The following is a 144,179-nucleotide window of genomic DNA, read 5'->3' as shown; positions in this document are numbered from 1 at the left end:
GAGCAGATAGAACAAGCAATTAAATTAAATAACAACCAACTCCGAATTGGTGAAGTAGACATAGCTGGTGAGACAATTCACAGCCAGGAAGAGCAGAGGACACCTGGAGAATGCCCAGAGCACTGCAACCACATGAGCAGAAGCCACGTGAGCAGCCTGCCCCAGGCCGAGGAGTGGCAGCCTCACGTGGCTTGCCCCCGTCTGAGGAGCAGCAGACCCATGAGCGGCCTGCCCACATTCGAGGAGTGGCAGCCCTGCACAGCCCACTCCTGTCTGAGGAGCAGCAGTGTCATGAGTGACCACCCCATCTGAGGAGCAGCAGCTGCATGAGCAGCAGCCCTGTGAGCAACCTTCCCCCATATGAGGAGCTGCGGCAGCGTGAGCAGCCCACCCCCATCTGAGGAGCTTAGCCGCACGAGAAGCCCACCCCCCTCCGAGGAGGAGCAGTCCGTGAGCAGCCCGCCCCATCCGAGGAGCAGCAGCCTTGTGAGTGACCGTCCCAGTCTGAGGAACAGCAGCTTCATGAGCAGCCTGCCCCCACCAGCCAGAGGAGCAACCACTGCTGCAAGCAGCGCCCACCAGAGGAGCCACTGCCAACTGAGGAGCAGCACCTGCATGACTCGACACCCAGATCCTTCGGTGAGAGCAAAATTAGGGAGAGAAAGAAACCCCCAAAGGAAAAAAAGGGAAGAATCACCAGAAAAGCAGCTAAGTGAAATGGAGGCATGCAATACTAGTATGTCAGAAAAAGAATTCAGAATGAGGGTCATACAGTTCATTAACTGGATGGATGAAAAAATCAACAATTTATGTAAGAATCAAGAAGAAATAGTGATATAGCTGCAATAAAAAACACCATGGAAAGTTTCAACAGTAGATTAGGAGAAGCAGAGGATAAAATTAGTGAATTAGAAGACAGGGAAGCACAACACACACAAACTGAACTGCAATTGGAGAAAAAAAAGGCTGGAGGAGAGCCGAAGGGAGCTTTGGGGCAACATGAAATGAAGCAACATACGGATAATAGGGGTGCCAGAACAACAAGAAGAGGAACAAGGGTTAGAAAACTTATTTGAAGAAATGATATCAGAAAACTTTCCTGATGTGGGAAAGAAAAAAGCCACACAAGCACAGAGAGTCCCAAACAAGATGAACTCGAAAAGACCCACACCAAGACATGTCATAATTACTATGGAAAATGTTCAGGACAAAGAGAGAATCTTAAAGGTTGTAAGAGAGAGACAGAAAGTTACGTACAAGGGATCTCCCATTAGATTATCAAATGATTTCTCAACAGAAACACATCAGGCCAGGAAGGAATGGAAGGAAATTTACAAAGTGGTGCAAAGCAAGGGACTGAATCCAAGAATACTCTATCCAGCAATGCTCTCATTCAAAATTGAAGGGGAAATAAGGAGTTTCACAGACAAAAAAAGGCTAAGGGAGTTTATCACTACCAAGCCAGCAATGCAAGAAATGCTAAAGGGACTGGTGTAAAAAGAAGAAATAAGAAGGGAAGAAGGAACACAGGCACAAAAAATAAAAATGGCTACAAACAAGCACCTATCAAAAATAACTTTAAATGAAAATGGACTAAATGCTCCAATCAAAAGACATCGAGTGGCTGAATGGATAAAAAAAACATGACCCATATATATGCTGTCTCCAAGAGACCCGCCTCAGAACAAGGGAATCACACATACTGAAAGTGAAGGGATGGAAACATATCTTTCAGGCAAATGGAAATGAAAAAAAAAAAAGCTGGGATAACAATAATACTTATATCTGACAAACAACCTCAAAGTGAAGGCCTTAACAAGAGATAAGGAACACCACTTCATAATACTAAAGGGATTGATACAAAAAAAGGATATAACCCTGGTAAACATATATGCATCCAATGCAGGAGCACCCAAATACATAAAAAAAACTCCTGGAAGATATCAAGGGAGAGATAACAATACAATCATAGTAGGGGACTTTAATGCCCCACTGATATCACTGGATAAATCCTGTAGACAAAATATCAGCAAAGAAACAGCAATCTTAAATGACTCACTAGATCAGATGGACTTAATTGACATCTTCAGAACATTTCACCCCAAGCCACAAAATATATGTTCTTCTCAAGTGCACATGGGACATTTTCAAAGATAGACCACATATTGGGTCACAGGCAAAGCCTCTCCAAATTCAAGAAGATTGCAATCATATTAAGCATCTTCTCAGACCATAATGGCATAATATTAGAAGTCAAATGCAATAAAAACAATAAAAAATTAAAACACTTGGAAGCTGAATAGCATACTATTAAACAATGATTGGGTTACCAAAGAGATCAAATAAGAAATTTAAAACATCCTGAAAATGAATGACAATGAAAATACAACAATCCAAAATCTATGGGACCAATGAAAGTAGTTCTGAGAGGGAAGTTTATAGCTCTACAGGCCTACCTCAAAAAACAAGAAAAGATAGTACTAAATCATATGACTCTACAACTTACTTAAAGAATTAGAAAGAGAGCAATAAGAGAAGCCTAGAGTGAGCAGAAGGAAGGAGATAATAAAGAACATAGCAGAAATAAATGACATTAAGACCAAAAAAACATTACAAAAGATCAACGAAACCAAGAGCTGGTTCTTTGAAAGGATAAACAAGATTGATGAACCTCTAGCCAGGCTCACCAAGAAGCAAAGAGAGAGGACCCAAATAAACAAAATCAGAAATGAAAGAGGAGAAATAACAACAGACTCCACAGAAATACAAAGGATTGTTTAAAAATACTATGAACAACTCTATTCCAAAAAACTAGACAACTTAGAGGAAATGGACATATTACTAGAAAAATACAACCTTCCAAAACTCAATCAGGAAAAATCTAAAAATCTCAATAGGCCGATAACTATGGAAGAACTTGAAGCAGTCATCAAAAAGCTTCCAACAAACAAAAGCCTGGGGCCAGATGGCTTCACTGGGGAGTTTTACCAAACATTCAAGGAAGAACTAAAACCTATCATCCTCAGACTATTCCAAAAAGTTCAAGAGGAAGGGACACTTACTTCCAAGCTCATTCTATGAAGCCAGCATCACCCTAATACCAAAACCAGATAAAGAAAACACAATGAAAGAGAATTACAGGCCAATATCCCTCATGAACATACATGCTAAAATCCTCAACAAAATTCTAGCAAATCCTCAGCAATCCTCAGCAAAATTCCAGCATTACATCAGAAGGATCATATGCCTTGACCAAGTAGGATTTATCCTGGGGATGCAAGGATGGTACAATATCCACAAATCAATAAACGTGATACATCACATAAACAACTTGAGAGATAAAAATCACACAGTCATATCAATTGATGCAGAAAAAACATTTGACAAAATTCAACACCCTTTCTTGATAAAAACTCTCAGCAAGGTGGGAATAGAAGGATCATACCTCAACATAATAAAAGCCATATATGACAAACCCTCAGCCAACATCATGCTCAATGGGCAAAAACTAAAACCATTTTCCCTAAGAACAGTAACAGGACAGGGATGCCCACTCTCACCACTCCTGTTTGACATAGTACTGGAAGTACTAGCCATTGCAATTAGATAGGAAGAAGAAATAAAAGGCATCCAAGTTGGATAAGAAGATGTAAAACTGTCATTATTCTCAGGTGTCATGATACTGTACATGGAAAACCCTAAAGACTCCATCAAAAAATTTTTAGACTTAATAAATGAATTCAGCAATGTAGCAGGATGCAAAATTAATGCCAAGAAATCTATGGCATTTTTAAATACCAATAGTGAACTTATAGAAAGAGAGATTAAAAAACAATCCCATTTAGCATTGTACCAAAAAAATTAAGATACCTAGGAATAAACTTAACTAAGGAGGTAAAAGACCTGTGCTCAGAAAACAACGGGGCACTGGAAAAAGAGCTAGAAGAAGAACATACTATGTTCATGGATTGGTAGAATCGACATCATTAAAATGTCCATACTACCCAAAGCAATCTATACATTCAATGCACTCCCCATTAAAGTACCAACAGCATATTTCATAGTCCTAGAAAAAACTTTCCAAAAATTCATCTGGAATAAAAAAGGATCCTGAATAGCCACAGCAATCCTGAGAAAGAAGAACAAAGTAGGAGGGATCTCAATACCAGATATCAAGCTGTATTACAAAGCCACTGTTCTCAAAACAGCCTGGTCCTGGCACAAGAACAGACATGTAGGTCAATGGAATATAATAGAGAACCCAGAAATCAACCCAAACCACTATGCTCAATTAATATTTGACAAAGGAGGCAAGAACATACAATGGAGTCAAGACAGTCTCTTCAATAAATGGTGTTGGAAAAATTGGACAGATACATGCAAAAAAATGAAACTAGGCCACTAACTTACACCATACACAAAAATAAACTCAAAATGGATAAAGGACTTAAACATAAGATGGGAAACCATAATAATATTAGGGGAATCCACAGGCAGCAAAATCTCAGACATATGCCAAAGCAGTATCTTCACTGATACAGCTCCTAGGGCACTGGAAACGAAAGAGAAAATGAACAAATGGGACTACATCAAAATAAAAAGCTTCTGCACAGCAAAAGAAACCATCAACAAAACAACGAGAAAACCCACTGTGTGGGAAACATATTTGCCAATGTTATCACCAATAAGGGTTTAATCTCCAACATTTACAGGGAACTCATACAACTTAACAAAAGGAAGATAAACAACCCAATCAAAAAATGGGCAACAGACCTAAGTAGATATTTTTTGAAAGAGGACATAAGAAAGGCCAAGAGACATGAAAAGATGTTCAAAGTCACTAATCATCTGAGAGGTGCAAATCAAAATGACAGTGCGGTACCGTCTCACACCTGTCAGAATTGCTATCATCAATAAATCAACAAATGACAAGTACTGGCAAGGATGCAGAGAAAAGGAATCCTTGTGCACTGCTGGTGGAAATGCAGACTGGTTCAACCACTGTGGAGAACAGTATGGAGTTTCCTTAAAAAACTAAAAATGGAACTCTCATTTGACCCAGTGATCCACTTCTAGGAATATATCCAAAGAAACTAGAAACACCAATCAGAAAAAAATATATGCAACCCTATGTTCATAGCAGCACAATTACCATTGCTAAGATTTGGAAACAGCCTAAGTGCCCATCAGCAGATGAGTGGATTAAAAAACTGTGGCACATCTACACAATGGAATACTACACTGTATTAAAAAAGAAGGAATTCTTGCCATTTGCTACAGCATGGATGGAACTGGAGAGCATTATGCTAAGCGAAATAAGCCAGTCAGAGAAAGATAAATCACATGATCTCATTCATTTGTGGAATATAATGAACAACATAAACTGATGAACAAAAACAGACAGAGAGACAGAGAAGCATCGATCAGGCCATCAAACCTCAGAGGGAAGGTAGGGGAGGGTGGGAGTAAGGGGGAGAGATCAACCAAAGGACTTGTTTGCATGCATATAATCCTAACCAATGGACACCGACACCAGGGTTGTGAGGGCATGAGTGGTGGGGTGGGGGTGGGGGGCAATGGGGACATAAGGACACATATGTAATACCTTAATCAATAAAGAAGAATATAATAAAATAATTGGTATTTGACAGTATGTAGCAATGGTATATGACAATTAGGAAGATCTTTTCCCTATGTAATGGATTAAAATATTAACATCTTTCATCTGCCTCTCTTTCCCCTTCTCCTTTTCCTCACTGTTATTATTTTTATTGCATGGTGGTGACTTTTTCCTTTTTTCCCCTTTTTTGTTTTTCTAAGGCTCTTTCTTGTCAATAGAGTTTGCTTTTTAACTGAATGTAGTTTATCAGTGATTCCTTAGTAGCAGTAAGTGCTTCAAATAAAAAAGGAAGCCTGAGTTATTGGTGGCAAACCCTATTAGAAAATTCTGAGCTAAAGGAATTTGGAGATAGTGGTCTGAGCTATCCACGTCATTGTCATGGTGACTTTTTTTGAGGTGACAATAATCTAATGTAACCCCTTCACTCTAATGGGTAACATTTGGAGTGGCCTGTGGAGTAGAGTCCAAAGGCAAAAACAAATTCTGTCTCTACATAGGCTCTGTGCTAGGTGGCTGGGAGAATTTGAAAACATGTTGGTGAGAGGAGAGTACAATAAATGATAACCTAATGAAAAAATAAATGATCTCATGTGATAAAGTATATAGTTAGGAGGTAATAGTAGATAGAAGAAATAAATAAGGATTAGAGTGAATGAGTGGAGGGTAGTTTGCAATTTCAAATAGCATGGGTGTGGTAGGCTTTATTAAATGGTGACATTTTAGCAAAGATTTGAAGGAGGTGGGAGTTTTCCATATGCCTTTTATGGAGATGAGGATTCCAGGAAGAGAAAACAACTCACCTGTGTATTCAGATGCTACCTCCCATGAGTATTAGGGAGTCACCTCTCTGGTCTCTGTCTCTTATATTCCCTATAACCAGTTTTGTCTTTTTACCATACTCCAGGCCTTTATTCAGGGCTCAACTAACCATCAATAAATCCATTCTAGTTTCCCCCTTGGTGGAGAGGGGATTAGGGGGTTGACTATTTATAATCATGTTCCTCTAAGTGAAACATCTACAAGATGAATAGTTCTTTCTCTTGCTAGTATTGACCAGCTCCTGTATTAAAACTCTGGTACATTATTATGCTAACTGACCCATAGCAAGACTTATTAGGTGGCTTTTTTTACCTTATTGGTATGTCCCCTGCCTTAAGTAAGAAGATGGATAAACACCTACAAAAGGAGGAAGAGGATGGAGAACACCCCATAAAGACACACATTTCTGGAAATTCAATCATGCATCATTTAACCATGGGGCTGCGTTCTGAGAACTACATTGTTAGGTGATTTCATCATTGTGTGAACATCATAGAGTAGGCTTACACTCACCCAGATGATGCAGCCTACCATCGTAATTGTATGTGCTACACTTTTATATGTCTGGCAGCACAGTAGGTTTGTTCATACTGGCATCACCATAAACACGTAATGTATTGCGCTACAATGTTAAGATGGTTATAATGTCACTAGATGATAGAAATGTTCAGTTCCATTATAATCTTATGGGACCACCATCCTATATGCAGGTCCATCATTGACCAAAATTTCATTATGAGGTGCATGGCTGTAAATATTTATAGGAAATTTTGTTGTTAACTTACTATAGGCTATTTGTTCCTTCCACAAGAATAGCTTACATTATAAAGCATGCTTTTAATTATCCTGACTCTTGGATTTTTATAAACTTGGATCACTTCCAGTTTGGAAAATCTCGCTCTCCCTCATCCTTTCCCTAATGGTCTGATTCTCAGTGAACTGAAAAGTGGGTGGCTAAGACTGGAAAGATCAGAGGCAAAGGCAGGCTTGGTGTAGGGGGTGCTACATGCATCAGTCTGAGGCTTCCCATGAAGAAGGAGCTCACACCCTCCCCTCGGCTACATAGCCCAGGACTGAAGCTAATACCCAGAAAGAGTAAACTCCAAATTCTGTGAAAAGACAGAAGCAGCTCCTTTATGATAGCCCAGAAGTTATGACAAATGAAGACACAGCCAAGAACAGATAATGAAAAATTTTGAGTTATTGCCATTGTTTCTCATATTCCTGAGACTTTTGAATTAATTTAGCCAACCAGTCTGAAGATAAAAAGCCAGAAGCTTAATCAAATACATTATGTCTGGCGGAGTGTCTATACTGAACTAACTCAAAGTCCTAGTGGCAGTGTGGGATTTGTATAAGAAGTGGCATGGATTTTTCTAGGAGGTAGTAAAGTACTTATCTTTACATTTGAGGCCAAAGTGCTTGGATGTGATGGTTTGTATACTTTTCCTATTGAATTACCATATTTATTTCTTCTTTATTTCTGATTTATCTTAATTTACTTCCTGGGGGAGACAGGATGTTCTTCTCCATAAGTCTGAAGAATATTTATTTATCCACGGGGGGAAATGAATGTAAGGCCAACCAAATGCCCAGAAAGTAGCATGTAAGTATTAACCTTTGCAAATAGCTCAATTTGTGCAAGAGTTGGACATTATGGAGCTTATAAATACTTGTGGTAGATGAAGAACATCAGACCTTTAATTTTAATATTTACTATATTTCTCATTGTCTTACAGGGATATATACTAGTTTTTAAAGCCCAAATTATAAAGTGATTAAGTTGGAAGCTCACTTGTATCTTCCAGGTTGAAGTATGGCCTTAAAAGGACTTAAATGTGCATTTGGGGGCATTTTGCTGGCATGCCATGCACTTTCCATGAACAGCTGAACAACTAAACAAAACCTGAATGCATTTATGTCCTTTCAGCGCTCAGGTGTTTATAAACAAATTATATCTACTGTGTACTTACTTTGCCCCTCTTGTCCAGGAGCTCACCCAGCTCACCGTGTGTGTGTGTGTGTGTGTGTGTGTGTGTGTGTGTGTAGCAGACATTTGCACTGAACAGTGTGACATTCAGAGAAAGTTCCAGGAAAAGCAGTTGCCTTTCTCACCTCTGGCATAAAAAAATAGGCTTTTTGCCAGGGTTTTGGACACCTCATTCTTTACTAAGCTAACTTCCCTGATGTTTAGCTCTGTCCTCCATTCCCTCTTTGCCTCCCAGGGCCACTCAGAAAAGACTGCCTAGTCCTCAGCAGAGGGGTGAGCTGGCCACTTGCTTGGAGGCATCAGAATGGCAGGGCTGTCACCTGTGCTCTGTTTAGGCTGTAAACACTATAAAGCTACTTTTCACAAAGTTATGTAAAGAGTTGCTAATGCCCCCTGAAGAGTTCCCTGCCGAGCTGGCTGCACTGACATTTTGGAAGAGGCAGGTTGGGACGTGTGCGGACGCTTCCCCTCCTTCCTCTTGCTGTTTATGAGCCAGCAGCTTGCTGTGAAAAGCTGTCATTTCCCCCCGGGTGTGTAGAACCAGTTTCTCCGGCATGCCAGGCCATGGAGTGGAGGCTCAGCCAAAGGAGGGGCTGATGAGGGGCTGCAGAAAGCGCCAGAGATGCATCACTTGTTTAAACTTCAGGTGTGAAGAGAAGTGAGAACGAAAAAAGAAAGAAAACCCCTCAAACCATCAAGTTCTCTCAGTTATCTGGGGTTTCAAATGGTGGAAGCATGTCTTCTGTCCATTCAGTGAGGGTGGAGGGACACGTGGCGCTCAGTGATGCAGACAGGCTGCACGCTTGGCTCACAGCTCGCTGGCTGGACAGAGGCTGGCCTGCTCTTGGACACGGGTACTTGGCAGAGATCATGGAGACCGGTTTTCCCTGACTGACTTTCATCCATCCCTTTAGAGGTTAAATGCCTTTAGAAAAATTCAAAGTTATCCAAACGGAGTAAAAAATGCCTTTTCTCATTTTTGGAAAAGATCTGAATCAACATCTGAAATCACCCCATTTGGATTTTAATGGTGTAGAGCAGTACTCTGGTATCTCCGGGACCAACACCTGTGCTGTCATCATGGGTAAAACCAAACCAACCAACCAAACAACAATCAGGAAAACAATGACAAACTGCTTTCCCAGTTGCCTGCGAAGCACGGCAGCAGGGCAGTCGGAGTTCTTTCCCAGACCTCCTTACACACATGCAAATGTTGAGACAACCTTTCACGAGGCTGTATAAAGGCGACAAAGGCGATGAGGCCTGGCATTGATCATGAAAGGGGCTTGCAAATGACTGCGCTTGATGGCATCAATCAGTGCCACCTAGCAAAGCGGAAGAACCAGATCAGAGCTTGGCTGTTGCTTTTCTTGAATTCTTTCTTAATGTATCTTTTTTTAAAAAAATGATTCTGATTGTCAACTGGGATTATTAGACTGCATAATGATATTTTTTATGTCCGAACATATGAATAAAATTACTTTCTCACCGTGTGTATTATGGTTATACATGCTTTCTGAAAGTAAATTAACATAGAAATAAATCTGTGGTGTCAAGAATATACATTAACCTGTGTGAGCCTTATAAATATGTAAAAGGAGCACCTAGCTCTTTGCCTTTCCATACTAGCATAATATCATACTGAATCTAGAACTGGACACTTGGTATATTATGCAATTATATTTACTCAAGCCAATTTAGCAATGATTCAGAAATATCATGTGTTCATTGTTGTACCTGGTGTCCTAGAGAATACGATAAAAAGCTCATGGAGTCTTGCCTTGATGAATCTCATAATCTTACCGCAGATTTCACTTACCAACTGTTACCTGGGCTATTGCATCAGATTCTATTTCTGTCTTTATTCTCTTTGCAAACTGTTCTTCCCACTTCTTTCTAAAGACATCCATCTTAGTCTTCTTTCCCTCTTTGTATTGGTACTTGATCACATTGCCACCTAGATCCAGTGCTTTGCCCACACTCACCAGGGTGGTGGCTGTGTCTGCCCTGCTCACACATCTCTCTTGCCTGTGCTGCCTCTCTGTGCCCAACTCCATCTGCCTGAGAAACAGTCTCCTCTTTCCTCAGAGGTCTGTTCAAGCATCATCTCTTTTGTGAACTGGACTTTCACTGTTACCTGCCCTCATAGCTGAGCTCAATCTCCACATCCTCCTCCTACTCCATGATGACTCCTCTCAGAGCTCTTAACAGGTTCCATTTTGTGTACTTGTCAGTGTCCTTGACTAGCCCGAAGAGAGCTCTGTGTGGACAGGGTTTTTATCTTACTCATCTTCAAACCTCCACCATGTGGCCCTTCCCGGTTGACATCCAGCAAATGTCCGTTGAATGCACACAGTTCCTTCATCCCCTGAAGAAAGTTAAGAAAAAATATTTCAGAGAGGAAGGGAGAGGGAGATAGAGAGAAACATCAATGATGAGAGAGAATCATTGATTGGCTGCCTCCTGCATGCCCTACACTGGGGATGAGCCTGCAACCTGGGCATGTGCCCTTGACAGGTCGTTGCTCAATCACTAAGTCACACCAGCCGGGCTAAGTCACATTGCTAGGTCTAAAAATAGTTTTCTAAGATTACAGATGCTGGAAGAATCCTTATGCACTCAAAATATCTAAGTTGCTTCTGTCTCTATCATCCAACACTTGTCTCTGTCTCTTCCTGCGTTCTTTATCTCCATCTACACACTGCTTCACTGGAATTAGAGAGTGCAAAGCCACACAAAGCAGATCACCTCTTTTCCAGCTTAAAGCTGGATGACGGCTTCCATCGTCCTTAGAATAAATAACGCCTCCCCTTGGCCTGCAAGGCTTGGCACAGTCTTGCCCTGCCAACCTCCCCAGACTCACACTGTGCCATTCTCTCATCACTCCTGTCCCAGATACTCGGACCTCATTTGGTTCCTAGAATATGCCAATCTCTCCTCTGCCCGGAGGACCTCACATCTGCATTCCCTCTGCTGGAACACTCTTATATTTCAAATGTCAACTTAAATATCACCTTCTCAAAGAGGCCTTCCTTAAGCTCCCCATCTGAAGTAGATCCCCGTTTCCCCCACCCCTTTCTCTAGGACTGTACCCTGTTTCTGTCCTTCCCTGCAGATCACAGGTGGCAATTTATTTTTATTTTCCTCTGCTTATTTACTTATTTTTTACTTGTTCATGGTCTTTCTCCAGTTCTCACTGAACTGTGAGCCCCTTGAGGACAGGGCACAGCATCTAGTTTCATTCCTCTGCATCTCCCAAGGCTCATGACTGCACCTGGCCTAGAGTACATGAAAATAAATAGTTCATGAATGTCAAATGAGTGATCATCCCAAAGCAATAATGTAAAACGGCTTTTGTAAACACACAGATTCTCAGAACAACCAAGTGAAATACAGTTACAAAGTGCTAAAATTATTTTACTGCGCTGTGAACTGAATGTTCATGTCTCCCCACACTTCACATGTTGGAGCCCTCCTCACAATGTGGTGGCGTTTGGAAGTGGGGACTTTGGGAAGTGAAGACATTCAGATGAGCTCATGAGAATGGGATTAGTGTCCTTAAAAGAAGACAAAGATCTCTCTCTCTCTCCCGCCCCCTCTCTTCCCTGTGCCCCTCTGCAAGCGCATGTGCACACACAGAGCAATGGCCATGTGAGAGCACAGTGGGAAGGTGGCTGGCCACAAACCAGAAGAGGGCTCTCACCATGCTCGCACTCTGACCTCAGACTTCCAGCCTCCTGAACTGTGAGGAAATAAGTGTCTGTGCTCTAAATTGCCAGTCTGTATTTTGTTGTAGACAAAGGTGTGCTGCCTTGGCAGGCCTCAGGTATTTTGGCCAGTTCTTGTTCCTATAATTATTTTGGTGGCTAACTTAAAAGAACATTTACTTGTTATCTTCCCCTCTTATTTCAAACTTGCATATATTCTCTAGCCTCTTTTGCTCTGTGTGCTTGGACTCACTCTCCTATCTTCACACAAACGTACACAACTCAGCGCACACACCATTCATGGAAAGATCTGAGCTTCCACCCAATCTAAACCCTAATGTTAGTTCAAGTGAGCCTTTTTTGTGACATTTTAAAGAGAGAGTTCAATGAGATCCTGAACTATGAGAAAGAGGTCTGCTTGTTGAAGTGACCTTTTCATCTTTCAAATAATGTAATCTGCAAAGGAAGCACAATGTATTGACTTCGATGCATTAGTGGTAAGAATATTTTCACATTCCACAGCTGTGTACACAAATAGGGCATTGCCTAAAATATGAGTCACACCCGGAAATACATAAATAAATTCCAATTTACAGTAGCTTATTTTACTCCAATTTTTGTTTTCATTCAGTAACAGTTATTTAAAAAAAGGACATATTTAAATACCCCTAACCTCTCTCAAACCATTCAAGATTAAACAAAGTTTAGGGCTTACGTTATCTAGTGGCCACATCACTCACGTAGCTTTTCTGCTGTGAATGCTGTCCAGCAAAATAGCAGTAGAATCACTGTGACAGTTTATGATACATTCTTCAAAATGAACACAACATATTGGATCCTACAGGATCCAAGTCTTTCAGGAAAGATGCAGTGACATAAAAGATCTCCGATGATTTCATGCACAGCTCCATGAGATCTGCTGAGACCTAAAGGTGATTATGGGGGCAAACATTAAAAAGCAGTAGTGTTTGAAGAAGCTTGAGCAGGTTACAAAAGCAGAAAACCAAAACAGCCCTCCCCAAACCCAAACCCACCCAGGCCATGTGACATGTGCAGCAAACATAGCTGTGGCTTCTTCAATATCAGAGGCCCTGGCCACACCAGGGACTCCCTCAGCACACCCTCACTTCCTGGCTCAGTACACCAGGTGATCAGCTATTATTAATGAGAAGTTCATCTGACAGGCTTTGCCGTGTAATTCTCATCACATGCTTAATCCTCCAATAAACATTTGTTAAGGGCCCTCAATGTGCCAGGCACCATGCAGCTCTGCAACTCTCTCTTAGAAGCCATGGAATAAGAGAGACGAACGTGCAGATAGGATGGGAAGCTGGTGTGCCCAGTGATTAGGTATTCAATTCATCAAACATTTGCTGAGGGTCTGACAGGTGCCAGGCACTGTGCCAATTTCTGGAATGCAAAGAAATTCCATGGGGACCTTGTTCTGAAGAGATCCCAGTCTGAACATAGACTGACCTTTAGGATGTGTTGTTTAGGGAAAGAAGCAAAGTACAGAACAGCACGACATTCCGAGTAAGAGAGTATGTACAATAAAACAGTGCATGAAGCACATGCACACACACACATATACACGTGTGCTGGTGAATGCCTAGAATATCTGGTAACACTGGCTGCTTTGAGGGAGAAGGTGTTTTTTATTTTTAGGCACCTATCACTCCCTTCAATGGTTTCATGTATTTATTTATTAACTTATTTATTGCCTTTTTCTCCCACTAGCAAGCAACTGCTTCCTAATAGCTGTGTCTCTAGTATTTGAAATAGTGCTTGGTGTGTTTTAGATGCTTAGTAGTTTTTGTTTTTCCTTTTCATTGAATGAGCATAAAGTTCAGAGATGGGAGGGAGTCTTACTTTTAGCTGTTTGCCATTTTGTATGGCTTGAGTATTTAACATTTTACTATAAAATTCAAATATATGCAAATGAAAGACAACCCTATCTAATAATAGACAAACATGGTAATTAACTATACTTCTGACATGCTTCCCATTGGCTAATCACGATGATATGCAAATTAACTGCCAACAAAGATGGCGGCCAGCAGCCAGATAACTGAAGCGAACAGGAGGCTTGCTTGCTCCAGTGAAGGAGGAAGCCAAGGTTCCCTGCCTGCCACTGCTGGGCTCTGAGCTTGCACTCTAAGCAACTATGTTGCAATTATAGAAGCTAAACAAACCCCATGCTTTCAGCCAGCCAGCCAAGCTGGAGTTGCAACAGTGCTTCAATTATAGAAGCCAAACCAGATACCTGCTTTCAGCAGCCGAGGTCTCAGAGCTGGAGCAGAGCCTCAGAGCTAAAGCTGGCTCTCAGTTCCAGTGACAGCCATAGAAGGTAAATAAATCCCAGAATAAAAAAAGAAAAAGAAAAAAAGGAGAGACTGAGAGCTTCAGTCTCCTGCCAGCCTGAAAATGACCCTCAGCCCCTCATCCAGACTGGGAAGGCACCCCAGTGGGGACCCCCACCCTGAAGGGGGTGTGACCAGCTGCAAACAACTATCATCCCCTCATCCAGGCTGGCCAGTCACCCAAGCGGGACCCCCACCCTGATCTGGGACACCCTTCAGGGCAAACCAGCCAGCCCCCACCTGTGCACCAGGCCTCTATCCTATATAGTAAAATGGTAATATGCTTCCCAGCACCAGGATCAGCAGAGCTGCGAGGCCTCCCGGCACTGGGATCAGCGGAGCAGCGAGGCCTCACTGCCCCTGTGTCAAGTGGAGCTGCGAGGCCTCCCAGCACTGGGATCAGCGGAGCTGCAAGTCCTCCTGGCCCCTGGAGCAGCGTGACAGGGGGCAGCGCCCAAACCCCCTGATCACCCTGTGGCTCTGTGTGTGACAGGGGGCGGGGCCACAACCTCCCTATCTGCCCTGCTATGTTCATGACAGGGGAAGGTGCCCCAACCCCCTTATGGGCCCTGCTCTGTGTGTGACAGGGTGGAGCCGCAACCTCCCCATCAGTTATGCCCTGAGTGTGACGGGGGGGGGAGTGCCCCAATCCCCTAGTCGGCCCTGCTCTGTGGGTGACAGGGGGCAGCACCCCAACCCCCTGATCGGCCCTGCTTTGTGCGTGACGGGGGGAGCTCCCCAACCCCCTGATCAGCCCTGCTCTGTGCGTGACAGGGGGTGGTGCCACAACCTCCCCATCGACCCTGCCTTGAGTGTGACAAGGGGTGGCGCCCAAACCCCCCAGTCGGCCCTACCCTGAGCGTGATTGGGGGTGGCATAGCAACCTCCCGATCAGCCCTGCTCTGTGCATGACAGGGGGTGGTGCCCCAACTCCCCAATTGGCCCTGCTCTGAGGCCAACCAGGAGCTGAGGGGCAGGCACCTAGGGGACTGGGCCTGCCCTCTGCCATCCGGGAGTGGGCCTAAGCCAGCAGGTTGTTATCTCCCGAGGGGTCTCAGACTGCGAGAGGGCACAAGTGGGGCTGAGGGACACCCCCCCCCCACCAGTGCACAAATTTTTGTGCACCGGGCCTCTAGTAGTATAATAAACTTCCATATATCCAAAGTAATGATTGACTCATGGCCAATATTGTTTCATCTATATCTCCCTTCACTGTCATCCCTTTGAGCCAAGATGATCTTGAGACAAATCCCAGACATCATCCTATTTAATAAAGAGGTAATATGCAAATTGACCATCACTCCAACACACAAGATGGCCACTCCCATGTGGACACAAGATGGCTGCCACAAGATGGTCTGCAAGGGAGGGCAGTTGGGGGCGATCAGGCCAGCAGGGAGGGAGGTTAGGGGAAACCAGGCCTGCAGGGGAGGGAGGGCAGTTGGGGGTGACCAGACCAGCAGGGGAGGGCAGTGAGGTGTAATCGGGCCAGCAGGGGAGCAGTTAGGCATCGATCAGGCTGGCAGGAGAGTGGTTAGGGGATGATCAGGCTGGCAGACAGAAGCAGTTAGCGGCAATCAGGCAGGCAGGCAGGCGAGCAGTTGGGAGCCAGCAGTCCTGGATTGTGAGAGGGCATTCGGACATCCCTCGAGGGGTGCCAGATAGAAGAGGGTGCAGGCTGGGCTGAGGGACATGCCACCCCACGCATGAATTTCATGCACCAGGCCTCTAGTTATGTTTTAAAATGTCTTAATATGTAAATTATAAGTATAATACATTCTATAGCTAAGTGAATAAATAATGATTTATTAATATAAAATATTCAGTATTCAAATCTTCCTAATTAGTGTCATATTTTTTTAACAGGTTGTTTGAATTTTATTTAACAGTGTGCATGTGCTATTATCTTTTCATGGTTATACCATTAGATGTTCATAATAGGGATATGGCTTTACCCATACATCCATTCATCCATCCTTCTTTCCTTCCACCATTAAATATACATATTAAATGCCTACTATGTGCTAGACACTGTTCCTGGTGCTGAAGAAGCTTTAGCTGGCTTTAGCTGAGGGACATCAGTCATAAATAACACAAGTATGTAAAAAATTGGTACCATAACATGTATTATATTTAAAAAGTTGACACAGTGTAATAGGTATTATGATAGAAGGGGCAGAGTCTTCATAAAATTGATATAAGAGATTCTAAATATTCAGGTCCCTATGTGATATTTAAATTTTGCAACACTTCATATTCTGATAAAGCCTTGTTAATGGATCATATTGATTTTTTTCTGTAATGAATAAGTAAATTAAGATCATCAAACATTTTTTCCTTTATTGATTAAGGTATTACATATGTGTCCTTATCCTCCCATTGCCCCTCCCCCCCCACACTCATGCCCTCACCCCCCTGGTGTCTGTGTCCATTGGTTAGGCTTATATGCATGCATACAAATCTTTTGGTTGATCACTCTCCCTTACTCCGCCCTCCCCTCCCTTCCCTCTGAAGTTTGATGGCCTGATCAATGCTTCTCTGTCTCTCTGTCTGTTTTTGTTCATCAGTTTATGTTGTTCATTATATTCCACAAATGAGTGAGATCATGTGATTTATCTTTCTCTGACTGGCTTATTTCGCTTGGCATAATGCTCTCCAGTTCCATCCATGCTGTAGTAAATGGCAAGAATTCCTTCTTTTTTAATGCAGTGTAGTATTCCATTGTGTAGATGTGCCACAGTTTTTTAATCCACTCATCTGCTGATGGGCACTTAGGCTGCTTCCAAGTCTTAGCTATGGTGAATTGTGCTGCTATGAACATAGGAGTGCATATATCCTTTCTGATTGGTGTTTCTAGTTTCTTTGGATATATTCCTAGAAGTGGATCACTGGGTCAAATGAGAGTTCCATTTTTAGTTTTTTGAGGAAACTCCATACTGTTTTCAACAGTGGCTTCACCAGTCTGCATTACCACCAGCAGTGCATGAGGGTTCCTTTTTCTCCACATCCTTGACAGCCCTTGTCATTTGTTGTTTTGTTGGTGATAGCTATTCTGACAGGTGTGAGATGGTACCTCATTGTCGTTTTGATTTGCATCTCTCGGATGATTAGTGACTTGGAGCATGTTTTCATTTGTCTCTTGGCCTTCTTTATGTCCTCTTTCGGAACATATTTATTTAGGTCAGTTGCCCATTTTTTGATTGGGTTGTTTAACCTTCCTTTTGTTAAGTTGTATGAGTTCCCTGTAAATATTGAAGATTAAACCCTTATTGGTTTTATGTTCTTTTTTTTTTTTTCACGTAAACAAGAATTTATTTTCAGGACTGTGCCTTCACTATAGACTAAAATTTAATAATTTAGTCCATGCAGACAGACGACACTGGAGGCTATGTGGGAGGGACAGCAGGCAGCGGGCCAAGCTCAGGACACTCAGGCCTGTGCGGTGACCAGCTTGCTCAGGCCGGAGAAGTAGGATCGCTCGCGCTTGCTCATCACCTCGAAGTGCAGCGACCTTCTGCAGAAGTTGCACTTGGCCAGAGGAATGTGGCTTCAGGTCCAGCCCACGCACTTCCACGTGGCCTGCAGACACTCCAGGAAGTAGCCCATCATCTGGGGGGTGTGGTGCGGTTGGGTGCGATCCGCCGCAGCTCCTCCCCCTGGGGCACCGTGGGGTAGTTGATGGCTTGCACGTAGATGTGTCTGCTCATGAGCTCGTCACAGACCTCGGTGTTTTTAGCAGCATCTGCCACCCGGACAGGGATGATGTGGCTGGGACAGTGCACCACGGGCAGACTGGCGTCCATGAGCATCTGCCGCAGCAGCTTGAAGTTGCGCTGGTGCTGGCGGCGCAGCGCCTGCTCCTCGGCGCTCTTGAGGATGCGCACGGAATCCAGGGCCCAGGCCAGCAGCATGGGCGGCAGGGAGGTGGTGAAGATGAAGCTGGCCGTGTAGGAGCGCACCGTGTCAATCAAGGCGCTGGTGCTGGCGATGTACCCGCCCACGCAGCCAAAGGCCTTGACGAGTGTTCCAGAAATGATGTCCATCTTTGGCATAATTCCATCCCGGTCGCCAATCCCTCTGCCTTGGGCCCCGTACAGCCCCACCGAATGGACCTCGTCCAGGAAGGTGATCGCCCCAAACTCGTGGGCCACGTCACATTGGTAAATATGTTCTCCCATGCAGTGGGCTTTTTTGTTGTTTTGATGATGGTTTCTTATGCTGTACAAAAGCTTTTTATTTTGATGTAGTCCCATTTGTTTATTTTCTCTTTAGTTTCCAGGGCCCTAGGAGCTGTATCAGTGAAGATATTGCTTTGGCATATGTCTGAGATTTTGCTGCCTGTGGATTCCCCTAATAGTTTTATGGTTTCCCATCTTATGTTTAAGTCCTTTATCCATTTTGAGTTTGTTTTTTTGTATGGTGCAATTTGGTGGTCCAGTTTCATTTTTTTGCATGTATCTGTCCAATTTTCCCAACACCATTTATTGAAGAGACTGTTTTGACTCCATTGTATGCTCTTGCCTCCTTGTCAAACATTAATTGAGCATAGTGGTTTGGGTTGATTTCTGGGTTCTCTGTTCTATTCCATTGGTCTATATGTCTGTTCTTGTACCAGTACCAGGCAGTTTTGAGAACAGTGGCTTTGTAATACAGCTTGATATCTGGTATTGAGATCCCTCCTACTTTGTTCTTCTTTCTCAGGATTGCTGCAGCTATCCGTTTTTTGTTTGTTTGTTTGTTTGTTTGTTTGTTTTTTTTTATTCCAGATGAATTTTTGGAGAGTTCTTCCTAGGACTGTGAAATATGCCTTTGGTATTTTAATGGGGAGTGCATTGAATCTATAGATTGCTTTGGGTAATGTGGACATTTTAATGATACCAATCCATGAACATAGTATGTTCTTCCATCTGTTGATGTCTTCCTCTATCTCTTTTTTTCAACATCCTGTAGTTTTCTGAGTACAGGTCATTTATCTCCTTAGTTAAGTTTATTCCTAGGTATCTTAATTTTTTTTGGTGCAGTGGTAAATGGGATTGTTTTTTAATCTCTCTGTAAGTTCACATTGGTGTATAATAATGCCACAGATTTCTTGGTGTCAATTTTGTATCCTGGTACATTGCCAAGTTCATTTATTAAGTCTAAAAATTTTTTGATGGAGTCATTAGGGTTTTCTATGTACAGTATCATGTCATCTGCAAATAATGACAGTTTTACGTCTTCTTTTCCAATTTGGATACCTTTTATTTCTTCTTCTTGTCTAATTGCTATGGCTAGCACTTCCAGAACTATGTTGAACAGGAGTGGTGAAAGTGGGCATCCATGTCTCATTCCTGTTAGGTGAAATGGTTTTAGTTTTTGCCCATTGAGTATGATGTTGGCTGTAGGTTTGTCATATAAAGCTTTTATTATGTTGAGGTATGATTCCTTTATTCCCATTTTGCTGAGGGTTTTTATCAAGAAAGGGTGTTGGATTTTGTGACATGTTTTTTCTGTATCAATTGATATGACTATGTGATTTTTATCTCTCAAATTGTTTATGTGATGTATCACGTTTATTGATTTGTGGATATTGTACCATCCTTGCATCCCCAGGATAAATCCTACTTGGTCAAGGCATATGATCTTTCTAATGTAATGCTGGATCTGATTTGCTAGAATTTTGTTGAGGATTTTAGCATGTATGTTCATGAGGGATATTGGCCTGTAATTCTCTTTCATTGTGTTTTCTTTATCTGGTTTTGGTATTAGGGTAATGCTGGCTTCATAGAATGAGCTTGGAAGTAAGTGTCCCTTCCTCTTGAACTTTTTGGAATAGTCTGAGGATGATAGGTTTTAGTTCTTCCTTGAATGTTTGGTAAAACTCCCCAGTGAAGCCATCTGGCCCCAGGCTTTTGTTTGTTGGAAGCTTTTTGATGACTGCTTCAAGTTCTTCCATAGTTATCGGCCTATTGAGATTTTTAGATTTTTCCTGATTGAGTTTTGGAAGGTTGTATTTTTCTAGTAATATGTCCATTTCCTCTAAGTTGTCTAGTTTTTTGGAATAGAGTTGTTCATAGTATTTTTAAACAATCCTTTGTATTTCTGTGGAGTCTGTTGTTATTTCTCCTCTTTCATTTCTGATTTTGTTTATTTGGGTCCTCTCTCTTTGCTTCTTGGTGAGCCTGGCTAGAGGTTCATCAATCTTGTTTATCCTTTCAAAGAACCAGCTCTTGGTTTCGTTGATCTTTTGTAATGTTTTTTTGGTCTTAATGTCATTTATTTCTGCTATGTTCTTTATTATCTCCTTCCTTCTGCTCACTCTAGGCTTCTCTTATTGCTCTCTTTCTAATTCTTTAAGTAAGTTGTAGAGTCATATGATTTAGTACTATCTTTTCTTGTTTTTTGAGGTAGGCCTGTAGAGCTATAAACTTCCCTCTCAGAACTACTTTCATTGGTCCCATAGATTTTGGATTGTTGTATTTTCATTGTCATTCATTTTCAGGATGTTTTAGATTTCTTCTTTCATCTCTTTGGCAACCAATCATTGTTTAAAAGCATGCCATTCACCTTCCAAGTGTTTGAATTTTTTAAATTGTTTTTATTGTAGTTTACTTCTAATATTATGCCCTTGTGATCTGAGAAGATGCTTGATATGATTTCAATGTTCTTGAATTTGGAGAGTCTTTTCTTGTGACCCAATATGTGGTCTATTTTTGAAAATGTCCCATGTGCACTTGAGAAGAACATATATTCCATGGCTTTGGGGTGAAATGTTCTGAAGATCTCAATTAAGTCCATCTGATCTAGTGAGTCATTTAGGATTGCTGGGTTTTTTCCCTGATTTTTTTTGTCTAGGGTAGTGGTCGGCAAACTGCGGCTCGCGAGCCACATGAGACTCTTTGGCCCCTTGAGTGTGGCCATGAAGTTTCAATCGCACTGTATGTGTGTGCCCACATGTGGTATTTTCTGGAAGAGGCACACTCAAGGGGCAGCAGTTTGCCGACCACTGGTCTAGAGCAGTGGTTGGCAAACTCATTAGTCAACAGAGCCAAATATCAACAGTATAACGATTGAAATTTCTTTTGAGAGCCAAATATTTTAAACTTCAACTATATAGGTAGGTACATTGTTATTAACTTAATTAGGGTACTCCTAAGGCTTAGGAAGAGCCACACTCAAGGGTCCAAAGAGCCGAATGTGGCTTGTGAGCCACAGTTTGCTGACCATGGGTCTAGGGGATTTATCCAGTGATGTCAGTGGGGTATTAAAGTCCCCTACTATGATTGTATTGTTGTCAATCTCTCCCTTGATATTTTCCAGGAGTTTTTTTTTTTTAATGTATTTGGGTGCTCCTGCACATCAAACATTTTTTAAAACTCTTTCATAACTGTGTTGACTAGGCTGGGCTATTATAAATCAAGTCATGATAGCTGGGAGCCAGAAAACTATTTGCCAGGGTTTGGGTGGTCAGACTTGGGTGTTTATGAAACAGAGCTAGGACAAGTCTGACACCAGGCTCTGGCATATGCTCTGTAAACAATGGGTTGGCATTTACACAAGCCAGGCCAGTGGATGTAAACTAATGTGTCTTGAGCAGGTCTCCTTAGAGAGAGCCTTTGCTTGTTGGAACATGGATAACTTTAATGAAAGCATCTATCCCTAAATCATGAAGTATCTTTTGTCCATTATTTGCATGTTCTAGGAAAAGCAGAGTTATTGGTAGGCTCTATTAAATCCAACAGCATTTTTGAATAGTACTTGAATATACATTGAAAGGTGTCTACGGCCGTACCACCCTGAACGCGCCTGATCTCGTCTACATTGAAAGGTGGCATTTGAATTCATGAAAGAAAAGCCAACAGTATTAAGACAAACTTAAAACAGAAAAGGGACAAGACAATGTTTTATGACTCTCATGGTCATGAAGACACTAGATCACCTTAAAATTGCTGGTTAAAATTGAAATCTAGTTAAAAAGGGAAGTAAAGAACTCTTTTCAAAAATATATTTTTATTGATTTGAGAAAGAGAGGAAGGGAGATGGGGAGAGAGAGAGAGAGAGAGAGAAAAAAAAAGAGAGAAATATTGATGAAGGAGAGAAACATCGCAACTAGGGCATGTGCCCCCGATGGGAATCAAACCAGCCACCTCTTGGTGCATGGGATGATACTCAACCAACTGAGCCACAGAGGTCAGGGTAGGAAAGAACTCTTGACAAGCAAGTCCAAAGACTATAAAGTAGTATGACTGATTTTTACACAAGTCCCTCAAAAGTATACTTCCAAATTATGTTTTCTACAGTGTGAGGAGGAAAATTACTCTTCCAAAGGTACAGTTGTGTAAAATATTCTTAAAAAAACCTCTCTTGTAACTATTTCCAAAGACAGTTTCTCAGTCATGTTAGAAAAAGGACTCACTTTCTAAAGTTTAGAATTATATCTTAGATGTATCAAAATGATGCCAGTAAGTTAGGGCCAGCCGACTGTCTTCAGAAACTACTAGCAGTTTCCAAAGTAGACCCTTTTTTATCTGTTTGGTCTACTTTGGAATATGGGTGAAATCTATTTCTGTGTTTAAATTTGACTGGAGGAACAGGATTGAGTATGTTAACTAAACAGATTTATTTATTTATTTCCACTATGACGATGGTGCCTAATATCACTTCCTGAAATATGTCAGTTGCTAGTTTGCATTTATAGATTCGGGCATATTGCAGACAAACTGCTTTGTTAATCCCATCCTGCCTTCCACCAACATCCTTTTTTCACTCTTAATCCTGATTTAGCTCTGATTTCCCTTTCTTTAAGATTTTGATAGCCCAAAGAGGCAAGAGGATGACTCTACAACCTACAATCCTATGATTTTGATTCTAATTCTTGGTAAGATGCTAGATCTGTCTATTGAAAAGATGGTTCCAAAGAAGGAGAAGTGACAATCTTTAGAGGAATCATGGGTGCCTAATGAGTCATGCTGGATCAACCTCGTTCCCCTCCTATAGGGTTACAAAACCTCTAGATACAGAGGACATGGTGTGGTGTAAAGCAGCCTGGACTTGGAGTTAGGAAGTCCATCTTCAAATCCTTTGTTTTATCATTTTCTTTTCAATAATCTCAATCTTTATTATTGAGATTATTACAGATATACCCCCTCCCTCTTCCCAGTTGCCCCCCTCCACCTGGTTCCCCTGCATCCCTGCCCCAGGCCTTCACCACCCTGTTGTCTGTATCCATAGGTAATGTATATAAGATCTTTGGTTAATCTCTTCCTACTCTGTTCCCTGTGTCTCACTTCCTTCTGATATTTGTCAGTCTGTTCCATGTTTCCATGTCTCTGATTCTATTTTATTCATCAGTTTATTTTGCTCATTAGATTCCATGTTCATTTATTTTGATTTTTAGATTCAATTGTTGATAGGTATGTATTTATTGCCATTTTATTGTTCATATTTTTATCTCTTCGTCGTCCTCCTCCTCCTCCTCCTCCTCCTCCTTCTTCCTTTTCTTTCTCTTCTTCCTCTTCCTCTTCCTCTTCTTAAAGAATACCCTTCAACATTTCATGTAATATTGTTTTTGTGGTGATGAACTCCTTTAACTTTTTCTTGTTGTGAAGGTCTTTATCTGACCTTCAATTCTAAATGATAGCTTTGCTGGGTAGAGTAATCTGGGTTGTAGGTCCTTGCTATTCATCACTTTGAATATATCTTGCTACTCCCTTCATGACCTAGAAAGCTTCTGTTGAGAAATCAGCCGATAGTAGATTACTAACTGCTTATCTCTTGCTACTTTTAAGATTCTCTCATTGTCATTAATCCTTGGCATTTTCATTATGATGTATCTTGGTGTGGGCATCTTTGGGTTCTTCTTGTTTGAGACTCTGTGCTTCCTGGACTTGTAAGTCTATTTCTTTCACTAGGTAGGGGAGGTTTCCTGTCATTATTTCTTCAAATAGGTTTTTAATATCTTGTTCTTTCTCTTCTCTTTCCCTTGAAGTTACCCCAGAGGTTCCTTACACTATCTTCATAGTTTTATATTCTTTTCCTTTTTTGTTCTTCTGATTGGGTGTTTTTTGCTTCCTCATATTCCAAATCATTGATTTGATACTCAGAATCCTCTACTCTACTGTTGAATTCCTACAAATTATTCTTTATTTCAATTAATGTATGCTTAATTTCTGACTGGTCCTTTTTCATGTCTTGGGAATTCTCACTAATCTCGAAGCTCTCATCAAGTCCCTTGAGAAACCTTATAACCATTGTTTTGGACTCTGTATCTAGTAGTTTGCTTGCTTCCATTACATTGAGATCTTTTTCTGGATATTTCTTCTGTTCTTTCATTTGTGACATGTTCATTTGTCTTCACATTTTGATTGCTTCTCTGTGTTTGTTTATACATATTAGGTAGAGCTGCAATGTCTCCTAGAATTGGTAGAGTGGCCGTGTATAGTAGGTGTCCGGTAGGGCCAAGCAGCTCAGCCTCACCACTTACCTGAGCTAGGCACTCTAGGTGTGCCCCTGTGTGGGCTATGAGCACAGTCTTGTAGTTGAATCATGATTTCTGTTGCCACCACTGGGAGGAGTTGACCTCCAGGCCAATAGGCTTTGAGGACCAGCTGAGATTACAGTCAAAGAGCTGCTGTGCAGGAGACACCACCCCTCTGGAGCAGGACTTGCTTCAGTGAGCTTTGGTATTCACTGAGTCTGCTGCTTGAGTGTGTCACTTGTGGATGTGTAGACTTGTAGTCTGGTATGATCTGAAGCTACCCACTGGGTGCACTGGCTCTGGGGCCTCCCGGGAGGTGCAAAGTCAGCCACTGTCTGGAGCCACCTGGCAGGAGCTACAGAGTGATCTGCACATGGCTGCTACTTTTATTGGGTGTGGACTTGCTCACAAAAGGCCAAGCTGTGAAGCTAGTGCTGGGTCTTGGGCTTTTTATTGATAGGTATAGGGTATACTGATGCTAGGTGCTGCTTTAAGAAATTTAGGAAAGTCAGAAGCCTGAGCTAAGACAGGCCATTCATTTGGAAAAACCACTGCAAACAGCTCGAGTGGGGCTGCAAATTGAATAGGTTGGGGCCTCAGGGAATCACCAAGGCAGAGCAAATAGTGTGAGCCAAGCTATGGAAATCCAGATATGGCTGCCACAGTGGAGGTCCCAGCACAGGAACAATGATACCTGCAAGCACCCCTGTCTGGGAGAAAGCTGCCCCTGAGTTCTTGCTCTGATGCCAAACAATACAGTTCCTCCCCGAATGTCCTAGATTCCTTTCAAGCTGCTGCCCCAGTGCTAGAATCCAGAGAGATTAAATCTGAGTACCTATGTGTTGTGGCCCTTTAAGAGGAACTGCTTGGGACTCCCACACCCTCCTGCCACATAGCCACAATCCCTGTTGGTTTTTTCAGCCTGAAGTTATGGGGTTTCTCTTTCCAGCTCTGGAACCCTGGCCTGGTGGTCTGGTGTGGGTCTGTGACCCCTTGCTCCTCATGGGAGGCCTCTGCAGCCATCATATCCCTCATGATTAATAAATACCTCACGTGGGTGTTGGACCAGCTCATTCTGTGCCTCCACTATCCCTACCAGTCTCAATGTGCTGACTTATTTACTTCTCTAGTTGTAGGACTTCCTTTAAGCCAGATTTCAGGCAGTTCTGAATGATGGTCATTCTGTATTTTAGTTGTAATTTTGATGTCGTTGTGGGAGGTGGTGATATTGGCAATTATCTACACTGCCATCTTAGTTCTCTCTTCTTGTCATTTTCTAACCACATGCCTTCTGTGAGCCTTATTTTCCTCATCTATAAAACAGGGATAATATTAGCTTCTGGAACAAAGTAAGAGATATATTAACAATACTTTTAAGGATTGGTTTGAGGGTTAAAAGTGAATCTTAAGTAGATTAGGATATGGTCAAGCAAATAATTCAATATGTGTGGATAATGACCACACAGAGAAAAAGATAAAAACAAATAAAAAATGCAATTTTAGACTGGAATAGCAAAAAGGTATTATAATGTCTTATAAGAAGCAGATGAAGATACCAGGAATATTTAGTTTGGAGACAGGCAAATCTTAGGTAGGGGTGGGAGAGCATCAGACTTGCTACCAAATAGCACAAAGGTTGGCAGAGGAAATCCCTAGGCTGAATTTGGTTGAGTACTTGTTTTTGTACTGTCTGAATTAAAAATTGTCTTCCCATTTTTAAATGGTAAAAAAATATCAAAGGAAGATTACATGAAATTCAAATTTTATTGTCATAAGCAAAATCTTGTCAAAATACAGTGGCTGTATTCATTCACATGTTATCTATGCCTGCTCTGTGTTACAATGGTAGAGTTGAGTAGTCTTGACAGAGATAGTATGGCCTGAAAACCCTAAAATATCTACTCCTTGCCACTTCAAAGAAAAGGTAGTAGCAACTATTACCCCACCTTTGGGAATAGCACCTGCCTACTCCTTTAGGAAACCCTTCCTGGCCCCATGAGCATATGGTCCCAAGATGAGAGCTATTACACTTATTAGGTTACTTTTCAAATATTACATTGAAATTGCCTGATTGTTCCAGCACATCAGGTACTTACTGGAAAAAGACATTTTCCACGAACATAACAACATAAGCTCTTTGACGTCAAGGACTGTTTTCACTGTGGTATCCTCAGCACAGAACACAGAGCCTTGAAGATAACAATACTCTGGGCCAGTTACTGTCATCAGCTCTTTCCATGTATCAGCTCACTTCATGGTCACAGCAACCCTATGAGATGGGTTCTGTCACTCACCCAAACTTACAGGTAAAGCAACTGAAACACAGAAATGTTAAGTAACTTGCCCAAGATTTACTGGTGTGTGAGGGACAGTGTTGGTGATGAAACCAGGAAGTCTGGACTCAGTCTGTGCTTGAAACTGCTACACTTCTTGTTTAATAATAAACAAACTTGTGTATTTTATCCATGGCTTGATTGTAAACTTTCTGAGGGCAGTGATCAGAATGTACACTGTTTTGCTTTTCCACACAGAGGCTAGCACATGATTTTATGATACAGTTAAGGAATGAGCACTTGAGTTGGAGTTAGGGTACCTGATTTCTAGGCCATTGTTCTGGCTCTGAGCTGCTGAGTTATTTTAGGATACTTCTTTCGTTTCCTTTTTTTCTTTTATTTACTGTTTTTCTTTATTGATTAAGGTATTACATATGTGTCCTTATCCTCCCATTGCTCCCTCACCCCTCCACTCATGCCCTCACCCCCCCGTTCTCTGTGTCCATTGGTTAGGCTTATATGCATGCATACTAGTCCTTTGGTTGATCTCTCCCATCCTCCCATACCTTCTCTCTGAGGTTTGATGGTCTGATCAATGCTTCTTTGTCTCTGGATCTGTTTTTGTTCATCAGTTTATGTTGTTCATTATATTCCATAAATGAGTGAGATCATGTGATATTTACCTTTCTCTGACTGGCTTATTTCGCTTAGCATAATGCTCTCCAGTTCCATCCATGCTGTTGCAAATGGTAAGAATTCCTTTTCTTTCTTTTTTTCTTTTTTTAGGGTACTTCTGTGACACTTGCTGAGCCTCAGGAGTGACTTCGGGTCTTAACTTTTTGAGGGGTGTATTAGTTTTGTAGGTTGCCATAATAAAGTACCACAAATTAGGTGACTTAAAACAGCATCAATTTATTCTTTCACAGTTCTGGAAGCTAGAAGTCTGAAATCACAGGGTAGGCCATGATCCCCTTCCGGGTGCCATGAGAAGAGCCTTCTTTGCCTCTTCCAGCTCCTGATGATTCCGGGTGTGCCTTGGCTTGTGGCAACGTAATTTCCATCTTTGCCTCTGTCTTTACATGGTCTTCTCTGTGTTCAGATCTCTCCTGTCTCTTATAAGGACACTTATTATTGGATTTAGGGTCCACTGTAAATCCAGGATGATATCATATTGAGATCCTTAATTACATCTGCATAAACCCTATTTTCAGAGAAGATTACATGCACAGGGATAGGACTCAAACGTACTTTTTTAGGGGTCACTATTCAACCCACTATAAGGGGTAACAGCCTCTTTGAGAATTGATAGATGTAATAGACTTTCACAAAAGATAAAAGTTAAATAGATATTTTAATACTCAGATAATAAACTTTTATCTATTATTGTAGAAATTTTTGGAACTCAACTGAAGTTTAATCATAGGCCCAAAGTTAAGAACTCTAGTCTACATAATCTCTGAGGGCTCTTCCAACTTAAAAATTCTGAGTTAGTTCATATTCTATGGATGCATTTTACTTTTGGATAAACCATGCCCTTTGTTCCTCAGATTCTTTTACACTTTGTGAGGGGGTCTAACTTACTTCATGTGGAAGACTGAAATAGACCTTCCATGAAGCATGTGACATCCTAGAAGAAAGTGCCAGGTCTTCTTAAGTTCTTCTGATACATTTTGCAGACAGATCACTCAAGACATTATTTTCACCATGTAAAAACCCAGTTGTGGACCTGGCCAGGTAGTGCAGTTGGTTAGAGCATCATCCCAATACACCGAGGTTGTGGGTTCGATCCCTGGTCAGGCCACATACAAGAATAAACCAATGAATGCATAAATAAGTGGAACAACAAAACAATCAATGTTTCTCTCTCTCTCGCAAATCGATCAATAAATTTAAAAATTCACAGTTGTGGCTTCTTTATAGAATTGCAACAACTCAAGGTAGCATGAGTGGTTGATTTAAACAATTATATCACATCAGATTTTTCTTCCTCAGATGCTCTTTCTAATGTTTTAATGTGAAGGTCGGGTTTTAGGGAGGTCAAGAGCCCAATTGATCATCAGCTAGTGGGTTGATTTCTGTGAGTGTTTATAAACAAAGTCATATGTCTAGTGAATCATTTATGTGCTGGAACAATCAGAACTGATGGTGAATCAAACTCTAAGTGACTTCATTACAAATGATTAAGCAATATAATTATGTTCCTAATGCTAACTTTACTGACTGGTTTCAAATAATTATAATAGCTCTTTGTATAAATCAAATGCTTCTAAGACAGGTTTTCTTTCAGAGAGGTCAACAAACTATATTCCATGGACCAAAACTGGCCTGTTGCCTGTTTTTATGAATAAAGTTTAGCTGGAATACTCCTATGCTCATTCACTGATGTATTATCTACAGCTACTTTTGCACTTTGACAGACTAAGTAGTTGCAACAGTGACCATATCGTCCCCATAGTCCAAAATATGTAGTCTCTGGCCCTTTATAAGAAAAATCCCCACTCTACACTATAGATAGCAACACATACATCTAAAAAGTGTGAAAGAGGAATACATTTCCTTTTATAGAAATAATCTGCAGATCATGAACAAATATATTTTTATTAGATAGAGATCAGCAAAAATATTCAGCTTAGTAGGACAGTCTATAGAACTTCAGCAGACAATGCAGATTTATTTGTGATAGTTAATATGATATATTCTGAGTAGTTGAGGATGACATGTAAGGTCGAACTTGTGATTCACTGAAATAATTTTGTATTTATGCATTAAAAACAAAAATAAACCCAACACTTAAAATAATATATTCTCATATGTACAGCATTCAATTTTGCTTACTTTTTGGCGGTAAGGGTGGTAAAATTAATTTTACCTCTATGTTTTCATTGCTGATAATAATGAATTTTTTAAAAAAGAACTTATAAGTGGTAACCATGTAAATATTTATAATTGACTTTGTCCTTTACAAATATAAATTGAATAAAACCCTGACTGAAATGAAATTGATTGGAAATGAAATCTACCTAGTATACTCCCTTACTTTAGCTTTCTACCCCATTTTTTGTCAACCTCACTAAACATTATTCCCTCTTGAAAGTTAATTTGCTATTTTTAGGTGTCAAGAAGTCAATTTTCCAGATGTTTCATGTTTAATTTGTCCTAAAGTTGCCCATTTTCAATAAAACTTTTTTTTAAAAGACTGCATGGGTGAGAATGAGGTTGGAAATAGTGAGAAAAATTGGCTTCAGGGGGGTCTTGTATGAAAGAGGCTACTTAGCAGGCTTCTAGACCAAATAGCATGATCAATTAACTATGTTAATTTCATCTAAGTCTGCTTCCTTTTTCTCTGTATTAGGACAGAAGCTCTTTTTATATTTTGGGAAGAGGTTCAAGCAGTTCCCTGCCTATATGGTGACTACATTTTCTGAATCAACAATTGGAATGTATGAGTCCCCTTAAGATGTTTAGACACATAGTCTGATATGGGGTCAGAATATTTAAAACCAAGAATGCAGTGGGAAATGACCTACATATTTTTCTCAGACCACATTTTTCTTAAATTGACCCAATGACTGAAATATTCTGGGAATGCATTTGCTCTTCTACAATAAATTAGCTCAGATGCTCCTTACCATTAATATATTGGATTAACAGAGTGACTTTTATTTCTAAGCATTATTCTATTGTCTAGTATGATTAATGTAAAATGCAAAACATATTGAGTGGTATAATTAATATAATGATAGTAACGCATGTAGATCCTTTTCTTTTGGATAGTTACTGTTCTAAAGTGCAACTAGGATGCAGAAAGTTCACCCTGTCGGTACGATAGTGCCTGTGGGCAGGCGCCCAGGCAGTCTTCCACAGGAGAGGTAATTAAGAGACAGTGGCACAGAAATGCATGTTATAGCACACACCAATGCTCTCATGCATTGACCTTGGAGCTCCGAGCAACTTACAGAATGACATGGTTTTCAAAATTACAATTCCTCCCAGGTTCTAGAGGGAAGCTCAGATAAGAGTCTTCAGATTTGACACCATTTCAGGGAGTAAAATACCTAGTTTTGGCAAAGCTGCCCTCTCCTTGGAGACCTGCTAGGGGGAGTTTCAGATGCTTCAAAAATGCGGGACATATAGAAGACTTGTGAAAACTGCCAGAAGGAAGCACTTTTCTATTTTGTGCCAAGATTTGCAATAACAGGAAGGTGGAGAGTGAGAGAAATGAGATGGGAAGTCCACTGACGGGGAGTAGCGTGGTTCATGCAGATGAGAATAGGGTGGCTGCTGACTTTTCAGCGGCCCTCTTGGCAGCATGCTTCTCAATCACAATCTAACCTTAATAAAAAAGTTAAGAAGGGGAAGAGTGTGAGTTTGACGACCTTAGAACCGACAGCAATGTGGCAACTGTGGGAATCCTCTTGGTCAGAAAAACTAGGATGAGATTAAGCAAGACCCAAAACTCAGTGAACAAAGTCGTGCTCCATAAAAAAAATAACCCAGAGAACCGATACTTCCTGCTCAAGAATATCATCAACCACCTTAAGCATCGAGGTGAATGCAACCTGTGTGTACGCACGCGTGTGTCCAAGCAATAACTAAACCGGCCTTTGCGTGTGTGTCTGTGCAGGTTATTTTGGGACCAGTTAAGTGAAAATAAATAACGTCTCATGTGTAGAATCCCCTATGTGCATTTCCTTTTCAAAATATTGATTTCCTTTTATTCCATTCAAAAGGGAAACCCATGAGGAGTGGGAAGAGGAGGGCACTGTCTCTTTATGAATACTAATAAGGAATCAAGGAAGACAGTGGCACTTCAGGTTTCATCTTTCCATTTCCTAGAGGCGCAAACTCTGCAAGTTGTCACCGTGGTGTATTCCGTGCCTTTTGAAGCACTAGACTCCTCCAGAGAGAATGTCAGCCCCAGCCCTGGGCAGTTTTGACAAACAGAGTATATATTGATACATGATAAAGTATGCTAGAAATCACCCCAGTGCTAAAGGCTACTATAGTTTTAATATCATCATTTGAATTAACAAGCATTCTGTGGAGAAATAATGAGCTTTCATTATTCAGAACATCATCCTTACCCGGGGAACTCAGAAACCATTAGCTCTTGAGAACTTAATGAAAAGATGATAAAGAATGTTTTAGATAAAAGTTTGAACGGGCACACTTGATAACGGAGGTAAAATATTAATGTTTGCTTGGATGATGTATTACGGTGGCTGAGCGAGGCCGGTGGCAGCCGTGGACGCCAAGTGTGTGGTGGGCTGGGGCCTGTGCAGCAGCTGGGCCGGCCGGCGAATGGTGCTGGCTGCCACCTGGGCAGCTGTGCTCCAGAGAAATCACCACCTCACAGCAGCGCGAGGCTTCCTCAGCCTCACGGAAGAGAAGAACTGGAGGTGGACAGTTAAGAGGGAACAGAGAAAGATAAAGTGTGCTCAACAGGTATTGCCATACATGTCCAGAATTGGCATCTCAAATCATTTTTATAGTCTCCAATCATAACCTAAGGACCTAAGTTTGTATGATAAATATTTTGTTTCCCTTGTTCTAGTTCGATCAAAAGATGAGGGGACTTTACATGACTATTCCAGTTTAGAATCTTATAATATAAAACTGCACTGGGTAGGGCAAGAAAAAAAGAAGTAAAAAACAAGTGAAAAGAGATCACATTTTTAGCGCTTGGATGCCTTTGTGAACTATCCGTGAGCTGATTCTTGATCAATGTAAACATAGAATAAAAATAATGCTAGTCACAGAACACCTGGGAAATACAAAAAGTAGAAGGTAGCAAAACATCATTCATTTTCCCACCATACAAAAGTAAACCCTGGAACACTTGGGGGTGTTTACTTTCAGCCCTTGAGCAGTATGTACTATGTTTATATGCAATGATCGTATAGCACATGCAGGATATATATGTTGTAATACTTAGAGCATTTACCTAATTACAAGAGGAACACATGATAATTATCTAAAACTGGAAGATACTGAATATTATTAAAGCTTTGGTGTTCATGAGAATCACCCTGGAGAGCTTATTAAAAGCATCATCTTCTGGACCCCATCTCAGCACTGCTGAATAAAATATCTAGCAGAGGCAGTCTCTGGGGTAGGGCTGTCCAGATTACCGTCTTGGTTCCATCTCTCAACAGTATGTAGCCTTGAGCATATTATTTTACCTCTTTCTGCTATAGTTTTCTCATTAGTAAATTAAGGATTAAAAAGGGTACATACCTTAGGGCTGTTATAAGGATCAAATGGCATAATGCTTATAAAGTATGTAGAATATTGGTTGACACATAGCATAAAATCAAATGTCAGCAATTAATATCATTATTAATATCATTAATATTATAACCCTTATCTACAGTTACAACAAGCTCCCCAGATGATTTGAATGGACCCTAAGAATCATGTTGTGCATTAATCTTCTTTCCTATATATTTAAAAATACGATTAGTATTGTATTATTGTGAATATGATAGATCAGTGTTCAATATCCTTTCCAACATTTGTCTACTGTGCATTTTGGTACATATCTTGGAATCTCTTGCATCTAAGGTTCTGAGTACAATTTAGGGTCTAGAAAGTAAATCAATTAGATGCACTTACCTAAGATTTAGAAGGTGAAAGTGAGACAGAAGTTATTCCCTCTGTTCAGTTTTCCTAGCAAGCACGGGTGGGCGGGAAATTGGTGTTTCTGCTGCAGCATCCATGTTGAGCTGCAGAGTTGGGGAGTGAGTGGAGAGGAGGGGCATTTTGCTGGTAGAAGTCATAGCTGACTTCTTGGTTGGGGTGATGGGGGTGAAGTTCAAAAGGTGACAGTTTCCTTGTTTGGCAGGAGGCTTCCTCATTACAAAAGAGGGGCTCCTTTGGTGACTGAGTTTTGGAATTTTGGGAGTCAGTCCTGAATCCTAACTTTGAGACTGTTTCTTGGCCTTCCCAGCAATCCAGTTTTACGTTACATTTAAAACTTGTAATAAACCTGCTTCTGCTAAACTAGCTAGAGTGGATTTTGTTCTTTGCAACAATATCATATAATATAGTTTTAAAATCATAATTAAGTAGAAATATCCTCAAGTCTTAGAAGGAAGATGATAATAGAGAGAGATTTGTGTCAGATAAAATATATCATAGGTCAGTTTATTGGTCTTTATGAATTATATATAAAACCATACTTATGTTTCTCAATACAATCATGTATTGCTTAATGACGGGGATATGTTCTGAGAAATGGGTGGTTAGGGGATTCCATCACGGTGTGAACATCAGAGACTGCACTTACACAAACCTAGCTGATGTAGCCACTGCACACTTGGCTATATGGTATAGCCTAGGCTACAAACCTGTACAGGATGTTACTATACTGAATACTATAGGCAATTGTAACACAATGGTAAGTATTTCTGTATCTAATCATAGAAAAGGTGCAGTAAAAATACAGAATCCTATATAATAAAAGCCTAATATGCAAATTGTTCCCTCGGGCAGTTATTTTACTAGGGAGTTCGACTGCTCACTATGACGTGCGCTGACTACCATGGGGTGGCACAGAACATGGTGGGCATCGGCAATATGATGTCAGCAGCAGGCAGCAGTAGAGGTGTTTCTGGCCCCTGTGGGCTCTGATGACAGCAGGGCCGTGGCAGGATGGTGAAGCAGGTGATTGGGCAGCCCCAGGCCAAGATGGATGCTAGCAGGGGCCTGATTGTCCCACCGATCACCCTGCAGATGGCTCCCAGGCACTGAAGGAACTGGGCAGGTGTCCCGGCCCTGATTGATTGCCCCACAGGCAAGATGGTGGAGCAGGTGAGGGTGCACCAGGCTAAGGCGGGGTGCCAGGCTGGGCTGTGGTGCTGTGAGACTAGGGGTGTAAATTGGGGACTGATTTCCTCAGGCCACCCCGAGGGACCCCACTGGTGCACGTGGGAAAAACCAGTCAGGGCTAAACTTAATGTGTTTTAACTTTTTGATTCTTTCATAATAACATTTAGCTCAAAACACAAATATGTACAGCTATACAAAATATTTTCTTTCTTTATATTTTTACTAGAGGCCTGTTGCACAAAATTCATGCATATTATAACCAGTGGAATGAGAGTCCTTATTAGTATTCATAAAGAGACAGTGCCCTCCTCTTCCCACTCCTCATGGGTTCTAATATGCCCCAGCCCCAGCCCAGGGCTAGGGTAGGGTCCCTAGTGGTTGCTGACTGCCGGCTACCGGCTGGGGCCTTCCTTCATTCCATGCTCCCCTCTGGTGGTCAACGCACGTCATAGTGAGCAATCGAACTCCCGGTTGGTCGAACTCCAGAGGGGACACTTTGCATATTAATATATATATATATATATATATATATATATATATATATATATATATATATATACTAGAGGCCCGGTGCACAAAAATTTGTGCACTCGGAGGGAGAGGGGGTCCGTCAGCCCGGCCTGTGCCCTCTTGCAGTCTGGGAACCCTCGGGAGATAACAACCTGCTGGCTTAGGCCTGCTCCCGGGTGGCAGAGGGCAGGCCCAATCCCTAGGTGCAAACCCTGGTCGGGCACAGAGCAGGGCTGATTGGGGAGTTGGGGTGCTGCCCCCTGTCATGCACAGAGCATGGTGGATCGGGAGGTTGCGATGCCACCCTCAGTCACTCTCAGGGTAGGGCCAATTGGGGGATTGGGGCACCGCCCCCTGTCACACTCAAGGCAGGGTCAATGGGGAGGTTGTGGCGCCACCCCCTGTCACACACAGAGCAGGGTCGATCAGGGGGTTGGGGAGCTCCCCCTGTCATGCACAGAGCAGAGCCCATCAGTGGGTTGGGGAGCTCCCCCCTGTCATGCACAAAGCAGGGCCGATCAGGGGTTTGAGGAGCTCCTCCCTGTCACTCATAGAGTAGGGCCGATAGGGGAGTTGGGGCACTGCCCCCTGTCACACACAGAGCAGGGCAGATCAGGGGGTTGGGGTGCCGCACCCTGTCACACTCAGGGCAGGGCTGATGGGGAGGTTATGGCTCTACCCTGTCACACACAGAGCAGGGCCGATCAGGGGATTGGGGCACTGCACCCTGTCACACACATAGTCGCAGGGCGATCAGGGGGTTGGGGCGCTGCACCCTGTCACACACAGAGCAGGGCTGATCGGGGGTTGGGGTGCCTTCCCCTGTCACAAACAGAGCAGGGAGGATAGGGAGGTTGTGGCCCCGCCCCCTGTCACACACAGAGCTGCAGGGAAATCAGGGGGTTTGGGCGCTGCCCCCTGTCATGCTGATCCCAGTGTCAGGAGGCATATTACCTTTTTACTATATAGGATAGAGGCCTGGTGCATGGGTGGGGGCCAGCTGGTTTGCCCTGAAGGGTGTCCCCGATCAGGGTGGGGGTTCCCACTGGGGTGCCTAGCCAGCCTGGGTGAGGGGATGATGGCTGTTTGCAGCTGGTCACACACCCTTCAGGGTGGGGGTCCCCACTGGGGTGCCTGGCCAGTCTGGGTGAGGGGCTGAGTGCTGTTTACAGGCTGGCGGGTGACTGAAGCTCCCAACCGCTCCTTTTTTTCTTTTTTATTCTGGGCCAGCTTTAGCTCTGAGGCTTGGCTCTAGCTCTTAGGCCTCCACTGCTGAAAGCAGGTATCTGGTTTGTTTGGGTTCTATAATTGAAACACTGTTTCAACTCCAGCTCTGAGATCCTGGCTGGCTGAATGCAGGTTTCTGGGGTTTTGTTTAGCTTCTATATTTGTAACAATGCTCTATCCACTGAGCAAAACTGGCTAGGGCGACAACAATCAAAATCTTGAAAGTTATGTGAATCCAAATAGTACTTCTCCATTTCACTGGCAAGACAATTCAGAAGGGCATGATGGAAGAGGAGCTGGGTCATCCATGACTTCTTATTTCTTCTGTAATACATTGGCACTGTATTCTTGTTGATAAATTTAAAGGCCCTGGGATTCTCAATGTGCAGGATCATAAAGGGTTTCAACTTACAACCTGCAACACTGCCCCCAAGCAAGACTGTTATCTTACCCTAAAAAGTCTTGAAAGCTGGCATTGATTTGGTCTCCTTTTGGATGAAAATCATTTCAGGCACCTGTTTCCAAAATAGGGGAATTCCATACATATTGAATATTTGCTCTGGCAAATAATTTATCTCCACAATAAACTTATCTAGAGTTTCCAAAAATTCTTCAGCTGCCTTTACATTAGCACTCAAAGACTCACCATTCACTTTCATATTATGTCATAAATAATGATTCTTGAATCCTTTAAACCACCCAGGCTAGCAATAAATTCACCATCATAGTTGGGTCTAGCCTTTCTTTTTTTAACATTACAAACAAACTTTTTTCTTTGGCCATGATCATCATGACGCTGAGAGGAATACACTTCTATGTCTGTCTTCATTGTAGGCCATTAGAAGTTTCTCTATGTCTGATATAAGCCCTTCTCGATTTTTTGTTAGTCTTGCTGCCTTCAATGAAGCAGATTCTTTAACAAACTCATCACTTCGTTTTTGTTCTTGAAGATCGTAATTATGGTAGAATGGCACATGCCTGACTGGCAAGCAATGACCATGACTAATTTTTCATCTTCCTAGTCCTTAATAATTTTTAATTTTGTTTCCAGGTGATTCACTTGACATGGCCTTTTACTGGCCACATTATCAGTGGATTTTGTATACTAAGTGGCCATGATGAGCAAAACAACATGAGATTAAATCAAAAGCAAAAGATAAAATGATGCAATCAAGAGACACAGTGAACATGAGATGTATGAGGCTGGGGTAACATGGCACACTGTTTTACAGCAAACCTTTTTTTTTTAAAGAAAGAGTATACTCTAAAGTAATGATAAAAGTATAGTACAGTAAGTACATAAACCAGTAACATAACATTTATTATTACTATCAAGCATTATGTACTGTACATAATTACATGTCTATACTTTTATACAACTGGCAACACAGTAAGTGTGTTTACAACAGTATCACCACAAACACGTGAGTTATGTGTGTGCTACAATGTTAAGATGGCTATAATGTCATTAGGTGATAGGAAGTTTTCAACACCATTATGATCTTATGGAACTACTGTTAATATGTCGTTATGTAGCACATGACTGTATACATTTTAAAGATGAAAAAAATTAATATCCAAGAAACTTGGCAATGAAAATGTCCTTTATGCTAGTCTTGGTGATACTGCTTTCACGCAGGACAAAAAGAGCACTTTTTGTATCAGCTGTGTGAAAATTTTGGTCATTGTTAGTAAATGCTGGCATATAACAGCATTATTTCTTGTTTTAAGTGGTCAACAAAGAAGTCAAGAATTTAGAACAGTGGGTGAAGATGTGGCTAAAGAAGCATTTCTGATGCTGGGAAATTACAGCATCAGAAGCAGAAAAAGAACAGTTGGGTGAGGCACTGCAGGGACAAACTGTTCCTCGGCTGCAGAATTTGAAAACAACATTTTTGGGTAATGACTTTTTTCTCTGCATCTTTAAAATGTACATAGAAAAAGCTAAGTTATGTTTTTGTGTAATCAGTAAAGACCAATAAACTGCCCTATAATAGAGGTTCTTTTTGTTGCCTTTCACCCATTAAATGAAGCTTTACATGGGTATAAATTTAAGGGTCATAGGGTTTTTTTCCCCCCTCTCTTTCAAAATTCTATAAACAATGTTCTACTGTATTCTGGCATTTAGGGCTGAAGGAAAGAAATCTGAATACAGCCTATTTGTATTTCATTTCAGATGTATTTTTGCCTTTACACATTGTACATCAATTTAGAGAATGTAACTAAAAGACAAATAAAACAAAAATGGTGCAGGTAGTTGGGAAGACCAGCGGAGGTACATTGCATACTGGGAGGTGTAGTCCCTACTAGGTACAGTGCATTTTGGGAAATGAGTTTTCATGTACTTAATCGACTCAGAATGGATGATACTTTGGGGTGGTGAGGGAGTAGGGGTAGAGTAAGGTTTTATGTCTGACAAGATTTGTCTTTTTATGAAAATGGGAAAACAGAAAAATACCAACAAGAGGAATATAGAAAAATACTACAAAGTTAGGGGAAGTGATCATCTTGAAGTCCCAGAGAAATATAAAATATGCCAATTTCAGGTAATGAAAGAAATATTTTAGAAAATAGCTTGGCATTCTCAGTAGATTCAAAGCACTATAGCTGAACCTTGGTTTTTAGGTAAGAGTATGCAGTGGGAGGCGAATCTTCTTCCCACTATCTTTGGGATTTGGGAGCCAGGCAGTGCTGCTCTGATTCCTGAGTGAAACATGGGCAACCTATTGATTGTTTATTCTCAAATCACCCCAATGTCCTTATAATAATTGATATTTTCTTCAAGAGTCTAGGGGTCAGTTGTATATTAATTGTATATGATCTTAGAATTCAACTGTGTTATGGGCTAAATTATGTTCCCTCCAAATTTATAGCTTGAAGCCCTAACTTCTGGTAGCTCAGAATGTGACTGTATTAGAAGATAGATCTTTAAAGAGGCAAAGAATGTTAAATGAGATCATATAGGTGGACCCTAATTCAATATGATTAATGTCCTTATAAAAAGAGAAAATTTGGATACACAGAGACACCAGGGATATACATACATAGAAAAAAGGCTTCGTGAGAACAAAACAATGATATGAAAACCAAGGATAGAAGCCTCAAATGAACCAACCCTGCCAACACTTTGATCTTGGACCCCCATTCTCCAGAATTGTGAAAAAATAAATTTCTGTTGTTTAAGCCATGCTGTCTGTGGTATTTTGTTATAGCAGTCAAAGCAAACTAATAAAAACATTATTTTGAATATTGTCTTATTTGGTTTTATTTATGTACTAGAGGCCTTGTGCACAAATTTGTGCACAGGTGGGGTCTCTTGGCCTGGCTGGCGAATGAGGCCTATCGGTTGGCCAGGGTGAGGGACCCTGGGAGGTTGGCTGTGGGAGCATCTGCCTGCTGGTGGTCAGTGCACATCATAGTGACTGGTTGACTGGTCGTTCTGGTTGTTCCGGTCGTTCAGTCGTAATGGTCGGTTAGGCTTTTATATATATAGACTAGAGGCCCGGTGCACAAAATTTGTACACTGGGGGGGGAGGGATTCCCTCAGCCCGGCCTGCTCACTCTCGCACTCCAGGAGCCCTTGTGGGATGTCCAACTGCTGGCTTAGGCCTGCTACCCATGGCAGTTGGACATCCCCCTCACAGCCCAGGAGCCCTCACTCCTTACTGCCTGCCTGCTCACTGCTCCTTATCACTCAACTCACTGCTCCTTAGCACTGCCATGGAGGCAGGAGAGGCTCCTGCCACCGCTTCCGTGCTCTCTGGCTGTGAGCCTGGCTTCCGGCTGAGCAGCGCTCCCCCTATGGGAGCGCATTGACCACCAGGGAGCAGCTCCTGTTTTGAGCATCTGCCCCCTGGTGGTCAGTGTGCATCATAGTGACTGGTGGTTCTGGTTGTTCTGCTGTAATGGTCTCTTAGGCTTTTATTATATAGATTTTAGTGGGAAGCTAGAAAAGCTGGGTTAAGGGCTAATAGAGGTCATTTAAAATTTTAAATTATAAAGTGTTTTAAGCAAACAAAAATCATAGTGAACATAAGGTACTCATCATCCAGCTTAAAAAATAAACCATTATAAGTTCAATGACAGTTCCTGTCCCCTGTTCTCCTCCCTCCCCAACTGAGATCACTAATTTCCTGAATTTGGTGTCTACTATCTTTATACATATTACTAGAGGCCTGGTGCACAGATTCGTGCACGGGGGTGAAGGGGTCCCTCAGCCTGGCCTGTGCCCTCTTGCAATCCAGGACCCCCGGGCCTGCGGGGATCGGGTCTAAACCGGCAGTGGGACATCCCCCTAGGGATGTAGCAGTGCGACAAGCAGCAGGCAGCCAGGGAGGAGCCTGAGATGGGGTCAGGTGCTGCGCTGCTCATGCTCATCCCAGCCCACTGAGCCTGCCGCCAACACTTGCCTGCCGCCATCGCTTGGTAGTGCTGCCATGGAGGCAGGAGAGGCTCCCGTTGCTGCAGCTGCATGCCAGCCTACAGCCCGGCTTCTGGCTGAGCAGCACTCCCCCTGTGGGAGCGCACTGACCACTAGGGGGCAGCTCCTGCATTGAACGTTTGCCTCCTGGTGGTCAGTGTGTGTCATAGCAACTGGTTGACCGGTTGTTCTGGTCGTTTGGTCATAATGGTCGCTTAGGCATATATATATATATATATATATATATATATATATATATATATATATATACTAGGGGCCCGGTGCACGAAATTCGTGCACTGGGTGTGTGTGGGGGGGAGTGTCCCTCAGCCCAGCCTGCCCCCTCTCACATACTGGGAGCCCTCAGGCGTTGACCCCCATCACCCTCCAATCGCAGGATCGGCCCCTTGCCCAGGCCTGACGCTTCTGGCCTAGGTGTCCGGCCCGGGCAGCAGGGACCCACAGCTGCAGCGGCCCCACGATCGTGGGCTTCGCTTTAGGCCCAGGCAAGGGACCCCTAGCTCCTGGGACTGCCAGCTTCGACCGTGCCCAGCTCCCATCGCTGGCTCCACCCCTACTTCCTGCTATCACTGGCCAGGGCGGCAAAGGCGCCTGATTCTCCGATCATGGCTGGGGGGCAGGGCAAAGGCGGCCCCAGGGCCGCCTTTGCCCTGCCCCCCAGCTCTTAGCTCCCCCCTGGGTTTCCGATCACTGTCAGTGGCAGGGGGCTTCTTCCTGCTTTCCCTTTCGCCTCCCTGCATTGTGCCTACATATGCAAATTAACCGCCATCTTGTTGGCAGTTAACTGCCAATCTTAGTTGGCAGTTAATTTGCATATAGCCCTGATTAGCCAATGAAAAGGGTATCATCGTACGCCAATTACCATTTTCCTCTTTTATTAGTGTAGATATATATATATATATAGACAGATATATAGATATATAGATATATAGATATAGATTATATTTCTATAATATATGGTTTTTTAACTTTAATTTTACTGTTGACACTATTACAAGTGTCCCCATTTCCACCCCTTTGCCCACCTCCACCAAGCCCACACCCAGTGCTCTTTTATTTGGACAGTAGGATCTCATTAAACCATTGATAGGTTCTGTGACTTTACACAAAAGGATGTATAGCAAAACCAATTTTTATCATAGGCTAACTCATATAAACAAGAATTAAGTTCCTGTGGCATCTCATTATAACAAAACAACATTGAACAAAATGATGTTATTTGAGGACTTGCTGTATTTTTCAATTTTATATAAAGACTAGAGGCCCGATGCATAAAATTCATGCCTGCCTCAACTGGCCTTGGCTTTATCCAGAAGGTCGTTCAGAAGGTCATCTGGATGGTTGTTCTGCTGTTCTGCCTAATTAGCATATTAGCTTTTATTATATAGGATTATTGAACTGTTTTTTGTCCTTCCAACTTCCTTTTTCTTCTCAACTTTATGTTCTGGGGTTTATTCATGCTGATATAGATAAGTAGATAGAAGGTTTTATCTGCTTTTTAAATTTTTTTATGAATACATCACTTTCTATACATTATATCCTTGCTGGAGTTTAGCATGTTTTAGTTTTTTATTATTTAGCAAATGCTGCTAGGACAATTCTTTGACTAGGGTTTCTCCAGGTTTGGAGTTGCTGAGTCACAGTTGTGAGTAGTTTCAAATTTGCCACATGTAGCCCAAAATTTTCTCCGAATTGTGTGTATCAATTTATGCTTTCATGTCAGCTGTGTCTGAGAGCTCCTGTCATCTCCTACACTTGCCAACACAGTGTTGTCAGAATTGGAAAATTCTCCTCAATCTTATGGATATGAAATCTCACAGTTTTAGTTTTTCTAAAGTATTCTTGAGATTGAACATTTTAAAAAATGTTTTTGACGATTTGAATTTCATCTTCCATGAAGTCTGTTTACATACTTTGTCCATTTTTCTATTGGTTTGTCTTTTTAAAATTGCTTTGTAGAGTGTTTTAGTCCTTTCAGAGAGCTATAGCAAAATATCATAGTTCAGGTGGTTTATAAACAACAGAAGTTTATTTCTCATAGCTGTGAAGGCCGGGAAGTTTAAGATCAAGTTGCTGGCACATTTGGTGTCTGGTGAGTCCTCTTCTTGGTTAATGGGCAGCCATCTTCTTACTGAGTCCTCACAGTGGCAGAGGGCTGAGGGAGCTCTCCGGCATCTCTGTATAAGGGTACTAATCCCATTCACGAGGGCTCCATCCTCTTCATCTATTCTAGTTAACCCCGTCATCTAATTAAACACATATATGTTTAGCTTATATGTGAGTATTACTGAAGAGTCACGTGAATCAAAAATACATTACTCTTCACAATGATATTTTAAGCAGGTTTGTAATTACTAATGAATATATGTTAATTGATAACATTTCTACTTTACATTAAATCAATGCATATTTAGTTCACTCTTAAGAATACATTTTCAATTAAGTTACCCAATTTATGAATGTCAGATGGACTTTCTCTGATTCAGAAGAAAGTTTATTCATTTTTTTTTATTGCTTAAAGGAAAGTTTATTCATATTTTAAATAGTAAGCAATAAGACTGTTAGCAAACAATTTTTATTATTAAAAAAGTTAAAAATATAAAACAACTCAAACTATAATATTTCAATTCACTGATTTTATAGTTAATTTCATTTTAAAAAATTTTACTATTACTTTAATAACAAAAATTCTTCCTTATTAACTCATTTTTGTTGTTTATTATTGTTAATCCTCACCCGAGGATATTTTTTCCCATTAATTTTTAGAGTGAGTGGAAGGGAGGGAGAGGGAGAGAGAGGAAAAAATATTGATATGAAAGAGACACATTGATTGGTTGTCTCGTGCAGGTGCCCCAACCGGGGCAGGAATTAAACCTGTTACCATTAGGTGCACAGGCTGATGCTCTAACCATTGTGCACATTGGCCAAGGCTTAACTCACTTTTTTATAGTTCAATGCAAAGTGTTTCAAAAGTCAGTTTGTATTTGAAAAATCTTCCATTCAGATTTTTCTTGGCACCAGGGCATGCAGAAAGTCTGCTCTACAACAGATTTTATCTCTCTATATAAATATAGCTTTGTGGGAAAGTTTTCAGTTTGAAATTGATTTCTTGAATATCCTTAAAGTGTATATCATGTTTCAAATAAAATATAAATTGTTTAAATAATTATGAATTCTCTTGGATTGGGTAAATTTTATTCACTGAAAAAAATATAGTAGATTTTTTTTAGGCATAGAGCCTACCTGCTACAGACATGCACTTTGGTGGGTATGATGGTGGTGAGGGTGATGGAAGGAAACAGAGACCGAGATCTTGAGAGAGCAAAAGATGGAGCAAGTCAGGAGAGAGAGAGGGAGAGGGAGAGAGAGAATAGGCAGACTGGCTTGAAGTAGAACACAGACAGGTTTGAGGTGTTGAGAGAAATGGTAGTCGCCACTCTCGGAAATTCCATCTGGGTGGTTTCTTATGTGTCTGCAATAAAACTCTTGCACAATAAATGAAGAGAAATATATAAAAGTTTAAATTTTATTGGGTGTAAAGCTCTTAAAGAACTGTTGCTCACCACGAATCTAAGGATGACTGAGTTAGAGTGAATGAACCCCTGCTAACAGAGTGTTAGCCTGCTATTTCCTCCCTGCACTGCAGCACCGCGCTGTCTCCTTGACGACATTCCCTTGCCATGATGGACCACAAGCAGCTGAAGCAGAAATTGACCTGCCTAGACACGGAAGAAAAGATTGTGTTAGGACCTAAACATAAACTTCATGCAGTACGAAAGGCTATCCACCGGAGATGGGAATGATAGAACATTGGCAAACAAATGGGAATACACTTGCACATAAACACTCTTGTCAGGGTTGCTTGCTAACAGATGCATTTAGGTAAATGCTGTTACCTCAAGAAGTGTTATCTTCTGGGGATCCTTATCATAATTTTATGTTAAATCTGAACAGCTGTTGTTTAACTACCACAGACCACAATTTATCTACAGCTTGGGGCCATAAAGTTAGCTTTAATGCACTCTGCTTCTCCCCCCACCCCTGTATTTGATTTAATTTCCATGCATCTGACACTCACATGCTATCTACTATTTGCATATTTCAATATGTACTTTTGCAAACCCCATAAGTACTCAGGTGCTAAAAGTGGAAGAATAAATAAAAATGGAAGTTCCCAATGAGAAATTATAAAGGAACGGAAGACCAGCTCTCAGATCTTACTTGTAAAATCTTCTGAACAGTAATAGCTCCTTCAGGACAACAAAGCAGGTTTTCCTAGGGTGGTTGGTTTATGGTGATTGTAGAAAAACGGATGTTTGCTTTGGCAGTGAAACACAGCACACGTATGTGAATTGAGCCCTAGGGTATCCACACAGTAACAGAGAGGGAACTACGTCTCTACTTTAAAAAAGTCAACAAATGCGGCCACTTCCATAACCTGAATGCTTTCTAAAATAAACATGGATGGCTTTTCATTCATAGGATTTTTAAAAATGGGATTGCAGTTCCAAACAAAATAAAACTCTGGGAAGATAGGAAGGGAGTAATGAGTCACTCTCGGGGAAAGGTTGACAAAGGTCTGTCAGGGTTAGTGCGGTATTTAGCAAAGGAGCTTTGGGAGCAGGGGCCTGAGCTAACCTAGGGCTTCAGCCGCAACTAGATGGGAAATCCGCTTTGGGCAGGCTGAGATGGGCCTGACTGTTCCCCAGTCTTACATTAACTACAGCATCTGAGAACATCCACACACAGGTCAGAAAACTCAAAAATCTTTTTCTCTTCTCAGCTCTGTTAGCCTGGTTTTCAGATTCCTGCAAATCAGGACCTCACGCTTCCATCTCTTCTCCCATTCTCCGAGGTAACAGCGACCTGTTGGCACGGAGCGTGGCTTTCGGTTATTCAGGGAGACCTGGAGGCCACAGCCCTCTGTGAATCCTTGCTTGCTGTAGTCAAGTTACAGAAGGAAGTGAGATGTGATCCTTATTACAACAGAATGAGGCAGGCTCTGGGCTCAGTGATTCAACTTACTGATTTAATTAGTAGTTTTCTGCCAGCCAATGGCTAGTGCTGTAAGGATGACTTCATAGGTGCCCTAACACCTATTAGTAAAATCAGTAAGTGCAGGAAAAGCATCCTCACTGACAAGATTCACCGTGAGAGCAAGATAGTCACACACCTGCCCTAAAGGTGAAACCCAAAAGGGGAATCATGGTTTATAGGTTTTTTCTTTTTCTTTTTTCTTTCCTGCCCTGTTATTGCTCAGGAAATGGAAATAGTTCAGATAGAAACAAAGTAACAGAGAGAAAGGCGGGAAGGATTTGCAGGGCCTGTTTGGGGAATTAATTTTGCATTATGCTGATGATGTCATTATTATAACATTTGAACACTGAGTACACTTTCACTTTAGCCTTTCATTACTTGTGCTTCCAATCAGTCCTGGAATTGGAAGTAACTGAAAATGGGACTAGACATTTTAAGGAGAGTTGCTTGGTACCCCTAGTTTCATGAGATGCTTTGACTCTGAAAATTCTGAGCTGATTTTCAAACCAAAGAGAGTGCGATAAGCTACAGTAATCACCACCTGGCACTTGCCCAGCACCTTTCATTTAAGCGTTTCAAAGAGTCTGACAAGCGTTAATTAAGGAACCTCACAGTGCCCAGTGGAACAGATGAGAGGTAATTTCAGCACTTTGGGAGGGAATGCAAGAGCTTCTCTCTTTGCTGCCTTCTCTTCTGAACAGCTCCCAGGTACTTGACACAGAAAGGCACGGGACCAAAGGAAAGGGCTGGGTGGGGAGAAGGCCATTTCTCCTGAATCTTTAGAGGAATGTGGGCTACTTTCTTGGGAGAGATGTGACTGGACTATGGTGACATCTCTCCTCTTACCCAAAGGCCCAAGAAGGTTATCAGTGAGCAAGGGGAGTATGTTGTTATGTTATTTTATTTGGACCAGATGGAGTCTAGCACAGCTAAAGGATCATGGTCCCCAGCATGAAGCTGACCCTCAGTATGGAAGTAAAGGGGAGGGAAGGCACCTACTGCTGAGTCACCCACACATGATGGTTCCTGCTGTGCTGTCCATGCTCTCCTTCAATCTCCCAGTTGACTATGGCCCCAACCTAATCCTCTTTTTCTCAAGCCACGTCACACTGGATCATAGCTTCAAGGACTGTGACTGGAGTTGCTTATCTGACCAATGTGGAATTGAGATCATTTTTCTAAACTTATTTTGGTCCACTGATAATTGTTTTTTTAAATAAAAGCTTTTAAAAGACTACTTAAAAGTAGACAACATTTTGCCTTTCTAATTTGTCTGTAAGGTGCAGAAGTCAGCAAGCATTTCATCCTAGGAAGAAAATATTCATATGGGATAAATACATTTGTTTTTCTTCTTAATGTGACTTGCATTGCATATATGTTCAATGAAATTATTATTGGAGAGACTCTAAGCTTTTAACTCAGGATTCAAACATTATCATTGTTATTTTTCTTAGCACACAGAGAATCTTAAGCATATAGAGACATTAGGGGAGAGAGAAAGTAGGATAGAGAAAAAGAGAATGAGAATGGGAATTTTTTATTGCAGAAGATGAATTACCAGTATGTTGGATATTAATGCATCAATTTTAGTATTATTAGAGACTGCTAAGGATCAAACCACAATTAATTTGGCTGTGAGGATTAGGGGAACTTTCATGACAGCTGAAATGAATAGGCCTGCTATATTGAGAACTTTTTTGGTGTGTAAATATATTTTGGAAGTAACTTTTGTTTTCCCATAGGCCTTATTCAATCATATATTTAATACCCTATGTTTTACCTTAATGTATATCTCCTAAGAAACATGGATCTAACCTGTGGACAGGGTGTATATTTTTGGTTGTTTGTACATGATTTTAAATACAGATTCCTTCACTTACTCATCCACTATAGATGGAATAGAGTATACAAAAATTTGTGGGCCACAGGCACAGTTAAGAACTGTAAAGGGCCTGGAAACAACCTCTTAACTCTAAAGGTTTAGCCTGCCACAATTTCACAGATGTTGTCAGAAGACATGAGCCTATTGGGTAAAAAAACAAAGGATCTGAGGCCCTTGCTGGCATGGTCAGTGGTTGAGCATCAACCTATGAACCAGGAGGTCATATTTCGATTCCCAGTCGGGGCACATGCCCAGTTTGTGGACCCAATCCCCAGGACGGAATGTGCAGGAGGCAGCCCATCAATGACCCTCTCACCATCGATATTTCTCTCTCTCTCCCCTTCTCCCTTCCTCTCTTAAACCAATAAAAAATATTTATAAAACAAAATAAAAAGACACACAAAGAATTTCATTAGTTATAGCCATAGCAGCAGCCAGAATTTACACTGTTTCCCTGAACCCCTATTCTCACAGGGTAATATGAAGAGGACCAGGTGACACCTGTTCATGCCATAGGTTGCATTATAGAAGATGAACCCTGAGTTTTTTTCTCAGAAGCAGTAAGCCTGCCTGCCCTTTGTTCTGGAGGGAGACCTTCTCTTTATACTGGACTGTAAGCAAACCTGTCCCTTGCTCCAAAGGGAGACACTATCCCTATTTTCCAAAGCTGTTCAGTATACAAGCATCCTGGAACAAAAAAACACTCAAGTGCAGAAATAAGAGACACCCATAAATATTGTTTTCTAATAATATCCACCCCTTGTTTCTACACCATCCCAGCTTTTGGTGTAGAGCATGCCACTCTGATTAATCTGAGCAACAGAGCTGGGACTAAGTCCATTCAATTTATCTCATATAGCATATAAATTCAAACTATTATCAGCAGCACTCCACTCTGTCAACAGGATTTCCTGGCATCAGGAGGAGGCCAGCTTGCAGTATTGATCCCATGCCTTCAAAGGTCCTAGACTCAGCTAGCTGAACAAACCCTATGAATCATTAAGATTTACCTTAGAAAGCCAGGTAGCTTTCTCCTTTAGTTTTCATTTCGTTTTTTTCTCCTCTGCCCAGGAGAATGATCTAGGTATAGTAGGATGTATTTAGTAATAGCACACTTTACCTTGGTCTGCAAGGAGAAAGCCTACAGAAATTATATCATCCATATCACCACTAGCCAGTGAGTTGTGCTGACCTGAATGCCTTCCAAGGCCAAGATGGTGGTGGTGAGCATCTTAGCTAAAGTCAGGGTCAAGGCTTGTATCACCGTTTCTAATTGGAAGACTCTTATTGTAGGGATAACTGCCTGAAGAGTGAGCATAAATAACAGGTCAGTACCCTCTCTGGAATGCTTCCCTGAGTAATCCTCTATGGGCCCATTAGAAGAGACTTATACAATCATGGAAGCTACCTGATGTATTGGTGGCATTTGCTTAACCACCTGACAGTTTCTTATGATCCCCCAACCCACCCCAACCCCTATAGCTAGGGTGCAGGTTACCACATTTTCAGGAGGGAGGCAAGTTAATACTGGCTTCCACATTTGGTATCACTGGAAATAAACATTGCTTATAATTTTGGGGACCCCAAAGGGTGCCAGTAAGGGGAAAAAAAGCATTATGCCTAGGAATTGTTGGGGTGGAATCCTGAATTTTCAAAATAGATCTATATAATATCCTACACCTTTTATCTGATCATTGCTCAGGAAGCATCTGAGAAAATATAATCTTTTTCTGGGACCAATGACATTTAGTGACTAAACTGCCTCACTAAGGTGTGTGGAAGATGAGTCAAATGTATTATTTATTCATAAATTTATAAAAATAGTTTTATAGTTTTATTGAGGTATAATTTGCACACCATAGAATTTACCCACTCAAGATGTCCAATTCAATGGTTTTTAATATATATACAGATATGTGCAACCATGATCACAGTTAGTTTTAGAACATTTTTATCACCTCAAAAATAAATCCTGTATCATTTAGTATTCTCTCCCCAACAGGCTCCATCCTCCCTAACTTCCAGTCCTAAACAGCCACAAATTACTTTCTGTCTTTACAGGTTTGCATATTCTTGACATTTGATATAAATAAAATCATATAGAGGCCTGATGCACGAAATTTGTGCACAGGTAGGGTCCCTAGGTCTGGCCAGCGATCAGGGCCGATCTGTGGGGTGACCAGAAGAGTGACCAGAGGCCCCCGCTGGCACCTGCCTTGGCCAGCCTGGGGCCTGCGGGCTGGGGGCAGCTCCTGCATTGAGCATCTTCCCCCTGGTGGTCAGTGCGTGACATAGTGACCGGTTGTTCTGCCGTTCAGTGGATTTGCATATTAGGCTTTTGTTATATAGGGTTCTCTTTTGTGAGTGGCTTCTTTCACTTAGCATTATGTTTTAAAGGTTCATCCATGTGGACACAACTGGGATTCACTGTTGCTCAACTATCTGGGAATCAGGCCAAGGTCCAAGGGCTCCATTAAGCATCAGCTTTGCTCCAGGCAACTGAGAGAGGAATAAAATTTACTCCACAGGCATAGCTGCCATTTTCAGGTATGACCATGATGCTGTGGATTTATGGCCACAGTAGTTGCAAATTTTCCTCCTTTTATGCCTGGTATAAGTGGATGTCTCTGTAATGGTTGTCTGACAGAAGCCAGTGCCTTCTGTACCCTCCAGGATGAATCTGAATATTAGTCAAACAGTGGGGCCCTAGCCTGTTTCTCTCAGTGGTTAGAGTGTCAACTTTTAGACTGAAGGGTCCCAGGTTTGTTCAGGTCAAGAGCACATACCTCAGTTGCAGACTCAATCCTCGGCCCTGATCTATGTGTCTCTCTTACATCGATGTTTCTCTTACATTGATGTCTCTCTCTCTCTCTCTCTCTCTCTCTCTCTCTCTCTCTCTCTCTCCCTCCCTCCCTTCCACTCTGTCTCAAAAAAAAAAAATCAATGGAAAAAATATCATTGAGTGAGGATTAATAAAACAACAACAACCCAACCCCAACCCCCAAAACAAATAAACAAAAAACCAACAGTGGGGTAGACCAGAGCCTCACTACTTTCCCAGAGGAGAGTTAGCAATAACCAAGTCATTGTTCAGCTGCTGATCTTAGAATATGATTCTTGGGACTGGGCCTATAACCATTGGGTTGAGTGGTTGGGGGCAATTCCTCCTCACTAACAGGCAATAACATAGAGTACAATTTCTTGCCTGGTTAACCATACAATTGGGTCAACATGTTTACTGCCAATTTCCATGGGCTTCCCTCTATTTCCATCAATTATCCCTCAAGGCCCTCCTTCTTCCTCTTCCAAAAAGCCATGTATTTGTCAATATTCAATCCTTGTTTCCAAAACAGTCAAAAACTGCTAAGGGTCTGATATTTAACCCTTTTTGCAAGCTACCAAGTTAGGCTGTGTATTAATTATTAATTGCTCAGTAACAATAATACCACAAAATTAGTGACTTAAAACAGAGCACAGCCATTATTTCACAGATTCCATGGGTCACAAGTTTAGGCATGGCTTAGCTGGGTCCTCTGCAAGGCTGCATTCAAGATATTAGCCAGAACTGGGTTCTTATTTAAGCTCAACCATAAAAGAATCTGCTTCCACGCTCAGTTGTTGCCAGAGTTCAGTTTCTTATAGGCTGTGGACTGAGAATTCCATTTCCTGCCACTTCTCAGCTGGAGAACTTTAGTTCCCTGCTATGTGGACTTTTCCAAATGAGCATTTCCTTCCTCAAGGTAGCAAGGGAGTATCCTTGTATGATATACATTACAAACATATGTAATATAATCATGTCCATGTAATCATATACATCCTTTACCATACAATCTTGGTTATAAGCAAGTCACAGCTCTTAACCTCACTCAAGAGGAGGACATCATAGGCCACTAATAGGAAAATTTGGTGACTTTGGAGGTCACTTTAGTCTTTCTATCTGTCATAATTTAATGAATGTTGGCAAAAGACATGAGACTCCTGGGTCAGAGACAAAGAACTTTATTATTCACAATAATAATAATAGCTAGAATATCAGCATTTGTACCAGTTCTCTGAGCCCCAGTTCCCAAAGAACAATGTGAAGAGGGCCAGATGGTACCTGTACATCTATTACAGGAGTGTGTTACAGGAGAAAAACTCTGAGCTTAGGAAACCTGAATCTTTTTTGTTTTGTTTTGTTTTGTTTTGTTTTGTTAATCCTCATCCAAGGATATTTCCCCCCCCCCAATGATTAAAAATAACAACACATTTTTATTGATTTAAGAAAGGAAAGGAGTTCTAGAAACATCAATTATGAGAGAGAATTCACTGATCGCCTGCATACCCCACACTGGGGATTGAGCCCATAATCCAGGCATATGCCCTGATAGGGAACTGAATCATGACCTCCTGGCTCATAAGTTGATGCTCAACCACTGAGCCATGCCAGCCAGGCTCCATTGATTTTTAGAGAGACTGGAAGGGAGGGAAGAGGGAAGAGTGAGAGTGTGAGGGATAGAGGTGAGGGGATATATATTGCCATTTTATTGTTTCTATTTTTTATCTCTCCTCCTCTTTTCTTCTTCTTCTTCCTAACTGCTTTTCTCTTGCTGCTTTTAATATTCTCTGTCTTTAACCTTTGGTATTTTAATTATGATGTGTCTTGGTATGATCCTTTCTGGGTTCCTCTTGTTTGGTACTCTCTGTGCTCCCTGGACTTGTAAGTCTATTCTTTTTACCAGGTAGGGGAGGTTTTCTGTCATTATTACTTCAAATAGGTTTGTAATATCGTTCTCTCTCTCTTCTCCTTCTGGCACACCCATAATATGAATGTTGGTACACTTTCAGTTGTCCCAGAGGCTCCTTATACTATCTTCATATATTTGGATTTTTTTTTTTCATTTTGCCCTTCTGATTTGGTGTTTTTTGCATCCTCATATTCCAAATCATTGATTTGATTCTTGGAATCCTCTACTCTACTGTTGAATCCCTGTAAATGATTCTATATTTCAGTTAGTGTATGCTTAATTTCTGACTGGTTCTTTTTCATGTCTTTGAAATTCTCACTAAGGTCTGAGAAAGTCTCACCAAGTCCTTTGAAGCTCTCATTAAGACCCTTGAGCAACCATATAACTATTGTTTTGAACTTTGTATCTAGTAGTTTGTTTGTTTCCATTTCATTTAGTTCTTTTGCTTTAGAGTTCTTATTCTTTGATTTGTGATCTATTTCTTTGTCTCCACATTTTGGCTGCTTCCCTGTGTTTGTTTTTATGTATTAGGTAAAGCTGCTATGTCTCCTGGAATTGGTAGAGTGGCCTTGGGTAGTAGGTGTCCTATAAGGCCCAGTGGCTTAGCCTACCCAGTCACTTGATCTGGACACTCTAGGTGCGCCCCTGCGTGGGCTTTGTCTACAGTCTTGTTGTAGTTGAGCCTTAGTTGCTGTTGATGTCACTGGGAGGAGTTGACCTCCAGGCAAATTGGCTGTGAGGACCAGCTGCAACTATAGTGGAGAAGCTGCTGTGCAGGAGATACTCCTATGGAGCAGGACTTGCTTCAGTTGGATTTTGGTGCTTACTGAGTCTTCCCCTTGAGTGTGTCATTCATTGATGTGTAAAGTTGTGATCTGGCATGGTCTGAAGCTATCCACTGGGTACACTGGCTCTGGGGCCTCCTGGGAGATGCAAAGTCAGCCACTGTCTGGGGCCACTTGGCAGGAGCTAGAGAGCAACCTGCAGATGGCTGCTACTTGTGTTTGGCCCAGCAGTGCCCAGGTGAGGCCAAGTTGTCTTTGGCCTCTTATTGATAGGTATGGGGTACACTGGTGCCATGCTGCTTGCTTCAGACATTTTAGGAAAACCTGAATATGAGCCAAGACAGGCCATTCATATGGAAAAACCACTGCAAACAACTTTGGTGGGCTGCAAATGGGATGGGGTAGGGTCTTAAGGAATCACCAGAGTGGAGTGAACAGTGTGAGACAGGCTGATGGAAACACAGATATGGCTGCCAGTCAGCTCTGCTATGGGGGAGGTCTCAGCACAAGAACAATGATCCCTGTTAGCACCCCTTTCTAAGAGAGAGCCACCCCAAGTTCTTGCTCTGATGCCGGACAGTTCTTCTCTGTATGACCCTTGTTCTCCCTGAGCTGTTGCCCCAGAGCTGGAGCTCAGAAGGAGCAGGACCATGTAAGTCCATGTGCTGACCCTTAAGAGGGACTACCTGGGTCTCCAGTAGCTTCTATGTCACTCAGCCACAATCCATGCTGGTTTTTACAGCCTGAAGTTATGGGGCCTTCTCTTCCCAGCTCTGGAACACTGGGCTGGGGATGTGGTGTGGGGCTGGGGCCCCTTGCTCTTCATGGGAGGCCTCCACTGTCAAGATATTCCTCCTAATTAAAAAAATGACACACGGTGTTGGACCAGTCCATTTTGTGCCTCTGCCCCTCTTACCAGTCTCCGTGTGCTTTCTTTTTTACTTCTCTAGTTGTAGGTTCTGAATGATGGTTATTCTATATTTTAATTGTAATTCAGATGTGGCTGTGGGAGGCAGCAAGTACCGGCATTTACCTACTCCACCACCTTGGTTCTTCCTGCTTCTTTATCTTTCAAATTCATTATTTGATTCCCTGGTTCATCTACTCCACTGTTGATTCCCTGCAATGTATTCTTCATTTTAGTTAGTGTATTCTTCATTTCTGATTGGTTCCGTTTTTATGGTTTCCATGTCCTCTTTTTATGTTGTTAAAATTTTCACTATGTTCCTTGAGCATCCTTATCACCATTGTTTTGAACTTTGTATCTGGTAGTTTGCTTGCCTCCATTTCATTTTTTTCCCCTGGAGATTTTTCCTGTTATTTCACTTGGGACCTGTTTCTTTGTCTCCTAATTTTGGCTGCTTTCCTGGGTTTGTTTCTATGTATTATGTAGAGATGTTATGTATCCCAGTGTTGGAAGAATTACCTCATGTAGTAGGTGTCTTGTAGGGCCAGTAGCATAGCCTCCTCAGTCACCCAAATTGGGTGCTCCAGGTGCACCCCTGGTATGGGCTGTGTGCACGCTCCTGTTGTAATTGAGCTTTGATTAGTGTTGGCACATCACTGGGAAGGATTGACCCTACACTGAACAGTTGTGAAGACAAAGCCGGGGCTTCAGTGAGGTTTTGGTGCCCACTGAGTTTGTTCGTTGAGTGTGTTGTTCTTAGAAGTGGTTGGGTTGTAATCAGCGTGGTCTCACACTGTTTAGTGGGTGCACTGACTCTGGGACCTCTTGGGTAGTACAGGTGAAGGCAAACCAACACGCTTGCCCTGCTTGGGGCCACCTGGCATGGGCTGTAGCTGGTTGCAAATGTCTGCTACTTGTGCTGGGGTTGGAGGATCCTGAGAGATGCCAAGCTGAGAACTGAGGCCAGCTGCCACTAGTGTTGGGCCTGGGGCCACTAAGCAAGAGGTATAAGGTGTGAAGAGGCCACATGTTGCTCATTTGAGAGATTTTAGGAAAGTCCAGAGCATGAACCAAGAGAGACCATTTGCATGGAAAATACACTAAAAATGGCTTGGGTGAGCTTGGGTGGAGCAAGGTCTCAGGGAAACATTAGGGTGGGTATACAGTATTAGCTAGGTTGATGGAGACTCAGATGTGGTGCCCACCTGCCAGCTCTGTCTGGGAGAAAGCTTCCTGTCCAGCCCTTATCCTGAAGGCAGATAATTTAGTTCCTTCCCATATGTCCCTGGTGCCTTTTGAGCTGCTCTCCCAGTGCTGGAACTCAGAAGGTGTGAATCCAAGTCAGTCAATGCATGGGCCCTTTAAGAGTTCCACCTGGGACTCCAGCTGCCATCCATTTCACAGCCAGAAATTATGGGGACTTCTTTTCTCAGCACTGGAACCATGAGTTGAGGGTCCTGGTGTGGACCTGGGACTCCTGGCTCTTCAGGGAGGTCTCATGAAGCTGAGATATCCTTCCTGATTTTTAACCACCACATTTGTGGGTGTGGGATCAGCTTGTTCCACATGTGGGTGTGGGATCTCTGCTTCTCCTACCAGTCGAGATCCTTAGTTATATGATTTCTGTTCAGCTAGATTTTAGGTGATTTTTAATAATAGTTTAGTTGTAATTTTGATGTGGTTGTGGGAGGTTCCAAGTGCTGCTTTTACCTATGCCACCATCTTGACAGGAAGCCTCTAGTAATTCCTTAATAAGAGCTACTGAGAATTAAAATATGTATCTTCTTGTATGTGAAAAAGTGTCTTTATACTCAAATGACAGTTTATCTGGGTATAAAATTCACCAGTTACATTTTCTTTCATTAAAGATCTCTATCTTCTAGCATCAGAACTTTTTGTACTGTGAGGCTAGCATATATATATATATTTTTTCCTTAATAAATGACTTGATCTTTTGTCTGGATCCCCAAATTAATTTTTCTTTGTCTTTGATGGTAACTTTTCTGGGAAGTTTCAAAGATAAAATATTGATATTTTCCCATTTTTTCCTCTGATGTACTAAAGATTTTCATTCTATAGCTTGTCTTTTATATTTTTTGAAATTTTGTTGAGGTATATCTTTTTTTTCTTTTATTTCTTTTCTTCAGTGACAAACATTTTTCAAATATTATATTTTCTAGGTATGTTTTTCTTGCCAACTATTTTATCTGTAACTAGTGGCCCATTGCATGAAGATTCACACAATAGGCCTTCCTTCCCATGGCTGCTGGCACCCGTTTTCCTCCGGCACCTGGGACCCAGGCCTTTGGTCTGGTGGTAGCAGCAAGGCATGGCTTCTCAGCTCCAGCTGCGCCCAGCCCCTCCTTTTTTTTTTTTTCCAGCTCCTTGAGCGGAGTCCAGGGAGGGATGGAAGCTTGGGTTGCCCCTGACGACCCAGGCCCCCAGCCACTCCTTGAACGGAGACCAGGGCCGGCAGGAAGCTTGGCTTCCTCCGTTGCTGGGAGCAACCCAAGCCTTCTGCTTGCTCCAGCTCCGTGGCCGCAGCCATCTTCAGTCATCTTCAGTATTCACTCTGCACCTGTGTATGCAAATTAACCACCATCTTTGTTGGGTTAATTTGCATAGTCGATCTGATTGGCTGGTGGGTGTAACAGAGTGATGGTTAATTTGCATGTTTCTCTTTGATTAGTGTAGATACTTTCATCCTTTTTAATTTCATCTGTTTGCCTTTTATCATTTCTATCATCCATGTCCCTATTATGTTTTCAATAATGTTAATTCTGTTTTATATTACTTCTAATTTTAACTTCATTTTCCCACTGTTTTTCGATTCTACTTATTTTCTTAGCTCTTCAAGCTATGTTTCCACGTTATGTTAGTTCCATGTATCTTTCCCTGATCTCTTACATCTTACTTGAGTTTTTGTTTGTAAGGGTAATTGATTCATTATATTTTCAAAATTTATGATAATATGTTTTCTTATAATTTTTATCTGCTTTATGGCTATCTATCTATATCTATATCATCTATATCTCTATCTCTATCTATCTATCTATCTATATATATATGTGTATATATATATATATATATATATATATATATATATATATATATATATGTTTTAATACTCACCTGAGGATATTTTTTCCATTCCTTTTTAGAGACAGTGGAAGGGAGGGAGGGATGAGAGAGAGAGAAAGAAACACCAATGTGAGAGAGACACATCAACTGCCCCAAGCCCTGACTGGGGCTGAAAATTGAACCTGCAACCCAGGTATGTGTCCTTGACCAGGAAGCAAAACCATGACACTTTGGTGTGTAGACCAATGCTAACCACTTAGCAACATGGGCTAGGGCTATGGCAATATTTTTTTTAATGTGTGTTATTTCACTTGCCATTTTTACCCTCTTTTGTTCTTACGTTATTTTTTTTGGTATTTTGTGCTAGTTCATTGTTAGAAAGACTTTCCTTTTTCTTTAAATAAGGCCCATTTTCTTTGGATCAGCTGGAGAGAAGACAAAACCATTTTTCAGTTTTGCAAGTATTCTAGCTGCTTTTGTAGGTTATTCCTTTGGATCTTTTCATTTACTTCTCCTAAGTCACTTGAGATTATTAGCAGAAGACTGTTTTCAGTGCAGATATACTCCCTTTTCCCCATGCGGTATTAATTGCTTATTTCAGCATAACAGATAACTTAAAAATTCAGTGGCTTAACACAATAGGCATCTATTAGCTATCATGTTGTTGGTCACATCCAGAATCATTCATAAGTCTGTGGCTGGCTGGAGGTTGACTATTTTAGACTGGGCTGGGGGTGGCTTTGCTCTGTATATTTGTCATTCACCTCCTGGGACCAGCATGCCAGTCTGGGTTTGTCTTTCTGTACATCAATGGAAGAAGTGGAAGAGGACAAGGAGACATGCACAGGACTCTTGAGAACTTGTCTTGGAACTGGTCCATCATCATATCTGTCTTATTCAATTGGTCAAAGCAAATAAACATGGTTGAGCCAAGATTCAAAGGATGAGGAAATATGCTCTACCTTTGTAGTGAGAGAAACTGAAAAGTCACACAAAAAAGAGTGTGAAGACAGGGCTGCAGAACTGGGACTATTAACACAATTTATCACATTTGATAAACACAGAATGCTTTGTGCAAAAAATAGCTTGTTTGTGTGGTTCTCTGTTCATCTCTACATTCTCTGCTTCCCAGGACTTTGTGCTATCTGTCCAAGGCGTTTCTCACTGCCAGTTCATGTGCCTGTTCATTTAATTTCAAACAAGGTGAATTAGGTGGATTTCTAAGACAGCCCCATTCATCCCCACTTCCTGATATTCACACCCTTTTATAATCCCCTCCACGTGAAGGTGCTCTGGACCTAGTAACCTACTTTTATAGAAAAAAGTAATGAGATGCAATTCCATGATCAGATTATAAAACTGACTTTAGTCTTGCTCTCACAATACTCTTTCTCTGGTTCTTGTTTGCTTGCTCTGATGAAGCCAGCTGCTATTTTGTGAGCTGCCCATGGTGAGGTCCACATGGCAAGAAACTGAGTGTGGCCTCCAGCTAACATCTAGCAAAGAATGGAGGCCTTTGATCTAAAGCCCTCAACCACATAACTGCAGCCCTAGCCAATACCGTGATTGTGGCTTGGGAGAGATCCTGAAGTCAAGGACTTAGCTAAACCATGCCTAGATCCCTGACCTACAGTAATGTGGATATAATAAATGAAGATGTTTAAAGTAATGAAGATTTGAGGTGCTATGTTACACAGCAATAGATAACTCATACACATGGATTGTTGGTTTTCCCTTTCAGGCTGTGCCTCTTGCTTTGGAGAAATGTGTGCTATTGGTTTTGCATGAAGTCTGTAGTCAAGGGCTTGACCTTCATTTCATTTGTTATCTCTTCCTTACATTCCTTTAAATGTATTAAAGAAAGAGTTTACAGCTGCTTTTCTGTTCCTCACTCTACCTATTGCTTTTGGGTAATTCTTTCCTGCCATTATAAAAATAAAACTGTAAGTTCTGACTTGTGCATTTCATTTCCTATATACCTCCAGAGAGCTCCTGCTTTAGACACTTGAGACAATAATTTGTGAGAAACTTAACAAGCTCTTGCCCAATGACTTAGTAAAAGAATCAAGCCAACTTCATGTTGATTCTCCTTTGACCCAGCATCCACCTTTCTCAGTACTAGTCTTACATGTTCAATCCAAGAGGTGGTATGTGTAGGTTCTGGCATCAGATTGTCTGTGTTTTTACCTATTCTATTACTGTGTGACCCTAGAAATACTAGCCTCCCTAAAACTTATTTCCCTAATCTCTAAATACTTTATAGTATTGAGAACTAATCCTGACAGTATTGCGAGCTTAATGAAATAACATAGTTAATGCTAACTGTTTAATATAGTACCTGCCAGGTGGTAAGCCTTCAATAAATGCTAACTATGAAAAACATACTTATTAAATACCTAGTAATTGCCCAACATCATGATAGGTTAAGGGGATACTAATATGAGTGTAATTTGGTTCCTTTTCTCAAGGAAGCTACAATCTTGCTAATAAAATAGTAATTAATAGTGGTATACTAACATATTGTTTATAACATTTTCATTTGCTTTACTTATCTGATCCTGATAAACTCACTTTTGAAGTATTATTATTTCTGAGTTCCTACTTTGGTTTCTTGCCTGGTATTGATAGGGGGGGACTTATAATATAATAGATTGAGCACCTGAATTAATTTAAAAAATAATCATATTATTTTAAATCTTAGAACAGATATACTTATGTGAATAGGGAGTTAAGGTTTTCTTAAAGTTTCCTTTCCAAGGCCTGTGTGACATGATTGAGGAAGTGACTCAGCTGTGAATCCAGCAAGCAGAACTGATAAGCAGGGTCAGACCAACCCACCAGGAGTCAAAACATCATCTCATCAGCATCATCTCATCGCTTGATGACTAATTACAATAGCTGACATCTGTGGACCCCCAGGCCTACATGTAGCTGCATTCCTCACCCTGGCCCCTTCCCTAACTAATATGTGAATGTTAGAGAAGGGGAGTAGAATGAAAAGGCAAATGAGAAAGTGGGTGAGATGCAGACTGAAATAAGACCTGGTAATAGTGGAGAGGGAGGTAGGGAAGGAATTATCCTTTACAGTTTTATCAAGAATTGTGGGGAGAGATTGGCATGAGAGCTCAAGTGAGTTGCTCTGGCATAAATAACAAAGCCACCAGGCAAATCCCTTCCCTACAGACCTGTTCCATTTGCCTGGCAGATAGATTTTAGAAAATAAAACAGACCATCATCCTTCCCAAAACAAAAAAATATGAGCAATGCTTTCCCCTGTGTGGCCACAAGATACAACTATTCAGACAAGACAAGTAAACAACAACAACAACAACAAAACTGAACAAAAGCACCCCCTCCCTTATATGCACTCCTGTTATGCAGACACAGCCAAGAGGGTGTCAGGCAGGACACAGGAGAGGGCTGGCCAGTTTCTAGGACAGTGATGGCGAACCTTTTGAGCTCGGCGTGTCAGCATTTTGAAAAACCCTAATTTAACTCTGGTGCCGTGTCACATATAGAAATTTTTTGATATTTTCAACCATAGTAAAACAAAGACTTATATTTTTGATATTTATTTTATATATTTAAATGCCATTTAACAAAGAAAAATCAACCAAAAAAATGAGTTTACGTGTCACCTCTGACATGCGTGTCATAGGTTCGCCATCACTGTTCTAGGAGCTCCTTGTCAGAGCTGGCAGCTCAGGTGCTGTGGCTCATTTCGCTGGTGTTAATCTGTGATGCCTTCGGTGTTGTCAGATGTATTTCATTAGTGTTTTTCCCTTATTAAATATGAAAATCATGTCAAAGGTAAATGTCAAGGGGCTATAAAATTACCCTTCTTATCTTCTGTACATTTATCAGTTGATAAATGGAAAGACACTGCTGCCAAACTAACTGAATGAATAATTTACAAATGACTGATGCATCTTGTATGTTGTTTCAGGCACAAAACAGTAGGACATCAATAATCAAAAGAAGTGGGATTCATTTAAAAGTATTTTGCCATTGATATTTTTATCTAAATGCTGAAGTCTAGACCTCTGTGGCTGGAGAAACCTCACTTCTGTCATTTCAGTCCTTACCTGTTTTGGGGTAGAAAAGTAGGGGAGGGGGAATCCCTCTTTGACCTCAGAGTCCCTCTTCTTTGGTAATAAGCACTGTTAACATTGATATAGGGAGACTGGATCCAAACAACCCCTTTCCTCCCGTGGATCTTCCTGGAATATTTATTTATTTATTTATTTATTTATTTATTTATTTATTTATTTATTTATTGTTGTTAATCTTCACTGGAGGATATTTTTCCATTGATTTTTAGAGAGAGTGGAAGGGAGGGAGAGAGATAGACAGAGTAACATCAATGTGAGAGGGACACATTGATTGGTTGCCTCCACACATACCCTGACCAGGGCTGGGGCTTGAGCCTGCAACCAAGGTACGTGGTCTTTACTGGAATCCAACCCAGGACCCTTCAGTCTGCAGGCAGATCCACTGAGCAAAACCAGCAGGGCTTCCTGGGATATTTAGATCAAGAAAGTAAAAACATCTTATCTTGATTTAAAAAGGGGTTGCACATCAACCCTGAATTTTAACTTTGCCTAGAGGTCATTTCCCCCCTTAATTTACATGAAAGTAGTGTTATCTTTTAAATGTTAGTCTCTTGAGCCAACTTTTCTGCAATGCATTTAAAATTCTATGACATCACAGTCTGGGTCTTCTACAAGCTTCTTTAATGTGCTGGTAGAGAAGGGACAGAGCAGAGCTCAATTCTGTTGGTTCTGCTCCCCAGGGTTTAAGGACTAGGCCAACCGCCACTCAGAAAGAGGCCTGGTAGCTGGCCTCGCTGCTGCAACAGGCAAAGGGAAAAAACGCAGGCAGAGGACAATTCTTGGGGAAAATTTGCCTGTATTGTAGGTCTCAACCTGGATCTAATACCCCCCTCACTACACCCCCTGAAGGTTAAGCAGCCATTTATTTCCAGATACATACTAACAAAGGGGAAAAGGCCACACAATTAACATCATGATTTATTCTGTCATGACTCTTGAACGGTGGCCACTTTATTATTTTTAAAAATGTCCACCCTGTGGCTTTACCCCAAGCTTAGAGATCTGCTTTTTGCCAGCTTACTGTCACTACAGCCTTGCCTCAGGTCCCCGAGCCCACTGCCTGTTAGCAAGAGCAGCCTCCACCGAGCAGGACATCGTGGCAACCTGGTAATTGGCTGGCTCTCCGGGGCCCTGAGCAGCCAGGCCCACTCTGCGCAGGAGGGATCGCAGGCCTCCCTAGGGCCCTGGCTGGCCCACGGGTTAGCAGCCGCTGCAGGGGAAGGAACCCTGTGACTAAATGGGGATTGGGAGGTGCAGCCAGCGAGGGATGAAAAGTGGTGCCCTCCCTCGCAGGGCACCTAGCTGATGTGCGGCATCGGCCCAGGCCTTGGAACTTCACAGACAGTGCAGCAGAAGGCACAGGCTCTCTCGTTTGGGCATTTATTACCTGGAGCGAAATGCGCAGAGAGGATGGTAATGAAGTACTTGACTAATTTAGTGTGATCCAGCTGGCTGAGCCAGAGGGGCTGGCTGCCCAGGAGCCGGGAAGCGAAAGAATTCACTGCTGGCCATACCCTGGGCACCTGGGAAGCCAAAACAAAGGAGTGCGGAGATCAAAAAGCAGAGACCTGTCAATAATAAAGAAGGAAGGGGACTGGAGATTGGAAAGGGTGGGATAGAGCCCTCATTCCTTTTAAAGAAAGTTATCTTTTTCTCATTTCATTACTGAATTAATTAATTTACATTCTAAACCATGTCAGTCTTTTGGCAACCAACACCAGGTGTTTATTTTCCTTTGATTTATTTTTTATTATTTTTAAAATTTTATTTTTCAATTACAGTTGACATTCAATATTATTTTGTATTAGTTTCAGGTGCACAGCACAGTGGTTAGACAATCATACTCTATACAAAGTGTCCGCCTGATAATTCCAGTACTCTCCTGACACCAGACATAGTTATTACAATGTTATTGATCATGTTCCCTATGCTTTACTATTCTCTATCCTGTGACTATTTTGTAACTGCCAATATATACTTCTTTTTTTAAAAAAAAATATATTTTATTGATTTTTTACAGAGAGGAAAAGAGAGGGATAGTTAGAAACATCAATGAGAGAGAAACATTGATGAGCTTCCTCCTGCACACCTCCCTACTGGGGATGTGCCTGCAACCAGGGTACATGCCCTTGCCCAGAATCGAACCCGGGACCTTTCAGTCAGCAGGCCGACCCTCTATCCACTGAGCCAAACCAGTTAAGACCCAATATGTACTTCTTAATCCCCCCCCTTTTTTTCCTTTTTAAACTTGCAAATTCACCAATGAATTCTGGCAAAACAGAAAGAGACATATAAAGTGCTTCTGCAGGAGATGGAGGGGTGATACAGCATCTCTTTCTCATTGGCTGCCTGGAGGTGGCTGCCTATGGCTTCCCAACCTCTGTACCTGCTAATGGCCCACACTGTGTTCTGCCTCTATCCGCCATCCATTGCACTAAGCACATGGATCTTCATGTTCAAGCGTGCTTAAACACTTGCAGGGCCATCTGCTTCCACACACAATGAATAAAACAAGGGGATGACTGACTTTAGCACTATATGTATTGTAATTATCTTTTAAAAATAGACACAGTGTTCATCCCGGGTTCTGAGCCTGAATCATGACAGTCCTGTGGGGCTTGCTATCCTTCATACTCAAAAGAAGGGGCTCCTTAGACAGCCAGACACAAATGTGACAGATGAGCTTTGGAAAAGCAAGTAGGTGAGGAAAAGGGGAAGTAGTTCCACCAAATGTCAGCTTGACTGGTAAGGCCTATCAAGCTGTAGCCTTCCTCATGACAAGCAGGAACCAGGTGGGCGTTCCTGCTGCTGGTCTCCACCTGAAGCTGCAAGGCCTGGCTGTACGAAGTGCTGGGAGGTAGCTCCCTAACCTTCCCTCCACTCTCTTTGTGCTGCCTTCATTTCACCTTTCACTAGGAGCTCTCCTGCTGCCTTTCCTTTGCCCTCAGCAAAAACTCTTCTTAAATCTTACTTAGGTGTAAGTGACTACTAGTTCTTAAAGAGTTAAGCCTCTCTTGCTTATAAGCTATTTTTATTAAGTGAATCAAATTATCAAACACAACTGATGAAGCATTAAACTTTAGGGCAGAGGTAGTGTGTGTGTGTGTGTGTGTGTGTGTGTGTGTGTGTGTGTGTGTGTGTTTGAAGACCCTTCGTTTTCTCCCAAACATCACACAGGGCAAGCAGTTACCTGTATAATCCACACACACAAGGACTAATTCATATGCCATCATCCTTGAAATTCAGTGTCATGAAGTTATGTGTTGGTACTAAGCACATTTTAATTATATTCACCACTTTAACTTTCCTATTTTGCAATGAGAAAAAAATAGCAGGAAAAAAATTCACCTTTGTTTTTAAAATTTCAGAGTATCACATAAGCCTATATATTTTTTTATCAGGACTTTAGGGCATTGTTGTTGTTGTTAAATAGAACAGAGACCCACTCAAACAAGACCTACTTTTAGAAGAAGGGGTCAGAGTGAGGAAAAGGCTGTTGTGGATGCTGAGGTCTGGGACCAGAACATGGCTGAACCTCATGCATGCTCTAGTGAGAGAGTGATTCAGGATGTGAGCCCTAGGAACCCAGCAGCAGGGAGTATGGCTCATCAATGGAGTGCTCTGTCAGTAAAGTGACTCAGCCATGTTTCATATATCTGCTCACCGAGTTTCTGCTGCCTCATTACTTGGCACGCACTAGGTCCAGCTGGCCTCTCTAGCCTGATGCCCTTATTTCCAATCACCAAGAAGAAACTGCATTGGACCAGTGCATCATGAGGCCCCAGGACAATGGGTTTCGGCCAGCCTATGGTTTGGGCCCCCCCAGGTCAGGTGCCTATTCCTCATCCACTTAACACTGGCAAGAGGTGGGCAGGTTTACATGGGATAATATATAGACCAACAGTGGCCATAGGCAGGAGGTACCCTTTAGGATATGAGCTGACAGAAATTTTGATTATTCCGCTAAGTAAAAATGAACATTGCATTCAGCATTTATCATGTATGAAATATACTCTTGATTATTGGTGTTGGGCTATGTCATTTCTTCTGCATATTGCTTTAGTCAATTGAATTATTATGCAGTTAGCAATTGGGTATACACTCTTACTCTGGAGTAAGAGTCTTCATTTTGGGATGTTTCTATGCCACTCAAGTACATTCAGGAAAATGATTCATCTGGTGGTAACCTTAGAAGTTTAAGGGACCTGCCTGAAAGATGTATCACCCATTCTTTACATATGTTTTTGTGTAATCCATTTCATTATTACATACTTCTGGTCACCAAATGATAGTTTGCTCATATTTGTAATGAACTAGTTTAGAGGCTGGGTTCTAGCCCTAATTAACTTTGCATTAACTTTTCTGACTGTCACATCAAAGCAACAATTGGCTGCTTCGAAGGATGCTTTGAACAAGCACATATTATATCCTCTTGTGGCATTTTCAGAATTTCACTCTTTGTTCTACAACATCTTTAAGAACACAAGTCCAAGGAGTTTTAGTTTAGGAAAGTGGTATCAAGCCCATCTACTCAGATCGTTCAGACACTATTTCGTGGGAACAGGAGGAAACATGTGGGATGTGGAATGTCTGGATGATACAGAAATTAAGTACACAGCATGCAAGGCTTAGTCTCCAGGTGTCACGTCTAGTCATGGACCAGGAAAGCAGCACCAGGAAGGCAAAATGTAGTAGCCCAAGGACAAGGAGACTGTGGCAATGGGGCACCTACAGGTGAGAGTAAGAGGTCAGGGGCCAGCTGTGTTTGGGAAGTCTGTTGTGATCATAGGTAGGGCACAAGGTACCTTATAGGTCAGTGGAGAATGAACTTAGATAAGGAACTAAAAGAAATTGTTAAGGAAGGAATTACATAGGCCCAGGAACCTTCTTCATAGAGGAGCTCTATTAATGTGGTGTTCCCATGATTAGTTGGGAGATCATTGCCTAAGGGGAAGGGTGGTACTAGAATTAAGGCATGGTTTAGGAACACATTCAAAGTTAGTCTGATAAGAGCCCTCTAATTGTATGTGTGTGTATGTGTGTGTGTGTGTTTGTGTGTGTGTGTACACATGAGAAAGTGTAGGTATAGAGAAGAGCTATTCAAGAAATCTTTGCTTCAAAAACATAAAAGAATCTTTGTATTGGCCTAGAGAGATATGGAACTGGCAGATGAATCCTTATTTGCTTTAGAAACTTCCTCTTGAGTAAGAGATAATAGCGGTCTGTCAGGTTGATGCTATCCAGTGTAGGAAACACCTATTAATATTAATCTAGGGCCTAGATTCTAGGCCATTGTCTAAGAGTTTAGCAAATAGATGGTGTTAGAGTGGCAATATACACATGACTAGTTACCCTTCCAAGGATATTCACATTAACATATGGCACATTTTTGTCATGCATATACATCTTCACTCATTATTGCAGCAATTACATTCTACCATGCCAGATTAAGGACCATAGTAGAGAAAACGGGTCATCGTATGAAAAACTCAAGGATATTGGTGTCTGTTGGGATCCTGCCAGAAAACATGTATGAGCATTCAAAGGGGTAACTGAAGTGAGTGTCATAAAGGCACTGCTCAGAGAAGTGTGGGATGGAGTTAGGAGAACCAATAAGAGATGGGGGAGCATCCAGGGACTAGCAATGGAGGAAGCTATCATCACACTGCTCTAAAAGGGCAAGAGGGGAGTAGGTATTGTTAGAACCTGATGAGACAAGGAGGCTACCTGTGGTCAGAGGAAGACACTACTGTAAAAATTGTGGCCTTAAGGGAAGGAATGGGGGAATACATATCCTGATCTCTCTCTCCTTCTTCCAAGATCTCACTGGTGCCTCCCATGGACCAAACCTACCCAGAATTCAGAGGCCAAGGGAAATCAGATGATGTGGTCTATGGAGGTGAACTGTCTAAAGCATAGAGCAGGGCCAAGAAGGGTGTGAAGTGTGAATATGAAGGGATAAATGGAGAATTATGGCCACAATATTCTAATTTGGTTTTATTTGGGAAAGGTGAGCTAAGATGCAGGCAAATCTATCAAGTACATTCCTGGACTAATCAACTAAACAAATTAAAGTTTCTGTTAATGGGGAAATTTGGTTCAGAGTGTCAGAAAGTAGATACGTATCCCTAGTTATTTTATACTCATTAGATCTAAACAACTTAAATGGAATATTTCTTAAATTATTAAGTAAAACAGCGGGATGAAATCTCCTTTTCATCTCCTTTAGAGATGAAAGTTAGGTGAGCAATAGTAACTTTTCTTGTTACTTAATAAGTTTGACATTATTTAAAATTACCTGGATGCTTCCACCCAGTCATCCTTGGTAGTGTGTACTCAAAAAATTTGTGTTGAATGCATCAATCAAGAGCATTTAATATTTGTCATGGAGAAATATTGCTGGTCTTTTCTAAAGTGAGATAGGAAAAGAGGCCTTCCCATGTGCTGAGGTGGCATGGCAAGCCAATCTTTTCAGGGTATCACTTACCCAACCAATTGTTTCACAACATTTGCCCATTTTGTGATATCATAGTTGCTGGTGGGATATCACCTCTTTGCTGAGATGATGCTTGAGTATTAGGATTAAGACAATTCATGACACTTATGACCGTTGGTAATCAGTGAACTACTATTTGAAAGAGCCTAATTTAATCTGAATCATATAGCATGAACTTAACTATTGAAGTATATTTAAAAAATAAGCGTAAACTTAAGGAAAATATACTGCTTGGAATACATGTTAATATAGTTCAGTTTAAGAGGGAAACACACTTTTATCGAACACTTATTACATGCCAAGAAGTTCTGGGAATAGAGCAGTGTCTCAAAGGATTTTCTTCTATTGACAGAGAACGCAAACCTTTGGTCAGCAAATGCATTCAGTGAGCAATTTTGTGTACTCCTCGATAAAGCAATTTGCGGTGAAAAAATTGATTCTGGTCACCTAAATTGTGGCTCTTAGATGGGGTATGGCAAGAGGGCTATGTCATTTCCTGCCTATCTAAATTATAAACCTGTTTGGGGCATGTTTTGAGGATGTGCTTTGTATGTCTTCATGAATGTCAAATAGTAATTATTAATTTATTGTGTTTTATGATAACAGCAATTGTAATAGTAATGATAAAAACAATATAATCATCAGTATTTGTGACTCTGCAATACCAGTGTCTTTTGTGCCAGGTAAATGTGGTCCAGCACCAGATGGGATAGGTAGAACTATCCATCCGCTACTAGCCAGAACGGCACCCAGGTATGCACTGCAAAGAGGACAGAGGTGCTACTCAGAGGACACTGTGTGTTATCAGGGACCTGGACTGCCTTGTTCTTATTGCAGTCCTATTGCCGGGATCCAGCCCCAGGGGTCCAGGGTTTCCCAAAGGTGTGGACGGAGTCGGCGAAGAATGTTTTACACGGAGACAGCATTCAGAACTCTCTAGTTCTCTTTAGTATCCGTGGATCTTCCTGTGCCTGGCTGAGGCCACAGAGAAAAGATCCCGAGGCAAACTGAGCCTTTATTTTATAGTCAGAGGTAAACAAGGTAGTGGTTTCCATAGTTACACTGTTCTTGTGAGTTTCACTTGTTTACACTGTTCTTGTGAGTTCCACTTATTTTTGTTCTTGTTGCACTTCCCTCAGCCCATTAGCTTCCCAGGTAAGATCTAGGGGTCATCATAAGGTCAAGCCTAATTATGCTTAAGGGGACTGTGCCCTCTAAGCTGGGACTTGTTTGTGACTTTGCCAGCAGGTCAGTCTAAGGCTTAATCCTATATCGGCTCCCCACATCCTATGACCCAACCTGACATCAACTAGGGTCTCACATATTCATATAAATTCCTAAGCAAAAGGTACAATAAATAATTCCAAAGCTTCCCTCATAAAAAAATGACAAGTGTATTCATCATTCCTCAAAATCCTTTTTCACATGCTTTTTGTTCCCTGGGAGTCCATAGGATGCACAACTATTTTTAGCAAATCTTTTGCTCAGCCTGGCTGGCATGGCTCAGTGGTTGAGCCTTGACATATGAACCAGGAGGTCATGGTTTGATTCCCGTTCAGGGCACATGCCCAGGTTGTGGGCTTGATCCCCTGTGGGGGTTGTGTAGGAGGCAGCCAATCAATGATTCTCTCTTATCATTGATGTTTCTATCTCTCTCTCCCTCACTCTTTCTCTCTGAAATAAATAAGAATATACTTTAGAAAAGGAAATTAACCTGTGTGTATAAAATTCCAGTCTCACAGTATTTACTCCCAAGTACTCTTCATCCTGGAGCAGAGTCATAAACCGCAGTGGGAAAGACCACAGTGAACAGACCTCAGTAACAATCAAACCCAGTCTATGGTTCTGAATTAAGGTCAATGCTCAGCTTAGGTTCCATAGCTTTACGACCTGGGAAAATGCCTTACTACAGAACATGAGAAAATGTCTGTCTGTTTATGAAGTTGCCAGGTCATTGAAAAATAATAGATGAGGGGGCTTATTTTTCTCTACTTCTCACCTTATAACTAACTCTTTGAGAATACCCCTCTGAGTATAAACTGCATAATAATTTCAAAAAATTGGGGCCACCTCAATATTGCTTCTCATTGAATTGTTCCTAAATTGTAGGCTTGTAGAATTTCTGGCACTCAAGTCGCAAAGCCTTGTGATTTGGGGACTCTCAACAGCCAAACTGACTACAGAGCAGCTACCACTAAACCCTTTGGATAAATGTCTCTCTTGGGCCCAGTGTTGTGACTCCTACACTTATCTCCTTTCTGGGGCTGTTATGAGGATTAATTAATGCTTATGAAGAGCTATAATCACCTTGGATGAAAGGAGCAGAAGAATAATGACACTTCAGAATAACATGGCACCTTTCATCTGAGGATCTCAAAGCACTTCACAAATTTGAATTAATTAAGCCCAGGTAATTGCAAGGTATAATGACAATAACAATAATGATTATAATTATCCTCAACATTACCCTTAAGGACCTGATTTGAAATCAATTCCTGACACTATTTCTGCCATGGTGCTGCTTAGCCTTTTGCTCTCTGGGTTTTGCAGCAGGAATGCCAGGTGGCTTGTCCTCCCTCTGTTTACTAGCCCCTCACTCACCAGCAATGCCCCATGGCTTCTGCCATCAACATAGAAGGATGTGGGTTTTCTGGAAAGAGGAATTTAGCATTTTGGACTATCACATCTGTTAGGGATGACTATTTATTTTTGGAAATGTAGGACTATGCCATTGAAAAGGATGTCTATCATGTATTTAGTTATTATTTTTAAAAGCATTTTAGATGAATGCTTTCTTACCTTTAATTCTCAGTGATAATAGTTTATGCTTATATAGCATTTATTATGTTCTTGGCACTATTCTAAGTGCTTCTCATATATTAATTTACTAGAGGCCCAGTGCACGAAATTCATGCACTGGTAGGGTCCCAAGGCCTGGCTGGCAATCAGGGCTGATCAGGGCCTTCCTCCCCCCCTGTACCCCCCTCCCCCACTGCTGGCTGCTAGCCGGGGTCTTCCTTCATTCCACACCAACCCCTGGTGGTCAGCCCATGTCATAGCAAGCGGTCAAACTCCTGTTGGTTGAACTCCCAAGGGGGCAATTTGCATATTAGCCTTTTAGTATATAGGATTTGAACATCACAGTGACTTTATGAGGTATAATCATCATTATACCTATTTCACAGATGAGGAAACTGAGGCACAGAAAAATTAGATAACTTAGGTCACAGAGTTTATCAGGTCATGGAACTGGTATGTGGCAGCTAGGAATTTATAGGATGGGAAGTATGCTGCCAGAATATGCACTTTTCACTGTGAAATAGAATTATAATTTTTACGCAAGAAAAGGGACCAGTTCCATAGCACCTTATGTGAATATTTCTGTGTTTTCCAGACCTCTCTCTCTGGGTAGGTAAAAGCATGACTTTGGAACTGGACTTTTGGATATAAGCCCCCATTTTTCTACTTACTAGCTGTGTAACCTTATTAAAATGCTCAGCTTTTTAATGCCTCAGTTGCCTCATCTGTAACATGGAGATAATATAGTCTTTTTCTCATTGAGTTGTGGGATGATTATATGACCTAATCATATTAAGGGCTTAGAGCCATGACTAGCACATAACAAATGCTCAATAAATAATAGCCATTATTGACCAGCCGGTGTTGCTCAGTGGTGGAGCGTCAACCCATGAACCAGGAGCTTGAGGTTTGATTCCCAGTCAGGGCTCAATCCCCAGAAGGAGGCATGCACGAGGTAGCCAATCATCATTGATGTTTCTGTCTCTCTGTCCTTCTCCTTTCCTCTCTCTGAAATCAACAAAAACATTAAAAACAACAACAAAATAATAGCTGTTATTAATACTTAGTCCTTAATAGATAACAGATAACTTTGAAAAAAGTGGATGTCTAAGAGACCTGGTAAAATTATTATTTGAATTAAGATATAAATAAGGAATCTTGTAAGGTATTCAGACTAATTTTTGTGAAGTCCTGTTGTGAACTTAAATTTTTCTTCCAACATATGAAGGGTCCGTCCAGTGAAAAAGATGATTCAGAAATTCCATTGTGTTAGTAGGTTTAGCTATCCTTCTATTGTTTATCTCACCAATGGGCAATGTGGGTTTGGGAAGAGGCGAACACCTATTACCATCTTCTGATTACTCATGCTCCACAGAAAATATTTAAGGTAGTACTAAAGCAATCCAGGTCTCTTTCCATGATAATCATGGTGTTGTTGCTATGGTTGTTTCCCTGGTGCCACTCTCGATGAGAGATTTCCAAATCTCCCATCGACACCGCCAGCACCACATCTTAGAGTAGTGGTTGACCCTGGTGGAACAGTGGGCAGGGCCTCAAACACTGCAAGCAGAGACCTAAGAACTCAAGTGGAACTTGGCATGTCCATGGTAGATCACATTCATATTGCGTGAGGAACATTCCATTAATGTGGCATTGGCTAGAGTTTATTTTTAATCTACTTCACTTTGAAAGGAGACAATCTTTAGAAACTCTCACCAGCAAATCAAGTTGCACAATGCTGGTTTATTCTAGAGCAGGGTTCTCAACCTTCTGGCCCTTTAAATACAGTTCCTCATGTTGTGACCCAACCATAAAATTATTTTCGTTGCTACTTCATAACTGTAATGTTGCTACTGTTATGAATCGTAATGTAAATATCTGATATGCAGGATGGTCTTAGGCGACCCCTGTGAAAGGGTCATTCAACCATCAAAGGGGTCGCGACCCACAGGTTGAGAACCGCTGTTTTAGAGTCTCCTGAATGGGGCATCTCTCGTGGATCCTGTGGACGCTGTCCTTTAGAAGTTGGGGCGTCTTAGACATGGGGTTTTAGTGTGTAGGAGAAAACAGGACCACTCAAACACCTGTATTATATTCCCTAGTGAGAGAAGTTAGCTTTAAATGCAGGCAGACAGGGCAGGGGTCCAGTGGAAAACAAAGGCAGGTGGAACATAGGCAGGGGCAGACACGGCAGTTTGAGCAGCCTAATCACAGAAACCAACCAAGCAGAAATAATAAAATGTTTTTGGCTACAGAGCGGGAGGCATGGGAAACCAAGAGAGGGCCTGCAGTAAACAAGGTGTACAAACACATAAAAACAGAAAAAGGTCAGCATAGGAACAGAGAAAGAAAACATAGAGACAGGGAAAGTTTAGGTCCACTGCTGGGCAAAAACAATTGAGGGAATCAATCAGGTGATGATACAGATAGACATAGAGCAGGCTTGTAGCAAATATATACCCCTGGACTACAAGGCTTTAACGGGCAGCCCACGATTGGGTCCCCCTCCCCTTGCAGGGAGCCTGAATCTGCTTTCAATAAATTTTCCACACTTTTGTTTAAATCTTCTGGTCCACGAAGCTCATTCTTCGGCAACACAAGACATGACCCTTGGGAAAACACCTTGGCTCACCATTCCGGTCATCACTGGAGCAATATTTTGTTGTTTCCTACAAAAGACAGGGATTTATTTTATTTTTTTATTATCTGTAGTGCAGGCACTGTAGCAGGACTGGGTATTAAAATGAACTGATTCTCTCTTCCTCTCAGTTTTGTCTTGTTTTTGGGCTTATGATTTTTAAAAAATTGCTAGTTTTATTTTAAAATTAGAAAAGCATTTTCTTTAGAGGTATCAGGGCCAAGCAAAATACTGTTATAATTATCTCTCACTCATCCCAACTGTATATGTCTTTTGAGACCATAGAGCTATCTTGGCTAGTCTTTGGATTGTGAAAAAAGTCTTGGAAAAGAATAAATGGAAAGGCTTAGGGGGAGGTTTCAAGACAATCGGCAGATTGCACACAAGCTCAGACAGAACAACACAAATAAAGCTACAGAAGTTAATTTTAGGTGGAACGTATGCTTACATGTTTAATTTCATCTGTTTTCTTAGCTAATCAGTTTTCTATTATAGAGTCTATAATCTGGTGTCTGAAAATGATGGCAAACCTGCACTAGGATTCGTTGCCCTTTTTTCTTACCCACTTCCAGAATATCCCTGAGTTGTGCCAGTGTGAGCTCATGCTATAGCTTTGTGTTCCGAATGTCAGATCCTCCTGGGTGGTACTGGTTCTGGGTGGCTCCCAGCTCTCTTTTTTTCTGTCAGCTTTTCAGACCAGCTCATTCCCAGCTTACTTTTCATCCCACATTTAATGGGGTAATGGCATTGAGTTCTTGGACTTTTCAACTTAGCCTGAGGGGCTTCATGCCTGAGAATTTAAATCTCTAGTGAGCTTCCCACTACAGCTCTAATGAGATGATCAAGAACCACCTAAGGCCACATCCTAAATTATGGACTACTAATGGGAAAGACCTATCAGCTGGCCAGGCCAGGGGACACGTACATGGCACCTTTTTATTTTATACAAACTTGATTGGTGGGATATAATTCTACTTAGCATTTAACTACTTGTAGTTGAACTATATGGTGAGCTGACAGTACATAAATATGCACAGGGAGAATTTAGGGAAGGACTTAAGTTATTTGATTTGAAAACTGTTTTAAAATTCACCTTGTACCCTGGAATGACTTGGACATTTGAACGCTGTTTTACATTCCCATTAACTCTGGCCTATTCTCTCCCCATGCATCTAACAATGACTTTTTTTTTTTTTTTTTAGTAAAATAATTGAAGATGACTCATTTTGATCCTTTCAAGCCAATGAGGATTCTTATCAGTTTGTACTCTCAAGGCCAAGGCCACCAGGACAAGCAGTATTGACTCAACCCAGACAGTGGAGTGAATGCAAGACAACCCCCTGTTCTTCAACCATATCAGCTATCCACCTTTTGACCACTTGTGTGTTTGACTAATAGCACTGACAACCTTATATTTTGTTTAGATTTAAACTTCTTATCCAGTGAAAAATAGCAAAACCATGATCTAACTCAATTTTAGCATTCTAAGGTACTTTGAATATTTAGATGCATTTACTCTGCTTTAGCTTTGGGTCTTTGTATAACGTACTCTCAGCTAACCCTCAGAAGGTGGACTTATAGCAGTGTCAAAGGCTGGTGGGAATGAACCTCCCACCGACTCCTAAATACTAGAAAGAATGCTGGGTTGTTCTGGTATTGCTTCTGTTTTGATGGCTTGTCTTTCAGCTTCCTGTCCTTTGGCTGGACATTTGGAAGAAATCCCTTAGTTTTCATGCTGAAGGAAAAGACAAGAAAAGAGGAGAGAAAAGATGGCGGCTACCACAGGGTAGGGTTGGTCAGGAGTCCTGAGGCTGAAGTGCTCCAGGAAAGAGGGTTCTCCTTTGAGAGTCATTTGGGAGCTGCCTGGTCGTTGATGCTGGATTTAGCATTGAGCTTGAACTCACTAGAGATAATGAGCACTGTAATGTCTCGCCCCCTTTCCATCTCTCTCCTCTTCCCTCCCCACCCCTGACAACAGAGTGCTGGAGCTAAAAGGGACTCAAATATGGTAGAAAGAAAGGAAATTGGCAAGGTTCCTGTAGGACTATCAGACACTGAAGTGGAGCCCCTTTGGGGAGATGGAGTGGGAGGAGAGCAGGGGTGAAGGGTTAATTTGTCCTGCCCGCCCCTATGGGCTTTCAGGGCTCTTGAGGTCCCCCCCTGCGGGTTTATGACTTGGGACCTCCCCCAGGCATGAGAGGAGGGCATTGTTTATTTCTCTAGCAGAGCCGGTCCTCAGTTCCCTCACCATATGCTCTTAGGTCATGCCTACACAGCACAAGGTAGATGTTAAGAAAGTATCTGGACAAAAAAAAAAAAATTAGGCAGCAAGAAAATTGAAAGGGAAGATGAGCAAGTCTTTTCTTCCTTTATTATACAGAAATATTTGCCTAAAGAACAGGTTTTAGTTTATTTCTGAAGAATTTAAAAAAAGAATAACATTTTTTCATAAGTTTCAATGAAGTATTTTTATATAATGCTTTGTGAAACTTATGAAAAAATGTTTCTGTAGGGTAATTGGCAAGGAAGTTATTGTTCATACAAAACATATTGATTTCAACTCCTAAATTTCTGAAAGAGTGATTGCAAAATGAGATTTACTCAATAAATAAAGTAAACTTGAATTTCTAGTTTAAAATGGGAAAGGAATAGAAATGTCAAAAACAATGAAATGAGAAAAATAGCTCCTTATTTTGAGAAGAAAGAACATGTTGCTTTCCCCTCACCCCTTTCTTTGGAAGCTGCTGAAATTATAGACTTTATGACTTTTGAATGAATTTCCTTACTACAAAAGACAAGACAAAGGAGGACATTTTTAAAAAGAAAGGCTTAAAAAGTAGAGAAAAATTGAAATGGAAAAATGTATTTTTAAAATTTTACTTTTCAATTACAGTTTACATTCAGTATTATTTTGTATTAGTTTCAGGTGTACCACATAGTGGTTAGACAATCATATACTTTAAAAAGTGTTGCCCCTGCTATTTCCAGTACCCACCTGGCATCATACATAGTTATTATAATATTATCCATTATATTCCCTATGCTGGACTCTATGTATCTGCAAGTCTGTTTATTTTATAGTGTATTTAAAAAGCCTGAGATGGGATCGTCTATTATCATAGACTTTCACTGGAATTAGTTTCCAAATACAGTCAGACAAGGTAGAGTCACCTCTGCCACACGCATTGGTGTAACGAAAAAGAGGCAGTGTTCTACAATACATACACCCTGCACTGATGCTCCCCTTACCCCCCCCCCCCGCCCCAAATAGGGAGGCAGGCCTTTCATTTTAATGGGACCATCTGTTGCAATGAATAGTTGTATTAGAGAGGTTTTAGCTGCAGGAAATTTATTATTATTATTTTATCCTTAAATAGAACAAACAAAATAAATTAAAAAAATAAATCCCACATAGTATCTAAGAAAAGGTAAAAGCAATTCACAATTATTTTGTAGCCATGACTTTCATATAAAGACTGGTCTCAAAGACAGCCGTAAAGGCTACATTCCCCCTCTTCTGTTCTGAAATGTACCAAAGATTTGCTTACATCCTTGGCAAAACCTGAGTTACTTGTGTCTAGAAGTCTCAGTAAGTCAGAGGACGTCTTCCCAGGGAGGCCCAGCAGAGGAAAGGAGCGTGTGTTGGCAGGACTGTGCCTGTTTTCTCTGTCTTTTCCTTTACGGCCCAGTCGCAGTTGTCCTAGATTCTGCTGCCCAAGCAAAGAGTCTCTTACATTGCTGTCAATTTGATTGTATTAGCCATCACTTTTGAATCTATGTAGGAATTGTTCACAGAGATTATCAGTGTTACAGAAAGCAGTGTTTTTTTTTAAACTGTTTTGTACTGTCCCTTGACTAATTACATTTCTGTGGAGTTTCTGCCATGTGTATGGTTTGCTCTGAGAGTGTTCGGTGCGGATTTTCTGTCCTGCTCTCTGGGAGCTGCCGACTTCCCCAAAAGTTCTGTCACCTTCAGCTTCCGTCCATGAGTAATGGTGTTTGTTGACAACCCGTTTCAAAGAGAAGTTGTGAAAAATGTGCAAGGTACTTGCCGTGCGCTTTGGGCGTCTTGGAAGAGAGACGTAATGTAAATACAAGAGCGTTAGTGTGGAACCAGCCTCAGCGCTGCTCAGGCTTCACCTAGAATGTTATCGCTCCATCTCGGGATGGAGAGCTTGGCAGGCTGGTGAAAGACAGAGTTTCTGGATTGCATAGTCCAGATTGTGCCTGAGTTTGTTACTGTGCAAAAGGGCGTGCCTTCAGTTATGGCCTCCTCCTGCCTTAGTCATGGAAAACCTCATAGAGAAAGTGGAGTTTTAGGATGGCTTTTAAAGATGAGAGGGAGAAAGGTGCCCAGTAAATGAGAGAGAGAAGAGAAACTGTGGGGATGTAAGAAGTGACTAAGAACAGGGAGAGCGGCAACGGGAAAGATCATGTATCAAAGGAATACAAGTGAATTGTATTAACTGAGAAAGATGAATTTTAAAATCTTTCTAGGAATCTGATCTGAGAGAGAGGCTTTTTCTAATTTCATCGCTGTAAAAATTAATGTTATTCCTTTGAGCAACTCTGAGACGGAAAACCTCAATTTAAAAATACAGACAGGTGTTGCAGCAAGTTTATAATACATTCCAGACAGTTTCTTCCTTTTTTTTTTTTTTTTAACTGGGAGGACGATAATCAGTTGCTACTTATGGGATATGAGTCATCATAAAATAAAAATGCAACTCTGACCTGTACAGTCCTGAACACGCTTCACTCTTAATAAGTTTTTGATTAAGCAAACAAACACATAAAACACCTAACGCCGAGACTGCTCGTGGCCTTGTTTTTTGAAAATGGCAATAAAAAAATTAAAGAGAACAAAAATATCCAAAGTAGAAGTGGCACTTCACTTTGCCTTAAGGCTGGCCCTGATACACAGGTGATGAAAGAGAAAGGAGACAAAGACGGATTAGCAGAGTATGACAAAGAGCCATCTTTGTCATGGACACGAGCTCCCTGGCAGAGAGCACGCTGCCCTCTCTGCTCTCACACCAATTTGGCTCACTCCCAGGCCCACAGGTGAGGGTCTGTCCTGAGCAGGGGCTAGCCTAGTCCTGCACCATCTCCAGACCAGAGAAGCTAGGAAAAGCTGGGGAATTTTCAATGCAAAGATAATAATTGTTTTCTGGAATCAGAAAAGCTGTGTTTGAACCCTAATGCCACCATTTACTCACCAGGGTTAACTGTCACTTTTTAGTCCCAGTCTCACTTTACACATTTGCCGAAAGTAGATAGTTTCTTAGCAGGTTTGTTGTAAGCATAAAAAAAAAAAATCTTAAAGGGCATTAAACTTTTTTAAAAAAAAATTCAGAGAAACACAAATTTTTGTTTGACTTGGTGATGGGAGGAGCAGGCCAATTGTACTTGAGCTCTTTAGGATGGAAAACCAAGTAGTATGGATCTAAGGTGTGAAAACGAGATACAATTAGAAGTCCTCCGAGAGAGGGATGTTTAATAAAAGGTATCAGTACAAGGATTTCATTGAGTTTCGATAATTTTGGCAGAATGTTGGGTTTCCCTTTGGAAAGTCTCCTCCAGGTTTTCCCAAGTCTTCCTGATTCCCAGCCATGGTGAAACTGAGCATAATCATTCCATTATGACATATGCTTCCCTCTTACATTAAAGCAAAAATGAGTTTGCCAAGAAAAAGCAGCTTTTCTCAGAGGGTGTAGCACATGTTGTGGGAGAACTAGTCTGGCTGGTTCCACCTCAGCTCAATCTTTTGAGTGCAATTTTTGCTGTCAGCCGTACCAACGAATATTACAGCAACCATCACCCTAATGCCACTTCCTCATTTGGGAAAACACACACACACACACACACACACACACACACACACACACGCGCGCGCGCGCGCGCTCAGAGTCACTGCAAAATTATAAGTGAACATACTTCCTAGATGGCCTGAGGACTTCAAAGAGTTAGAGAAACATCAATCAGATAAAAACCAGTGTGTATCACCAATGTTTTAAAATGTTATAGTCCTGTTTAAATAGCTGGCAGATCAGTCTTTTCCCCCCATTATTATTATTATTATTATTATTATTATTATTATTTTAAATATATTTTATTGATTTTTTACAGAGAGGAAGGGAGAGGGATAGAGAGTTAGAAACATTGATGAGAGAGGAACATCAATTCAGCTGCCTCCTACACACTCAATATTGGGGATGTGTCCTCAACCAAGGTACATGCCCTTGACTGGAATCGAACCTGGGACCCTTCAGTCCACAGGCCAATGCTCTATCCATTGAGCCAAACAAGTTAGGGCCCTTATTTTTTTTGAGTGTTCAGCAAAACAAGCTTCGACAGACTGGAAAAATAGAGTTCATTTTTTTCTTTCATTTTTAGGTTTTATTTTTTTTCTGTTTCTCTTCACCCTGGAGGTGGTCAGAGTCTGGTCTCCCACTGCATCCAGGCTGCTGGGCAGGGGAGAAGCTGCCAGAGGGAAGAGGCATTGCTTGTGACCACCAGGGGAGGGCTGGGCCGGAGGTAACTGCAGCAGCTTTCTCTCCCCAACCCCCTGCTCCGTGCCTGAGCGCTGTGAACGCCATCTTCAGCGCACCTTGTCATCAGAGAAACTTCCTGGAAGCCAGCCAGCTGGGGCCCAAGGTCAAGCAACCACCATGACTATCAGCAACAAGGAGAACCGAGGGGGACCCGCGGAGGTGATGGCAGGTGGAGAGGCAGTTAGTGAATCCGCAGAGCTGCCTGCTCACTGCTGTGGCGTCGTTGATGGCAGCGGCTGCTGTGACTGCTGGGAAGGTCTTATCTACTGATCAACACAGTGTGCCAGAGGGCTGATGGGAGAGCCCGCGTTGGCAGAAGGTTCCAGTTGCAGCCTGCAACAGACAGCAGAAGGGAAAGGGAAAACAATTCTCCCAGCAGACCAGCAGGAGCAGTTCCGCAGAGCACAACACCAGTGTTGCAGGCCTTGCCGGCTCCATCCCTGGCTCTGGCAGCCATGGCTGCCTGCTTGCATTAATTACCTCTCATTCCCAGACGCATTGATTCCAAACTACCTTTAGGGTTCAAAGTGCAGGAACAAAATGACTTGGGTTGAAGGCAATTAACAAACAGGTTATTTTAAATTAACAGACACTTTCACCATCTGTCCCAAATAGCTCCTTCATGTCGCGGCGGAGTCAGCAATGCCATATATCTGGTGGAAGGACGAGTGGGTCACATCTTCCCAGTGATGGTACACTAATTTTATTCTGAGATTTGAATATTTTATTGGTACATATTTATCAGAGTTCAATCCAAGGAAAAATAAAAGCTTATATAAATTTCTGATATTGTATATTAGAAGTTTTTGTATATAAATTATGTTAGAATTGTATATACAAAATTGTATATAAGATGCATTATCAATTTGTTGTTAGGTGTTTGTTTGTTTTTCCACTTTGAATTTTCTAATATCCCTACAATATTTGAGTTGTTATTGTTCTTGGCATTTGTCCTTTTCCCCTTGAGTTATACCTGGCTTTTTCCTCCTATTTTGAAACTAGGTACTCTGCTCAGGGCATATTGCCTTGTATATAGTGGGGATTTAACAAGTTGAATAGGAAAATGAAATGCCTCACATAATTCAAAATAGGTGACTACAGGAGAAGCCTGAGAATTTTAAACCAAATTTCAATAAGTTAACAGTGTGCTATATATTGCTTCTAGAAGCATTCTCCATAGATAGTGGGTTCCTCCATAACATTTAACATTATTTGGTTTACATACAAATTTAAAAAAAAAACACCTTTTTTTTTTCTTTTAAATCTTTATTGTTGAAAGTATTACACAGGTCCTCTTCCCGCCCCCCTCCCCCATTAACCTCTCCCAGCCCACTCCCATCTTCCTCCCGCACCCGTACATACAACTTTTCAGGAATATTTAACAACATAAAGTGGGAGAATGCCCATTGGCTTATTGTGGGTGGTAATGACACCTGGGAAGTAGCTTCATTTTACTGTCATTTATAGCAGCAGTAAATGCGCATTGATTAAAATATATACACACCTGCAACCTGTTCGTCAATCTATTATTTAGATAGACTAAGTAGAGGCAGTGCTCTTCCGCTGTTTTGTGTAGTGACTGGAACACTGTTGACTCTCATTAAAAGTTAAGAACAGAAATGTCTGGCTAGCATGTGATGCAAATTTTCCATTTTATAAACCATTAAACAGAAATGGGAAAGGATTAAATGCCAGGTAAAATGCACAGAGATATTCAACCTGATGAAAACAAGTTAAGTATATTTGGTAGGCTTTTCTCACTGAAGGCTTACCACTCAATACTGACCACCCACCATATAGAACCAAGAGAAAAAGCTCACAAAGTCATATGTGAAACTAGATTAACCAAGCACCTCTCAAAACACCCAACAATTAAATGCAGGGGCCCAAACTACTAGAATGTGATGAAAACTTGAAATGTAGAAAATATGATAAGACACTAAGACTGTTTATAACCAAATTGTTAAACTGGGATATCATGCATGAATTTACCATGAGCCAATTTAACTATTAACCACTTCCAAATTTTATTTTTCCTGTTGGATTCTCCATGGAGGAAAATTAGGCTCTTTGGGAAATGCATCTACTCTTCCAGTACAAAACATGGCATGCCGAAGGACAATGTTCTAAGATGAAGGCTTGGAATAAGAAGATGTAGGCTCTGACTTGGCGCTATTGCTCATAGACTCTCTGACATTGAGAAAGTCTTTTACTAGTTTTCTTTGCTTTTTGTTTCTTCCTCTGTGGTGAACAGTATTCTCCTACAATGAGACTTTCTTAAATATAATAGTCTATGATTCTAAATAAGCAACTTTCTATAGAGAAGCCATTTTTGTTCAACCAATAGATTGCCAAGACCCCCAGAGAATTAGATGGACAGTCCAAAAATTAGCACAAAGCATCCTGGGGGAGGAATTCGGAGACCTGAGATGTGCTCCTGCCTTTATTTCTACCTGCACTTTATTTTCCACTTTAAAATGTGAAGCAGAGCATAACACTTGCCTGATTCTCCTCAGCGCTGTGAAGAAAAGTTTCCTAAAAAACAAACAAACAAACAACAAACACTTTTATATTCTTTTGAAAAATATAATAATTTATTATATATATTATGCTAAAAAGATACCTAGGTCTTGGTCCTATGGGGCACCTGAGGTTGTAGCTATTTGCTTCCAAGACACTCCTTTAGTTGTCCTGTGTTTTCCAGAGTGTAATTCTTTAAAATTTTTCAACGTTAACAAAAGGATGTAGCATATTCAGACCTTGATTTTTATGTCAGATGACAAAACTCCCAATCAGCAATACATGATTGTTTTTCCTTGTTTCAGATAAATAGAAAACAAATACACTGATGAAATACAAATAAAATCTGCCATTAGTACACAAACCTTTAATCAGATGTATTTCAATGTTCCCATTTGTGTGACAATGTTATTAAAAAGCATTTCAATAACTTAACCATACAAGCTGGAATAGTTGCAGTCCTATGGTTTTTGAAAAGGAATTGCATCCTTATGGGCAATTTTCCTTATCTCCCATACACAAGATACCAGCTGACTTCAGAACAATCCTGTTCTACCTCTCCCAGCAAAGTGAAAGGAGAACAGAATGTACAGCAATGAAAGAAACAAACACTGAAGTGAACCAACTACCCAGTATTATTTATTAGTTGGGAAACTGAGGCTGAATATGTCACTTTCTGAAAATCAAACAGCAAGTCAGGGCCGGTCTTGGAGCTGAATCTTAGCTTACAAGCCTGGGCTCTTTCTTCTGCACCTGCGGGTCCTAATGCAATAATACTGACATTGGAGAAGAAGGAAATGAATAGGAGAAAAGGTCAGCACCGGCTCTACCCTCCAGATAGTCCATCTCCAGGCAGACTCTCTCACTGGGCCTCTGAGTTTTACCGGTTTGTTTTTTTCATTCCTTCCCATTGTTCATCAGCTTCACTATGATACCTGTTCCCATCCTCCTCCAGGTATGATGAGGCTGGGAAATTAAGCCAATGACTTCATCCTGGGATACATTTGGAAATTTCTGTTCTATATATTTTCAGCATCTCTCTCCATTCTGATCAAGTAGGAAACACAGCCAAATATCAGGAATATCAGGAAAAGCTGTTCTAATTTTCACAAAGTACTTTTTCTTCCTGCCAGACCCACCACTACTACCCACCTCCATGAAACCCAGGATGATCACAGCGGGGCTCCTTTTCTCGTCCAGTGCTTGTTCTTTAAACAACAGCAACAACAATGCTTGCTCTCTCCTGCTCTAAAGAGGCCACAGTGTGGCAAGTTTCCTGTGCGAACCACCGGGCCAGGTCGCTGGAGGGCTTCACCATTCCAATCTTTAGGGGACGCCTTTCCTGCCCCAGGACCTCTGCATTTTCTTAGAGACAACTTTTAGAAATCTGCTCTGCTCAAGGAAATTAAGATTTGGAAAAGTGGAAATGTTGAGTGTCTCCTTCTACCACCTTGCAATTGTCCATTTTGTGCAATCAGCTGTCCAATTTTTTTGGGGGGGGGGTGTTTAACACTTTTTATTTATTTACTTATCAACTATTTGTTCATTATACTTCAGAGGACGCTAAGAAGCAAATAATTGTTCGAGCTTGAAGAGAATGTAAAAAAAAAACAATCATGGGACAGTTTTATAAAAAAGAGTTCCGAAGTTCTAGTTCAATGTTATTAGTGCTTCTAAACATTCTATGGCATCAGTAGGTGGTGCTGGGATTAGAAACCACAAGACTGCAAGTTACTAATACTTCGTTCCTGAAATGTCAGCTATGAAATTAATTTGGCTAGTATTAAAAATGTTAGTGCTAATTGTAGGCTCAGGAAGCACAAGAAGTTTTATTAGCCCACACTACACTGTTGTGTAATTATTATTTACTTGTTATCATCCTATCAATTTACCAGAATTTGTTTCCTCTGCAATTTTTTTCTATTCCCCATCAATATCATTATAGCAGTCACAGTAAGAAAACTAATATGTTTGAGAAGCATACAAAACTGATGAGGGGAAAATACATCTTAATTTTTAAATGGGGGATTTTGTGTTCTAGACTTTAAAAATGCTAGAAATAGCAATGTCCAGAGGGCACCAAAAGAATTTCAAAAGTATAAAGGTTTGAAACTGATTTTGGAGAAATCGGGCCTTGACTCAAGGAGCCTGAGACCACAGCATATAAAGTGGCCTGAGCCGCATTGTGCAGTGAGCAACTTCCGGGGCTCATTTCCACCAGCCGGCAGGACTCCATAGGGTGAGCTTCAGAACTCTGTCCTCTGACAATTCTCTCAGTTTTGTCAGTGTGAGTGCCAAGAAGACTGAAAGGAATCTGGCTTTCAAAAGAAAATGCAGAAGAGATGAAGAAAGCTGGTACGAGAAAGCTGGGCTTGTTTTCAACAAAACACAGTGTTTGAGGATAGAAAAATTTGGTAATCATACTTGTCTGGTTTTCCTGAGGGTCTTGACTGCATTTTATGAACCTCACCTGAAAGCTAACACCAGGATGCTTAGATGTAGAAATACAGAGTTCCAGGATTTAGTCTGAGGACCCCTAATATCAGAAAGTGCTCAAGTTTTTAATTTCAGGACAAATACTTTGGCATAATAAAATCCAATAAGGTTGCTGGTTTTGAACATTTTGTACCTCCTACAATGTGATAGGTCCTCTTGTTCAGGTGTGTATTGACTTGAAGGCAAACATAGAATGTTTTTCTAGACGGGGCTACAGTTTTAGTTTTGAACCAGTGGGAGCAATGGCTACTCTTTACTGAGCTTGATAACTATGGGAGTAAAACTGGGAGGAACCTTAAAGGTTGCTAGCCTCTAATTCCTCCCTGGAATTAGATAATGATAATCTATAATAATCAAAGTAGAATATGCTAATTAGACCAGACGACCTTCTGGACGAAGCCGGGGCTGCGAGGGCCAAGCCCCTTGCAAGAATTTCGTGCATCAGGCCTCTAGTTATTTAATAAAAGACAACTAATATTTCAGAAGTAGAGTTCTCAGAGTAAGTAATTGTTATTTTTGTGGCAATAAACAGATAAAAAGATAAAATATATAGAATTATTTATATCATTTTCCATTTGTAAAGTTCTATGTTTATATCCCTTCCTCCCTCCCTTCCTCCCTCCTTTTTTTTTCTTCTATCTATGATTGTATATAAAGTCAGTTCTCACTTCTACAAGCAGAATGAATTATTCATCTACTTTTGAATAATCATCTCTATTCCCTTGCCTCCAACAAGTTTGTAAGGGTGTTAACTCCAACAGGACCTAGAGATGTGGGCCAAGGTTGGGCCCGGAAGGGTTGTTTTCTGATGTTTTATTGTAACACAGTCTCTCTGAATGGGGCTGTTATAGGTAAATATGGAACATGCTCTGTTTGCAAAATGGAAATAAAAACATTCATTTGAAAAATGGACATCTATTATTTAGACTTACTTCAGAGTTAATAGAATATTTTATTTCTTCATATCTATCAGATTTACATTTACACATACATTATATACACACACATATTATATATGTGTGCAAACCTAAGGAAAAATTTCAGTAAGGATACTGGGAATTCTGTTTTTATAATTCAGTAAGTTGTATATTGCCTAAATTATACATCAACTTTACCAAGTCTAAAGATCAAGTCATCCTGACTTTATTGAGCTAGTCATTAAAATTTGCACTTTTCAATTCAGTTTCTTTCTGGTGGGCCAAATATCTTTGGTGGAGAAAAAAGCATGGGAAGAGATAAGATACTCCTTATCAGATTGAACAAATTCTCAGAGCCAAGCTGGAAAATGCCTCAAGGTGCTGTTGGAATCAAATGGAAACATTTGTTACATAAAGCCTAAAGAATCCTAAAATTACCTCAGCATCCCCCCTGCATTCTTAGATGTAGATTGCGAAAACATTCAAAAATCTACAGGTATAAAATAAAAGCTAAAATAGTCCTATAAATAAAATAAATGAAATACTTAAGTATGTCGGCAAACATTTGACCTTCTGGTTCCTATTTGCATTTAACTACAGATAATGGCATCTAATCCATGAATTTCATGTTCAGAGGCTGAAAAAAAAAGAATTTTAAGTTTTAAAGTTTGAATTGTTGTTTCTTTTTGAAAAATCTTAAAAGTCCATAAAACCTTAAATTATACAAAGGTATATTATGTTGGTTAATTATATTTTGCAGTAGTTCTATTGTTGATAAGAATTGTTTATAAAAATGTTTTTATAATTCAATAAGGAGATTCTTTATACTCTAATTATTCCTTTAAAAGATCTATTTGAAAAGATTTATATTTTCTCTCTCTTTTTCCATCCATTCTTTAGTCAATGCATTTATTTTCTAAATTAATGAAGTTAGTGAGTGGTATATAAATTGACAAGCTTCTTTGAAAAAGAAGTTGGGAAATTTTGAAACAGACCTATGTGAAATGCTAACCCATGTTTTTAAATAAGATAGAGGTGGACATAGCTTGAAAACAGACACATTACCTTTTGATGAACTGATATTTTTCACTGTTACAAGTTTTATTTTCTCCCCACCCAAGAATGCGCATTGTTAGCTTAATCAAGCCTCTCCTTATTTAAATCATGTCTTCTTTCCGAAATTACCTAACTCCATTGTGTGCCTGGTGAAAAATACCACGTACCAAACACCTCCTTCCTCAGGAGTAGGAGTGGAAGGCGTGGGTGGGAAGGAGGAGCCGTGATTTCTTCATGAACTATCTTCTTATATCCCTAGCACCATGTTCCCGGTTAACCACATTTGTCACTGCCTGTCTTGTACTGAGTTATTCACCTGTCTCTTTCTTCACCTGGAAGAGGTCTGTTGACTTGAACAGAGATAAGTAGACCTGGCTGGATCTTCTAAGCTTTTTACTTTTTCCGTGGATGTCCCTGTGTTTATGAGCATCATAGACTCCTGTCTTCTCTGGTACATCTATTTTCCTTATCCAAAGTCACTTCCTAAGAGTTGATAAAAACTCAGCCATAATAAAAATTTATTAGAGAATCCTTGGGCCAATGGACCTGAGAGCTGAGAGGAAGAGATTTCTGCTATAGTTCAGAACAAATTTGTACCAGAAAAAGGCCACCCCACTTCTTACATACATTGCCCTGCAAGAACTCCATCCCTGTAGGCATGATCTTACCTGGATTTCTCAAACCTAATTTAGATTAGGGTGTGAGTAGATGCAAGTGTTCAAAAGAAGATGCCCCTGGGCTTCTGGGAACTTTCTGTTTCTAGGATGTCAACTTGATGTTTCCTGATGTCTTGAAACCAGCCTGCCTTTTGCTCAGGAGCTGTGTGGAAGGGTATGGAGCACAGGCTCTAATCCTAGGTCTAGGTTACCAGTCATGTAACCTTCTTGTCTAATTTCTCTGTGCCTCAGTTTCCTCATCTGATAAGTAGGTGTAATAATAGTACCTGTTTCATACGGCTGTCGTACGGATTAGATGAGTTAATACATGCAAAACATTTAATACAATGGCTGATATTTAGGAAGCACACGATTTTAATCTAGTGGCATTTATTACTATATGGCTTATTTGCTCCCAAAGTTTTTTTGTGACTATTCCTCTAATTCCAAGGGAGTAATTAAATTCTGTGACTGCTCAGGCTCCCAAGTATCTCAGGTGAAAGTATGCGAACCAGTCATGAGGTGAGAATGAAGAAACCAAATAGTAAAGTCAGTTTTCACAACAGCGTCCTTGGATATCTCTGCTTCAGATGGTGCCAGGGACTGTCTACTTTGAACTCCTACAAAAAACCCCAAACAAAACAAAACAAACAGGCCTTCCCCCAAAAGAAAGTTATTATGTAGCCTTATTTTCCATTCAGGCAAAAACTGAGAAGCTGTAGCAGCAGCTCATGAAATAAACACCTCTTACATAATCAGTTTAATGGCAATACTCACAAAGGCGAGATAAGGAATAGTTGTGTTTTCATGTGCCCTCCTGAATTGAGTAGTTTGAGCAGGAAAACAATATTTATACAGACACATATGTATGTGTGTATACCATACATATTTGTGTATATATACATACATATATGTATATATGCACACACAAGCACACGCAAACATACACGCACCTATTTTAAAATTGTAAGGCCAATGGGACAATTACAAGTCAGAAGAAAGCAAAGTTCCAAGAATAGGTGAGTCACCAGGTGGTCGCATATTTGAGAAGAGGAAGAAGCACACTTTGCTACTTTGATAAATGTCTCCAAATTGTATATCTATACATACATGTATATGTATGTATATGTATATGTATATGTATATGTATATGTATATGTATATGTATATGTATATGTATATGTATATGTATATGTATATGTATATGTATATGTATATGTATATGTATATGTATATGTATATGTATATGTATATGTATATGTATATGTATATGTATATGTATATGTATATGTATATGTATATGTATGTGTGTATATGTATATATATATATTTTTTTTTTCTTTTACAAAATCAAAATGGGAATCACTATGAAAGACTCCAAGTGCCTTTATTTAACAACCTAGCTTCTATAGGCCCAGAGGCTACTGATTGCCGTCAGCAGGCTGGGGCCTCCCGCTGAGCGGCTGCAGAACATGGGGAGGTCCAAAGAAGGACAAGGACAGCCAGCACGGAACGTGGACGAAGGACCTGAATCTATCCTCAACTGAATGTGTGACCTTGGGCCGCCCAAACGGCCTCTCTCCGTACCTCAGTTTACTCCTTGTGCCATTAAGGAATTTGGTTTAACAACCTTAAATGCCCTTTCTGCATCTGAGGCAGAAATAGGAGAGGCGAGTTTTACCACATAGACCTTGTCCAAATCCTACAGGTTGAAATACTTGTGTGTATCTTCCCAACGTTTTCTTTTGCTTGTTTTTGACTTCCATCATCTGTTATTCCTTATTCTGAGAGATGGATTAGTTAAGTGGGAGAATGACTGAATATGCCAAGCCCCATTTTATATTTATATTTTTATACTTATCCTTGAGCATAGGTTTTGGATAGTTCTTATGGGTGAGGGAGTTTATCCTGGTGATTTGTTTATTTAATTATTCCCTTCTTTTGGCCTTTCTGACCCTTTGTCTATAAACAATGGAAAATGAAGAATCACTTACATTTAGGATCGTATGTGTCCTTTATTACACACACACACACACACACACACACACACACACACACATCCCTGCACAGGCACTATGAAAAATACTAAAAGTGAACATAGTGATAGATGGTGCTTTTCTTTTCAGTCAAGTTGTTTAAATGCATAGTTTACAAAAGAGGTCTGCATATAGTATATTCTTAAATAACCTATTTTGTTCTGTAGGAGAATATATAGTCCCCTCCTCCCAGTTGCTAATGAATTGAAGCTGAAAAGCAAGTTGAAGGATGAAGTTGTCAGTAAATGATAAATAGTTGACTCATGATGACACCCAGCTTCTCATCTCTTAATGGCTATTATTGTTACAGGAGGGGCTCATTAGTTCCGAGGTGTGGTTTTCCTACCAGGGCCAGATCACTTTATCAGAGACCAAATAAGCACATGTGATATAATTAGAGATGTGTGAGGAGCTAAGTACCTACTCTTCCCATTTAAAACAGAAATACTCACTTTTCCTTGGCAGCCACACCTTCTAATTACTTATAAATGTTTAAGATTTATTATCTTCAAAGTTTGGAGAAAGACAGAAAAAGAGGGCGAGAAAGAACTGATAGTGGAAACTCCAAGGATCAAAGGCCCTGGTTAACCAGCAGCCTGGCTTTATTTTGGGCAATTCAGAAGCCCCATGCAGAGATGTGAGCTGACAGCTATTTGGCAATCCAGATGACCTGGAGAACAGGACGGGTCCACCCTTTATCCCATCTCCTTGGAAGCACTGTGTTGAGCAAGAGGTGGTGGTGGTGGGGAGAGAAGGGTTGAGTTTGCTAGAACTGCAGTGGTTAAATACTGCCACCTTTCTTTCCCTCCACCATCCCTGGTCTAGCACACCTCTCTATAGGTTGAGAACTTGGCTTTCTCCTTGTGAGTCCCTTTGGTTACTGAAAGTCTTTGCTACAGGGTATCGAGGCCACTAAGGGAGGGCTTGTTGAGAAATTTTACTCCCACTGCTGGCAAGACCCAGGGCCTCATTATATAATTATTTAGGTATTTTATGCAAATTCTGCAAGCATTATGAGCTACCTAGTTTCTCCCTGGTGAGTGCTTGGCAAATGAAAGACCAAGACTTATAAAAGGGATAGTGTCCAAACAAGCATGATGCGAAATCGCTGAAGCATGAGCTCGATGCATTTCAGCAGGTTCTCCCCATATGACATCAGAATTCTGGTTTTGAATTGAGATAGACATGATGTACTGAGTCTCCTGCTTTCTCTTGTCTTTCTCAGATGCACAGCCCAGCTGCTGAGACATTAATATTTTTTCTTTCTTCTGCTTTCTTTTGTTCCCTCACCTTGAAAGATTATATTCTAGAGAAGAAGGGCTTTTTTCAGATTTAGGAATATATGTACAAATAAAGAAACATTCTTGTTCTTTTACCCTGAGCTCATATCATTAAGTCTCCTTAAAGGATTTTGGCCTTTGGACAAGGATGCTAGAGAAGTTCTTTTGACTGTGATGGCTCATTCAACTATGGAATTATCTCTGGAGGTTTCATGAATGTATTAAGAGTACCTAAGATGCAGAAAGCATATGCTCTGGTCTGGAGTTAATTCACAGATACAGTGTTTATTTTCTTTCTTTTTTGTTTATTTGCTTCCATCCCTCCTCTCCCTCCCCTACTCTCTTATGTCCTCCCTCCCTTCCTTCCTTCCTTCCTTCCTTCCTTCCTTCCTTCCTTCCTTCCTTCCTTCCTTCCTTCCTTCCTTCAATCCCTTCTTCCTTTTAGTTTTTACCAATATCATGCACCTTTTTTCACTTGTAAACTATTAAGGAAATCTTTTCTCAATCACTCAAATAAATTCCAGTGATTACCCTTTCCACCTTCTATTCTTTAGGTAGAATAATAAAAACTAGAAGATGCTGCATAATTTTTAATTACTTTAGAGGGAAATATTTCCAAGTAGCTTCCTTTGTCTCCTGAATTTTTATGTTCAGGATTGCTCTGTTAAAGCTGCCATTTTGCCACTTAGCGGCCAGTCAACCATAGCCAAGTTTTTACTAGAAGATGCTCTAATTAACCAAACAGTACCTCCATCCCTTTGATTTTTTATGCTACTTTAAATACTTTAAAATGGACTGGATTTTTAAACTTCTTCTCTCTTAAAGTTAAAAAACATTTTTAGTATCTGTTAAGTGTTCATGTTGTGCTCAGCACTTAGGCAGTGCTATAAATGCTGCACTCTATGAGAACCATATGATACAGATGCCGCTGCAGGTTTTGTCATTCAAAGGAGAGCATTTATGCAACCTTAGGTTTGAGTATATTACTATTGCATTTGTATACACATATGTACTCAAGTACATCTACATAGACATATGTATACATACTGACACATACACAGTACTCCTTGCAAATGCTAAAATCCTTAAGATCTTAAGAAAAATATATGGTTCAGGAACTAAAGTCAAAGGTGACTGTTAAAACTCTATGAATTTCATTACTATCCTATATAATAAAAGGCTAATATGCAAATTGACCGAATGGTGGAACAACCTATTGTTATGACATGCACTGACCACCAGGGGGCAGACACTCAATGCAGGAGCTGCTTCCAGCCTGCAGGCCCCAGGCTAGCCAAAGTGGGTGCCAGTGGGGACCCCCTGATTGCCCCACCAGTCACCCCACAGATTGGCCTTGATTGCTGGCCAGGCCTAGGGACCCTACCCATCCATGAATTTTGTGCATCAGGTCTCCAGTAAATAAAAAATACCAACTGTGATATTGTGATCTATAAAAAGATCTATCTTTAGTCTTCATCCTGTTCCTAGCTTCTAAAAATCACTGGAATTTCCTAAGTGAGAACTAAAGAGAGATGAGAGAGATAAAGGTGTATTTTTTAATGTTAATGAGGTGACTTTTGGAAAGTACCTCGGTAACCTAAGGGTGAGGGCTGATTGCCAGGGGAGCCAACCATGTGATTAGAAGGGTTGGGACTAAAAGTCCCTGTCCTCCTGGGAAGGAAAGGGGACTAGAAATTGAGTTCAGTTATCAAAGGCCAATGCTTTAACCAATCATGTCTGTGAAATGAAACCTCCATAAAAACAGAAAAGGAGAGGTTTCAGAGAACTTCTGGGTCGGCGACCACGTGGAGATTTGGTAAGAATGGCTTGCTTAGAGAGGGTATGGAAGCTCCGTGCTCTTTTCCATGCCTTGGGCTAGGCATCTCTTCTACCTGGCTCTTCCTGAGTTATATCTTCTCATAATAAACCAATAGTCTAGTAAGTAAAATGTGTCTCAGAGTTCCGTGAGCCACTTTAGCAAGTTAATAGAACCCAGGAAGGGAGTGCAGGGAACCTCTGACTCATAGCCAGTTAGTCAGAAGCATATGTAATAACCTGAATTTGTGATTAGCATCTCAAGTGAGGGGCAATCTTATGGGACTGAGCCCTTAACCTGTGGACTCTGATACTATCTCCAGGTAAACAGGGTCATAATAGATTGAGTTGTAGGACACCCAGTTGGATTGGAGCATTGCTTGTTACTGTGGAGAACCCCCACTCCCACCACACATACACAGCTTACAATTGGTGACCAGAACTTTCCAACAGTAAATAAATCCCAAAGCAATGATAGTTTGTAATATATGGTGTGTGCTGTTTATTTCATTTGCCATCTTTTGCTCACTTAGAAACTTTTCAACAACTCTGTTCACTGAATTGTTAATGAATTGCTGCTCAGCGAATAGTTTAGCTTTGTTGAAGTTAACATGGCACACTTTTGTGCCTTCTTGATTTTATGCATCTTGCCTCTGAGTGTCTTTTAGGATCCTAATGAGGCTTTGGGGATATCAAGCATCTTGGCTGCTCATAAAATCTCACACTGAAACATGAACCACTTACCCTTCTGCACACTTCTCAGTTACCTTTCTCTTGACAGAGGATAAGGAGAGATGCCTGAGGCCAGGGTCTTTTTTCCATACTCTTCCTTTATTTTTTTTCTAGTAATTCATTGCAAAAATCAGCACTCCTACTTTGCCGTTTATATTACTTCTCATTGTCACTTTCCCAGCTTTTTCTTTTACTAATCAGATCTAACAGGAATGATATACAACTTTCTATACCAGAACCAAGAAGACAGGAAGAAGTAATTTTTTTTCTAGAAATTTACATGGAAGAATTGTTGTCTTGCTATTTATATTTGGTAAGTTATATAATAAAATACATATATCATGTTTTGATAAATGTCTATAAAACATCTAAGAAAAATGATAGCTACCATTTTGTGTTTATTATTTAATTATTAACAAATATTTATTGAAGACCAGCTATGCAACAGAAAAAACTAAGCATGAAAGAAATAAAAAGAAGGGTGTGGTTTTTGCCCACATGGAGCTATATGTCAGGTACCATTAAACACTTTGGGTGCATCCTCCTTTCATCCTTATAACAACTCTGTGAAAGAAGTCTGCCCATTTTACAAGGAAGGACACTGAGGCCAAGTGGCAGGCACTGTTATGAGTCAAGCTGAATGCCCAAGGCACTATTTTAAGCATGAACTGGTACTACTTTTATCTTACTCTACTCTAGGCATCTGGCTCCTGCCACTGAGTAAGTGGAAGAGAGCTCATATGGCCCTAGAGGTAATCACTGAAGAGCAGATGATGGAATGATGATGTGGTAGGCAGAAATCTAAGATGGCCCCTGAGATTTCACTGGTGGATACACCTTGTAGGATCCCTTCTCCTTGAGTAATTACCGAACCTGTGTCCATGATCGGATGTCACTCTGGTGATTCAATTACATTATATGACACTATATGTCAAAAGTGAAGGGGTTTTGTAGATCAGTTGAGTTTTAATCAGTTGGGTCCCTAAGGATGGAGGCTCTCTGATATAAACAGCCATGATATGACAGGGCCTATGAGTGGGAGGCATCTAGGAGATAAGAGCAACATCCAGCCAACACTCAGCAATGAATTAGAGACCTCAGTCTTACCAACTGCAGGGCAAGGAATTCTGCCAACAGCCAGTGAACTTGGAAGAGGACGATGAGGTCAGGACCCCCACTAACAACTTAATTTCATCCTGGTGCGACCAGATTCCTGATCGACCAAAATTGTGAGATAACAAATTTTTGGTATTTTAAGCCACTTAGTTCATACTAATTTGTTACACAGCAATAGAAAACTAACACAACAGACAAGAAATTTTAAGATGACCTGAAGGTCAAAAGTTTCCTTATTTTCCAATAAAAATCAAGAAAGCTGATTAAATACTTCAACTTTTATTCTATATGTTATCTATCTATCTATCTATCTATCTATCTATCTATCTATCTATCTATCATCTATCATCTTTGTGATTTATTTCTCCTGAAATATGTTCACTAATTTGGAGTTTATTCTTTGGGTAACACTTGGTGAGTTCACTTATTGTGAGCTTGGTCACAATAAATTAGAATTCAATCTGGGATGAATTTCTCCAATTACTCTAAGCCCTTTAAAGTGATGGCAAAATTTACTAGATTATAAGTTTCACTGGATGTAAGCTACACAAGGATGTAGACTTCATGATGACAGGGATTTTTGTCTGGTTCATAGTAGGCACATTTGATCAAATGATTCATAAAAACCCTTTCCTTAGCCTTAGGTTGTATAGTTTACTGAAGATTTATATATTCCATCCTAGATTCTTTCTTTTTTTAAAAAAATTTAAATTCTTTATTGTTTAATGAATTACATAAGTCTCCTTTTCCTCCATTGACCTTTCCCCGGCTGTCCCCAACCCCCAGCACATGCCCTCACCTCCTACTGTCTGTGTCCATTGGTTATGCTCATATGCATGCATACAAGTCCTTTGGTTTATCTATTATCTCCTCATAGGTTGGACAGTCTATCCGATGCTTTTATGACTCTAGTTCTACTTTTGTTTACCAGTTTATGTTGTTCATTATATTCCACAAATGAGTGAGATCATGTGATATTTATCTTTCTCTGACTGACTTATTTTGCTTAGCATAATGCTCTCCAGTTCCATCCCTGCTGTTGCAAATGGTAAGAATTCCTTATTTTTTACTGCAGCATAGTATTCCATTGTGTATATGTGCCATAGTTTTCTAATCCACTCATCTACTGATGGGCATTTAGGCTGTTTCCAAATCTTAGCTATTGTAAACTGTGCTGCTATGAACATAGGGGTGCATATATCCTTTCTGACTGGTGTTTCTAATTTCTTGGGATATATTTCTAGAAGTGGGATTACTGGGTCAAATGGAAGTTCCATCCTCTTCTTAAAGAATACCTTTCAGCATTTCATATAATACTGGTTTGGTGGTGATGAACTCTAGCTTTTTCTTATCTGTGAAGCTCTTTATCTGACCTTCAATTCTGAATGATAGCTTTGCTGAGTAAAGTAATTTTGGTTGTAAGTTCTTGCTATTCATCACTTTGAATATTTCTTGCCACTCCTTTCTGGCCTGCATAGTTTCTGTTGAGAAATCAGCTGACAGTAGTATGGGTACTCCCTTGTAGGTAACTGACTGTCTTTCTCTTGCTGCTTTTAAGATTCTCTCTTTGTCTTTTGCTCTTGGCATTTTAATTATGATGTGTCTTGGTGTGGTCCTCTTTAGATTCCTTTTGTTTGGGGTTCTCTATGTTTCCTGGACTTGTAAGTCTATTTCTTTCACCAGGTAGGGGAAGTTTTCTGTCATTATTTCTTCAAATAGGTTTTCAATATCTTGCTCTCTCTCTTCTTCTGGCACCCCCATAATTTGGATGTTGGTATGCTTGAAGTTGTCCCAGAGGCTCCTTACACTATCTTCATATTTTTGGATTCTTTTTGCTTTTTGCTCTTCCAGTTGGGTGTTTTTTACTTCTTCGTACTTCAAATCTTTGACTTGATTCTTGCAATCCTCTAGTGTGCTGTTGGATCTCTGTATAATATCCTTTATTTCAGTCAGTGTATGCTTAATTTCTAGTTGGTCCTTTTTCATATCCTTGAGGGTCTCACTAGACTTATTGAGGGTCTTACTAAATTTATCGGCAGTTTCTAGAAAATTCTTGAAAAACCTTATAACAGTGGTTGTGAAGTCTATATCCAGTAGTTTTCTTTCCTCCATTTCTGTCATTTGTGACCTGTTTCTTTGTCTCCGAATTTTGGCTGCTTCCCTGTGTTGAGCGAGTGGCTTTCTGTGCTAGGTGTCTTATAGGGCCCAGTGGCTTAGCCTCCCCAATTACCTGAGGTGGACACTCTTTGGTGCACCCCTTTGTGGGTTGCATGCACAGTTTTATTGTAGTTAAGCCTTGATTGTAGTTGGTATCACTGGGAGGAATTGACTTCCAGGCCAGTTGGCTGTGAGAATCAGCTGTGTCTATGGTGGGAGAACTTCTGTGCGGGAGACACCTTTATGGGGCAAGACTTGCTTCAGTGGGGCTTTGGTGCTCACTGAGTCTGCCCCCTGAGTGTGTCCTTCATGGATCTGAGGAGTTGTAATCTGGATGGTCCCACTCTGACCACTGGGTACCCTTGCTCTTGGATTTCTAAGGAGGTGCTAATTTAGCCTCTGCCTGAGGCTACCCAGCAGGAGCGCACGGAGAGATCTGCAGATTCCTCTTCTTTGTTTGGGGTTTGGAGGTACCCAGATGTGGCCCAGCTGTGAAGCAATGCAAGCTGCTGTGGGGCCTTGGGTCTTCTTTTGGATGTTCTGGGTCTCTCTGACCCAGCTGCAGTTTGTTAGCTAATTTTAGATTGCAAAGGGCCAGGTCATTTATATGCAAAAGCCTCTGTGCACAGCTTGGGTGGGGGCGGGGTCTCAGGGAATCAAGAGGGTGGAGCAAACAGCTATGGGTGATCCTCAGTCCTGCCCTAAGAGGTCCCAGGGCTCACTGTCCCTTGGTAATCACTGCAAGCACCTCTGAGTGAAAGCCACCCTTGAGTTCCGCCCACTGCCAAACAGTCCAGTTTCTCCCTGTATGAGTCTGGGTTCCCAGAGACTCACCTGGAACTGGAGCTCAGAGCCATTGGGAGCTTGTGTCTCCCTCCTGATTGAAAAAGACAACTGCTTCCTCTGTTGCCAGCTCTTTCCACGTGCGCCTCCATACCTCTGCACTTTACTTTTGCACCTCCTCTGAGTCTCAGTGTGCTGTTCTTTTTCCTTATAGTGGTAGAATTTCCACTCAGCCAGCCTTCCTGTGGTTCTGGATGATGTCCGTTTTGTGTTTTAGCTGTATTTTGGAAGTAGTTGTGCGAGGCAGCAATTTCAGGTGTTTACCTATGCTGCCATCTTGGTTTTCTCCCCCCAACACCATTTATTGAAGAGACTGTCATGATTCCATTGTATGCTCTTGCCTCCTTTGTCAAATATTAATTGAGCATAGTGGTTTGGGTTGATTTCTGGGCTCTCTGTTCTGTTCCATTGGTCTATATGTCTATTCTTGTGCCAGTATCAGGCAGTTTTGAGTACATTGGCTTTTTAATATAGCTTGATATCTGGTATTGTGATCCCTCCAACTTTGTTCTTCTTTCTCAAGATTGCTGCAGCTATTCGGGGTTCTTTTTTTATCCCAGATGAATTTTTGGAGAGTTTGTTCTAGATCTTTGAAGTATGCATTAGTATCTTAATGGGGATTGCATTGAATCTATAGATTTATTTGGGTAGTATGGACATTTTAATGATGTTGATTCTACCAACTCCTAAACATGGTATATTCTTCCATTTGTTTATGTCTTCCTCTATCTCTTTTTTCAGCGTCCTGTAACTTTCTGAGTACAGCTTTTTTACCTCCTTGGTCAAATTTATTCCTAGGCACCTTAATTTTTGTGTTGCAATGGTAAATAGGATTTTTTTTAAAGTTTCTCTTTCTGTGAGATCATTATTAGTGTATAAAAAAACCATAAATGTCTGGATGTTAATTTTGTTTTCTGCTACATTGCCTAATTTATTTATTAAGTCAGGTAGGTTTCTGATGGACTCTTTAGGGTTTTCTAAGTTCAATATCATGTCATTTGTGAATAATCACAATTTTACTTCTTCATTTCCTATTTGTATACCCTTTATTTCTTCTTGTCTGATTGCTATGGCTAGCACTTCCAGTACTATGTAGAACAAGAGAGGCATCCCTGTCTCATTCCTGTTCTTAGGGGAAATGGTTTTAGTTTTTGCCCATTGAGTATGGTGTTGGCTCTAGGTTTGTCATATAAGGCTTTCATTATGTTTAGGTATGATCCCTCTACTGGTATTCCCACTTTGCTAAGTGTTTTTTATCAGAAAAGGGTGTTGGACTTTGTCAAATGCCTTTCTGCATTAACTGATATGACTATATTATTTTTGTCTCTCAATTTGTTTATGTGTTGTATCAAGTTTATTGATTTGCAGATATTGTGCCAGCCTTGAATCCCTGGAATAAATCCCACTTGGTCCTGGTGTATGATCTTTCTAATGTAATGCTGGATCCGATTTACTAGGATTTTGTTGAGGATTTCAACATCTATGTTCATCAGGGATATTGGCCTTTAATTCTCTTTCTTTGTAGTGTCTTTATCTGGTTTTGGGATTAGGGTAATGCTGGCTTCATAGAAAGAGATAGAAAATGTGCCTTCCTCTTGAATTTTTGGGAAGAGTCTGAGAAGGATAGGTTTTAGTTCTTCTTTATCTTGTCTTAGTTTCAAAATCTGAACTCCTTACCAACCTGCCCATCAACAACCATTCTTGGCTGAAACATCCCTGTAGTTCTACTTCCCTAGGTTTTTTTAGATGACATACTTAAATACCTTTTACTAAAGAACCCTTCAGAATCCCATTGCTGTCATTTAAAGAATAATAATAAAAAAATCTTTCTGTGATACTTGATACCTTTAATCAAAGAGTCATTATCTTTTAGTGAAAAATTTCTGTTAATGAAATAAAAAAGAAATTGGAAATATTCAGAAATAAGCCCTAAATCTTTAAAGGGATACATGTGCATTGAATAAGAGTTAAATGAACTTGGTCAATTTTATAATATTGGTAAGAGTAGATTATTCAAGTAACTTAATTTTTTCTTTGATATTTTAACACAAAGTACTCAGCATCCTGCTTTTCCATGGAAGCTGCCCTTGTTATTACAAATTACAGAGCATTGGCAAAAACACAAGTTTGACTGTGTGATGGCCTCTATTTGCTGACTTCTGGTTTGTCCCCCAAATGGGCTCCTCTTAGTAGCTGCCCTGATATACTGGCTCACACTCCCACAGCTACCACCCCTATGCCATTGCTGCAGTTATTACAGGGGGAGTTAGCTGGATCCCAAGCAGTCTCTATCCAATCTCAGTTCTGGTGCTATAATTCCCCCAAAGAAGCAGCACCTTTGCTGGTTTGTTTGTCTTGGGTTCTGTAACTATGTGATTGTTGTAAATTTTTTTTCACAACAATAGTATTAGTAATGCTTCAGAAAAAGAATTTGAAAAAACATGTTACTAAAATTTCCAGGAAAGGACAGATCAACACATCAAATTTATTTTCTTGTAAATGTATAGAAATCACTGAGCTGTCTTCCAAAATAAAGACCTGATGCATTTGTCCCTCAGTGCATGCACATTTTCATTCATTGAAATGATATGCATGCATCAAAAAATGTAGTTAGAAAGCACATTCATAATGGGTATTTGACAATTATTGTGCTTGTAAAGAAATCTGCTATTATCTGAATTTGAAAACTCTTTTGGGAATTTATTGACCATGGGAGAACAGTTTTTTTGTTTTTTTTTTTTTTTTTTTTACTATAGATAAAAAGGCAAAACAGGGAAACTTGCAAAAAAGAAAAGTTTTTCTACCTTGAATCACTCGGTCTTTCTAGCAATTATCTCTCTTTGGAGAAAACTATCCAATGACCTCTCTTTACCAATCAGATCATTATCATAATGGATTCATGTCCTAAAGACATTACATTAAAGAAAAAGCAGTAGCTGAGCTAACAGATTTCATGGAATATGATTTTAGACATTTCTAAGGCATCAAGAAAAAGTTCTGCTTTATTCATGTAGATCAAACCTCTCATTTTCCTCTCATATGTTGTCGTTTTTCATAGTCTTATGCTTGTGTGCGAGCGCACACACACACTTTACCTGATCATGTAGTATCTACATGAGGCAAATGGATTTATTGTTTAAAACATCTAATTCATTAAAGTTTGTTGGCCCACAAATGATTCAACCTAAAAGAGCACAAAAAATGTAGTGTAAGCGTCGCTCTGTTTGAGCTGCTACAAGACATCCAACCCATAAAAATGACAAGATAAGTAATATTTGTTTTATCTAGGATGAGGCCAAGAAGTGGGGTCAGAATGTTTAGAAGCCTTGCAACCTTGTGAGAGGAATAAAGGAAAAAAAGGAGAAATAAACTTTCTCCTTAAGCAACTGCACTACTTCAAAAACATGTTAAATTATAGACTTGAATTTATCCTATGCCCAGAAACATTTTTCAGGTAAATTTGGCTGCCAGAAAGCTGACATCTTCAAAGGTGAAGAGAAGAACCACTTTCTGAAAGACCACTTCCCATCTTTACTATACATTAATGAGCCATTCTTATTTGTAACTTTACCTCATTGTGAATAACAGACCAATTCAGAGTTCATTTTGCTGAATCAGTGAGCTGGAGCAGTGAGGTTTTGCATTTTGGAAGCCAGCATCTGCACCTGAAGGAATAAATTTGTTCCTTCATGTAACAAACACCAACTGTTTTTGTCAATAGATCATGGGAATTAGAAAGAGATATTAGATTAGATTATACTATGAGTGACAAAATACACACACGGACACATATACATATATGTATATATGCACGTGTATCTACACAAGTGCATATATGTATACATGTACACATACATGTACACATAACAGTTGTTACCTCCTGATGATTTTGGTTTCAGGACTGACACAGACCACAGACAAACAAAAATACAGTCTCAGTCTAGGAACTTGGTCATTCAACATAACTTTATCATTGAAATCACTTCCCCAAAGATGTAGTTAACTTAAAATGAAATAAAATACCTTAAATTTTTAAAATTTATTTGTGATCAGGTCCACTAATAGTATCATAGCTCTATGTGCAAGCAAGTTTGTTTATGAGATCAGCTTCATCCACAGAAACAAATTAATCAAAAAATGCAGAAAGGGCCCTAGCCGGCTTGGCTCAGTGGATAAAACCCTTGGATTGAAGGGTATCAGGTTCTATTCCAGTCAATGGCACGTACCTCGGTTGCAGTCTCGATCCCCAGCCCTGGTTGGGGTGCCAGTGGAAGGCAACCAATGGATGTGTCTCTCTCACATTGATGTTTTTCTCTCTGTCTTTCCACTCTCTTTAAAAAAAGAGAAAAAATGCAGAAAGGTACATAGGCCCAGTGATCCAAGCTTTCTAAAACACCCCATTCATAGATAACAGTTCTTTGCAAATGGATTAAGAGAATCAGGACATTCTAATATTTTTGACCCAAATATCCTCCTTTGCCTGGGCACATCACAAAATCGTCATCTTAATGTCCACAGGCAAAGAGAGAAGTTAGTGAAGCATAGATATACTGAGAATTGCAGGGACAATTCAGGACACTCATCACAACCCAAAGAAATGTCTCAGTTATATAACTACTCAGTAATATCCCTCATTTAGATTTGCCTTGTCCATATTCAGAACACTTTGTACTCCATAAAAGTAAATTTCCATAAACCTCAACTTACTGTTCTAATCCGTGCCTCCCAACCCCCACCCAGATAAGAAATTTGAAAGAATGTGACTTTGCTATGGCTAAAAAAACAGAAAATCATTATGAGCTGGGTGCTTTTCCTGAATTGATCCTATGAGTTAAAAAAAGTCTGCATTTGTATAGTTCTTGTTATGGGCTGAATTCCCCCACTCCCACCCCCACACCTAATTCATATATTGAAGTTGTTATCTCCAATGTGATCCTATTTGGAAAAAGGAGGGAATTAAGGTTAAATGAGGTCATAAGGATGGGGCCTTCATCGGACAGGATTGGTGCCCAAAAAAGAAGAGGGATAGACACCAGCGCTCTCTCTTTCTCTCCACATGTGAGGACATGGTAAGAAGGCAGCTGCATGCAAGCCAGGAAGAGAGCTCTTACTAGGAATCGAATCTGCTGACATCTTGATCTTGGACTTCCAGCTTCTAAAATTGTGAGAAATTAAATCTGTCATTTAAACCACACAATCTGTGGAATTTTTGTTATGGAAGGCCAAACAGATTAAGATAGTTTTTTATTTTTTATTTTACTTTTCAAAAGACCTCTAAATAGGTCATCAGTTTCCTCTTATAATCCTGAGACTTGCTCCATATTGCAAGGACAATAGAGGCACATAACTATTGAATGATTGTCCAAGGGCATATATAGCATAAGGCATCTGGAGGTACTTTCAGAGTGCTCAGGATTCTGGTGATTCTGGTGCAGTGCTCTGGTGGTGAGAGGTGGGCAGATGACCCTGCCATCCCGCCCCATCCTATAGTGTTATTGCTCTAGTCACCACTGCCATGTCCTCTGGGACCCTGGGCAGGAAAAACCTTTAAGAAGCACTGAGGTATCCCTGGTGGTATTAGTTTTAGGGCATCTGTCATGGAAAAGCAAGGTTGCTCTTCGTTTTCTTACTGCTTTGAGTCCAATGATACATACCCAACACTACCATGTTCCCTCTCCAGCTCCATTTCACTATCTTCTTAAACAGAGCAAACAGACATGATTGAAACCCTTTCTTAATGCCTCAGGATTATCATCATGTAGATCAGTTTTGACTGAGTTCTAGAATCTAGTGATTCTTGATAAAAAGAAATATTTTTTTTTCTATATTGAATGGACCCAGGCAGCTTTTTGTTGTTGCTTTTATTTTCACCCATTCCGGCAATAGGTTTGAAAATTTTAAAGCACTTTCTTTGTCTTAATTAGATGGCATTATGATACTCATTATAACAGATAATAGTTGATATTAATCAAAACAACCAACTTTCTAATTGAATTGATAAACCAATCAGTTCCCTAAGGCACTTTATAGCATAGTATGTAGAGTGAAAATAATTATAAGTATTTGTACTATATGGTGAAAATTAAAAGTAAAAAATATGATTTGTAACTGTAATTTAAAGTGTTGAATCTCCCCCCCTCTCCCAATAATAATTATCATATCATCTGTGATTCCCTGGGGAAATTGCTAGTAAAATTCACGTGGACTTCTATAAACTGAAGAACCTAAGCCAAAAATTAAACAAATACCTATTTTTACAAGAACAATATACACGTTTGCTTATTTAGTTAAACTAGATAGTCTCTACTCATCTAAGCAGTAGGAAGCTCTGAGAAGGATTTTGGATTGCCCGCAAGAAATACACATCTCCCTCAAATGCCCAGAAATTAATGTTTGATCCTTTTAAGCTTAATCTTTTATATTTTGATGTGAACAGAGAATTCTAAGCAAGCTTTGATGTGGAGGGCGAGTGGTGTAGTTAAGGGGAAGGATTTGTTGTCAGCCTTGGGGAGTTGGGGGAACTGTCACAGTCTCCACGGGGGCAAAGGTATACCTATGGGCTCAGGTTACTATTAAAATACAGCTTCCTGTAGAAGGGGAAACTTTGCGGTGCAGTAATTCCCAACCAGAACCCCCTGGAGGGCTTGCTGGGCCTCACTTCTAGAGTTCCTGCAGGTCTTGGGTAGGTCTGAGAATTTGCAAGGCTTACAAGTTCATACAAATTGCTGGCTGCTGGTGTTGGGGAGCCACACTTTGAGAATCACTGCTCTGGTGCTGTGTAATACAGTGTGATGACATGTTTAACTGGGTCCTCTATATTTTCCAAAGTCAAGTAAAATTTTGGAATGGTTAGTTCTTTGGATAAGTATAAGAGGTTTGGTTGCCAAAATACCTTCTGAGAGATCATTCAAAATCAAAGTAAGTACAACATATAAGGTCTTGGAATAACAACTTCAACTTTTAAAGCTTCCCAAGGCAAATATCTTCTGCCTTAAAAAATGTGTGTGTGTATGTGACCATTTGCAACAGCATGGATGGAACTGGAGACCATTATGCTAAGCGAAATAAGCCAGTCAGAGAAAGATAAATATCACATGATCTCACTCATTTATGGAATATAATGAACAACATAAACTGATAAACAAAAACAGATCCAGAGACAGAGAAGCATAGATCAGACCATGAAACCTCAGAGGGAAGGTAGGGGAGGGTGGGGGTAAGGGGGGGAGATCAACCAAAGGACTTGTATGCAAGCATATAGGCCTAACCAATGGACACAGACACGGGGGGGGTGGGCAGGCAATGGGGGCATAAGGACACATATGTAATATCTTAATCAATAAAGAAATTTTTTAAAAAAGAAAGTAGAAGACTAGTTAAGAAAGATAAAGGAACCATTTTTAAAAAGGTATGCAGGAGATCTAAGGATGAAATCTAAATTTTTTATTCTGAATCTCATTTTTCATATGTATTTGAGGAGAATATTTGAAAAAAGTCAATTTACCACAGTCTCTAAAATCAAAGATGTAAATTGCTGTTTTTGTATGCCCGGAAGGTCTATAGGTAGGCAAACAGGTCTTTTAACTTCTTAAAAATCATATATAAAACATTTTATATTTGTAAATTGTACATTTTCCAAAAAAATATGTTACTCTCAAGAGCTTCCCAAAACCATTCAGAAACACACAGGGTGGGCGAAAGTAGCTTTCCAGTTTTCTGTATGGAAAAATACATGCAGGTTATGATTATTACAGTAGCTTTATTAACTGTGTTTTGCTGACTCACAACTATAAACCTACTTTTTCCCACCTCTGCATATATATTTAATTTTAGAAAGAAAACATACATCTCTAATATAGAGAAATCCTTACATGCGAATACTGGCTATTTTTAAAATCACTGCAATATTAATTAAAACTATTGATTAAACATTATGTGGACTGTGTTCCACAAATAAACCAAAAAGTGGTAATTTCTATCTTACTTTTAAAAATCAATTTGAACAAAGAAAAGCACCATTGAATACCCATGTGACAATGTACACAGTGGCCCGGTTCAGGCGCTATGTAAATGTCTAAGACATGTACTGTCTCAGAGACAATGGCCCCACTGTACGTCGGGGCTGGGTGAAGAGGCAGGAGTGCTGCGTGCTCAGACAGTTATGTTGAGTAGAAATCAATACCCCACTTCCAGTGTGTCAAGATGGGTTCATGGAGATTGTGGGATTTCACTCTTCGTTTCTCCTACTCTTTTCACAACCAAGTCCTCAGTGTATTTTTTTAAAAATGGTGCAGAGGGTGATTATGTTAAAATAACAGACATTTAAATGTTAACCTTTTATCTCGTAACATCTTTGATTTAAAGGGTTTCAAATGAAAAATTGGTTGGTAGTAGGCTTTAAATGATGCCAGAACAAAGCTTACCTTCATGTGGAAGTAGCCAGGGAATCGTTTTTCTGGAAACTTGCTATTGTCACATTGTCATCTACAGAATGGAACTCAAAACTAAGTGGCAGGAAGGTTGCTTATGACTAAAGATTCAAAAGAATATCATTGCAGGGAAAGTGCCTACAACCCCGACATGTGCCCTCCCCTCACATTTACCCAGGGAGGCTGGTATTCACTGGCTGGTGAGTTTGCCAACCTTTTGGAATACCCATGAAATTCTGGAAGGATTAGTCCTATTGGTCAGGACAAGATGCTTAGCTGCCAAATCTATGCAATCAAAACAAATTTACCCAGTATGCCTTGCAAACTCTCAGAATAAGGTCACCAAACTTCAAAGCTCTCCAAGGCAATTATCTTCTGACACACATTAATGAATGTGCTCCCTTCTCTCGCTTTTGTAACATAACAGCACAGTTATTTTATAATCAGACAAAAGTTGTGGCTCATCTTACTCCTCCACTTACTAGCTCTATGAAAAGGAAACGCTGATTACCCAATATGAGCCCCAACTTTCGCATAGGTAAATGGGGAGGTAGAACTAGGGTTTTGTTATAAGAATTAAGAAATAGATGTAGAGCACCTGGAATATTATAAGCACTAAAAAATACTGGTTTATTCCTTATTCTCAAGGATTTTAAAGATAGCACTTATTAAAACTCCTTTGTATTTTACTCTGAATCACACTGTGGTAGTATCTATGAATGAAATATGTTCTTAATTTCAGGAAATCATCTACCCGTCAATATGCTATGAATGTATTATAAGGGTAGTCCCATTATAAAGGCGAGTTTTAAAAAATATATAGTTTCTCTACAAGTATTGCAAATGTAATACATTTCAAAAAATAAACAGGAAATAGGTGCTATTGCTTAGTGTTTTGTGAGCTGGAATGTTATTCCTAATTTGAAATCATTGGAGTGGGATGTTATTCTCTTGATTGGAGAGCAGCCTCCAGGGGATATTTGTACACTCTGATGTTTGGGGGAATATGTTATTTACCACCTGTAAGTTGCCTATCTTGTTATTTTCGTTGGGAGTAAAGCTGCAGCCTTTACCTCCATTAGGTAGTGTAGTTTGGTTAATGGATGGGTAACAGGAAAGAGTGTAAGGGGAAGCCAATGTTAATGTGAACTCCTGCCGTTTTTATTATAGTGGCACCCGCAATAGTTAAGGTTGAGCAGCTGTTTCCATTATGAACTCCTATTTCAGGGGTTTATAACTGAGCTGTAAAAATTTGCTCTAGGCTAAATCCCCGCTCCTCGGGTCTTAGCCTGGGAGAATTTTTCCCCCTACAATTCTTTTTTTTTTTTTGAAAAGAAGAAATCAATTTAGCCATTTAAAATAAATAACCTAAAAACACAAACATTTTTCAAAAATGTTGAATTTTCATCCTGTTAATTCCAGATGTTTGAGTTGATGGTAATTATATTCCCATGACTCTAACAAGAAAAGTACTTATGAAATCATACCTTTGAAATGTACATTTCCAATGTCTAATGCTGACTGATGTAGCAATTTACCAAGACAAGCAGTATCTTACGCCATAAAACTAACTACGTGTCAAAAATATACCAATATACCTTTTATCTTAGTAATATTAATTTACTTAATACTCATATCTGGCTATAGAAATTGGAGTATCTCTTTCTAGAACTTGTTAAATTCCTTTGTATTTTAGCAGAGCAATAAATTGACATGTTAAACTGAGGAAAAATTATTGAAGACATTGATGGCATTTTATACATATGCTTAAAAGTCTTTGAGAGATAAAGGAGGGCTTACCGACCTGGCCAGACAAAGCTTTATATACACACTAGAGGCCCGGTGCACAAAAATTTGTGCACTCTGGGGGGGAGGGTGGGGGTCCCTCAGCCTGGCCTGTGCCCTCTCACAGTCTGGGACCCCTCAGGAGATAACGACCTGCTGGCTTAGGCCTGCTCCCGGGTGGCAGAGGGCAGGCCCAATCCCTAGGTGCAGCCCCTGGTCGGGCTCAGAGCAGGGCCGATTGGGGAGTTGGGGCTCTGACCCCTGTCATGCACAGAGCAGGGCTGATTGGGAGGTTGCGATGCCACCCTCAGTCACGCTCAGGGTAGGGCCGATTGGGGGGTATGGGCACCGCCCCCTGTCACACTCAAGGCAGGGTCGATGGGGAGGTTGTGGTGCCACCCTCTGTCATGCACTGAGCAGGGCCAATAAAGGGATTGGGGAGCTCCTCCTTGTCACTCACAGAGTAGGGCCAATAGGGGAGTTGTGGCACCGCCCCCTGTCACACATAGAGCAGGGCGGATCAGGGGGTTGGGGTGCCACCCTCTATCACCCACAGAGCAGGGCCCATCAGGGGGTTGGGGACCTCCCCCCTGTCATGCACAGAGCAGGGTCCATCAGGGGGTTGAGGAGCTCCCCCCTGTCACTCACAGAGTAGGGCCGATAGGGGAGTTGGGGCACCGCCCCCTGTCACACATAGAGCAGGGCCGATCAGGGGGTTGGGGTGGCACCACTGTCACACTCAGGACAGGGCCGATGGGGAGGTTATGGCTCTACCCCATCACACACAGAGCAGGGCCAGTGGGGGGGGGGGGGGGTTGGGGCGCCGCTCTCTATCACCCACAGAGCAGGGCCGATCAGGGGGTTGGGGTACCACCACTGTCACACACAGAGCCGCAGGGCGATCAGGGGATTGGGGAGCTCCCCCGTATCAGGCACAGAGCAGCGCTGATCAGGATGTTGGGGCACCTTCCCCTGTCACGAACAGAGCAGGGCGGATAGGGAGGTTGTGGCCCCGCCCCCTGTCACACACAGAACTGCAGGGCAATCAGGGGGTTTGGGCGCTGCCCCCGTCACGCTGATCCCGGTGCCGGGAGGCCTCTCGGCTCCGCTGATCCTGGTGCTGGGAGGCCTCTCGGCTCTGCTGATCCTGGTGCTGGGAGGCATATTACCCTTTTACTATATAGGATAGAGGCCTGGTGCATGGGTGGGGCTGGCTGGTTTGCCCTGAATGGTGTCCTGGATCAGGGTGGGGGTCCCCACTGGGGTGCCTGTCAACCTGGGTGAGGGGATGATGGCTGTTTGCAGCTGGTCACACACCCTTCAGGGTGGGGGTCCCCACTGGGGTGCCTGGCCAGTCTGGGTGAGGGGCTGAGGGCTGTTTTCAGGCTGGCGGGTGATAAAGCTCCCGACTGCTCCTTTTTCTTCTTTTTTTAATTTTTATTCTGGGCCAGCTTTTGCTCTGGCTCCAGCTCTGAGGCCTCTGCTGCTGAAAGCAGGTATCTGGTTTATTTGGGTTCTACAATCGAAACTCTGTATCAACTCCAGCTCTGAGATCCCTGCTGGCTGAAAGCAGGTTTCTGGGGTTTTGTTTAGCTTCTATATTTGTTACAATGTTTCCAACTGCAAGCTCAGAGGCCGGCAAGGCAGGCGGCGAACGTTGGAGTCCTCCATCACTGAAGCAAGCAAGCCTCATGTTCGCTTCCAGCTGCCTGGCTGCCGGCCGCCATCTTGGCTGGCAGTTAATTTGCATATCACCCTGATTAGCCAATGGGAAGGGTAGTGGTCGTACACTAATTACCATGTTTCTCTTTTATTAGATAGGATGATGACAATAGGAGTCCACATGGTACAATAGAAAGACTACAGATATTGATATCACAACATGTTTTAAAATATAGGCATTATTATTACTTAAGTACGGTGAAGCCAACAGATCAGGAGACAACTGTCATCGAACAAATGGTGGTTATTCTCATAGATCCCAAGAGAAGGGCCTGCCACAGTGTGGAGGGCCCCACAGGGAGCACCAGGGTGGTCAAGAGACAGAGGGAGAGGGAAACTGTGTGTGAGAAGCTTTTTTGTGGTTTCCATGAGAAGGAACAGAAGAAGCAAACTTAACGGGTTTAGGATTGTCTAGTTTGAATAATTTCTGGGGGCTCTGGGACATAGGAACTGTTCCTAGTTGTGTGGTGCCTGGGCCTGTGGTGATTAGGGCAGGGGGATAGTGCTTCAGAGTGTGAGAGCATGATAAATGAGGTGGTTGGGGGTGTGAGCTCTGTTCTGGATTGGCAGGTTTACATTGAGAGGCGCACTGACTAACTAGTTGTTTTCTATCTCTAGGAATTGCTAGCCCTCCAGAGTCAACAAAGTTCAGATGTTAGTGTGTCAGAATACAGATCACAAAAAGCATGGTCAATACACAGTACTTGGGCCCAACTTCTGGGCCTGAGACTTCCCTAGGTGCTGTACTGGATACCAAACAAGAGTTAACATTTGACTTTCAATTTTCACCTTAACCTTCTCAATTGGCATCCAGACATTTTCTCTTATTAGTTGTGCACCCTGGGGCAAGTTACTAAACCCCATTGTGCTTCAGTTTTCTCATCTTTAAGATGATGCGAATTAAATAATACATTTCATAGGGTTGTTGTGAATAGTATATGAAATAATCCATGAAAAGCAATCATGGCTGGCCCTAACCGGTTTGGCTCAGTGGATAGAGCGTCGGCCTGCAGACTGAAGGGTCCCAGGTTCGATTCCGGTCAAGGGCACGTACCTTGGTTGCAGGTACATCCCCAGTGGGGGGTGTGCAGGAGGCGGCTGGTCTATGTTTCTCGCTCATTGATGTTTCTAACTCTCTATCGCTCTCCCTTCCTCTTTAAAAAGAAAAAAAAAAAGCAATCATGGCTGATACCCAGCAAGTGCTAAATAAATGGTAGCTTTTCCATAAATGTAATTTTCTTGTAAACCCAGCTCTTCATTGCACAGGTCTATGGACTCTGAGTGGCGGTTTTGAAAAACTGCTCTGAGTCCAGTGGTGTAGGGAGAAAGGCATTCCTGTTCCTGTCAGAGGATACATTGGTTATCATTTTAGCTTGGTTGTTATGTTTCATTTTAACTGCATAATAGGAAGAGAGCTCCAGGGAGTTCCAAGAACACTCAACACAATGGCAAGATATGCAGATAACCCAAGGGGGTTGCTAAACAGGCCACCTTGCTTAGTCTTCGCCTATCCATGCTACTCCTGGTCTAGCCAGTTCTGCCAGTGACTGCAGAGGACACTGGTTCGGATCTAAATTTCTTCTACCTCTGGCTAACATGGCCACCCAGAGCCAATATAATCAACTCTTATCTGTGTAGGGGGAAGTTTGTTTCTTTAAAAAATATTTTTATTGATCTCAGAGAGGAAGGGATAGGAAGAGAGAGATAGAAACATCAATGATAAGGGAGAATTGATTGGTTGCCTCCTACACATCCCTTACCGGTGCTTGAGCCTGCAACCCCGGCATGTGCCTTGACTGGGAATCGAACCCTGGTCTCCTGGTTCATAGGTTGACAACAACTGAGCCAAACTGGCCGGGTGGTTTTTTGTTTTTTAATTTTCATTTTACTTTGTTTTAGGAGAACTCAAGTTCACCTGCTACCCGCTTTCTTCCCAAAATAAACAAACCCTTAAACCTACAAGAGAATAGGCAAAACCTAGCCAAGAACAGAGTAATGTACAATCTTACAAATATTTTCTGCAATCATTTTGGAAACTGTTACACACATATTTCTAATAGGGAACAATAAATATTTGTTTTTCATGCAACATAAAACATATATGATAGTAGCTTTATTCAGCATTTCCTATAATTATATGGAATTATGTGGTCCAATTATAATTTTTTTTAATGGTAAATGTTGGCTTTTACAGGGATGTTGCTATTTGGAATAAATGGAAGAAATGGACATATTTTTTTCAGAGTAAAGGAAAATAATCCTTCTAAAGCTGTGACAAAAGCAAAGGCTCCTGCCTGGCTGGTGAGGCTCAGTGATTGAGTGTTGACCCATGCACCAAGAAGTTGCCAGTTCGAATCCCGGTCAGGGCACTTAAACAACGATAAACCAGTTGTCCCTAGTATCCCATGAGATACCAACATACGGATGTTCTTTGTATCCCATAGATATCAATAGATTGATCCATCAATCAATAAACTAATTTCTGGTAAATAACTTTGGAAACTGTTGGGTTAAACCAATCTGTTACCATAGGAGTAATACACTAACATACTTTAGGAATCTCTAAGAAAAATATGCAACATAAGACATTTTTCGTCTTATTTAACTCCTAATCACACTATTTTTTAAAGGGTGTTCAGAGGTATCATTAATATTCCATTGATCAAAGTTTGGAACATACTAAAATCAAACTGAGGAGTCCCGTGAACAAGGATTGTCTATGTTGCTACATAAGACCGTTGCCTTATCCTTTGCATGAAATTCAGTCATAATTTTGGTCTACCCTTACCCAATGGGAGTGTGCAGGACTTCATTTAAGTTCCTGGGAACCCAGGAGTCAGTTTACCAACAAAACTAACCCCTTCTGCCAGTAATTTGTATTATTAAAGTATTTAACATCAAAGAGTGTCATAAAATAACACATTCTAATTATGTTTCTTTCCATTCATTTGTTCATTCACACATCCACTTACTAAACTTTTTTAGAGTGCATTAAACCCTTGAAATTAGTTTATTTTTTCAGCTTTAGTTTCTTTCTCTCATAAAAGTTTAGCATCCATTTCAAAAGTTTTAAGAATAAAACAAAATGCTTGAGAAGAAGAAGAAACTAATGAGGGCAGACTTGGGAATAAGGCTGCTTTTCTAGAAAATAGAAAACAAAGTGATCTCCAAAGATTGGTTTTGAGAATGATCTTTACAAAATCTCTTCTAAACTTGTCTGGTAAATGTGTGAAAGGAGCGCGAGACAATCCTAAACAATGCAATGCTACACCAATAGCAATGCATTACACAGGCTTGTGTGACTAAAAAGGATAAGTTCATATGTGCCAATGTAAATCATTATTAAAATGTCACCACATTTGCTACACAAATATCATAGCTACACAAATGAATTTCTAAATAAAGAAAAGCAAGTTAGTCATAGTATTCCACCAAGTTTACTAGGTAGAAGTCTGGGGTTTAATTCTAGGCATTATCCTTAAGTATACATACTTTCTGCATCATGATGGTGTGAACAGAATTTTTATATTTTGTTTTTTTTAAATAAACTTAGAACAAGGATTGTCTATGTTGCTACATAACCTTCACAATCATTATAATGTCTTATACTCCATAAATTAGTTGTGTTCCAATTTACTTAAATACTTCTCTACTGGATGATTTCCAAATATCTGTAAATAATGCTGCCCTGAAGACTTTGAGTAGTAGCTTTTCGCCATCTTTTGGTTTAGGCAACATTTTCAACAGTGGAATTACTATATTTACAGTTCTTGTGCCATATTTACATATTGCATTCCAAAATTATGCCACGTTACATTGTCATCAATGATGCAAAATAATTACAATTTTCATTTTAGCCTAGACCAGCAATGAGTACTAAAAGTAAATAAAATCTCACTAGTTTAATTGGTATAACATGATATATTGATATTCAGTTAATTTGTTTTTCTTAAACTCTGAGATTAGGCCTTTTTTTATGTTTCTTTATTAATTTGTCTTTCAGGTATTTAGCATCTTTCACCCTTATCTATTGGAGTCTGAATATTTCTCTTTCAAATTTGTACATGCTCTTTAGGAATTTAGGTGTAATCTAATTATAAACAATAATATTTTATCCTGAACTTATCTTTTTATATCAGTTTTTATACATTTTTTGTATAAAAGTTTATTTATTATTTGTTTTCAAAGACATGTGTGGAGATTTAATTAATTTTTGCTGTCAATTCCTAATTATCACTTTAATGCCTTATATTCCATAAAGTAGTTGTATTCTATTTACTTAAATAGCATTGTGATCAGAGATGGTAATCAATAATGCCTCCAATTTTTTGAAGTTATTTTATGGCCTTTACGTGACTGATTTTATAAATGTTTCATGTGTACTTGAAAATAGCATGTACTTTTTAGTTCTTAGAGCAATGCTATATATATGCTAGTTAGGTCAAACTTATTTTTATATTGTTGCTATTTATATACTTTTAAAAATTATCTGCTTACTACTGGTAGAAGTGTGTTAAAATCCCCATTCTTATGGTGAATTTTGTTTCATATATTTTGAGGCTATCTTCTTGGGTGCATACATATTTAGAATTAGTTTTTCTTTTGTATGAAATGCATTTTTGTGATTATATAGTAATCCTTTTATATGTAATAGATTTTAATTAAATCTACTTTATTTGGTATTAGCATGAGTACAGTAGGTTTTCTTTCATTAGTATTTTCCCCTATCATTTTACTTTCATTTTTTTTTTTTTACATCTTTAGGTTTTAGGACTGTCTCTTAAAAATAGCATAACACTGGATTTTAATTGTTACCAAACCATTATGTTTAGACTTTATGTTTATTATAATTACTGATTTACTTTGGCTTATATTTGCAATTTATTTTGCACTTTGTTTTTAATTTTGCTTTTTCTGTATTTTTTAAAGTTCCTCCTGTCCCTCATCCCCCATCATTGTCTTTTTTCTTTAGTTATCCTAAAATCTTTTTGTCTTTGACCTTCTGTAGTTTCACTACAATGTGCCTTAAGGAATTTTTAATTCTAGAACTCACTTTAATTATAGAAACTGAAAGTTTGTGCCTATATCTAATTATGAAAAATTATTAATTACTGTCTCTTACAAATTTCCAAAATTGTCCAATTTATGAAATTTTATTATACATTTACTGTGCCTTCTCATTCTATTCTCCATCTTTTAAGAAAATATATTCCTGAGATATTTATTTTTTAAAGTCTTTATTGTTGAAAGCATTTTATGTCCCCTTTGTCTTCCCATGAACCCCTTCTAGCTTGCCTCTCCCCTTCCCTGCCTCTTGCCACCCCCTCCCATCCCAGGCCTTCACCACCCTATTGTCTGTGCCCATGGGTTATGTATATATGCACACAAGTTCTTTGGTTGATCTCTTCCCACCCACTACCCACCCATTCCTGCCTTACGCTGAGATTCGACAGTCTGTTCCCTGCTTCTATGTCTTTGGATCTTGTTTTGTTCATTAGATTCCACATATGAGTGAGATCATGTGATACTTGTCTTTCTCTGACTGGCTTACTTCGCTTAGCATAATGCTCTCCAGGTCCCTCCATGCTGTCTCGAAGGGTAAGAGATCCTTCTTTTTTACTACTGCATAGTATTTATTCTCCATGCTTCTCTCTTTTTTCAAATTTTATTTTACTGTTTAAAGTATTACAAATAACAGTACATATGTCTCCTTTTCCCCCCATTGACCTTCCCCCGGTATTCTCCATGTCTCTTAATGTCACCTTCATATGTTCAATTTTTTAAATCTCTGCAGTGCCTTCTGCATAATTTCTTCAGCTCTATATTATAATTCTCCAATATTTCTCTACTTTTATATAATATGCTCTTTAACAATCTACTAATTAAAAATATTTGGTTGTTATATTATTTTTTTCTAGAAGTTTTATTTATTTGTTTTCCAACCCTGATATATATATATATATTTATTTTACTTTTCATTCTCATATTTTAATTTAGTCTTGTTTGTCTATGAAATTTCTATAATCTGAAGTTACGGGGGGGTCTAATGTTATACCACATATTTTTTCATATTTTTTCTGCCACTGTCTTACTCATTGTAATTTTTTTTTAGGTGTTTCATAATTTTTAGTTGTAAGATCAATTTTTGCTACACTTTATCTGTGCAAATCCAGTGCAGCCTGAATTGAGGGTATTTTTTTCAGAGAGAATTTTCTTTTGCTGTTACCAAGTTTCCCATTTGTGTTGCCAGTCTGAGACAAATTTTAAGTTAATGTCTCTGTGTCGGTTTTTCAGGACCATGCTATAAAATTGAATCTTGAGTTTATGTTGTCCTGTAATTATAGATCTTAAGGAATGCCTTTTCTTTTTCACCCAGAGTCAATGCAAAGACATTCAGCTCTCTTATGATTCCCTTTGACAGAGAATATATTTGTTTCCTTGTCAAACTTTCACTGAGCTGTGGACATTTGAAGGTTCTGACTTCACCTTGAACCTAGTTCCAACTCTGTCCCCCATTTTTAGTGGATTCAAAGTTTTGTCTCATCTATTCATGGTTAAAACTGGAGCCCCTAAGTTACCAGGTCAAACCTACCTCTACCACTCCCACTCTTAGTCCCTTCCTACCTCACTGGTTTTCAACTTCCTCTTTGTTTTCTATCTTTGAAGATCTCTCCTACTCTCTTATGGGTTCTGATTTTATTTATTTACTTATTTACTTATTTATTTATTTATTCATTTATTTTTTTTAGGATTCCTGGATGTTTCATAGAATAAAGATTTTTAGATTATTTAACATACCGCACCACATAATGGAAGAGCTTTGGAAGTATTATCCCAAGGTATACATTGAAGTGTATTATATTTATTGCTGATTGATGTTATTTCAGAAATGATTTGCACAGTATTTTTAAAAAGCAATTTTAAAATGATACAAAAATAGAGAAACTGCTATATGAGGACAGATTTTGATTACTCTTTCTGAAAAAATAACAGTTAAAAAGAGAATGATTGCCTGGCCAGCATGGCTCAGTGGTTGAGAGTCAACCGATGAACCTATTCCCGGTCAGGGCATATGCCCAGGTTGCAGGCTCGATCCCCAATGGGGGCATGCAGGAGGCAGCTGATCAATGATTAACTCTCATCATTGATGTTTTTCTCTCTCTCTCTGTCTCACTCTCTTCCTCTCTGAAATAAATAAAAAAATATTTAAAAAAGAGAAGTGATTGAGGACTACAAATATTTTAAGTTTGGCCATGGAAATTTGGATGTCTTTGCTAAATTTCAACATAAGGGCTTCTCTGTTTTTAAGAGAAATGAAGATGTTTTATATTTTATTGTTAATCATTGGGGCTGTCCTGGAGGAAGATTTTGACCCCACAGTAAGTTTTCCCTGTTGTATTTATTAAAAACTGACTTCTGGTTAAATGAACACAGTATAAAAATTGTATCTTTTCTTTCATCTGCTAATAATGTAAAAATTCACACTTCCTGGGAACCACAAAATGGCTGTCTCCAAGCAATCACTTCTCTTTTTAACTGTTATCTTTTCAGAAAGAATAATAAAAATCTGTCCTCATATAGCAGTTTCTGTGTTTTTTTGTATGATTTTACAGTGTTTTTTTTTTTTTTTTTAAAATTGTGCAAATCATTTCTGAAATAACATACCACTGGTCCTGATCTTTCTTCCTTTCTTTCTTCCTTTCTTTCTTCCTTCCTCCCTCCCTCCCTCCCTTCCTTCCTTCCTTCCTTCCTTCCTTCCTTCCTTCCTTCCTTCCTTCCTTCCTTCCTTCCTTCCTTCCTTCCTTTCTTTCTTTCTTTCTTTCTTTCTTTCTTTCTTTCTTTCTTTCTCCTTCCTTCCTCCCTCCCTCCCTCCCTCCCTCCCTCCCTCCCTCCCTCCCTCCCTCCCTCCCTTCCTTCCTTCCTTCCTTCCTTCCTTCCTTCCTTCCTTCCTTCTCCTCTTTTTCTTTAATTTTTAGAAATCCTCAATGGAGGACATGTTTTTATTGATTTGAGAGAGGAAAGGAGAGAGAAAGAAAAACCATCCATGTGAGGGAGAAACATGGATCAGTTGGCTCAGACACAAGCCCCAACCAGGGACAGAACCAGCAACCTGGGCATGTGCCCTGACTAGGAAACCACCACCTTCTGGGACAACGCTCCAGCCTATTGAGCCATATCAGCCAGGGCTTCTTTATTTCTTCTCATTATTTCTCTCCTCCTTTATTTACATAATACTCCATGTTTCAATGAAAAGAAATTTGATTCATCAGAATTTCTCTTAGAAAGGGTCACTTTAGTTATTTGTAAGGACTGTCTTGTCAGAGGTTTTGGGTCCAACTTATACCTGTTTTTTTGTAGGGTTGTCACCCAGGTTTCTGAAGAAAGAGGGAGCTACTAACACTGCTATTTAATATAAACAAGGGATTTGAAAGCTGATTTGATATTGGAGGTAGTGGAGTGTAGGAAGAGGCAGAATTCTGGTAAAAAAAGAAGGCTGCTGATTATTTATTGTGAACTGTCTTTGTAACTTGAGAAAATTTTCTTGACATTCACTTTATTCTTGGTGTGAAACTAAACTGATAAAAGAAGAGTTTTCTACCTAGGAATATGTGAAGCAAAATGTTGACAGCTCATGTGGGTGAAGAACCTGGGGTAAAGGAAAGGCCAGTGGCCCGCTTGGTTACAACAATATTCACAAAATTCTAGTTACTTGCTTGATTCCCTATGTGAAGTCCTCTCAAATTTTCTTGTATAAAAACTGATCAATCATACAATTTCTCTGAATTTTATATATATTTGTTTAAAATTTAGATGTCCAGATATTTTCATCTGCATAATGGCTTTCACCTTGAAGAATAAAACAATTAGGAATTAAGTAATAATTTGTGACTTTAGTCTATTTTTATATTTATACTTCTATATACAAAATTACATATATCCTATCTAATAATAGACAAACATGGTAATTGACTGTACCTTCGCTACGCCTCCCATGGGCTAATCAGCACGATATGCAAATTAGCCGCCATCTTTGTTGGCGGTTAATTTGCATATGTAGGTGCCAAGCGACAGAGCGAAGCCCGCCAGCCCCGAGCAGGAGCAGCGAGCAAAGGCTGGTGTGGCGAGCCAAGAGCAAAGAGCTAAGCCCGCTGCGCTGGCCCCGCACCCGGGGCCCAAGCGAAGAGCAAAGAGCAAAGAGCGAAGCCCGATGCACAGGCCCCACCTCCAGGGCCCGAGTGGTGAAGAGCGAAGCCCGCTGCGCCAGCCCCTCCCAGCGAAGAGCGAAGGCCTGGGTTCCGGGCACCGAAGGAAAACTAGTGCCAGCAGCCAGGGGAAGGGGCCCCTGAGGGGCCCCAGACTGCAAGAGGGCACAGGCCAGGCTAAGGGACCCACCCGAGTGCACAAATTTTTGGGAACCGGGCCTCTAGTGTATATGCATGTGTATGTGTATATCCTATCTAATAATAGAGAAACATGGTAATTAGCCGTAACTTCGCTACCCTTCCCATTGGTTAATCAGTGAGATATGCAAATTAACTGCCAGCCAAGATGGCGGTTAACTGCCAACAAAGATGGCGGCTAATTTGCATACTGCAGGCAGGGCAGCACAGCGCCATCCCGCCTTCCCCGCTGCCATCCGGGCCTGCTATTTGCGACCCGGGTGGCAGGCGGCCCGTATGGGAAAAGACACAGGGCTGGCAGCGGGACCCCAGATTGGCCACCGGCCACACCCACAAATGGCCCTCCCAACAGGATCCCGGGCTGAAGGCACTGATCCGCCACCAGCCACGCCCACAAACAGCCCTCCAGGCGGATCCCTGGCCAACAGGTGCTAATGTACCGATCTGCCACTGGCCATGCCCACAAACGGCCCTCCGCTGGGATCCCAGACTGGCAGGTGCTAATGCACTGATTTGCCAAAATGCACACCCAGGCAGCCTTTGACCTGCACGAACTATGCAGCCGGGAGAGGGGAGTGGGGCTGCTGGGAGCAGGGCGGGAACTTCCCGGGGTTTGTGTCAGGCAGCTCAGAGCAGAGTGCGAACTATCCCTGCTGGTAGCTGCTTGCTCATTCACTTACTCACTCATTCATTCACTCATTCACTCACTCATTATTCACTCACTCAGCAAACCCACTCAGGTCCATGGCACCAGGCCAGGCACTGAAGTTGAAGCAGGATAAGACAGAGCTATGTCCTCAAGATGTTAGTAATTCAGTATGCAGCCAGGAGAGGGGTGCCAGGACGCTGGGAGCAGGGGGGATCTTTCCCGGGGTGGGCTTCAGGGAGCCAGGAGTGGGGCTGGAACTTCTGCCATGTTGTCATGGCAACGTGTTCCCGCCCCTTAGCTGCTTGCTCATTCACTTACTCGCTCATTCATTCACTCATTCACTCACTCATTATTCACTCACTCAGCAAACCCTCTCAGGTCCATGGCACTAGGCCAGGCACTGAAGTTGAAGCAGCATAAGACAGAGCTATGTCCTCAAGATGTTAGTAATTCAGTAGGGTGAAGCAGGCACATGAACGAGGTAGTTGTATGCACAGATGCAGTGTACTGGGTTCTGTGAGGGCTGTAACTAACGCCGACTTTGTTCTCTTGATAAACTGGGGCCTCGGGAGCCAGGCTACCCAAGCCTGTAGGCCTGTGCCTAGGCCAGGAGTGGCCGGGGTCCCGGAACATGACAGAGGGTGCAGGTCGGGCTGAGGGTTCTGGCCCCACTCCTCACCCTCACCCCTGAGTGCACAAATTTTTGTGCACCAGGCTACTAGTATATATATATATGCCCAGCAACCAACCGGCAGAATGACCAGATGACTGGAGTGACCAGTCACTATGACCAGCATTGCAGCGGTCAACCAGCCCGATCGGGGCCCAATTGGCCCGATCGTCACCTCCAAACTCATATGGCCCCTCCTCCTGGCTGGCCTCACCCCTGATCAGCTCTGCCCAACACTCTCTCCCATTCTGAGGTGCCCAAGAGCTGCCCTGAGGCTTGGAGCCCCAGGGGAGAGGGGCTTGGTTCCTGGCTGTGCTCCCCCAGACCTTGAGAGCACCAAATTACAAATGCGGCTGCCAGGAGGGAGGCATGGCCAGGAAGCAAAGAGGGTGAGAACTGAGAAAAAGCCTGTCTGGTAGAACCCACACTATGGTCAGCCACGCCCCGCACCCCCAACTCCAGCCCAGCCCTGCAGCCTGCCTGACAGAAGCAGGTGTGGAGAGGGCTCCCTGAGCATGCAAGGGGGGTTGCACTGTGACCCCTGCACACCACTGCTGCCCCTAACTAACCTGTGCCTGCCTCTGCCCAACCACCCACCCATGCTGCAGCCACTGCCTCCTCGTGCTCACGCTGCCGCTGCAGCCACCAAAGCCTCCTCCTGCGCTGCACCTCTGGCTGGCATCGGATGCCCAATTCTCAACCCGCCCTGCCTCTGCCTGTTTACAATGATTGGGAAGAACAGGACAGGCTGGCTCAGCGTGCTAGAGCATTCCCTTCTCCGGCCGCAGCCGCCTTCCCGGGTCCTCCACTCTGTGCTGATGGATAAGGCTGACCTGGGCAAACGCCTGGTGCCCTTGCCCGCGGTACACTGGAAGGCATAATTCTTGGAAACCTAGAGCCCAGTCTATAGGAGGGACCTTTGTGGAGGTAGCACACTATAACTCCCAGGAAGCACCACACCTATTGCAGCCCTGAAGCTCACAGAGACCAAGGGAGCGCGTGAAAGAACGTGATGCACTGGTGCTCTGGAGGAGCCTGCACAGTTCCTGGTCTTGGGGGACTGGGTGGGACATACACCTACTGCCCGAAGCTCCTCCCCACTGCTGACTTGGCCCAATGGTCCCCATTGGGTTGGGCCAGCGGACCCCACCCATGCATGAATTTGTGCACCAGGCCTCTAATGTTTAAATAAAACTTTCAGTAATCAAGAGTCTTTAAAAATTATCATTCTTAGTAGCACTACTCACAATAGCTAAAAAAAAAAAAAAAAAGCAGAAACTGCTCAAATGTCCATTGAAAGATGAACCAATGAGCAAATGGTAGTATATTCATACAATGGAATATTATTCAGCAAAAAAAGAAATAAAGTACTGGTACAAATTACAACATGGATAACCCTCAAAAAATTATGCTAGGGGAAAATGTAGGATAGGGGTCCTCAAACTATGGCCCGCGGGCCACATGCAAATACAAATATTGTATTTGTTCCCGTTTTATTTTTTTACTTCAAAATAAGATATGTGCAGTGTGCATAGGAATTTGTTCATAGTTTTTTTTTTAAACTATAGTCCGGCCCTCCAACGGTTTGAGGGACAGTGAACTGGCCCCCTGTTCAAAAAGTTTGAGGACCCCTGATGTAGGACATAAATGTGCACATGTTATATAATTCCATTAATATGGCATATCCAAAATAGGTAGATCCATAGAGATAGAATGTAGATTGGTGGTGGCCAGGATTTGGGGACTTGGAAAAAAAGAATGGCAATTACTTAATGGATATGGTGTTTCTTTTCAGGGTGATAAATGCTGTTTTAGAACTAAATAGTGATGTTGGTTGCGCAACATGTGAATGTATTAAATACTACTGAATTGTTTACTTTAAAACAGCTAATTTTATGTTATATTATATACTAGGGGCCCGGTGCACGAAATTCGTGCACTGGGTGTGTGTGTGGGGGGAGTGTCCCTCAGCCCAGCCTGCCCCCTCTCACATACTGGGAGCCCTCAGGCGTTGACCCCCATCACCCTCCAATTGCAGGATCGGCCCCTTGTCCAGGCCTGACGCCTCTGACAGAGGGGGGACCCTCATTTCCCCCCATCACTGGTTCTGCCCCAGCCCAGGCCTGATGCCTCAGCCAGAGTCATAGACCCCCATCACCCTCTGATCACCTGATCGGCCCCTTGCCCAGGCCTGACACCTCCGCCAGAGGTGTCAGGCTTGGACAGGGGACCCCCATCTCCCCCCGATCACTGGCTCTGGCCCCCGCCCAGTCCTGAGGCCTCTGGCCCAGGAATCATGCCTGGGCAGGGGACCCCCATCTCCCTCTGATCGCTTGCTCCACCCCCCGCCCAAGCCTGACGCCTCTGACCCAGGCTTCAGGCCTGGGCAAGGGGACCATCATATCCCCCCAATCCCCGGCTCAGCCCCCCGCCCAGGCCTGATGCCTCGGCCAGAGGAGTTGACCCTCATCACCCTCCGATCACCAATCACCGGATCGGCCCCTTGACCAGGCCTGAGGCCTCCGGCAGAGGTGTCAGGCCTGGACAGGGGACCCCCAGCTCCGCCCCTGCCCAAGCCTAACGCCTCTGGCTGAGGCGTCCGGCTCGGGCAGCGGGGACCCGCAGCTGCAGCGGCCCCGCGATCGTGGGCTCCGCTTTAGGCCCAGGCAAGGGACCCCTAGCTCCTGGGACTGCCAGCTTCGACCGTGTCCAGCTCCCATCGCTGGCTCCACCCCTACTTCCTGCTATCACTGGCCAGGGTGGAAAAGGCGCCTGATTCTCCGTTCATGGCTTAGCTCCCCCCTGGGTTTCCGATCACTGTCAGTGGCAGGGGGCTTCTTCCTGCTTTCCCTTCCGCCTCCCTGCATTGTGCCTACATATGCAAATTAACCGCCATCTTGTTGGCAGTTAACTGCCAATCATAGTTGGCAGTTAATTTGCATATAGCCCTGATTAGCCAATGAAAAGGGTATCGTCGTACGCCAATTACAATTTTTCTCTTTTATTAGTGTAGATCACCCCAGTAAAATAAACAATTAAAGACAATTTTATTCTAGAGAAATATACTCTGGGTTCTGATCTTGGCTCTTCCATTCACTTATTGCACTGACACTGGTTGAATCATTTCACCTCTTTGCCACTCAGATTCCTTATCTGAATAGGAAAAGGAATAAAAGTATCAACCTTATAGGACAAATACCTACCAAATACTAGTTCTTTGCTTCTACTACATTGCAATCTGAGTTTAGCTAGCAGCACAATTCCATTTAATCATTAGAATCAATTATTTAGAAAATATACATTCCTTATTTTCTGATGATAGAGGTAGGGCATGTCTTATAGAAAATATAAATACCAAAATAGTAGAAAGAAGAAATCAAATATGGCCTGTGACTGTACAATACCCAAATAAATACTTCTGATACATTTTAAAATATTTCCTTTATTTTTCCCCACACTACATGCTTTCAATTCCTGCTCTGTCTCTTTTTCTCATTCTGTCTTATCCTCATCTTCCTCTTTCTTATTTTTCCTCTTCCTTTTAATTAGATAATAAAATATTTATATTTTTCCTGCTTTTCTCCTCTGATTATCATTATATTTTTCCATTTTATTAATTTGCTTCAAAACATGTTTTATAATTATATAATATCATTTGAATAAATATATCATAATTTATTAATTTTTCTACAGCTTCACATTTAGATAGTTTAAAATTTCTGGTGTTATAAATATTGTCATAAATAACTTATGTGTAATATTTTTAAGAAAAGCTGTAGGGTCAGAGTGATTTTGGATAAGTTATTCAACTTGCTAGTTTTCAGAATTCTTATTAACAAATGGGCAAAATGATGATATTCACTTCTTAAGGTTGCTATATCAAATGAGATATTTAATGTAAAACAATTAGCTTAAAAATTCAAGATGAATTTGAGAATCATCATCATGTATGCTCTGCCAAAATAAAACCACAACAAACTTATTGGCATTTGAACTTAATTTCATTAAACCCTTAGATTATAAGAAAGAACTGGCTTTGTTTTATTAATTCAGTATTTATTTTTAAAATTGATATCAGTTTCCATTGCTTAATAGACTTCATTCTCCTCATGGCCTTTGGAGCCATCTTTATGAAACTACAGTAAAATCTGGTCACTTCTCTATTCAAATCTCAAATGGCCTTTCATTTTTTTTAAAACAGTATTATTTTATTTTTCAATTACAGTTCACCTTTAACATTGCTTTGTGTTGGTCTCAGGTGTACAGTGCAATGGCCAGATGTCATACACTTCACAAAGTGTTCTTCCTGATATTCCCACCTGGCACCATACATAGTCGTTGCAACATTATTGACCATATCCCCTATGCTGTACTTGACCTCTCTGTGACTATTTTGTATCTACCAATGTGTACTTAGTCCCTTCACTTCTTTCACCCCGAACCCCTCTGGCAACAACCAGTCTGCTCTCTGTCTATGAGTGTGTTTCAATTTTTTTTTGTTTTGTTTATTTTGTTCTTTAGATTCCACATGTAAGTGAAATTATATAGTGTTTGGCTTTCTCTGGCCCACTTATTTCACTTAGCATAATACCCTCTAGGTCCATCCATGCTGTTGCAAATGGTATGATTTCATTCTTTTTAATGTAATGGTCTTCCATTGTTTACTCAGTAGGTATGTTCTTGCAGTTGACTTGAAAATCTACTCTTCTGGTACAAAGCCCCTTAGATTTTTTCTAAATTCCAGGCATCCATAATGACCTGCAGCTCCATAGACATATGAGTCCTTATTGGAACATATTGTGCCCTCTCTCTAGAATGTTTCCCTTCAAATTGTATATCTGTCAAATTCTTGTTGGTTTTTCAAATTTCTATTCAAAATTTAAATCACTGTAAAGTCACCTCTGATCACTTTCCCATCCTACTACTCTGCTTCTATAATCTGATTGCTTCTTGTGTTTAAATGAATTTTCTGTCCCAATAGATTTAAGGCCTTTGATTGCAGGAATTATTTTTAAATCTCTGGATTCCCTGAATCTACAGTAGAACCTGAACGTGAAAGGAGCTTAAAACATTTATTAAATTGATGATTGTATGGAACCTGTTTTAAAGGGTTGGTAAAAGTTTATGATTCTAAACATGAGAAAATTTATCAAATACTAAGTTTATGATACTAATCATTTTAGTATAATATACACATCAAAATAAAGTAATATTGTTCCTGGCATCGTGTAAGAAAATGTTATAGTTTATTATTATCTTTATATCCTAATATATTCCATCTTTTAAGAGTTTATGTTTCCAACATAAACTTTATGTTAACAAGGAACCCCTCTGGAAAACCTATGGAAATATTTTTTAAAAGTTGAAAAAAATCATTCTTATAATCCATTGCAGTACTTATTGTTTTTGATAATATCACAGTGATAAATGTGTTAAGGACATAGTTAGTTTTCTAGGTTTTGCTACATAAAAACTGAAACAGGTAGCCAGTTTCTTGAATATAATTTAACTGTAAGCTCAGTTAAAAGAATCTGTGTTGATGGCATTCTCTTTCACTTCACATCAAATTAAGCATTTAAGTTAAATATTTGAATCATTTGCAAGGAATTTGCAAAAGGTAATTCTACCTGTACTTTTTAGTTTGTCCTAAGTAGACAAACAGAGCAATTCTACTTTAAAGATTTTCTTCTACATCTATACTAATAAAAGGGTAATATGCTAATTAGATTGGATAGAGCGGACGTCTTCCAGACATCATTCTGGATGTCCTTCCTGACAAAGCTGGGGGCATGGCTGGTCTGCAAACTGCCCATGGCCCCTCGTTCAGACCAGCCCCACCTCCCAGGAGGGATCCCCCTACCCCAATCAGGGCCGTGGCCAATCTGTACTTGCCCAGGCCAGCCCCACCCCCAGTGGGGCCCCCACCCCAATAGGGGCATGGCCAGCGTGCAAACTCTCTATAGCCCCAAGCCCAGGCCAGCCCCATTCCCCAGGAGGGACCCTCACCCTGATTGGGGGTGTGGAAAGCCTGAAAACCCTCAGCGGCCCTTCACCCAGGCTGGCCCCGCCCCCTATCGGGGACCCCCCACCCTGATCGGGGGTGTGGCTAGCCTGCAAACCACCCACAGCCCCTCACCCAGGCTGGGACCCACACCTGATTAGGGCAGTCCCTCGCCCTGGCCGGCCCTGCCCCCAGCTGGGACCCCCCACCCCGATCTGGGACCCCCTTCAGGGCAGGCCAGCTGGTCCCCACCTGTGCACCAGGCCTCTATCCTATATAATAAAAGGGTAATATGCAAATTGACCCTAATGACAGAACGACCAGAATGACTACTGGATCAGTTGCTATGAGGCACACTGACCACCTCTTGGTCCCTTTCCCTGGCTGGCAGGCTCCGATCACCTGATGGCCACCCTCGGCAGGGGCGGGGCTGGTGAGCGGGCGGGAACTGCTGACCTCTTGGTCCCTTCCCACCCCCCGTCAGGCACCGATCACCCAATGGCGAATGGGGAACTGGGGGTGGGTGGTGGCAGGGGTGGGGCCAGCTGCAGACAGCTGAGGAAGATGTCCCTGATCGCAGGCCAGGCCTAGGGACCGTACCCATGCAGGTATTTCATGCATTAGGCCTAGTATGAAAAATAATAAACCAGTCTACTATTTGGAGTGACTTACAAAATAAAACATTTATAATATTTTTCTTCTGATCTGTATAAAAAGATAAATGTGTGTATTATTGTCCATATACCCATGTGGGAGTTTCAAACTTTGGTGTTAAACAGTAGTTTTCAGATTTTCCCACTACAACACATATGAGACATGATAGTCAGGTATCTGACACCTGCAGGCTGTCATGCAAATAAGATAAACTTCCTTGCTCCTCCTGTCAGTCCCTGCAAGGTTACTGTTCTCCATACATTTCTGTCCATCTCAAGAAAGCACATTCCTATGCAATAAATAAGACTGATCTTAAAACGATGATATTGAATATAAACTCACTTAATATCTTTTAAACTCATTTAACTACTATGCAAATTTTGTTTTATTTTATTATTAACTAGAGGCCGTATGCACGAAATTCATGCAAGAGTAGGCCTTTGCAGCCCCGGCTGCCTCAGCCCTCGCAGCCCCGGCTTTGTCTGGAAGATTGTCCGAAAGGACATCATTCCGCTGTTCAGCTGTTTGGTAGATTTGCATATCACGCTTTTATTATTATAGATAGTTGTTAATAGCTTTTCAAACTGGGAACTGTACTCTGGGTTAGAGTGAATACAAAATCAAAGGCAAAAATCTACCAAATATTTCAACAAATTATGGAAATTGTTGAAAAGCTTAAAAGGCATATATTTTTTGCCTTTAAATACAAAGCATTATAAGAATTATTTCTGAAGGAAATTCTATAAATTTTTGGGTAAATGGTGATTGTAAAAAAAAAAGAGAGGTTGCAAATTTCATAAATGTAGGAACTCACCCTTTAAAATGCAGTTATTTCATCTATTATGGGAGTTTACTCTAAAATTAACATTCCTTTGGATTAAGGAAAGATTAATGGGTTAATGCCTGTCAGGGCCTAATTTTTTTTAAAAGTCTTGATTAAATTCTGTTATAAATAAAAATACTTTTCATTAGTGGTTAATGAAAGAACAGACCCTGTATGTTCCAGCTTTAATAAGAGTACATATTTCTTTCTGAAATGTCCCTCAGTCTTCATATAATAAACTCCTATATATATTTTTAGAACTCACCTTACAGCTCAAATAATTTTGGCCTTCACTACCCCGACGTCTCTTAATCTGTATCAGTCAACTATCCTCTCTTATCCCTACCTGGTTGTCTCAAAGGCAGCTCAAGCTCAATAGGTTCAAAACCAAAGGCATAACCTATCTTTTCTCCACAAAATCAGGCTCTTGTTCATGGTCCCTGTGGACCTTAGATCTGGCTCTGAGTCAGAATTTCATTTCTGACTTCTGATGATCTCAGGCCAGTTTTCCATCACCTTTGCCCAAACCAAGGCATTAGCTTCTTACCCAGTTCCCACATGTAGTTGATCCTCACTTCAATTTCTTTTTCATATCCCAGCCAGTGTGACTGAGTTGAAGTGCAAATATGATCATGTACTACTCTTCCTCCAAAACCTGTGATGTAAGATGCCGGGAGCCGGTCCATCCTTGCTGTTTCAAAGGACCTGGCATATATGGCATACTGTTCTTAAAATGTTTGCTCACCTTCTTGGCACTATGTGTTTTAACCAAGGTCTCCTCTCTGAGAAAGGTTGTTCCCCCAGGTAGGGATTTTCCCCTGAAGTTAGGGAGGGAATAAAACCCCTCAACTAAGTGCCAAGCGGGTAATTAATCACTTTAACTACGAACAATCATGCTTAAGCTACATAATCTTTACTCCCTGGAATGGAGATAAGAAACGCCCTAACCTTTGGAATAGATATTGATAGGATTGGAATCAACTGGTATAAATACAGATGTAACGAAACAGAACTTAGAAGACAGAACCAAGAGAGACAGAACCTAGGCACAGAACCTACACAGAACGTTCTCTAGAGACAGAAGAACTTTGCTGGAGAGAACATGGCAAAAGATCCTGGACAGAAACTGGCCTCAGAACCTAGAGACAGAACCTAGCGAGAGAACATGGCAAAAGATCCTGGACTGAACCTGACTACAGAAATTGGCAAGAGAACCTGACTAGAACCTGGTTACTGAACCTGGCTGGAGAACCTGGACAGAACCTGGCTGGAGAACCTAGCGAGGGAACATGGCTACAGAACCTGGCTGGATAACCTGGAGAACCTAGCAAGAGAACATGGACACAGAACCTGGCTGGAGATCCTAACCAGAACTTCGCTGGAGATCCAGACCAAAACTTCGCTGGAGATCCTGGCTAGAGATCCTGGCTAGGCTGCTGATCAACTGAACGCTGTCTCCATGTCATTCCTTCTTCGCCGACTCCGTCCACACCTTTGGGGACCCCTGGACCTGCTGGGGTTGGACCCCAGCAGTAAGAGTGTGCACACATGCATCCTGTTAAGAGTTTATGCTTCCAACATAAAAACACATATGTTCTCTCTTGCACACACACACTCACACAAAACCATTTGGTGGCTCTCAAGTTCTTCTAAGTTAAAGACCAAAATCTTCAATAAAATAGGGGCCTGTCTTGGACTCATTTTTTGTCATTTTTTCCAGCTTGTGTACTCCGCTGCCATGTAAACTTTCTCTTGGACACATCATACTCCTTTGTGGACACCTTTTCTCTAGTGTTTCCATTGCTTCTCCTCCCGGCCTTTTTGTTAACCTTTGTCTGGCTAACTCATAAACACTCTTTAGAGCCCAACTTGAATATCATTTCTTTAGTTAAGTTTTCCTCGATCCTCTAAATTAGTTTACTCTGTACTATATTCTCAGACACTATTCACAGTTTACCCTGTACAATTAATATCCACCTCCCTCACCAGATTGTAAGTTCTGTAAAAGTAAGTGCCTTATATATTTTTACTCACCGTTTTAATCCCTCAGTATCACAGAGTTCAATATCACCCAATTATACTCACAAGTTTTCTGATTTTAAGAACTATTTTTTTAAAAAGTACATTTTTATTGATTTCAGAGAAGGGAAAGGGAGAGAGAGATAGAAACATCAATGATGAGAGAGAATCATTGATTGGCTGCCTCCTGCATGCCCCACACTGGGGATTGAGCCTGTAACCCGGGCATGTTCCCTGACCAGGAATTGAACCATGACCTCCTGGTGCATAGGTGGATGCTCTACCACTGAGCCACATAGACTGGGCCAAGAACTACTTTTTTACTCCATTTATTTAATTGAGATGTATTCAGCCTTAGAATGTTGTAGATAATTAACAACCTCAAAGAGTTTTTAATTTGTTTTTTACTTTTCTCGCTTTTGTTGGAGATAAACATCTTGAAACTATAGTGGATGATGGCATGGACACAAACACAGTCCTGGGGTGCAAGTGGAATATTTAGAGATGCTATGTGTTTTCCATGGTTTAGGTAGGAACAAGTAGAACTCAACTCATCCCAATGGGCAATTATAAATAATAATGGTGGCTATTCTTTTGTCTCCTTCTTTGCAGCTGCTAATGTGCTTTGACAGTTTGCTTTGCTCTTTTATGAATTCTCCACCAGCTGTAATCAGTCATGAGGAAGTCAGGCAGCAAAATTTGCATGTGCCAATTCTCACCCTAGCTTTCTGGGAAAAAAAAAAAAAAAAAGAGCATTTGAAGATATAAAACATTTTTTAGTGTTTCAATTTATAATTTCATCTCTAAACATACCTTTGCAGCCTTTGAATGTAAAGTTGGTTTTTCCTTCAGAATAAATTGATGATATGCTATGCTATTTCTATAAGAGGAATAATATAACATTTTAGGAAACAAAAAAAATTACAATACAATGTCAAATGACATTCATTTTTGTACACATAAATGGACATGCATATACAGCCTTAATTCTGTAGAAATGTAGGTGTTACCCTTGCTGCTCAAGAATTTAGCCACCTTTACATTAGCCACATTTTAATAAGAAACCAAGTGGGAAAATCATATTTTAGTGAATGTTTCTAGCACTTGCTCAAGCTCACGTGTTTTTTTTTTTCTCTGATGTAAGGTATTAAAACTTGGGCAACTGGTGGGTTATTTGGAAGTTGATGATGAAAATGGAGTTTCCTTGAAGAAAAAAGCCATGAGGGAGGTCAAGACCTTACTGTGACCTCAAATGTAACTATTACCCTACTGGTTAGTTGAAATTAGAGATCAAAGATCTCATGTGTTAAATGTGTTTGGCTGTGAATCGTTTCATGAGAATGGTAAAAAGTATTTGATGGTGGTTTTTTTTTTTTTTTTTTGTAAATGCATTTACTCACTTTAAAAAGTAAAATCACATATAGCATAAGAAAATAATGAATGCTTCATAAAAATGGACGTTTCAATCTTTTTCATTCTTCTTTATAAGTTAAACGATCTGTACAGATATTACTAAAATAGATTTTTAATGTATACAATAACTCAGCTCATATTTCCCTGAGTTTTTATTACTTTTTTAGCTTTTACATATATTTTTAAGAATTTCAGATTTGGGTGAAAAGAGAGAAAAAAAAATCTTTGAACAAGTAACTTTTCCCTTTCATCTCCCCTCCTTGTCTAGGAAGAACACTTCTGGCCCCAGGTATTTGGGTTTTCCACAAATCAAGCAATTTTCTGTGACACCAGCTGGGTGTCCTATTGTTTAATTCAGTTCTGACACGACCCACCTAGCCTTAGTGTCAGATTTCACAGGTGGTTAAAGGCTTAGTCCCACAAGAGTGCTCCCTCCAGTCCAGATGTCAATCACAAGTCCCAGGTTGTCACCTGTACTTCTGACCAACTGGCTACAAATTGGGGGCTCCCAGGACCCCATCCTTGGATTTAATAATTTTCTAGTCTTGTTCACGGAACTCAGGGAAACATATTTAGCAGTTTATTATAAAGGTTATAATAAATGCTACAGAAGAACAGCAGAGAAAGAGACACATAGAGCGAGGTATGAGTGAAGGGGCTTGGAACTTCCATGATCTCTCCAGCACAATGCTTTCAGCATCTTCACATGCTCACCAACCTGGAAACACTCCAAACCCTATTCTGTGGTTTTTATGGAGCTTCATCATGTAGGCTTGAAGATCATCAACTTAGTCTCCAGTCCCTCTCCCCTTCTGGAGGATGGGGGGTAGGTGGAAAGCTCCACGCTTTTAAGTCTGGCTTGATCTTTCTAGCGACCAGCCCCCTTCCTGAAGCCATCCAGGACCCACCAAGAGTTGCCTCATTAGAACAAAAGACACTCCTGTTCCCCAGAAAATGCCAAGGGATTTAGAAGCTCTGTGTCAGGAACCAGGGTCAAAGATCAAATATTAGAAAAAAAAGATGTCCCTAGTGTTCTTATCACTTGAAAAATTACAAGGATTTTAGGACCTCTGTTGCAGGAACAGGTGGCAGAGACCAATATATAGATTTTCTATCATTGCACACTCCCCTTCTTATTTCCTTCCTTCCTTTACAGAAATTGATAGTTTTCTTGTACAACATACTTTTAAAGATACAGTCATGATATTACCTGGATTAAAACCATCACACATGGAACTTGTTAAAAATGCCTGAGCTTCACTGAAGATTTCTTGGATTGGCTTCCCTGGGGGAGACTTCTAACTCTGACTATGTAACCAGCACCCCAGGTGATTCTTATATACACCTAAACTTTAGGACCTCTCTTGTCTAATATGCTAGGAAAATAGGATAAAGGGTACATAATCTTGGTTATAAGCCCCAGTCTTATATAAAATTCCTGATCACTTTAAAAATAAATTGTATAGCTGAAACCTATATCATTTTATAAACAAATGTCACCCTGATAAATTCAATATAAAGAAAGAAAATAGTGACAGCTTCCCCAAAATCCATTTGCCTCTCTCTCACCTGGCACCCATCTGATCTTTGCTCTGTTCTTTATTCTGCATGGCTTCAGCAGAGGGGAGATGGCTATCTGACCAGTCTGGAGGGAACCTCAGCCTTAGGTTCTCATTTTTTTTCTTGCTCTACTTTTGCTTGTTCCTTGTTTTGCTTTATCTTCTTCAATTCTGTTTTTGTTTTTTGGGTGTCTGAAGGAATTTAGGAGCATGGTGTTCAGAGCTGATAACTGACACTTCTTCATGAATAAAAATATAGAGAATACAATAAGGATTGCCTAATAAGGCAACACCACCAATAAGAAAGCAAATCCTGCCTGGTTGCAAGGTGCGAGCAGGGTTTTAATAATGAACCAAAGGGCATGGACAAACAAAAAGGTTTCTGAGGGAGAGAGGATTACTTTTCCTGGGCATCATTCAACTCAGATATATATATATAATTTTTGTAAACTCAAAGTTTATAAAAACCTCTCTTGGTGCAAGTAACAGAGAAGACATTGCAGGCACTTGCAGAGCAGTTGCACTAATTTTGCAGCTAGGAATTAAGATTAGAGATAGCAGAATTTCAATTAGGCATCTAAGTCTGTGTATTTTAAAAAGGAAAGTTTGAACAATTACAACCTAAGGACCTTATCTGAGAATAGTGCTTCAGATCTGATACAAAAGAGATTTCAGATATGCACAAGGATAGTTTGGGAAATAAAAGTGAATCAGAAGACAAAGAGGAAATTGATGAGGGAAGACGAGGAATCAGGCCCAATTGGAGGTATTTCCCTGACCCCCTGGCCCCTTCTAAAAGCTTCTTTTACAACTTGACTAGGATGGAATGATACTAGTTAGAATCAAGGAATAGTGTTTATACAGTTAAGTATTAACTGTCTAGTGACCTGCATATATTACAGATGTGGATGTAGTTTTCCTCAATGTAATCTTTTTTTTTTTTTTTGTAAAACTTTAAAAATTGTGCACATTGAAAGATGCCTTCAGGCATCAGTGACATTGATTGTCCTCGTCTTGATGCTCAGAATTGAAAAGCCAGGTAAGCAGCAGGAACTGTAGAACTGTCTGAGAAGGAACTATTCTGATTTAGCCTACTCGGTCCATCCATCTGCATTTAGTAAGAGGTAATGTAGTTGGAAGAGAATTAGATTAGCAGTCTAAAGGACTGGCCTCTGGTCTGTCTGGCAAGGAGAGAACCACTAACCTCGTAGAGCCCGCTTTTGCTGTTTTGAGTTGAGAGTGGCGGGAGGTATAGAGGGGAATTGAACGATGATGTTAAACTAACACAGAGAGTCTCAAAGGTCTATTCTAGTCTTAAATTTCTTTTAAATCCTTTCATTTCCTTAGGTGTTCCATAAATAAAAATTTTAAAGGTTAGTGCTGTTCATTCTCTTTCCAGTTCTTTGCCGTAAGAGTTTTGATGGAATGCCATGGTTTGTACCTGGTTCTTTTAACTCTGTTTGTTTACACCTGGGCAGGGCCAAGGAGGGGCTGGAATTCATTGCCTCAATACCAGCATGTTCCCCACCAGACTATGAGCTGCCATAAATCATTTACTAGGTTCTATTTCCTGAATATTTCTTTTAGGTAGTGGGGGGTGGGGTAGGCTAGAGAATTCAAAACAGATTTATTGAAAGGCTTTTGAGAATAAACTGCAAGGGATGAGCCAGCTGTTGCTGCTCCTGCATAATGCAGTGAGGAACTCCCAGTGAAAAAGACTAGTAATTAGTTTCATTTGTAGGTGAAAGAAGGTCTTTGAAGATGTCTGGCATTAATTATCATGGCGGTCGCTGTTGCCATTTCCAAATCCTGCTTTTTAAGATCGTGCACTGTCAGTTTAGAAAACGATTTGCCTGTCCTCTTAGGAGGAAGAGAGTAGTTCATGGGGCCTAAGTGGTAAAAATCTGAGAAAGATAGTATGGGCAAGGTTAAATAACCTCCAGTGGTCCATTCTTGGAAAATTCGTTTTTAAATATTAAACTATAACCTCTTTGTTTTTGTGTAATCGGGGCTTTGCTCTTTGTCCTAAGACATGGGCCACCTTTGCAAATGGTAGCAACAGTGCAATTCTACTTCAACCAGCTCTTGTACTTGGTCATTGGCTCAACATATCCCATGTTTCCTACATCTTTGTGGATTCCACATGCTCCCACCCAAACTCCACATAATCCTAGTTTCCACTCTCCTCAGGGTACTATTTGAATCACTGCTGAACTCCTGCTTCTTGTGATGAACAAATGCAGATGCTCCACTGGGTGACTTCGCTGGCCAGCAGATTTATCTGCATCGGGAATCCCCCGGATCTCACCTGCCCAGGGCCCACACAGTCTCTGGGCTCTGGATGACTCTGCAGGCTCATCTGGGTTCGGTGACTTTAATATGTGGTGGTTCCAGGACCCAAAAGCGCCCCAACTCTTCCTCTCACAGAGCCCAACTCTACTCTTCTCTCCTCCAGCCACTGCCGCTACTGCTGCTTGCAGGAATGAGCATTTATTGAGCCTTTACTATGTATCACACACTAAATTAAGTACTTTTAATGTAGTATCACTTTTAATCCTCCCAAGAACATTATGGACTTATTTAATATATCTGTTTTACACACAAGGAAACCAGGGCATAGGGCTGCAATAGTCTGTATATGTTACACAGTAAACATGTTAGACCTTTAACACAAAAAGTTTTTATTCCAAAGCTTTTAACCCCAATTACCCCAGGCCATGTGGAGCCCCAAGGGGCTATGATCCAGTGACCTCTTGGCCTTCTAAGTTTTAAAAACTTTCTGTCTGTCTTTGCACTATTCAAGGCCTCAATTTTGGGACCCTGTGTTCTAGATTCCACTCCTTTTTAATATATTTGCCCTGTCTTTAAGAATCACAGGCTCTGGCATTATATTTGTTATCTATTGCTGCACAACAGATTACTGCCAAATCCTCCCCCCCACACCCCCCAACTTATTAAAACAACAAGCACTTACTATCTCAGTTTCAGAGGGGCAGAAATCCAGGGTGGCTTAGTTGGGTGCTTCTGGTTCAGGGTCTCCCAGGAGGTTGTGGGTAGTGGGATGTTAGCTGAAGTTTCACCATATAACTCTTCAGTGATGGCGAACATATGACACGCGAACTCATTTTTTTGGTTGATTTTTCTTTGTTAAATGGCATTTAAATATATAAAATAAATATCAAAAATATAAATCTTTGTCTTACTATGGTTGCAAATATCAAAAAAATTTCTATATGTGACACGACACCAGAGTTAAGTTAGGGTTTTTCAAAATGCTGACACGGCAAGCTCAAAAGGTTCGCCATCACTGGACTAGGTCATCTGAGAAGGCGCACTCAGTCATTTGGCTCTTGGCTGGAGTCCTCAGGTCTTCTCCACAAGAGCCTCTCTACAAGGCTGCCTGGGTGTCGCACTCCCAGAGTGAGTGAGCAAGGAAAAAGCTCCCAAGACAGAAGCTGCAGTACTTTCCTAACTTAATCTCAGCAGTGACATTTTTTCATTTCTCCTGCATCCCATTTGTTAGAGGCCAATCATTAACTCCAGCCCACTCTCCAGGAGAGGGGAATTAAACTCTGTCTCTTGCAGACAGAATTATCAGAAATTTATGGATATATTTTTTAAACCACTACACATACTGCACGCAAGGCCTCACTTCCCCCAGTACTAAACTTTGTTGGTAGAGGCATCTAGGATATAAAAGAAAGAACACTCTGCCTCCAGTTAGCAAGACTATTCCAATCTCAGCCTTGCCATTTATTAGTTGTGGGAGCTAGTGCTTCAGTTTCCTAATGTGGAAAATGGAGATAATAGTTTTATTTTTATGTTATTATAAGAATTTATAACAAAATTTCTGTGATAGTACAGTGGGGCCTTGACTGACGAGTGTCCCAACTAACGAGTTTTTTGAGATACCAGCTGTCTCTCAGCCGATTTTTTGCATTGAGTTGACAGAGTAATTTGAGTTAACGAGCTCCTTAACGAGCTCCTTAATGAGCTCGGTCTTGGAACGAATTAAACTCGTAAGTCAAGGCCCCACTGTACTCTGGAAAAAACTACGCAAATGGAAAATGTCTGAATATTTTTGAATATTGGAAAGCTAAACATTGTGTTTGTATCTCCTGGATAATATAGAAATAATAATTTTAGAGCCAGGGAATACCTAAAATTCTCATATTCTTTTTCATTTAAAAGAGTACTTACTGAATTACTAGAACTTTCTAATAAATCTATATCATGGAATCCATTAGATGAAAGAGAAAGAATTTTTAGTGTATAGCAATGCACACGTTTTGATCAAGATAAAAACAAATAAAAATAAAAAGACAATAAAAATAAGCAAGCTTACAGAAAGTGTAGCTGAATATTTGAAACTTTGGAGGAAAGACATTAGTGCTATTTAGCAAATTATGAAACTCACATAGATTTTTTAAATTAAATCTTTATTGTTCAGATTATTACAGTTGTTCCTCTTTTTCCCCCCATAGCTCCCCTCTACCCACTTTCCACCCCACCCTCTGCCCTTACTCCCTCCCACCCCACTGTCCTCATCCATAGGTGTACGATTTTTGTCCAGTCTCTTCCTGCACCCCCCACACCCCTTTCCCCCCAAGAATTGTCAGTCCACTCCCTTTCTATGCCCCTGATTCTATTATATTCACCAGTTTATTCTGTTCATCAGATTTTTTATTCAATTGATTTTTAGATTCACTTGTTGATAGATATGTATTTGTTGTTCATAATTTTTATCTTTACCTTTTTCTTCTTCATCCTCTTCTTAAAGAATACCTTTCAGCATTTCATATAATACTGGTTTGGTGGTGATGAACTTCTTTAGCTTTTTCTTATCTGTGAAGCTCTTTATCTGACCTTCAATTCTGAATGATAGCTTTGCTGGGTAAAGTAATCTTGGTTGTAGGTTCTTGCTATTCATCACTTTGAATATTTCTTGCCACTCCTTCTGGCCTGCATAGTTACTGTTGAGAAATCAGCTGATGTCCTATGGGTACTCTCTTATAGGTAACTGACTGTTTCTCTTGCTGCTTTTAAGATTCTCTCTTTGTCTTTTGCCCTTGGCATTTTAATTATGATGTGTCTTGGTGTGGTCCTCTTTGGATTCCTTTTGTTTGGGGTTCTCTGTACTTCCTGTACTTGTAAGTCTATTTCTTTCACCAGGTAGGGAAGTTTTCTGTCATTATTTCTTCAAATAGGTTTTCAATATCTTGCTCTCTTTTCTTCTGTGGCACCCACATAATTCGGATGTTGGTATGCTTGAAGTTGTCCCAGAGACTCCTTACACTATCTTCATATGTTTGGATTCTTTTTTCTTTTCCAGTTGGGTGTTTTTTGCTTCTTCATATTTCAAATCTTTGACTTGATTCTTGTGATCCTCTAGTGTGCTGTTGGATCTCTGTATAATATCCTTTATTTCAGTCAGTGTATGCTTAATTTCTAGTTGGTCCTTTTTCATATCTTCGAAGGTCACACTAGATTTATTGAGGGTCTAAGTTTACTGGTGGTTTCTAGAAAATTCTTGAAAAACCTTATAACCGTGGTTTTGAACTCTATATCCAGTAGTTTGCTTTCCTCTGTTTCTGTCATTTGTGACCTGTTTCTTTGGCTCCGCATTTTGGCTGCTTCCCTGTGTTGATAGAGTGGCTTTCTGTGCTAGGTGTCCTATAGGGCCCAGTAACTCAGCCTCCCCAATTACCTGAGGTGGACACTCTTTGGTGCACCCTTTTGTGGGCTTTGTGCACAGTCTTGTTGTAGTTAAGCCTTGATTGTTGTAGGTATCACTGGGAGGAATTGACCTCCAGGCCAATTGGCTGTGAGAATCAGCTGTGTCTGTGGTGGGAGAACTTCTGTGCTGGAGACACCCTTATGGGGCAAGACTTGCTTCAGTGGGGTTTTGGTGCTCACTGAGTCTGCCCCCTGAGTGTGTCCCTTATGGATCTGAGGAGTTGTAATCTGGATGGTCCCACTCTCACCACTGGGTACACTGGCTCTTGGAGGTGCTAATTTAGCCTCTGCCTGAGGCTACCCAGCAGGAGCTACGGAGAGATCTGCAGATTCCTCTTCTTTGTTTAGGGTTTGGAGGTGCCCAGATGAGTCCCATCTGTGAAGCAATGCAAGCTGCTGTGGGGTCTTGGGCCTTCTTTTGGATGTTCTGGGTCTCTCTGACCCAGCTGCAGTTTGTTAGGTAATTTTAGATTGCAAAGGGCCAAGCCATTCATATGCAAAAGCCTCTGCACACAGCCCGGGTGGGGCAGGGTCTCAGGGAATGAAGAAGGCGGAGCAAACAGCTATGGCTGCTCCTCAGCCCTGCCCTAAGAGGCCCTGGATCTCAGTGTCCTGTGGTAATCTCTGCAAGCACCTCTGAGTGAAAGTTGTCCTCAAGTTCCACCCACTGCCAGACAGTCCAGTTTCTCCCAGTATGAGTCTGAGTCCCCAGAGACTCACCTGGAACTGGAGTTCAGAGCAGTCGGGAGCTTGTGACTCCCTCCCGATTAAAAAAGACAACCGCATCCTCAGTTGCCAGCCCTTTCCTCTGCACTTTACTTTTGCACCTCCTCTGAGTCTCAGTGTGCTTTTCTCTTTCCTTCTAGTTGTAGAATTTCCACTCAGCCAGCCTTCCTGTGGTTCTGGATGATGTCTGTTTTGTGTTTTAGTTGTATTTTTGAAGTGGTTGTGCAAGGCAGCAATTTCAGGTGTTTACCTATGCCGCCATCTTGGTTTTTCCTCGAAATTCACATAGTTTAAAAGAGAATTTTATGACAACTATTTCTTATTATAAGAATATTGTTACCAAGAGTTCTTGTCACCGAATACTAATTAAAACTTTCTTCATTCCCTTCTACAAAGTCAACAGCAAAAAGAAAAAAATAAAGTTGTGTCTATAAGGATTTTATTTGAATCTCAACACAGTGAAATTTGCATAAATTCTAATAAAGCAAAATTAAAATCCATTAACACTTGTCTCTGGTAATTAACATCAGCTTTCTGTTTTAAATGACTGTTTCAGACAGATGGAGGGAAGGGAGGATGGGAGAATGTGAAGCCATGGGAAAATATGAAGATTATAAACTAAGAATGATGTTTTTCAGAAAGTCCCTATTTTGAGGAAGGAAATAAAACTTATTTAGGCTTTTAGGAAACATTAAAAAATGCTTTCCATTTTATAATGTATAGATACACTCAGGAATTTCACCAGATGTTTATTTTACAAGATACATATGACACTCACATTTATGTACATTAATGATAATTTACTACTCAAGTCTAATTACTACCCTCTGGAGAGAACAGAAATGTTGACAAATATTGATTATTTAAGACAAACTACAGAAAACCCATCTTTTTAAATTTAAAAATTCAAGAGGACTTAATTCTTGTTTTTAAGAATTCCTGAATGTTTGAAAAAAGTTAAGCCATAATGCACTGAAAATCAATATTTTGAAAATATTGGCGTATTACTTTACATCTTGGGTTATTTATTTTGGACAAAATACATTCTGCTAAAATAGAAAACAAGTTTCTCTCAAAGGAATATGAAAAATAAACTTGCCTTTAAAACATTCTGTCTAGGATCACTGATTATAATTGCACCTAAATTGAAAGCAAAAAACAGTAAAAAGAAAGAAAAATAAAAAGAGGCATCTTAGTATTATTATGGTGGGTGATGGTGATAATATGAAGATGAGTTGATATTTACTGAGTGCGCCCTGTATACCATGTTAATGTACATGATCTTATTCTCTACTTGCAATAATTTAGTTATACTAATACTAGTACAATATGATAGTTACAATTTATTGAATAACTACTATGTGTCAATGCTTGGGCACCATGCTAGGCATCTCCCCCAAATTGTTTCTAATCCTTACTATAATAAGTCTTTAAGGAAGTATTATATTTACCATGTCTTTTTTTTTAAAAAATATATTTTATTGATTTTTTACAGAGAGGAAGGGAGAGGGATAGAGAGTTAGAAACATCGATGAGAGAGAAACATCGACCAGCTGCCTCATGCACACCCCCTACTGGGGATGTGCCCGCAACCAAGGTACATGCCCTTGACCGGAATCAAACCTGGGACCCTTGAGTCCGCAGGCCGACGCTCTATCCACTGAGCCAAACCGGTTAGGGCTATATTTACCATTTCTTATGTGAGGAAATTGAAGCTCAAATAACAAAAATACAATTTTCTAGTCATACATTTCACAAGTGCAGAAACCAGGGTTAAAATACAGGTCTGTCTTGCTACTTAGCCTTTCCATTCCACCACTCTAAAGTCTCATGTCACCTTAGATTAATGATAATGTTAATAACAATAACGATAGTAATAACACCACCACCACTATTACCACCATCACCAATAGAAATTTGTATCTGTAGAGCACTTTCCTTTTTCAAAGTCCTTGGTGTGAGCAATTGAAATCAGAGAGAAATGGTGAAAGACTGAAGAGCTTTTTTTGAGGTGAATTTTGTTTCTTTTCACTTGTTCTGTTTGTTTAAAAATGTTTAAAATTGTGGTAACATAATACATAACTAAAATTTACCATTTTAACCATTTTTAAATGTACAGTTGAGTGGTGTTAAGTACATTCATTGTGTTGTGCAACCATCACCACCATTCAACCATTTCCATCATTCATCTCCAGAAATTCTTTTCTGTGAAACTGAAACTCTATACCCAGTAACAATACCTCCCAATGCCTCCCTCCTCCAATCTCTGGTAACCACCATTTACCTTCTGTCTCAAAGAATTTGACTATCCTAGGTGCCTCACTCATGTAAGTGGAATCATACAATATTTATCTTTTTTTGTGACTGGATTATTTCACTCAGTCACAAAGACTCATTTGTGTTGTAGCATGTGTCAGAATTTTCTTCCTTTTAAAGGCTAAATAATATTCAATTGTATGCATCTAACACATTTTGCTTGTTACTCATCCACTGATGGACACTTGTGTTGCTTCTGTGTTTTAATTATTGAGAATAATGCTGCTAAGAACATGGTACTATTGTGAATAATGCTGTATAAGAACATGCTGCTGGGAATAAATATCTCTTTGAAAGTCTGCTTTCAATTCCTTTGTTTTGAGGGGGGCGGGGTACACCCAGAAGTGAAATCGCTGGGTCATATTGTAATTCTATTTTTTATTGTTGTTAATCTTCAGCTGAGGATATTTTTTTCCATTGATATACACTGAGTGGCCAGGTTATTATTACCACCTGACGTTTGTAGGCAAATTAGCTATAATTTAGCGCTGAAATTACTAGAGGGCCAGACTATTATAAATAGGGAAGTAGGTTGTTTACCACAACAGAAGTGATTTTTTTCTGAAGATATGGGTAAACAACACAATTTAACAGCCTTTGAACGTGGGATGATTGTTGGTGCTCAGAGCTATGGAGTGAGTATCAGCAAAACAGCCGAAGGCCTGTTTGAACACCTTTGCTGTCTGCAGTTACCAAGATAAAACGTCTCCAATTCGCACAGGAACACAAGGATTGGACAGTCGAGCATTGGAAAAAAGTCATGTGGTCCAATGAATCACATTTCCAGTTGCATCCTGCAGATGGCAGAGTGAGAATTTGCTGGAAACAGCATGAAAGCACCCACCCTACATGCATGAGTACAACCTTTCAAGCTGGTGGGGGCAGTGTTATGGTTTGGGGCATGTTTTCCTGGCATGATTTGGGCCCTTTAATTCATGTGGAACAACGTCTGAATAGCACAACATACCTAAGTATCGTTGCTGATCAAGTTCATCCCACCATATTGATGGCGTATCCCAATGGAGATGGCTTCTTCCAACAAGACAATGCACCATGCCATGGTGCTCCTATTGTGCAGGAGTGGTTTCAAGAACATGAGGGAGACTTTACCTTTCTTAGGTGGCCCCCACAATCACCAGATCTCAATCCAATTGAGCATTTGTGGAACGAAGTTAAAGAGCCATCAGGCAGCTGGTTCCAAAACCATCAAATCTCACAGAACTGGACAGTGCTATTCATCAGGCATGGTGTCAGATTCCTTGAATCATCTTTCAACATCTCGTGGAGTCAATGCCAAGAAGAATTGCTGCAGTATTGAAGGAAAAAGTTGGCCCAACGAAGTACTGATGGGGTGGTCATAATAATCTGGCCACTCGGTATCTATATATCTATATATATAAAAGCCTAAGTGACCAAATGGCCGGTTGCTATGACATGCATTAACCACCAGGGGCAGATACTCAATGCAGGAGCTGCCCCCTGGTGGTCAATATGCTCCCTCAACCAACCTCCTGCACCCCCTCCTCCCTCTGGCCAACCTCCTGCAGCCCCGAACAGCTCCAATCATTGGCCAGGCTGAGGGACCCCACCTGTGAACGAATTCGTGCACCAGGCCTCTAGTATGTATGTGTGTGTGTGTGTGTGTATATATATATACATACACATGAGAGGCCCAGTACACAAAATTTGTGCACGGGTGTGGTCCCTGGGCCTGGCCAGCGATTGAAGCACGAGTGTCTGGTGTGAAAGGGCAGGTCCCAGCTGACCTCTGGGCCCTGGGCAGTACCTGGGCCTCTGGGCTCCCGCCCCCTTGCCCTCCCTCCGCCTGAGTCATGGGGCCCCTACCCGGCTCCCTCAGCACCTGGGAGCCAGGTGGCAACCCCATCCCCCGCCGCCTCTGGTCCCCTTCGGCGAGGCAATCGGCAGGGTAATTGGGCTCCGCTTGCACCTGCCTTGGCCTGGCGCCACCTGCTTATCTGCTCCACCATCCTGCCATGGTCCCACTCTCATCGGGGCTGGCGGCACTTTTACTGCTGCCCACTGCTAGTGCTGCATCGCTGATGCCCACCATGTTCTTCGCCGCCCACTGGTGGTCAGCACACATCATAGCAAGCAGTCAAACTCCGGGTTGAGGGGACAATTTGCATATTAGGCTTTTATTATATAGGATATATATATCCTATCAACACTAATAAAAGAGAAAAATGGTAATTGGCGTACGAGCTACCCTTTTCATTGGCTAATCAGGGCTATATGCAAATTAACTGCCAACTAAGATTGGCAGTTAACTGCCAACAAGATGGCGGTTAATTTGCATATGTAGGCACAATGCAGGGAGGCGAAAGGGAAAGCAGGAAGAAGCCCCCTGCCACTGACAGTGATCGGAAAACCAGGGGGAAGC

The sequence above is a fragment of the Myotis daubentonii genome, chromosome 3 (genome assembly GCF_963259705.1).
Source record: "Myotis daubentonii chromosome 3, mMyoDau2.1, whole genome shotgun sequence".
Lineage (NCBI taxonomy): Eukaryota > Metazoa > Chordata > Mammalia > Chiroptera > Vespertilionidae > Myotis > Myotis daubentonii.
Note: the sequence above shows the minus strand (reverse complement) of the source record.